Genomic DNA, 144,179 nt, shown 5'->3' with positions numbered 1-144,179 from the left:
TCTTACATTGTTCACGGAAATCCGCTGCAGTTTAAAAATGCTTTGGAACTCTTCCATTGTTCTCGGAATTCTGATGATGTTTAACAATGCTTTGGAACTCTTAAATTGATCGCGGAATTCCTCTGATGTTTAACAATGCTATAGAACTCTTCCATTGTTCTCGGAATTCTGCTGATTTTTATCAATGCTTTGGAACTCTTCCATTGTTCTCAGAATTCCGCTGAAGTTTAACAATGCTTTGGAACTCTTCCATTGTTTTCGGAATTCTGCTGAAGTTTAATAATGCTTTGGAACTCTTCCATTGTTCTCGGAATTCTGTTGAAGTTTAAAAATGCTTTGGAACTCTTCTATTGTTCTCGGAATTTCGATGATGTTTAACAATGCTTTGGATCTCTTCCGTTGTTCATGGAATTCTGCTGAAGTTTAAAAATGCTTTGGAACTCTTCCATTGTTCTCGGAATTCCTCTGATATTTAACAATGCTTTGGAACTCTTCCACTGAACTCAGAATTCTGCTGAAATTTAAAAATGCTTTTGATCTCTTACATTGTTCTCAGAATTCTTCTGAATTTTAAAAATGCTTTGGAAATCTTTCATTGTTCTTGGAATTCCGCTTATGTTTAACAATGCTTTGGAACACTTCCATTGTTCTGGGAATTCTGATGAAGTTTAAAAATGCTTTGGAACTCTTTCATTGTTCTTGGAATTCCGCTTATGTTTAAAAATGCTTTGGAACTCTTCCATTGTTCTCGGAATTCCGCTGATGTTTAACAATGCTTTGGAACTCTTCCATTGTTCTCGTAATTCCGCTGAAGTTTAAAAATGCTTTGGAACTCTTCCAATGTTCTCGAAATTCCGCTGATGTTTAACATTGTTTTGGAACTCTTCCACTGCTCTCGGACTTCCGCTGATGTTTAACAATGCTTTGGAACTCTTCCATAGTTCTCAGAATTAAGATGAAGTTTAAAAATGCTTTGGAACTCTTCCATTGATCTCGGAATTCTGCTGAAGTTTAAAAATGCTTTTGAACTCTTACATTGTTCTCAGAATTCTTCTGAAGTTTAAAAATGCTTTGGAACTCTTCCATTGTTCTCGGAATTCTGCTTATGTTTAACAATGCTTTGGAACACTTCCATTGTTCTGGAAATTCTGATGAAGTTTAAAAATGCTTTGGAACTATTCCATTGTTCTCGGAATTCTGCTGAAGTTTAAAAATGCTTTAGAACTCTTCCATTGTTCTCGGAATTCTGTTGATTTTTATCAATGCTTTGGAACTCTTCTATTATTCACGGAATTCCGCTGAAGTTTAAAAATGCTTTGGAACTCTTCCATTATTCTCAGAATTCCGCTGAATTTTAACATTGATTTGGAACTCTTCCATTGTTCTCGGAATTCCGCTGAAGTTTAACAATGCTTTGGAACTCTTCCATTGTTTTCGGAATTCTGCTGAAGTTTAATAAAGCTTTGGATCTCTTCCGTTGTTCACGGAACTCTGCTGAAGTTTAAAAATGCTTTGGAACTCTTCCATTGTTCTCAGAATTCCGCTGATGTTTAACAATGCTTTGGAACTCTTCCATTGTTCTGGGAATTATGCTGAAGTTTAAAAATGCTTTGGAACTCTTCCATTGTTCTCGGGATTCCGCTGAAGTTTAAAAATGCTTTGGAACTCTTCCATGATTCTCAGAATTCCACTGAAGTTTAAAAATGCTTTGGAACTCTTCCATTGTTCTCGGAAATCTGCTGAAGTTTAAAAACGCTTTGAAACTCTTCCATTGTTCTCGGAATTCCGCTGAAGTTTAAAAATGCTTTTGAACTCTTACATTGTTCATGGAATTCCGCTGAAGTTTAAAAACGCTTTGAAACTCTTCCATTGTTCTCGGAATTCCGCTGAAGTTTAACAGTGCTTTGGAACTTTTCCATTGTTCTCGGAATTCTGCTGATGTTTAACAATGCTCTGGAATTCTTCCATTGTTCACAGAATTCCACTGATATTTAAAAATGCTTTGGAACTCTTACATTGTTCATGGAATTCTGCTGAAGTTTAAAAATGCTTTGGAACTCTTCCATTGTTCTCGGAGTTCTGATGATGTTTAACAATGCTTTGGAACTCTTCCATTGATCTCGCTATTCCGCTGATGTTTAACAATGCTTTAGAACTCTTCCATTGTTCTCGGAATTCTGCTGATTTTTATCACTGCTTTGGAAATCTTCTATTATTCACGGAATTCCGCTGAAGTTTAAAAATGCTTTGGAACTCTTCCATTATTCTCAGAATTCCGCTGAATTTTAACATTGCTTTGGAACTCTTCCATTGTTCTCGGAATTCCGCTGAAGTATAACAATGCTTTGGAACTCTTCCATTGTTTTCGGAATTCTGCTGAAGTTTAATAATGCTTTGGATCTCTTCCGTTGTTCACGGAATTCTGCTTAAGTTTAAAAATGCTTTGGAACTCTTCCATTGTTCTCGGAATTCCGCTGATGTTTAACAATGCTTTGGAACTCTTCCATTGTTCTGGGAAAAATGCTGAAGTTTAAAAATGCTTTGGAACTCTTCCATTGTTCTCGGAATTCCGCTGATGTTTAACAATGCTTTGGAACTCTTCCATTGTTCTGGGAATTATGCTGAAGTTTAAAAATGCTTTGAAACTCTTCCATTGTTCTCGGAATTCCGCTGAAGTTTAACAGTGCTTTGGAACTCTTCCATTGTTCTCGGAATTCTGCTGAAGTTTAAAAATGCTTTGGAACTCTTCTATTGTTCTCGGAATTTCGCTGATGTTTAACAATGCTTTGGATCTCTTCGATTGTTCACGGAATTCCGCTGAAGTTTAAAAATGCTTTGGAACTCTTCCATTGTTCTCGGAATTCCGCTGGTATTTAACAATGCTTTGGAACTCTTCCATTGATCTCGGAATTCGGCTGAAGTTTTAAAATGCTTTTGAACTCTTCCATTGTTCTCAGAATTCTTCTGAAGTTTAAAAATGCTTTGGAACTCTTCCATTGTTCTCGGAATTCTGCTGAAGTTTAAAAATGCTTTGGAACTCTTCCATTGTTCTCGGAATTCTGCTGATGTTTAACAATGCTTTGGAATTCTTCCATTGTTCACAGAATTCCACTGAAGTTTAAAAATGCTTTGGAACTCTTACATTGTTCACGGAATTCCGCTGAAGTTTAAAAATGCTTTGGAACTTTTCCATTGTTCTCGGAATTCTGATGATGTTTAACAATGCTTTGGAACTCTTCCATTGATCTCGGAATTCCGCTGATGTTTAACAATGCTTTAGAACTCTTCCATTGTTCTCGGAATTCTGCTGATTTTTATCAATGCTTTGGAACTCTTCTATTAATCATGGAATTCCGCTGAAGTTTAAAAATGCTTTGGAACTCTTCCATTATTCTCAGAATTCTGCTGAATTTTAACATTGATTTGGAACTCTTCCATTGTTCTCGGAATTCCGCTGAAGTTTAACAATGCTTTGGAACTCTTCCATTGTTTTCGGAATTCTGCTGAAGTTTAATAAATCTTTGGATCTCTTCCGTTGTTCACGGAATTCTGCTGAAGTTTAAAAATGCTTTGGAACGCTTCCATTGTTCTCAGAATTCCGCTGATGTTTAACAATGCTTTGGAACTCTTCCATTGTTCTGGGAATTATGCTGAAGTTTAAAAATGCTTTGGAACTCTTCCGTTGTTCTCGGGATTCCGCTGAAGTTTAAAAACGCTTTGAAACTCTTCCATTGTTCTCGGAATTCCGCTGAAGTTTAAAAATGCTTTTGAACTCTTACATTGTTCATGGAATTCCGCTGAAGTTTAAAAACGCTTTGAAACTCTTCCATTGTTCTCGGAATTCCGCTGAAGTTTAACAGTGCTTTGGAACTCTTCCATTGTTCTCGGAATTCTGCTGATGTTTAACAATGCTTTGGAATTCTTCCATTGTTCACAGAATTCCACTGAAGTTTAAAAATGCTTTGGAACTCTTACATTGTTCTTGGAATTCCGCTGAAGTTTAAAAATGCTTTGGAACTCTTCCATTGTTCTCGGAATTCTGATGATGTTTAACAATGCTTTGGAACTCTTCCATTGATCTCGGAATTCCGCTGATGTTTAACAATGCTTTAGAACTCTTACATTGTTCACGGAATTCCGCTGAAGTTTAAAAATGCTTTGGAACTCTTCCATTGTTCTCGGAATTCTGATGATGTTTAACAATGCTTTGGAACTCTTCCATTGATCTCGGAATTCCGCTTATGTTTAACAATGCTTTAGAACTCTTCCATTGTTCTCGGAATTCTGCTGATTTTTATCAATGCTTTGGAACTCTTCAATTATTCACGGAACTCCGCTGAAGTTTAAAAATGCTTTGGAACTCTTCCATTATTCTCAAAATTCCGCTAAATTTTAACATTGCTTTGGAACTCTTCCATTGTTGTCGGAATTCCGCTGAAGTTTAACAATGCTTTGGAACTCTTCCATTGTTTTCGGAATTCTGCTGAAGTTTAATAATGCTTTGGAACTCTTCCATTGTTCTTGGAATTCTGTTGAAGTTTAAAAATGCTCTGGAACTCTTCTATTGTTCTCGGAATTTCGATGATGTTTAACAATGCTTTGGAACTCTTCCGTTGTTCTCGGAATTCCTCTGATATTTAACAATGCTTTGGAACTCTTCCACTGATCTCGGAATTCTGCTGAAATTTAAAAATGCTTTTGAACTCTTACATTGTTCTCAGAATTCTTCTGAATTTTAAAAATGCTTTGGAACTCTTTCATTGTTCTCGGAATTCCGCTTATGTTTAACAATGCTTTGGAACACTTCCATTGTTCTGGGAATTCTGATGAAGTTTAAAAATGCTTTGGAACTCTTCCATTGTTCTTGGAATTCCGCTTATGTTTAATAATGCTTTGGAACTCTTCCATTGTTCTCGGAATTCCGCTGATGTTTAACAATGCTTTGGAACTCTTCCATTGTTCTCGTAATTCCGCTGAAGTTTAAAAATGCTTTGGAACTCTTCCAATGTTCTCGAAATTCCGCTGATGTTTAACAATGTTTTGGAACTCTTCCATTGTTCTCGGAATTCCGCTGAAGTTTAACAATGCTTTGGAACTCTTCCATTTTTCTGGGAATTCTGCTGAAGTTTAAAAATGCTTTGGAACTCTTCCATTGTTCTCGGAATTCCGCTGAAGTTTAACAATACTTTGGAACTCTTCCATTTTTCTGGGAATTCTGCTGAAGTTTAAAAATGCTTTGGAACTCTTCCATTATTCTCGGAATTCTGCTGAAGTTTAAAAATGCTTTGGAACTGTTCCATTATTCTCGGAATTCTGCTGAAGTTTAAAAACGCTTTGAAACTCTACCATTGTTCTCGTAAATCTGCTGAAGTTTAACAGTGATTTGGAATTCTTCCATTGTTCTCGGAATTCCGCTGATGTTTAACAATGCTTTGGAACTCTTCCGCTGTTCTCGGAATTCCGCTGAAGTTTAAAAATGCTTTGGAACTCTTCCATTGTTCTCGGAATTCCGCTGATGTTTATCAATGCTTTGGAACTCTTCTATTATTCACGGAATTCTGCTGAAGTTTAAAAATGCTTTGGAACACCTCCATTGTTCACGCAATTCCACTGAAGTTTAAAAATGCTTTGGAACTCTTCTATTGTACTCAGTATTCCGCTTATGTTTAACAATGCTTTGGAACTCTTCCATTGTTCTCGGAATTCCGCTGAAGTTTAACAAGACTGTTTTAATGCACCTTGGAAGAGACTTGGAGGTCGCAGTAGCTTAACAAGATGGTTTTAATGTCCCTGGGAAAAGTGGTGGAGGTCTCAGTAGCTTAACAAGACGGTTTTAATGCCCCTTGGAAGAGACGTGGAGGTCGCAGTGGAATAAAAAGACAATATCAATTCCACTGGGAAAAGTGGTGCAGGTCGCAGTAGCTTAACAAGATGGTATTAATGCCCCTTGGAAGAGACGTGGAGATCGCAGTAGCTTAACAATATGGTTTTAATTCCCCTTGGAAGAGACATGGAGGTCGCAGTAGCTTAACAAGACAGTTTTATTGCCCCTTGGAAAAGTGGTGGAAGTTGCAGTAGCTTAACAAAACAGTTTTAATGCCCCTTGGAGGAATGGTGGAGTTCGCAGTGGAATAAAAAGACAATATCAATGCCCCTTGAAAAAGTGGTGGAGGTCACAGTAGCTTAACAGGACGGTTTTAATGCCCCTTGGAAGAGACGTGGAGGTCGCTGTGGAATAAAAAGACAATATCAATGCCCCTGGGAAAAGTGGTGGAGGTTGCAGTAGCTTAACAAGATGGTTTTAATGCCCCTGGGAAAAGTGGCGGAGGTCGCAGTAGCTTCACAAGACGGTTTTAATGGCCCTTGGAAGTGACGTGGAGGTCGCATTGGAATAAAAAGACAATATCAATGCCACTGGGATAAGTGGTGGAGGTCGCAGTAGCTCATCAAGACCTTTTTAATGTCCCTTGGAAAAGACATGGAGGTCGCAGTAGCTTAACAAGACAGCTTTAATGCCCCTGGGAAAAGTGGTGGAGGTCGCAGTAGCTTAACAAGACGGTTGTAATGCCCCTTGGAAGAGACTTGGAGGTCGCAGTAGCTTTACAAGACGGTTTTAATGCCCCTTGGAAGAGACGTGGAGTTCAAAGTGGAATAAAAAGACAATATCAATGACCCTGGAAAAAGTGGTGGACGTCGCAGTAGCTTATCAAGACCTTTTTAATGTTCCTTTGAAGAGACGTGGAGGTTGCAGTAGCTTAACAAGACGGTTTTAATGCCCCTGGGAAAAGTGGTGGAGGTTGCAGTAGCTTAACAAGACATTTTTAATGCCCTTTGGAAGAATGGTGGAGTTCGCTGTGGAATAAAAAGACAATATCAATGCCCCTGGCAAAATTGGTGGAGGTCGCAGTAGCTTAACAAGACGGTTTTAATGCCCCTTGGAAGAGACGTGGAGGTCGCAGTGGAATAAAAAGACAATATCAATGCCCCAGGGAAAAGTGGTGGAGGTCGCAGTAGCTTAACAAGATGGTTTTAATGCCATTGGAAGAGACGTGGAGGTCGCAGTAGCTTAACAAGATGGTTTTAATGCCCCTTGGAAGAATGGTGGAGGTCACAGTAGCTTAACAAGATGGATTTAATGCCCCTGGGAAAAGTGGTGGAGGTCGCAGTAGCTTAACAAGACGGTTTTAATGTCCCTTGGAAGAGACGTGGAGGTCACAGTGGAATAAAAAGACAATATCAATGCCCCTGGGAAAAGTGGTGGAGGTCGCAGTAGCTTAACAAGACGGTTTTAATGTCCCTTGGAAGAGACGTGGAGGTCACAGTGGAATAAAAAGACAATATCAATGCCCCTGGGAAAAGTGGTGGAGGTCGCAGTAGCTTACCAAGACAGTTTTCATGCCCCTTGGAAGAGACGTGGAGGTCGCAGTAGCTTAACAAGACGGTTTTAATGCCCCTTGGAAGAATGGTGGAGGTCGCAGTGGAATAAAAAGACAATATCGATGCCCCTTGAAAAAGTGGTGGAGGTCGCAGTAGCTTAGAAAGATGGTTATAATGCTCCTTGGAAGAGACATGGAGGTTGCAGTGGATGAAAAAGACAATATCAATGCCCCTGGGAAAAGTGGTGGAGACACTATTACAGTTTTTTCTATGGCAAACAATGCCAAAAGCAGGATAATACAGAGATTTGACCCATGGAACTGCGAAACCACAGTTATAGTTATGTGGCATACACCAGAATCTTTTAAACAGATATATTGGGGTCTGACCAGTCAGGGAGACAATATTACAGGTTTTTTTTCGTCAAAAAATGCCAAAAGCAGGATAATACAGAGATTTGACCTGTGGAACTGCAAAACTACAGTTCTATTTTTCTGGCCTACACCAGACTCTTTTAAACAGATATATTGGTGTCTGACCAGTCAGGGAGACACTATTACAGTTTTTTTTACGGCAAAAAATGCCAAAAGCAGGATAATACAGAGATTTGACCCATGGAACTGCAAAAACACAGATATAGTTATGTGTCGTAAACCATAATCTTTTAAACAGATATATTGGTGTTTGACCAGTCAGGGAGACACTATTACAGTTTTAATTACGGCAAAAAATGCCAAAAGCATGATAATACAGAGATTTGACCCATGGAACTGCAAAACCACAGTTCTATTTCTCTGGCCTACACCAGACTCTTTTAAACAGATATATTGGTGTCTGACCAGTCAGGGAGACACTATTACAGTTTTTTTACGGCAAAAAATGCCAAAAGCAGGAGAATACAGAGATTTGACCCGTGGAACTGCATAACCACAGTTATAGTTATGTGGGGTACACCAGAATCTTTTAAACAGATATATTGGTGTCTGACCAGTCAGGCAGACACTATTACAGTTTTTTTATGGCAAATAATGCCAAAAACAGGATAATACAGAGATTTGACCCGTGGAACGGCAAAACCACAGTTCTATTTCTCTGGCCTATACGAGACTCTTTTAAACAGATATATTGGTGTCTGACCAGTCAGGGAGACAATATTACAGTTTTTTTTATGGCAAAAAATGCCAAAAGCAAGATAATACAGAGATTTGACCCGTGGAACTGCAAAACCACAGTTCTATTTCTCTGGCCTACACGAGACTCTTAAACAGATATATTGGTGTCTGACCAGTCAGGGAGACACTATTACAGTTTTTTTTACAGCAAAAAATGCCAAAAGCAGAATAATACAGAGATTTGACCAGTGGAACTGCAAACCACAGTTATAGTTATGTGGCGTACACCAGAATCTTTTAAACAGATATATTGGTGTCTGACCAGTCAGTTGTTAGGAGTAGAGATGAGCGGTGTTCGACTAGAACTGTTCGCCAATCTCAAATTCGAGCTGTTTTGGGCGGTGTTCGAGTTGTTCGACGAACCCGAACGATTTGCAAAAAATTCGGCTGTTCGAGGTTATGTTCGATAACTGTTCGTGCACCAAAAGCGTGTCCTGCATGTCTGGCGCTATTTAGAGCACCAATCATGCAGGGATTGTCTGCCACTCACTGTAATGCCACAGCCATGGTGGTTGTGGCATTACAGTGATTGCCCAAATCGATGGGAACAGTGCCAACAGTGAAACATGAAAAGCCGGCAATTCAGCAGCGGCATACACCTGTACCCGACAATTTAGAACCGAAAGAATAGAGAATCACACATAGATTAGATAGATATAAACATGTCAGCCACATATATACGAAGTACAGTGAAAGTGCTGCTTACTGTACTTGTCATTTAGCGTAAAGGATTTATCAAAAAAAATAATAGTGTTTTCATGCACCGTCTCTTTAAAAAAGCCGGCCGGCAATTCAGCAGCGGTACCCGACAATTTATAACAGACAGAATAGAGCTTCACACATAGATTAGATAGATAGAAACATGTCAGCCACATATATACGAAGTACAGTGACTGTTATGTTCTGCTACCAAAGCTAAGGAAAGAGAGGAGATCTGTCCCTACTATAGGACTCAGCTGAATCCCTACGATGTAACAGGGAACCTGATCCTGCGATCAGACCTACTAAAGTCCTAATCTAGTCTGTACGGAGACCTATAGATGTGGGGAGGGAATCCCTACAAGTACTAAGGACTGGGAGGAATATGGGACACCTCCTAACAGAAATAGTAGCAGACAGACGAACAAACAAAAAAAATAGAACATAGAGGTCCGTAGACCAAGCAAACTAACAGAGTTAGATACAGAGCACAGGCTAGCTAGAAAGTAGATATACAATGAAGTCCAGCAAAGCCAGAAGGGCGGAGCAGGATTAAATAGGCCAACAAGGTCATGTGACCAGCAAAGGAAAAAAAACCTAACAGCAAGGTTCTAACAGTACCCCCCTTTTAAGAGGATCCTCCGGATCCCCTAGGACCAGGCTTATCAGGAAATCTCCTGTGAAACGCTCTGATAAGTCTGGATGCGGAAACATCATCTGACCTCACCCAAGAGTTATCCTCGGGTCCGAAACCTTTCCAGGCCACAAGATACTGCAAACTACCTCTGTACCGTCTAGAGTCAAGGATGCGAGAAATTTCATATTCCCCGTCCTCCACCACCGGAGGAACAGAGGCAGAGGCGTCACCATCCGACACAACAGCTTTTTTTAACAGAGAGACATGAAAGACCGGATTAATTCTCCAGGAGGTAGGAACCTCCAACCTAACAGCAGATTGGTTGACAACCTGAAGCACCTTAAAGGGCCCTACAAACTTGGGACCCAATTTCTTAGAAGGAATCCTCAACCGCAGATTCCTAGAGGACAACCAAACCATGTCACCAACAGCGAACAAAACCTCCTGTCGTTTCCTATCAAAGTAGTCTTTAGATTTTCTGTTGGCCTCCTGAAGATTACCACGCACATCCGTCCAAACTCTTTCCAAATCACCGGAAAAATTCTCCTCCTCAGGCACGGCAGATCCCAACTTGGAGAACGACCCAAACGACGGATGTCTCCCAGAACAACAAAAAAAAGGCGAACAACCAGCAGAAGAAGATGTATGATTGTTCAGAGCAAATTCGGCAAGTGGCAGAAACTCAGACCACCCCTCTTGATTGTCTGCCACAAAACAACGCAAGAACTGCTCAACATCCTGGTTTTTCCTTTCTGTCTGGCCATTAGATTCAGGATGATATCCGGACGAAAACGACAAATGAATTCCCAACCTGTCACAAAAGGCACGCCAAAAACGAGCCACGAACTGAGGACCCCTATCAGAAACAATGTCAGTAGGAACGCCATGAAGTCTGACAATTTCCTTGACAAAGGCCTTAGCGAGAGTTTTAGCGCAGGGCAGTTTGACGAAGGGAACCAAGTGACACATCTTGCTAAAACGGTCCACGACCACCCAGATGACAGTAAAACCCTCAGAGGGGGGAAGGTCAGTTATAAAGTCCATAGCCAAATGTGTCCAAGGAGCACTGGGGACCTCCAAAGGACAAAGCAACCCCGCAGCAGGAGTATGTGAGGACTTAGATCTAGCACATATAGTACATTGGCGCACCCACTTAATGACTTCCTTCTGCCATCCAGGCCACCAAAAACTGCGACCCACCAGTCTCTTGGTCTCAGAGATTCCGGGATGACCTGCCAACCGAGATTCGTGACACTCAACAAACAAATCTCTCCTAAAGGTCCCAGGCACAAACAACCTCCCATGAGGAGTGTTAGATGGGGCATTCTCCTGAGCTTTAAGAATCTCATCTTCCAAAACGGAGTCTAAAGCAGCTATCACAACACCTTCTTGTAAAATGTTTTCCTCTTTCTCAGCACCGACTATGGGAGAAAAACTGCGAGACAAGGCATCCGCCTTAACATTCTTAGTACCAGGGATGTAAGTAACGGAGAAATTAAACCGCGAGAAAAACAGTGCCCACCTAGCCTGACGGGCATTCAGGCGCTTGGCAGCGTCAAGATATATCAGATTTTTATGATCCGTAAGAACCTGAACGGGAAATTCCGCACCTTCCAAGAAGTGGCGCCAGTGTTCAAATGCGAGTTTAATAGCCAATAATTCCCGATTACCAATATCGTAATTCAATTCAGTCTCCGAAAAATTTTTTGAAAAAAAGGCACAGGGATGTAATCCATCCCCGTTATCCTGAGACAATACTGCGCCAACCCCCACAGAGGAAGCATCAACCTCAACCAAAAACGGCCTAGTAACATCAGGCTGCATAAGGATGGGAGCAGAGGTGAACCTCTCCTTGAGATACACAAAAGCTTCAATGGCCTCAGAAGACCACTGAACCGCATCAGCACCTTTCCTGGTGAGATCAGTCAGAGGTTTGACAATACTAGAAAAATTTTTTATGAATTTTCTATAGTAATTGGCGAAACCCAAAAACCTCTGTATCGATTTCAAACCAATAGGCCTAGGCCATTCCTGCACAGCCTGAACCTTAACCGGATCCATCTCAAAACCTTTGCTGGAGATAATGTAGCCCAAAAAACTAATTCTCTGTACAGCGAACTCACATTTCTCCAGCTTAGCAAAAAGCGAATTGTCCATTAATAACTGTAATACCTCACGCACGCTCCGCCAATGAGACTCCAGATCTGGCGAATAAATCAAAATGTCATCCAAATACACAACCACATTTTTACCGATCAAAGGTCTAAGGATGTCATTAATCAGATTCTGAAAAAATGCAGGAGCATTAGTAAGACCAAAAGGCATAACCAGATTCTCAAAATGACCCACAGGAGTGTTAAAAGCAGTCTTCCATTCATCACCCTCCTTCATGCGCAACAGATTGTATGCCCCCTTAAGGTCAATTTTAGAGAACCACTTGGCCCCCAATAACTGGTTAAACAGATCAGGAATCAATGGCAGTGGGTAAGGATTGCGTACAGTAATTTTGTTAATCTCACGAAAATCCAGACAAGGACGTAAACCGCCGTCCTTTTTTTTTACAAAAAAAAAAATCCAACCGCTACAGGAGACTTAGAGGGCCTAATGTGACCGGCGGCCAAACTTGTCTGTATGTATTCCTCCAAAGCCTTCCTCTCAGGAATAGTAAGGTTAAATAAACGACTTTTAGGAAGAGTCGCTCCAGGGACAAATTCAATAGAACAATCATAGTCTCTATGGGGAGGCAAAACCTGCGATTCTTTCTCAGAAAAAACTCTCCAAAAATCCTGAATAGGAACAGGCAATTCTCCCCTATCCAAAGCTGCAATACGCCCGTTACAACACTTGTCATAACATTTATGGCTCCAGGATTTAATTTCACTGGTAGACCAATCCAGTACAGGATTGTGAAATTTTAACCAGGGCAAACCCAATATTACTGGAGAAGGCAAGTTATTCAACACTACCAAATCCAATTTCTCATGGTGAACACCATTAATAGTGAGAGGAAATTCACTGACCTTGAGAGTAATATTCTTCAAAGGGGAGCCATCCACAGAAACCACAGCAATGGGGGATGATAAAGGTTCAGGTTTTAAATTGAGTTTTTCCACGAATCCCCCATCAATTACATTCAGTGTAGACCCGCAATCAACAAACACCCGAAATTCCATTAATTTTTCCTGAGCAATCGTGGAAGCAGCTAAAAATATACCCTTGGAATTTAAACAGGCAATACGGGCGTGACTGACCATTTTTTTTTCTTTCTTCATACGAAGCTCACAGCCTTTAATCAAATGACCAGATTTTCCGCAATAGAAACACAAGCCTTCCGAAAAACGGCGGTCTTTTTCTTGAGAGCGCGGTGCCACCGATCCAATCTCCATCGGTTCACCACTGTTAGTACACACATTATCATAACCAGAAACTGACATAGCAGAGGATTTGCTCTCATTAACCCTAGCACGCAGTCTTCTATCCACCCGTATAGCTAATTGCATAGCCTGTTGCAAATCCTCAGGTGTAGGATAAGCAATTAGCAGGTCTTTAACCCTTTCACTGAGCCCAGCAAGAAATAGACTTTTCAGAGCAGAATCGTTCCACCCTGTTTGAGTGGACCAACGACGAAAATGGGTACAATATTTTTCCACATTACCTGATCCTTGTTTTAAACGTCTCAACTCAGTCTCAGCTGATGCCACACGGTCAGGATCATCATATAATAGTCCTAAAGCAGAAAAAAAACTATCCACTGATCTGAAGCATGTATCACTAGGTTGCAAAGAAAAGGCCCACTCCTGAGGCTCTTTGCGCAAAAGTGACATTATGAACCCTACGCGCTGGGATTCATCCCCAGAGGACTTGGGTCTCAAACAAAAATACAATAAGCAAGCATTTTTAAATGAAAAAAATTCTCGTTGTTCACCAAAAAATAAATCCGGCAAACATACCTTAGGCTCCAAGAAATATGCTCCAGGACAGTTACTCACGTGCTGACGGAGCTCGGCCACTTCCAGAGAGAGTCCCTGCAGGTGTTTAGCCAAATCCTGAACCGACACCATGATGGAACAAAAAAAATCTTTCCTTAGAGAATTTGCAGGCTGGACTTACTGTTATGTTCTGCTACCAAAGCTAAGGAAAGAGAGGAGATCTGTCCCTACTATAGGACTCAGCTGAATCCCTACGATGTAACAGGGAACCTGATCCTGCGATCAGACCTGCTAAAGTCCTAATCTAGTCTGTACGGAGACCTATAGATGTGGGGAGGGAATCCCTACAAGTACTAAGGACTGGGAGGAATATGGGACACCTCCTAACAGAAATAGTAGCAGACAGACGAACAAACAAAATAAATAGAACATAGAGGTCCGTAGACCAAGCAAACTAACAGAGTTAGATACAGAGCACAGGCTAGCTAGAAAGTAGATATACAATGAAGTCCAGCAAAGCCAGAAGGGCGGAGCAGGATTAAATAGGCCAACAAGGTCATGTGACCAGCAAAGGAAAAAAAACCTAACAGCAAGGTTCTAACAGTGACAGTGCTGCTTACTGTACTTGTCATTTAGCGTAAAGGATTTATCAAAAAAAATAATAGTGTTTTCATGCACCGTCTCTTTAAAAAAGCCGGCTGGCAATTCAGCAGCGGTACCCGACAATTTATAACAGACAGAATAGAGCTTCACACATAGATTAGATAGATAGAAACATGTCAGTCACATATATATGAAGTACAGTGATAGTGTTGGTTACTGTACTTGTCATTTAGTATTAAAATAAAGGATTTATTATTAAAAAAATTGGCGTGGGGTTCCCCTTAATTTTAGGCTCTAGCGGAGGTTAAGCAGATGGCTGGGGCAGATGTTTGAAGCCTGGGAAGGGGGTAATACCCACGGAGCTTCCCAGGCTACTAATATCAGCCCCCAGCTGAATACATAGCCTTTACTAGCTATTAAAATGGGGGACACCCCAAAAAAAATGACGTGGGGTCCCCCCTAATTTAATAGCTAGCAAAGGCTAGGCAGACAGCTGGGGGCTGATATTAATAGCCCAGGAAGGGAGCCATGAATATTGGCCCCCTCCCAGGCTAGAAACACCAGCCGTCAGCCGCCCCAGAAATGGCGCATTCATAGGATGCGCCAATTCTGGCACTTAGCCTCGCTCTTCCACGCTGCCCTGGTGCGGTGGCAGGGGGTAATAGGGTTGGGGTTGATGTCAGCTTATAATGCCAGCTGACATCAAGCCCAGGTTAGTAATGGAGAGGCGTCTATAAGACACCCCCATTACTAACCCCATAGTCAAAGTTAAAAAAAACACAAACATCCAGAATAAAGTCCTTTAATTGAAATAAAGACACAATCCTTTATTGTTCTAAATTAAACCATACTTACCATCACGCCCATTCCAGCTGAAGCCAACGATCTCCTGCAATAAAAGAAAAATAATAAAGCAACCTCATCCTTACCTTTCCATGGTTCCCATGACAGCTTCAGCTCTGCTACATCGAGATGACAGGCTGGACCGCAGCAGAACGCTGCCATCCAGCCTCTCATCCCGCAGACACTGAGAAGCGCAGGCTTGCTTGCGCTGCTCAGCGTCTCTCTGTGACGACATCCAGATGAGCCGAGTTCATGTCCAATGAACTCGGCTCACCTCATGCACGTCACTGACAGCGTGGGAAAATTCTCACGCTGAAGCGGTGAGTGCAGGAGAATTCTCGCACGCTGTCAGTGACGTGCATAAGGTGAGCTCATGTCCAATGAACTCAGCTCACCTCCTGCACGTCACTGACAGCGTGGGAGAATTCTCCTGCACTCAGCGCTTCAGCGTGAGAATTCTCCCACGCTGAAGCGCTGAGTGCAGGAGAATTTTCCCACGCTGTCAGTGACGTGCATAAGGTGAGCTCATGTCCAATGAACTCAGCTCACCTCCTGCACGTCACTGACAGCGTGGGAGAATTCTCCTGCACTCAGCGCTTCAGTGTGAGAATTCTCCCACGCTGAAGCGCTGAGTGCAGGAGAATTTTCCCACGCTGTCAGTGACGTGCATGAGGTGAGCCGAGTTCATTGGACATTAACTCGGCTCATCTGGATGCCCTCACAGAGAGACACTGTGGAGCGCAAGCAAGCCTGCGCTTCTCAGTGTCTGCGGGATGACAGGCTGGATGGCAGCGTTCTGCTGCGGTCCAGCCTGTCATCTCGATGTAGCAGAGCTGAAGCTGTCATGGGAACCATGGAAAGGTAAGGATGATGTTGCTTTATTATTTTTCTTTTATTTCAGGAGATCGTTGGCTTCAGCTGGAATGGGCGTGATGGTAAGTATGGTTTAATTTAGAACAATAAAGAATTGTGTGTTTATTTCAATTAAAGGACTTTTTTCTGGGTGTTGTGTTTTTTTTAAATACTTTACTAGAAATTCATGGTGGTCATGTCTAATATTGGCGTGACCCCATGAATTTCGGGCTTAGGGCAAGCTGATAATGCCAAGCTGGCCCTAACCCCTTTATTACCCAGTGAGCCACCGCATCAGGGCCCTGGATGAGTTGGGTACAGCGCCAGAAGATGGCGCTTCTATGAACGCGCCATTTTCCGGGGTGGCTGCAGACTGCAATTTGCAGTGGGGGTGGCCCAGAAAGCTTGGGCCTCCCTGCGCTGCGGATTCCAGCCCCCAGCTGCCTAGTTGTACCTGGCTGGACACAAAAACAGGGCGAAGCCCCACGTCAATTTTCTTTAAATTATTTCATGAAATAATTAAGTAAAAAAGGGCTTCCCTATATTGTTGTGTCCGGCCAGGTACAAATAGGCAGCTGGTGGTTGGGGGCAGCCCGTTCCTGCCTGCTGTACCTGGCTGGACACAAATATAGTGCGAAGCCCGACGTCAATTTTTTTTAAATTATTTCATGAATTTCCTGAAATAATTTAAAAAAATTGAAGTGGGGCTTCGCACTATATTTGTGTCCAGCCAGGTACAGCAGGCAGGAACGGGCTGCCCCCATCCACCAGCTGCCTATTTGTACCTGGCCGGACACAACAATATAGGGAAGCCCTTTTTTTCTTAATTATTTCATGAATTTCATGAAATAATTAAAAAAAATTGAAGTGGGGCTTCGCACTATATTTGTGTCCAGCCAGGTACAGCAGGCAGGAACGGGCTGCCCCCATCCACCAGCTGCCTATTTGTACCTGGCTGGACACAACAATATAGGGAAGCCCTTTTTTTCTTAATTATTTCATGAATTTCATGAAATAATTAAAAAAAATTGAAGTGGGGCTTCGCACTATATTTGTGTCCAGCCAGGTACAGCAGGCAGGAACGGGCTGCCCCCATCCACCAGCTGCCTATTTGTACCTGGCCGGACACAACAATATAGGGAAGCCCTTTTTTTCTTAATTATTTCATGAATTTCATGAAATAATTAAAAAAAATTGTAGTGGGGCTTCGCACTATATTTGTGTCCAGCCAGGTACAGCAGGCAGGAACGGGCTGCCCCCATCCACCAGCTGCCTATTTGTACCTGGCCGGACACAACAATATAGGGAAGCCCTTTTTTTCTTAATTATTTCATGAATTTCATGAAATAATTAAAAAAAATTGAAGTGGGGCTTCGCACTATATTTGTGTCCAGCCAGGTACAGCAGGCAGGAACGGGCTGCCCCCATCCACCAGCTGCCTATTTGTACCTGGCCGGACACAACAATATAGGGAAGCCCTTTTTTTCTTAATTATTTCATGAATTTCATGAAATAATTAAAAAAAATTGAAGTGGGGCTTCGCACTATATTTGTGTCCAGCCAGGTACAGCAGGCAGGAACGGGCTGCCCCTATCCACCAGCTGCCTATTTGTACCTGGCCGGACACAACAATATAGGGAAGCCCTTTTTTTCTTAATTATTTCATGAATTTCATGAAATAATTAAAAAAAATTGAAGAGGGGCTTCGCACTATATTTGTGTCCAGCCAGGTACAGCAGACAGGAACGGGCTGCCCCCAACCACCAGCTGCCTATTTGTACCTGGCCGGACACAACAATATAGGGAAGGCCTTTTTTTCTTAATTATTTCATGAATTTCATGAAATAATTAAAAAAAAAGTACGTGGGGCTTCGCCCTATTTTTGTGTCCAGCCAGGTACAACTAGGCAGCTGGGGGCTGGAATCCGCAGCGCAGGGAGGCCCAAGCTTTCTGGGCCCCCCCCCGCTACAAATTGCAGTCCGCAGCCACCCCGGAAAATGGCGCGTTCATAGAAGCGCCATCTTCTGGCGCTGTACCCAACTCATCCAGGGCCCTGGTGCGGTGGCTCACTGGGTAATAAAGGGGTTAGGGCCAGCTTGGTATTGTCAGCTGGCCCCAAGACCAAAATTCATGGGGTCACGCCAGTATTAGACATGACCGCCATGAATTTCTAGTAAAGTATTTAAAAAAAACACAACACCCAGAATAAAGTCCTTTAATTGAAATAAAGACACAATTCTTTATTGTTCTAAATTAAACCATACTTACCATCACACCCATTCCAGCTGAAGCCAACGATCTCCTGCAATAAAAGAAAAATAATAAACCAACCTCATCCTTACCTTTCCATAGTTCCCACGACAGCTTCAGCTCTGCTACATCGAGATGACTGGCTGGACCGCAGCAGAACGCTGCCATCCAGTCTGTCATCCCGCAGACACTGAGAAGCGCAGGCATGCTTGCGCTCCTCACTGTCTCGCTGTGACGGCATCCAGATGAGCCGAGGTCATGTCCAATGAACTCGGCTCACCTCATGCACGTCACTGACAGCGTGGGAAAATTCTCACGCTGAAGTGCTGAGTGCAGGAGAATTCTCCCACGCTGTCAGTGATGTGCATGAGGTGAGCTCATGTCCAATGAACTCAGCTCACCTCCTGCACGTCACTGACAGCGTGGGAAAATTCTCCTGCAATCAGCGCTTCAGCGTGAGAATTTTCCCACGCTGTCAGTGACGTGCATGAGGTGAGCCGAGTTCATTGGACATGAACTCGGCTCATCTGGATGTCGTCACAGAGAGACGCTGAGCAGCGCAAGCAAGCCTGCGCTTCTCAGTGTCTGCGGGATGACAGGCTGGATGGCAGCGTTCTGCTGCGGTACAGCCTGTCATCTCGATGTAGCAGAGCTGAAGCTGTCGTGGGAACCATGGAAAGGTAAGGATGAGGTTGCTTTATTATTTTTCTTTTATTGCAGGAGATCGTTGGCTTCAGCTGGAATGGGCGTGATGGTAAGTATGGTTTAATTTAGAACAATAAAGAATTGTGTCTTTATTTCAATTAAAGGACTTTATTCTGGGTGTTTGTGTTTTTTTTAACTTTGACTATGGGGTTAGTAATGGGGATGTCTTATAGACGCCTCTCCATTACTAACCTGGGCTTGATGTCAGCTGGCATTATAAGCTGACATCAACCCCAACCCTATTACCCCCTGCCACCGCACCAGGGCAGCGTGGAAGAGCGAGGCTAAGTGCCAGAATTGGCGCATCCTATGAATGCGCCATTTCTGGGGCGGCTGACGGCTGGTGTTTCTAGCCTGGGAGGGGGCCAATATTCATGGCTCCCTTCCTGGGCTATTAATATCAGCCCCCAGCTGTCTGCCTAGCCTTTGCTAGCTATTAAATTAGGGGGGACCCCACGTCATTTTTTTTGGGGGGTCCCCCATTTTAATAGCTAGTAAAGGCTATGTATTCAGCTGGGGGCTGATATTAGTAGCCTGGGAAGCTCCGTGGGTATTACCCCCTTCCCAGGCTTCAAACATCTGCCCCAGCCGTCTGCTTAACCTCCGCTAGAGCCTAAAATTAAGGGGAACCCCACGCCAATTTTTTTAATAATAAATCCTTTATTTTAATACTAAATGACAAGTACAGTAACCAACACTATCACTGTACTTCATATATATGTGACTGACATGTTTCTATCTATCTAATCTATGTGTGATGCTCTATCTTTCTGTTCTAAATTGTCGGGTACCGCTGCTGAATTGCCGGCCGGCTTTTTTAAAGAGACAGTGCATGAAAACACTATTATTTTTTTAAATAAATCCTTTACACTAAATGACAAGTACAGTAAGCAACACTATCACTGTACTTATTATATATGTGACTGACATGTTTCTATCTATCTAATCTATGTGTGAAGCTCTATTCTTTCTGTTCTAAATTGTCGGGTACAGATGCTGAATTGCCGGCCGGCTTTTTTAAAGAGACGGTGCATGAAAACACTAATATTTTTTTTAATAAATCCTTTACACTAAATGACAACTGCAGTAACCAACACTGTCACTGTGCTTCTTATATGTGTGACTGACATGTTTCTATCTATCTAATCTATGTGTGATGCTCTATTCCTTCTTGTCTAAATTGTCGGGTACCGGTGTATGCCGCTGCTGAATTTGCCGGCCGGCTTTTTTAAAGAAAGTGTCTTCTGAGCAGTTTGTCAGCTTTTGGACACCTTTGCAGGTGTTTTCTATGTGTTTCTATGTGTTTTTGTTTGCCTGCCATTGGTTTTAACGGTGTTCGACGGTGTTCTAAGGTGTTCGACGAACAGTTCGACGAACAGTTCCTCGAACATCCCGGTGTTCGACGAACCGAACCGAACCCGAACACTACGGGGGTGGCTCAACACTAGTTAGGAGGGCGGTTGCAAACAACTTTCATATAATGGAACGCAACCGACCCCGGGGTCCGCGATGCAGCCTGGTGGTCTGCTGCCGAACACTTTCCGGGTGGAAAGGAAAGCAACAAACTTAAATGTTAAACCCTTCCGTGTTTCTGCACACAGAAACGGGTTGAGCGGTTCGATCTATCTTCGTTAACAACACGGGAGATGTGCAACCGGGAAACTATCTGTAGCCCTGTTACTGCACAGGGACTACACTGGCAGCGCTAGGATGCGTGTGTGACTACGTCGATGGGTACAGGTGCCTCCAGCCGGCATGCTACCGGACTGAAGGGTACTACTCCACGTGACAGACAGGCGATAGCCGTGAATAGGACGTCTGCAGGCTGCTCGGGGTGTTAGGCGACCCCTTTGGCAGAGCCAGACTGCTAGGCGAAGCTACCTGCCTACTTTCACTAGCCTGCCTACTTTCACTATGTGGAGCACAGTCGTCCACACAGAGCAACACTTGCTCAATGATCTGAGCGTGCCGCCATGTTTGTGGGCGGGCCTTTTAAAGACTAAGCCATGCCCACCGACGCGCCATTGGTGATGCCACCAGTGGACTAATCAGGTGGTGCCAGGTCAGCGGGTCAGGTGGGTTCCAAACCACCAATCACGATCCGCCAGGTCACAGGCATGCTCAGTGCGGCGAATCCTGGACTTAGACTCTGAAAGCCCTGTCTCCCTCCGCAACCTATGCTTAACATTGTTAGGCACAAATAATTGGAAAACAATCTGTACAGCTTGTGGACCAGTTAGGCATTGGGGTTGATGATGATGCTGAGCAGCATCAGCCCTGGCTGGACCAAAATGGGAGACCACAGCAGGTTCTGAACCCATTTCAAATATAGCAACAGACAGATGCTTAACATCAGTAGACACTATTACAGTTATTTTTTACGGCAAAAAATGCCCGAAATAGGATAATACAGAGATTTGACCCGTGGAACTGCAAAAGCACAGTTGTAGTTATGTGGCGTACACCAGAATCTTTTAAACAGATATATTGGTGTCTGACCAGTCAGGGAGACACTATTACAGTTTTTTTTACGGAAAAAAATGGCAAAAGCAGGATATTACAGAGATTTGACCCGTAGAACTGCAAAACCACAGTTCTATTTCTCTGGCCTACACCAGACTCTTATAAACAGATATATTGGTGTCTGACCAGTCAGGGAGACACTATTACAGGTTTTTTTTATGGCAAAAAATGCCAAAAGCAGGATAATACAGAAATTTGACCCGTGGAAATGCAAAACCACAGTACTATTCCTCTGGCCTACACCAGACTCTTTTAAACATATATTTTGGTGTCTGACCAGTCAGGGAGACAATATTACAGTTTTTTTTATGCCAAAAGATGCCAAAAGCAGGATAATACAGAGATTTGACCCGTGGAACTGCAAAACCACAATTATAGTTATGTGGCGTACACCAGAATCTTTTAAACAGATATATTGGTGTCTGACCAGTCAGGGAGACACTATTACAGTTTTTTTTTACAACAAAATTTACCAAAAACAGGATAATACCGAGATTTGACCTATGGAACTGCAAAACCACAGTTCTATTTCTCTGGCCTACACCAGACTCTTTTAAACAGATATATTGGTGTCTGACCAGTCAGGGAGACACTATTACAGTTTTTTTTTAAGGCAAAAAATGCCAAAAGCAGAATAATACAGAGATTTGACCCGTGGAACTGCAAAACCACAGTTATAGTTATGTGGCTTACACCAGAATCTTTTAAACAGATATATTGGTGTCTGGCCAGTCAGGGAGACACTTTTATAGTTTTTTTTACGGCAGAAAATGCCAAAAACAGGATAATACAGAGATTTGACCCGTGGAACTGCAAAACCACAGTTCTATTTCTCTGGCCCACACCAGACTCTTTTAAACAGATATATTGGTGTCTGACCAGTTAGGGAGACATGTTATGTTCTGCTACCAAAGCTAAGGAAAGAGAGGAGATCTGTCCCTACTATAGGACTCAGCTGAATCCCTACGATGTAACAGGGAACCTGATCCTGCGATCAGACCTGCTAAAGTCCTAATCTAGTCTGTACGGAGACCTATAGATGTGGGGAGGGAATCCCTACAAGTACTAAGGACTGGGAGGAATATGGGACACCTCCTAACAGAAATAGTAGCAGACAGACGAACAAACAAAATAGATAGAACATAGAGGTCCGTAGACCAAGCAAACTAACAGAGCAAGACACAGAGCACAGGCTAGCTAGAAAGTAGATATACAATGAAGTCCAGCAAAGCCAGAAGGGCGGAGCGGGATTAAATAGGCCAACAAGGTCATGTGACCAGCAAAGGAAAAAAAACCTAACAGCAAGGTTCTAACAGTACCCCCCCTTCTAAGAGGATCCTCCGGATCCCCTAGGACCAGGCTTATCAGGAAATCTCCTGTGAAACGCTCTGATAAGTCTGGACGCGGAAACATCATCTGACCTCACCCAAGAGTTATCCTCGGGTCCGAAACCTTTCCAGGCCACAAGATACTGCAAACTACCTCTATACCGTCTAGAGTTAAGGATGCGAGAAATTTCATATTCCCCGTCCTCCACCACCAGAGGAACAGAGGCAGAGGCGTCACCATCCGACACAACAGCTTTTTTTAACAGAGAGACATGAAAGACCGGATTAATTCTCCAGGAGGTAGGAACCTCCAACCTAACAGCAGATTGGTTGACAACCTGAAGCACCTTAAAGGGCCCTACAAACTTGGGACCCAATTTCTTAGAAGGAATCCTCAACCGCAGATTCCTAGAGGACAACCAAACCATGTCACCAACAGCGAACAAAACCTCCTGTCGTTTCCTATCAAAGTAGTCTTTAGATTTTCTGTTGGCCTCCTGAAGATTACCACGCACATCCGTCCAAACTCTTTCCAAATCACCGGAAAAATTCTCCTCCTCAGGCACGGCAGATCCCAACTTGGAGAACGACCCAAACGACGGATGTCTCCCAGAACAACAAAAAAAAGGCGAACAACCAGCAGAAGAAGATGTATGATTGTTCAGAGCAAATTCGGCAAGTGGCAGAAACTCAGACCACCCCTCTTGATTGTCTGCCACAAAACAACGCAAGAACTGCTCAACATCCTGGTTTTTCCTTTCTGTCTGGCCATTAGATTCAGGATGATATCCGGATGAAAACGACAAATGAATTCCCAACCTGTCACAAAAGGCACGCCAAAAACGAGCCACGAACTGAGGACCCCTATCAGAAACAATGTCAGTAGGAATGCCATGAAGTCTGACAATTTCCTTGACAAAGGCCTTAGCGAGAGTTTTAGCGCAGGGCAGTTTGACGAAGGGAACCAAGTGTCACATCTTGCTAAAACGGTCCACGACCACCCAGATGACAGTAAAACCCTCAGAGGGGGGAAGGTCAGTTATAAAGTCCATAGCCAAATGTGTCCAAGGAGCACTGGGGACCTCCAAAGGACAAAGCAACCCCGCAGCAGGAGTATGTGAGGACTTAGATCTAGCACATATAGTACATTGGCGCACCCACTTAATGACTTCCTTCTGCCATCCAGGCCACCAAAAACTGCGACCCACCAGTCTCTTGGTCTCAGAGATTCCGGGATGACCTGCCAACCGAGATTCGTGACACTCAACAAACAAATCTCTCCTAAAGGTCCCAGGCACAAACAACCTCCCATGAGGAGTGTTAGATGGGGCATTCTCCTGAGCTTTAAGAATCTCATCTTCCAAAAAGGAGTCTAAAGCAGCTATCACAACACCTTCTTGTAAAATGTTTTCCTCTTTCTCAGCACCGACTATGGGAGAAAAACTGCGAGACAAGGCATCCGCCTTAACATTCTTAGTACCAGGGATGTAAGTAACGGAGAAATTAAACCGCGAGAAAAACAGTGCCCACCTAGCCTGACGGGCATTCAGGCGCTTGGCAGCATCAAGATATATCAGATTTTTATGATCCGTAAGAACCTGAACGGGAAATTCCGCACCTTCCAAGAAGTGGCGCCAGTGTTCAAATGCGAGTTTAATAGCCAATAATTCCCGATTACCAATATCGTAATTCAGTTCAGTCTCCGAAAATTTTTTTGAAAAAAAGGCACAGGGATGTAATCCATCCCCGTTATCCTGAGACAATACTGCGCCAACCCCCACAGAGGAAGCATCAACCTCAACCAAAAACGGCCTAGTAACATCAGGCTGCATAAGGATGGGAGCAGAGGTGAACCTCTCCTTGAGATACACAAAAGCTTCAATGGCCTCAGAAGACCACTGAACCGCATCAGCACCTTTCCTGGTGAGATCAGTCAGAGGTTTGACAATACTAGAAAAATTTTTTATGAATTTTCTGTAGTAATTGGCGAAACCCAAAAACCTCTGTATCGATTTCAAACCAATAGGCCTAGGCCATTCCTGCACAGCCTGAACCTTAACCGGATCCATCTCAAAACCTTTGCTGGAGATAATGTAGCCCAAAAACTAATTCTCTGTACAGCGAACTCACATTTCTCCAGCTTAGCAAAAAGCGAATTGTCCATTAATAACTGTAATACCTCACGCACGCTCCGCCAATGAGACTCCAGATCTGGCGAATAAATCAAAATGTCATCCAAATACACAACCACATTTTTACCGATCAAAGGTCTAAGGATGTCATTAATCAGATTCTGAAAAAATGCAGGAGCATTAGTAAGACCAAAAGGCATAACCAGATTCTCAAAATGACCCACAGGAGTGTTAAAAGCAGTCTTCCATTCATCACCCTCCTTCATGCGCAACAGATTGTATGCCCCCTTAAGGTCAATTTTAGAGAACCACTTGGCCCCCAATAACTGGTTAAACAGATCAGGAATCAATGGCAGTGGGTAAGGATTGCGTACCGTAATTTTGTTAATCTCACGAAAATCCAGACAAGGACGTAAACCGCCGTCCTTTTTTTTTGCAAAAAAAAATCCAACCGCCACAGGAGACTTAGAGGGCCTAATGTGACCGGCGGCCAAACTTGTCTGTATGTATTCCTCCAAAGCCTTCCTCTCAGGAATAGTAAGGTTAAATAAACGACTTTTAGGAAGAGTCGCTCCAGGGACAAATTCAATAGAACAATCATAGTCTCTATGGGGAGGCAAAACCTGCGATTCCTTCTCAGAAAAAACTCTCCAAAAATCCTGAATAGGAACAGGCAATTCTCCCCTATCCAAAGCTGCAATACGCCCGTTACAACACTTGTCATAACATTTATGGCTCCAGGATTTAATTTCACTGGTAGACCAATCCAGTACAGGATTGTGAAATTTTAACCAGGGCAAACCCAATATTACTGGAGAAGGCAAGTTATTCAACACTACCAAATCCAATTTCTCATGGTGAACACCATTAATAGTGAGAGGAAATTCACTGACCTTGACAGTAATATTCTTCAAAGGGGAGCCATCCACAGAAACCACAGCAATGGGGGATGATAAAGGTTCAGGTTTTAAATTGAGTTTTTCCACGAATCCCCCATCAATTACATTCAGTGTAGACCCGCAATCAACAAACACCCGAAATTCCATTAATTTTTCCTGAGCAATCGTGGAAGCAGCTAAAAATATACCCTTGGAATTTAAACAGGCAATACGGGCGTGACTGACCATTTTTTTTTCTTTCTTCATACGAAGCTCACAGCCTTTAATCAAATGACCAGATTTTCCGCAATAGAAACACAAGCCTTCCGAAAAACGGCGGTCTTTTTCTTGAGAGCGCGGTGCCACCGATCCAATCTCCATCGGTTCACCACTGTTAGTACACACATTATCATAACCAGAAACTGACATAGCAGAGGATTTGCTCTCATTAACCCTAGCACGCAGTCTTCTATCCACCCGTATAGCTAATTGCATAGCCTGTTGCAAATCCTCAGGTGTAGGATAAGCAATTAGCAGGTCTTTAACCCTTTCACTGAGCCCAGCAAGAAATAGACTTTTCAGAGCAGAATCGTTCCACCCTGTTTGAGTGGACCAACGACGAAAATGGGTACAATATTTTTCCACATTACCTGATCCTTGTTTTAAACGTCTCAACTCAGTCTCAGCTGATGCCACACGGTCAGGATCATCATATAATAGTCCTAAAGCAGAAAAAAAACTATCCACTGATCTGAAGCATGTATCACTAGGTTGCAAAGAAAAGGCCCACTCCTGAGGCTCTTTGCGCAAAAGTGACATTATGAACCCTACGCGCTGGGATTCATCCCCAGAGGACTTGGGTCTCAAACAAAAATACAATAAGCAAGCATTTTTAAATGAAAAAAATTCTCGTTGTTCACCAAAAAATAAATCCGGCAAACATACCTTAGGCTCCAAGAAATATGCTCCAGGACAGTTACTCACGTGCTGACGGAGCTCGGCCACTTCCAGAGAGAGTCCCTGCAGGTGTTTAGCCAAATCCTGAACCGACACCATGATGGAACAAAAAAAAAAAAAAAAAAAAAAAAAATCTTTCCTTAGAGAATTTGCAGGCTGGACTTACTGTTATGTTCTGCTACCAAAGCTAAGGAAAGAGAGGAGATCTGTCCCTACTATAGGACTCAGCTGAATCCCTACGATGTAACAGGGAACCTGATCCTGCGATCAGACCTGCTAAAGTCCTAATCTAGTCTGTACGGAGACCTATAGATGTGGGGAGGGAATCCCTACAAGTACTAAGGACTGGGAGGAATATGGGACACCTCCTAACAGAAATAGTAGCAGACAGACGAACAAACAAAATAGATAGAACATAGAGGTCCGTAGACCAAGCAAACTAACAGAGCAAGACACAGAGCACAGGCTAGCTAGAAAGTAGATATACAATGAAGTCCAGCAAAGCCAGAAGGGCGGAGCAGGATTAAATAGGCCAACAAGGTCATGTGACCAGCAAAGGAAAAAAAAACCTAACAGCAAGGTTCTAACAAGACACTGTTACAGTTTATTTTTACAGAAAAAAATGTAAAAAGCAGGATAATACAGAGATTTGACCCGTGGAACTGCAAAACCACAGTTATAGTTATGTGGCGTACAACAGAATCTTTTAAACAGATATATTGGTGTCTGAACAGTCAGGGAGACACTATTACTGTTTTTTTTTACGGCAAAAAATGCCCAAAACAGGATAATACAGAGATTTAACCCGTGGAACTGCAAAACCACAGTTCTATTTTTCTGGCCTACACCAGACACTTTTAAACAGATATATTGGTGTCTGAACAGTAACAGACACACTCAATTTTTTTGGGGGTGGAGGGGGAATACCAAAAGGTTAATAAGACGCGTATTTGTACAGTCTGACTGAGGAAAAAAAATACAGGATTTAGATGAAAAAAAATAATTTTTCCTGGCCCCTGAGACCGGCGTGATAAGTCTAGCAATTTGACCAACAGGAGCACACAGAACTGTAATGCCGCATTCGATGGTATAACCACTGCGTCTCCTATACAGCCTGCCTGCCTGTCTGATATCTGGGATGGATATTAGTCCTGAGAAGGACTGTTTGTTTGATTTGGCAGGCTTTAGAGACCCTACACTACCTATTTTGCACTATATATCTCTCCCTAACTCAGCAGCACCCTCTCTACACTGTCTGATCCAGAGCTACTGTGTCCAAGATGACGGCGCCCGGTTTTAAATACTCGAGGTGACGCTGAGCATTTCCGGGTTACTCGGGCGGGAGCTCGGGTCTCCGCCCTGCACATTTGGCGCTCTTTACAGAGCCAATGAACATGCAGGGATTGCCAGCCAATCACTGTAATGCCCACAAACAATATTGGCTGCAGCATTACAGTGATCATGGCATCGGATTGCCGGTACAGCGGAAAGAGTGATGTCATTTATTGTGATAGAAAGATCAGGTGGAAAGATATGCGAGATGAGGGAAAGATAATGAGTTCAGTTTTGTCCACATTGAGCTTGAGGTAGCGGGAGGAGAAGAAGGAGGATATGGATGCTAGACATGCTGGGATTCTGGACAGCAGAGAGGTGACATCAGGGCCAGAGAGGTAAATCTGGGTGTGATCAGCGTACAGATGTTACTGGAAGTCATTGGATTTTATGAGCTGTCCCAGGCCAAGGGTATAGATTGAGAAGAGTAGGGGTCCTATGACAGAGCCTAGAGGGACTCCAACAGAGAGGGGGCGTAGTGAGGAGGTAGTGGGGGAGTGGGAGATGCTAAATGTGTGGTTAGAAAGGTATGAGGAGATCCAGGATAGGGCAAGGTCTTTGATGCCAAAGGAAGAGAGGATCTGTAATAGGAGGCAGTGGTCAACTGTATCGAAAACAGAGGACAGGTCAAGAAGAAGGAGTACAGAGAATTGTTTGTTAGCTTTGGCTGTAAGTAAGTCATTGGTGATTTTGGTAAGGGCAGTTTCGGTGGAATGGTGGGGGCGGAAGCCGGATTGTTGGTTGTCGAAGAGAGACTTAGGTGAAAAGTGGGAGGAAAGTTCAGGAGGAGTTTGGAGGCATATGGGAGCAGCGATATGGGGCGATAGCTGGACAAGGCGGATGGGTCGAGAAATTGCTTTTTGAGGATGGGCGTGATTGTGGCATGTTTGAAGGCAGCGGGGAAAGTACCAGAAGATAGTGATAGGTTGAAGAGATGGGTTAGGTATGGGATGAGTGTGGGGGTGAGGTTGGGGAGGAGGTGGGATGGGATGGGGTCGAGTGCACAGGTGGTGAGGTGTGATTTGGAGAGGAGACGAGTAAGGACTCTTTCCGTGATGTTGGGAAGGGAGGTTATGGGGGTAAGGAAATGGTGTGGAAAACAAAGGGGTTGTGGTGGTCAGACAGTAAAGACTTGCCATGTTTGGTCAATCTTGTTTTTGAAGTGTGTGGCAAACTCCTCAGCAGAGATGTCGGAGGGGGCAGTGGAGGGCAGAGGAAAGAGTTAAAAGTGTTGAATAGCTGTTTGGGGTTGTAGGATAGGGAGGATATGAGGTCTGTGAAGTAGGCCTGTTTAGCAGAGATGAGTGCTGATTTGAATGTGAGTGTTGCTTGATTGAATGCAGTACAGTCATCTTGAGTATGTGTTTTCTTCCAACTCCGCTCCGCAACCCTGGACGCTTGTTGAAGCTGTTTAGTGAGGTTGTTGTGCCAGGGTTGCCTGTTGACTCGTCGTGCTCTGCGATGCACAAGAGCGGTGACGGGAGCCCCTATCCCTTTCCCCCCATATAATGCCCCATGCAGGATGTCCCTTCCTCTTCATATAATGCCCCATGCAGGATTTCACCCTTCATATAATGCCCCATGCAGGATGTCACTTCTCCCCCCCATATAATGCCCCATGAAGGATGTCCCTTCCCCCCCATATCATGCCCCATGCAGGATGTCACTTGTTCTATGGGTGATGACATCCTGCATGGGGCATTATATGGGGGGGAGTGACATCCTGCATGGGGCATTATATGGGGACGACGACAAGTGACATCCTGCATGGGGCAATATATGGGGGGAATAAGTGACATCCTGCATGGGGCAATATATATGGGGGGGGGGACATCCTGCATGGGGCATTATATGGGGGAGAGTAGTCACATCCTTCGTTTGGTGCTCTTTACAGAGCCAATCAACATGCAGGGATTGTCTGTAGAGTTGAGCCACCCCCGTAGTGTTCGAGTTCGGTTTGGTTTGTCGAACACCCATATGTTCGCCGAACTGCTCCTCGAAATGTTCGTCGAACACCCTCGAACACCATTAAAACCAATGGCAGGCAAAGAAAAACACATAGAAACACTTAGAAAACACATAGAAAACATTTCAAAGGTGTCCAAAAGCTGACAAACTGCTCAGAAGACACAACTAACACATGGAAAAGTGACAAGTAGTGTTGAGCATTCCGATACTGTAATATCGGGTATCGGCCGATATTCGCGGTATCGGAATTCCGATACTGATTTCTGATACTTTTAGAATATCGGATACCGAAATCGGAAGTTCCCATAATGCCTGCGCTCTGCAGTGTCTCTGAAGGATGACAAGCTGGATGGCAGAGCTCAGCTGCGATCCAGCCTGTCATCAGAATGCCATCCCAGCGTGAGAGAAATCTCCTGATTGTTTAAAAGCCTGGCGGGCGGTAAAAAGCCGCCGACGTTTAAACAATCACACTGCCCCATACTGCTTCCCCACAGCCTCCCACCCCGATCCTCCACTCCCCCGGCCACCTCACATACCGATTGCAAGTTAGGACCGGGCGGGGAGCGCAGCACCAGGGAGCGGGGAGCGAAGGACCCAGGCGGGGAAGCCGGCAGTGAAAAGACTTCACCGCCGGCTTTCCCGTTCTGTGCTGCGCTCTCCCGCCGGTTATTTCAAATAAACAGCTGAGGTATCAGGTGATGCCGATCAGCTGTTCATTTGAAGTAGCCGCGGTGCCCTCAGAGGATTCATGTGAGTTCATGCTTGACTGCATTGAATGAACTCACATGAACTTTCCCACGGCCGCACAGGTCAGCCTCATCTCTCAGACCATCTGACCGGTCATGATTAGTGTGTGCGCGGTGTCTGTGCGATGTCTGCGGGTGTGTGCGGGTGTGTTTGCGATTTCTGCGGGTGTCTGCGTGCAGGCAGACATAGGCCGATGTGACACTACTACTCCCATCGGCCTATGTCTGTCGCCCGTCCACTCGTGCCAGCAGGATCAGCTCGATGGGAGCAGTAGTTCCCATCAGCCTGATCCTGCTATTTAAACTGCCCCATATGTTATTTTTGCCCCTATACATCTTTTATTCTTTTAGGCCCCCATATATTTTTTTTGTTTTTGGTCCCCAATAAATTTTAAATACATTTCATTGGTGGCCAGTGGTTACCTAAAATAAATTAGTTTATACATTACCTGTCCCCGCCGATCACCACCTAAAATAAAGTAAAAAATAAAAAAATACACCTATACTCACCTAGACACCTAATTCCCCGAAGCCATCGATCTCCTGTAATAAAATATAAAATAATAAACCACAACCTTATCCTTAACCCTCCTTAGTTGTCCATGAGTGTCCCACGAAGATCTCCAGTTTAGAGCAGCCACATAAAACGTGACCGCTCTAAACCGCTGCCGCCGCTAGAATGACGGGGCCGTAAAGCAGCCCTGTCATTGTATAAGCGGGTTCGCCGGAGTGCAGGCAGAGCTGCTCCGGTTAGCTCCTTTATGGCCCTGCTGTTCTGTGAGAAATTCCCACGGTACAGCAGTGCCGTAAAGGAGGTCTCCGGAGCTGCGCTGACTGAATGCACTCCGGTGACCTCAGTCAGGGGCTCACGCTGCCAGGAGCGGACGTGTTCCCGGCAGTGTGAGCTTACAGCAGCCATGACAGCTGTTACCATCTCCAGATGTGACAGCTGTGCATGGGAGATCAGCGCAGGAATGTGGACAGGTAACTATTTTTTTTTTGTAAACTAAGAATTAAATAAAACGGTGTGTTTTATTTCAAATAAATTATTTTTTTCTGGGTGTAGTGTGTGTTTTTTCTTTTTAACACTTTGTAGGTTAGTAATGGGGGTGTCTTATAGACACCCATCATTACTAACCTGGGCTTCATGGCAGCTGACGCTGACATGAACCCCACCACTATTACCCCCTGCCACCGCACCAGGGCAGCGTGGAAGAGCGAGGATAAGTGCCAGATTTGGCGCACAAATAGGATGTGCAAAATCTGGGGCAGCTGAGGGCTGATATTATAGCCTGGGAGGGGGCCTATAACCATGGCCCCTTTCTAGGCTATTAATATCAGGTTGCAGCTGTCCGTCTAGCCTTTGCTATTTTTTTTTTTTGGGGGGGGGTCCCACCTGTAGAATGGCCTGTAAAGCTTAAGCTAACTGCTGCGGACTGATATTAATAGCAGCCCTCAGCTTTCCCTCTTTTCCTTAAAAATACGTGTGAACCCACCTTTTTTTTTTTTTTTTTTTATACATTAATTAGGGGTTGGACTAGGAAATGACATCAAATTGGCCTTTTTTTTTTTTTCTTCACTAACTTAATTTGTCTTCAAAAATGCTTCAAAAACGCGTCAAAAACGCACATAGAATCCGCATGCGTTTTTCTGGCAAGGAGATTCGGAAATGGTCAGGAAAATTTCTGCTTCATTTCTGCATCGTGGACACATAGCCTAATATTCTGTCCACGTTCCTGCACTAATCTCCCATGCACAGCTGTCACATCTGGAGATGGTGACTAGAGATGAGCGTTGTTCTACTCGAACTGTTCGCCAATCTCAAATTCGAGCTGTTTTGGGCGGTGTTCGAGCCATTCGGCGAACACGAACAATTTGAGAAAAATTCGGCTGTTCGAGGTTATGTTCGATAACTGTTCGTGCACCAAAATCATTACTGGATGTTTTCTCAGTAATGATGAAAATTAATGTTAATACGCAGTTTGAGTGTACAGCGGGGTGGGGGGAGGGGCAGGGGATGGATCTCTGCAGGAACAATGAAGATCTCCATTTTTTTTTCTCTTTCCCGCATTTGCAGTGGGGAGGTGCAATCTGTCAGCCTATCAGCAGCGCACACACGGAGCGAAGTGCTTTTTTTCACACAAGCAAGGGCATGTGTCATTGGCAGTGTATGTCACATGTCCTTGCCCTATAAGACCAAGCCATTTTCCCCGTCGCCACCATTTTCTCACTGCTGCAGCTGCGTGTTAGACGGCACCGCTGTTGCTGTGTGCACTATACCTTGTTAATTTCAAGCCAATTTTCGCACAAATATACAGATAGCTTGGGAGTAGGGAATAGTTGTGATTGCAGTCCTTTTAAGGACTAGGTTACAGCATTTCCTACGACTTTTATCAGGGAGGTCTGTGCTCTTAAATAGATAGGTTGTGGGAGTAAAGACTAATTGTAATTGGAGTCCTTTTCAGGACTAGGTTACATGAGTTCCTATCAGTTTTTGCCAGGCAGGTCTGTGCCAGTGCTGTGCAAGTTTTTTTCACAGCATTTGGCTGAATCTAGCAAAGCTAATCCTTTTTGGCCTATTGCAGAGTGTGTTAGTCAGGGGAGTAGCCTATCTGTGTTGCAAGATATAACACCTGTGTATAGAATACCAATTTTTTTACTGCACCTAGTGAAGTAAAATCTTTTGGGCATAGCATCATTCTATTAGTCCATCTATACTGACCTCCATCAGGTTGCAAACTGAATATAATTTTTTTCTACATCTAGCTCTGAAAAAATATTTGGGCTTCTAGCAGTGTGTGGGACTTGGTCTATTAGTCCATCTATACTGACCTCCATCAGGTTGCAAATTAAAAATAATTTTTTTCTTCATTTAGCTCTGAAAAAATATTTGGGCTTCTAGCAGTGTGTGGGACTTGTTCTATTAGTCCTTCTATACTGACCTCCAGCAGGTTGCAAATTGAATATAATTTTTTTCTGCATCTAGCTCTGAAAAAATAGTTGGGCTTCTAGCGGTGTGTGGGACTTGGTCTATTAGTCCATCTATACTGACCTCCATCAGGTTGCAAATTAAAAATAATTTTTTTCTGCATCTAGCTCTGAAAAAATATTTGGGCTTCTAGCAGTGTGTGGGACTTGGTCTATTAGTCCATCTATACTGACCTCCATCAGGTTGCAAATTAAAAATAATTTTTTTCTGCATCTAGCTCTGAAAAAATATTTGGACTTCTAGCAGTGTGTGGGACTTGGTCTATTAGTCCATCTATACTGACCTCCATCAGGTTGCAAATTAAAAATAATTTTTTTCTGCATCTAGCTCTGAAAAAATATTTGGGCTTCTAGCAGTGTGTGGGACTTGGTCTATTAGTCCATCTATACTGACCTCCATCAGGTTGCAAATTAAAAATAATTTTTTTCTTCATTTAGCTCTGAAAAAATATATGGGCTTCTAGCAGTGTGTGGGACTTGTTCTATTAGTCCTTCTATACTGACCTCCAGCAGGTTGCAAATTGAATATAATTTTTTTCTGCATCTAGCTCTGAAAAAATTGTTGGGCTTCTAGCGGTGTGTGGGACTTGGTCTATTAGTCCATCTATACTGACCTCCATCAGGTTGCAAATTAAAAATAATTTTTTTCTGCATCTAGCTCTGAAAAAATATTTGGGCTTCTAGCAGTGTGTGGGACTTGGTCTATTAGTCCATCTATACTGACCTCCATCAGGTTGCAAATTAAAAATATTTTTTTTCTGCATCTAGCTCTGAAAAAATATTTGGGCTTCTAGCGGTGTGTGGGACTTGGTCTATTAGTCCATCTATACTGACCTCCATCAGGTTGCAAATTAAAAATAATTTTTTTCTGCATCTAGCTCTGAAAAAATATTTGGGCTTCTAGCAGTGTGTGGGACTTGGTCTATTAGTCCATCTATACTGACCTCCATCAGGTTGCAAATTAAAAATAATTTTTTTCTTCACTTAGCTCTGAAAAAATATTTGGGCTTCTAGCAGTGTGTGGGACTTGTTCTATTAGTCCTTCTATACTGACCTCCAGCAGGTTGCAAATTGAATATAATTTTTTTCTGCATCTAGCTCTGAAAAAATAGTTGGGCTTCTAGCGGTGTGTGGGACTTGGTCTATTAGTCCATCTATACTGACCTCCATCAGGTTGCAAATTAAAAATAATTTTTTTCTGCATCTAGCTCTGAAAAAATATTTGGGCTTCTAGCAGTGTGTGGGACTTGGTCTATTAGTCCATCTATACTGACCTCCATCAGGTTGCATATTAAAAATAATTTTTATCTGCATCTACAGTACCTCTGAAAAAATATTTGGGCTTCTAGCAGTGTGTGGGACTATTTGTATTAGTCCATCTATACTGACCTCCATCAGGTTGCAAATTCAAAATAATTTTTTTCTGCATCTAACCCAGCCAATAGTTTTGGCCTAATACCACAGTTTGGCCACTCAGCTCTGCTCGGTTACCATCCATTGTTTTTTTGTGCAAACAACTCCAGAGTTGTGAATTAGTTAACCACCAAAATGAGTGGAAAAAGGCCTGCTGCTGGTGGAAAGGGGAATAGGCGTGTTGGGAAGGGGAAAAAAGGTTGTGTCCGTGGGGTAGGTGTTAAAGCAACAGTAACATCTGCAGAAGAAAGACCATCTTCCAGCCAAACTAAAATGTCTACTTCTTTTAGCGGACAATGTGATAAGATCCCTTTCTTACGGCCACGCCAATCGCTACAAATTCCAGATGAGGCACAAAAACAGCAGGTGCTTCAACGGATATCAAGTGCTCCTTTAAGTGGGCTCTCCTCCACATCAACTTCAACATCACAAATACTCCAGTCCTCAAAGGTGTCACCCAAATCGCACTTGCTTCCTCACAGCTCCCAAATCTCCAGCTGCCCGTCTGAGTATGAGGTAGAACGGATGGTTGAGTCTGCAGAGCTGTTTACTCATACTATAGCCTGGGAATCAGAGGTCGACTCCAGCGCTTCTGTGAATCCAGACGAGGAAATGATCTGCACTGATGCCCAGAATCTTTATGAGTCGGATCCAGGACCAGACGCAGAAGGTTCTGACCATAATGTAGACCCTCATTCCCAAACTGTAACTCCTGTTGGTGGAGACAATGAGGAAGACGATGATAAGACTCAAATACCTGATTGGAGCGACAACTTTAGTTTTTTGTCAGGGCAGGAACAGGTTGGCTCTGAGGACGACGGGTGTGATAACGCACAGGGTGATGATGATGAGGTCGGAGATCCCACTTACTGTCAACCCACAGTCAGCCAAGAGATGAGGTCAGCAGAGGAGGTGGAGGAAGATGCTAGTGACGACGAGGTCAGGTTGCACCTTCCTGGACAGAGACGTAGTACTGGAAGCACGTCAACAACTGCATCCTCAAACACAACTCTGCCTCTCACCACAAGTCGTGGTGGCTCTTCAGGTCGCATGGGTGCTAAGCCTTGCATAGCCTGGGCATTTTTTCAGATCGATAAAGATGACCCAACTCGTGTTATCTGTAACATTTGTCAGCAAAAGCTAAGTAGAGGCCAAAAAATACATAGTTTGAGTACTTCATGCATGAACCGGCACATGGACATGAAGCATAAGTTGCAGTGGGAAGCTCAGTGTGCTACAATGCGGCCTAGCCGGCCGGGCCAATCACCGTCTGCCATATCTTGTGCATCCGCGGCCTCTTCATCCTCTGTGACTGGGGGGACAGCAGTCACACCTGTTTTGGGGCGCAGACCTGCCACCTCTTTACCCGCAACAGCCAGCGTGATTGGCAGGTCATCATTTTCTTTGGAGGTGGTAACACCAGCTGGTGTTGAGCGCTGTCCGACATCGATAGCACCACCTTTGGATCAAGGCAACCTAACATGTCCACCTGCATCTTCCTCACAGACCGGCAGTTTGCCGGGGACACCCTTATCAACCCCGTCTAAGCACAATAGCCAGCCCTCGGTCCCTCAGATGTGGACAAGTAAAAGACCATTTCCTCCTAGCCATGAGAAAGCTAAGAGGTTGAATTTCACCATCTGCAAGCTCTTGGCTACAGAAATGCTGCCTTTCCGCCTGGTGGACACAGAGGATTTTCGAGACCTTATGTCCGTCGCAGTGCCCCAGTACCAGATGCCCAGTCGGCACTACTTCTCAAAGAAAGGTGTGCCTGCGCTCCACCAGCATGTCGCACACAACATCACCGCTTCTTTGAGAAACTCTGTGTGTGACAGGGTGCATTTCACCACAGACACTTGGACGAGTAGGCATGGACAGGGGCGTTACATGTCGCTGACTGGGCACTGGGTAACTATGGTGACAGCAGGACAAGGGGCTGCTGTCCAAGTCTTGCCGTCCCCACGAGTTGTGCGTCAATCCTCTTTATGTCAAAGTTCCTCCACTGCTTCTGCCTCCTCAACCTCCTCTCGGTCTTCCACCTGCACCCAAAGCCTGTCTGGTCATGCCACAAGCTTTCTAACTGCGCAGAAGGGATCCTGCACACCTCCTTACTATGCTGGCAGTAGGGCTCAACGTCATCAGGCGGTTTTTACATTGAAATGTCTGGGAAATGTGAGTCACACAGCTGAGGAGTTGTGGTCAGCTCTGGAGAACCAATTTCATGAATGGTTGTCTCCACTGGACCTAAAACCAGGGAAGGCCGTGTGCGACAGTGCTGCAAACCTGGGTGCGGCCCTTCGCCGGGGCAATGTCACACACGTGCCTTGTATGGCTCACGTGTTGAACCTGGTTGTCCAGCAATTTTTAGCCCACTATCCCAGACTAGATGGCCTTCTGCAGAGGGCACGGTCGCTGTGTGCTCACTTCCGCCGTTCGCATCCCGCAGCTCAGCGACTTACATCTCTACAGAAGTCGTTGGGCCTGCCACTTCACCGGCTAAAATGCGATGTGCCTACCCGGTGGAATTCAACTCTGCACATGTTGCAGCGACTGTGGCAGCACCGACAAGCCCTGGTGCAATACGTTCTGACGTATAGCCTGGGCCAACGAGATTCAGAGGTGGGGCAAATCACGCTGGAGGAGTGGTCTCAGATCAGGGACCTATGCACCCTTCTGCACAGTTTTGAAATGGCGACGAAGATGTTTAGTGCTGACGATGCCATTATCAGCATGACTATTCCGGTGATTTACATGCTGGAGCACATGTTAAACAGAATTCGGAGTCAGGTGGTGGCACAAGAGGAGGTGGAGGAAGTAGAGGAGGAGGAGTTGTATGCGGAAGGGCTAACATCTGCAAGGTCCAGACGGTCGGCAGCACCAAGGCGGCAGGCATGTGAGGGTGGGGGAGATGGTTTTACCAGGGCGCATGGTAGCAGCCAAACTAGTGAGGAAGGTGCAGGAGCCCAGGAAGAAGTGGAGGACGAACTGATGGAAGACTCATCAGATGAGGGAGACCTTGATCACATTTCTGTTGTGCGAGGTTGGGGGGAGAGGACTGAGGAAGGAAGCATGATTGTTACCTCGCCACCAACACAACAGGGACTTGGTGCTCCTGGATGCGCAACACACATGAGTGCCTTCTTGCTGCACTACCTGCAACATGACCCTCGAATTATGAGAATTAGAAATAATCCTGACTACTGGGTTGCCACACTGTTAGATCCCCAAAACAAAAGTAAATTTGCAGAAATTATTCCTGCCATAGAAAGGGATGCACGCATGCAGGAGTATCAGCAGAGACTGTTGCAGAATCTTACATGTGCTTTTCCACAAAATACCAGTGGTGCACGTAGTGAATCTCACAGTTCCAACTTGCCAACCGTGGGACCGTCAAGTGTTCAGCACTCAAACCGTAACAGAACCACAGTATCTGCTGGTAACATCAATTTTGCGGAATCGAATCATTTCACCACTTTTTTAGCCCATCCTTTGCAAGGCCACAGGAGACAAGAAGTCTGACACATAGTCAACGCCTAGAGACGATGGTACAGGAGTATCTCCAAGTAAACATTGAAGCCACGACTGTGTCACTGGACCCTTGCTCTTTTTGGGCTTCCAATCTGGATAAATGGCCGGAGCTAGCCACTTACGCCTTGGAGATCTTGTCATGCCCCGCAGCCAGCGTTCTGTCTGAACGTGTGTTCAGCGCTGCTGGTGGTGTGCTGACAGATAAGCGCACGCGGCTCTCCACTGATAATGTAGACAGACTCACGTTCATAAAGATGAACAAATCATGGATCCGAAACGACTTTTCTACCCCTGTGTCATCCTGGGGAGAGTAAAAGCTTGATGATTGGTTAAAATCACCCTACCAACCGTTTTAAGCTTTCAAATTATTAATCATGTTTATCTGTATCTTGGCTGGAAAATAATTTGGGCTTTGTAGCAGTGTGCAGCACTGATCCTATTAGGCCATCTATACTAAAGCTTCACCAGATTTAAAATTAAAAATAATTTTTAGCTGCATCTAACCCGGAAAATAATTTTGGGGCTCCGAGATGCGCAAGGCACATAAGTGCCTTCTTGCTGCACTACCTGCAGCATGACCCTCATATTGTCAGAATTCGAAGTAATCATGACTACTGGGTTGCCACACTCTTAGATCCCCCAAACTTTTCGATCAACCTTTTCATTTTAATAAAGACCAAAAAAATGGTCATTTTTGAAATTATAAGCATTAGCAGGTTGTTAGAAATTGAAATCAAACAGTTTTCAACTCAAAACTTTATTCTAGGTGATGTTACATTTTCACATAGGACCCCTTGTTCGAAAGGAGCTTCTGAACTCTCTCGTCCATTGAATTTGTCAGGTTTTGGATGGTTTCTGCTTCAATTGTTTTGCATGAGGACAGAATACCCTCCCAGAGCTGTTGCTTAGATGTGAACTGCCTCCCACCATCATAGACACTCCTTTTAATGATGCTCCAAAGGTTCTGAATGGGGTAGAGGTCAGGGGAGCAAGGGGGTCACACCATAAGTTTGTCCCCTTTTATGCCCATATCAGCCAGAGATGCAGATGTTTTATGTGCAGCATGAGATGGTGCATTATCATGCAGAAAAATGTTCTTGCTGTGAAATACACGGTTCTTCTTCTTGAACCATGGCAGGAAGTGCTGTTTGAGAAAATCCACATACATTATGGAGTTCATCTTTAGCGTCTTCAGGGATCCTAAAGGGGCCGACAATCTCTCTCCCCATGATTCCAGCCCAAAACATTACTCCACCTCCTCCTTGTTGGCGCTGTAGCCGTATTTGCGTGGGGTGTCCATCAACCAGCCATCCTCCACTCCATCCATCTGGACCATCGAGCGCTGCACGGCACTCATCCGTGAACAAAACAGTTTTGAAATCAGTCTTTATGTAATGTTTGGCCCACTGGAGCCGTTTCTGCTTGTGTGAAGTGGATAGAGGAGGTCGACAGGATGGCGCATGCACAGCTGCAAACCTCTGAAGGACCCTGCATCTTGTTGCTCGGGGGACGTTGGAGGCACAAGCAGCTTCAAAAACTTGTCTGCTGCTATGACAAGGCTTTTTTGCCGCTGCTCTTTCAACCTGACATAATTGCCTGTAGGAAAGATTCCTCAATTTGCCCTTATCAGCACGCACACGTGTGTACTGTGAATCAGCTACATACTTCTTGATTGCCAAGACACTTCATCCTGATCATCGCACAATGTTGATTGTAGTCATGCCTTGACCTAAACACTCCACAATTTGTTGCTTCTCAGCAGCCGACACATCCTTTTTCTTTCCCATTTTGGCAGAAAATGTAGGCTGCTTAATAATGTGAGAGAGCCTTCTTAAGTAGTCTTGCCTTTCATTGGACACACCTGCCAAACTAATTAGCACAGGTGTCTGCAATTGCTTACAGTGATATAAAGAGCCCTGACACACATCACCATCAATGAGTTTAACTGACAAACAAACAAATTCTTCCCTTATCACTCCTAAACACTTTTTGTATAATAATTTGGAACGCAGTGTACATGTGCTTTTCCACAAAACACCAGTGGTTCACGTAGTGAATCTTACAGTTCTAACTTGCCAACCGTGGTCTGTATGGAGTTGTTCAATAAAGGGCCCAAAATTAAGATAACATAGATGGGAGAGGTCTCTATGAATAGGAATTCCTAAGTATTTGATACCCTGTGAGGGCCAGGCAAAGGGAAAGTTGGACTGGATAGAATCCTATATGGATTTGGGGAGGGAGACATCGAGGGCCTCAGACTTCGCTGCATTGATTTTAAAATTTTACCATGTAACAAAGTGATCTATTTCAGCCATAACAGCATGGATGGATATATGTGATTGAGTGATATATACAAGGACATCATCAGCAAATAGAGAGCACTTGTACTCGGTGCCTCCCACCTCAATCCACCTAATATTGGGGTTATGGCGAATTGATGAGAGCAGGTGCTCCGTCACTAGGATGTATAAGAGAGGGGACAGAGGACATCACTGCCTTGTCCCATTGGTGATTGTGAAAGGTGATGAAAATGTTCTGACGCACCCCCTGGGCCTTGGGACACCCGGAGCCGGACCCTTTTTGGTGGATGCTGGTGGTTGTAGTCTTCGTGGCGGCGACCCAGTTCCGTGGCTCAGGGCGGTCAAACCAGTGGCGGAACTATTTATGTGGTTTTCATGTTTAAATGTCCGACTACGCCACCCGTGGATTGCGGTCAGAGTGAACCGCCGCTACAGGGCAGACCACTGAGGCTGGTGTTGTGGGTGCAGCAGAGCCTAGCATAACTCCCCACGGGAGGAGTATAGCCTCAGGGCAGTGTATGCGGAGGATGGGGGTGATGGTGCAGGGCAGCAGCAGTAACGACACGGAGTCAGTGATGCAGTTCAGGGCCTTTACTCACAGTTCTTATTATCCAGACCACTTCTGCAGGTAACGGCTGCCCACGTCGTACTGTGCTCACCAGGTGAGGGGCTCAGACAACTCCCAGATAACTTTGGAGCACTTCACAGGACCCCCTTTGTGTGTCCTTTGTCTGGCCTTTCTTACCAACACTTCTGTCCGGCTGCCTCGGGCCTCCTCTTGGTAAACTTGGCGCCAGTTTCCCTGACCCTATGTGGTGCCTTCCTAGCGGGTGTAGCGAGGGGTTGCGGCACATAAAATGTCAGAGCCTCCGGTTTCTAGCTGAGGGTCGTTTCCTGCCTCCACTAGTTCGGGGACCGGTCTCCGCCTTTGGCCTGACCCCTCCACGCAGGTGGATTCGGGCGTGCGGTGGCGACTCGCCCGTCCGCACCCCTGGGATCCCTTCATTCCTCGTTCCTGGAGCCTTCTCCGCTCCTCTTCCTTCCTTCTCCCTCTTCCAGGCCTGGGCCTCTGTTACTAGGCCCGCCTCCGGAGCAGAGCTCATGCAGAGCCCCTGCTCCCTGCCACTTCTGCTCAGACTTCTCTGCACTGAACTAAGGTGGTGCCCACCTTTTATACTCCCTTCTCAATGCACCCAGGAACTGCTTCCTCCCTGCTCCTGCACTACAGGGTTCCCCTTCCTCAGTGTTCCCTCCCCCCACTCCAGCCAGTGACAGGGACTGTCGTGCCCATCTCAGGGGCATATTGGTCGCCCTGCCCCACGGCAATGTGGTGTAATGCATGCAGGTGTTGGGTCCTGATCCACACTCCATCCTTACCTGAGAGTGAGATATCACACCTCTGGGTGAGGTGCAATACGTCTGTAGCAACCGAGCCCTCAGGGTGCTACAGTTCCATTTATCTTCAGCCTAGGTGACGTATTGCGATACAGGGCCGTGATTTTGGCTATAAAAGGGTCCCCTAGACCCCTACCCCAAGCTTTTTAAGAGAATCATATATGGCGTGCCAGGAGACTCTATGGAATGCTTTCTCAGCATCCAACGAGAGTATCTAATTACAAATTTTTAACTGCATCTAGCCCAGGAAATACTTTGTGCCTAGTAGCAGTGTCTGCTAGTGAGCGGATTATCCCGGCTGTTAAGCAAGCTGCACCACCTGTAGTTTAGACACTTAGTTTTTTCAAAGGAAATGCTTCGGGACCATGGGATACTTAGTGAAGAGCATCAGGAGGCACCCCAAGGCATAGGGGCTGGGACTGGCAGTAGGATGTCTTGCGGTGGACAGCCGAGCTCGATCCTTATAAAAGCTTTTTAACTGCAGCAGCTTTAGTGGACGCTACTGGAGCTGGAATTACCGCGGATGCTGGCATGAGACTTGCCCTCCAATAGAGCCTTGTAAATGGATTTAAAGTGTATTCATTCAAATTAGAAAGACAATTTAAATTAAAAAGCTTAGAGCTGCCTCCACCACAGAGGGGCTCGCTCGACCCACCAGCGGACAGGCACCAGTATTGGGAGAGGGGGGCTGGCCGTCAGGGTTCACCGCGGCTCTGGCACAAACCCGGCGACACGGAGGTGGCACGGGCAGGAGCGGACTGGCCGTGTCGGCTTCTCACTTTTTGGATTTTAGAAGGGCATGACATGCCTATATCTGTGTCTCCCCCTCCTTTTACTCCTCCACCTCTTTTATTTTCGCATGACTATATGTACTTGTCACTTTTCCATGTGTTAGTTATGTCTTCTGAGCAGTTTGTCAGCTTTTGGACACCTTTGAAGGTGTTTTCTATGTGTTTCTATGTGTTTTTGTTTGCCTGCCATTGGTTTTAACGGTGTTCGAAGGTGTTCGACGAACAGTTCGACGAACAGTTCGGCGAACACACGGGTGTTCGACGAACCGAACCGAACTCGAACACTACGGGGGTGGCTCAACACTAATGGTGACAGCTGTGCATGGCTGCTGTAAGCTCACACTGCCGGGAACACGTCCGCTCCCGGCAGCGTGAGCCCCTGACTGAGGTCACCGGAGTGCATTCAGCGCAGCTCCGGTGACCTCCTTTACGGCCCAGCTGTACCGTGGGAATTTCTCACGGTCAGGAGCAGCGCTGCCTGAACTCCGGAAAATTTCTGCTTCATTTCTGCATCGTGGGCACATAGCCTAATATTGGCGTGACCCCATGAATTTTGGGCTTAGGGCCAGCGGATAATACAAAGCAGGCCGTAACCCCTTTATTAGCCAGTGAGCCACCGCACCAGGGCCCTGGATGAGCTGGATACAGCGCCAGAAGATGGCGCTTCTATGAATGCAACATATTCTGGGGTTACTGCGGACTGCAGTTCGCAGCAGGGGAGGCCCACAAAGCTTGGGCCACCCTGCGCTGTGGATTCCAGCCCCCAGCCTCTTAGTTGTACCTGGCTGGACACAAAAATAGGGCGAAGCCCCACTTTTTTTTTTTTAACTTATTTCATGAAATTCATGAAATTATTTAAAAAAAAAAGGGCTTCCCTATATTGTTGTGTCCGGCCAGGTACAAATAGGCAGCTGGGAGTTGGGGGCAGCCCGTTCCTGGATGCTGCACCTGCTGGCATACAAAAATATGGCAAAGCCCACGTCAACGTTTTTGGGAAAAATTAATTAAAAAATAAATAATAATTTAGGGACTGCATCTTTATTAACCCCTCTAGTGTCATTTAGTGATAAAATAAAGGATTTATTAAAAAAAAAATTGGCGTGGGATCTGCCATAATTTTAGTCTCTAGCAGAGGTTAAGCAGACGGCTGGGGCAGATGTTTGAAGCCTGGGAAGAGGGTAATACCCACGGAGCTTCCCAGGATACTAATATCAGCCCCCAGCTGAATACCTAGCCTTTACTAGCTATTAAAATGGGGGACCCCCCAAAAAAAATGATGTGGGGTCCCCCCTATTTTAATAGCTAGCAAAGGCTAGGCAGACAGCTGGGGGCTGATATTAATAGCCCAGGAAGGGTGCCATGAATATTGGCCCCCTCCCAGGCTAGAAACACCAGCCGTCAGCCGCCCCAGAAATGGCGCATCCATAGGATGCGCCAACTCTGGCACTTAGCCTCGCTCTTCCACGCTGCCATGGTGCGGTGGCAGGGGGTAATAGTGGTGGGGTTCATGTCAGCGCCAGCCTCCATGAAGCCCAGGTTAGTAATGATGGACGTCTATAAGACACCCCCATTACTAACCTACAAAGTGTTAAAAAGAAAAAACACACACTATTTTATTTAATTCTTAGTTAACTAAAAAAAAATAGTTACCTGTCCACGTTCCAGCGCTGATCTCCCATGCACAGCTGTCACATCTGGAGATGGTGACAGCTGTCATGGCTGCTGTAAGCTCACACAGCCGGGAACACGTCTGCTCGCGGAAGCGTGAGCCCCTGACTGAGGTCACCGGAGTGCATTCAGTCAGCGCAGCTCCGGAGACCTCCTTTACGGCACTGCTGTACCGTGGGAATTTCTCACGGTACAGCAGGGCCATAAAGGAGCTAACCGGAGCAGCGCTGCCTGATCTCCAGCGAACCCGCTTATGCAATGATGGGGCTGCTTTACGGCCCCGTCATTCTAGCGGCGGCAGTGGTTTAGAGCGGTCACGTTTTATGTGGCTGCTCTAAACTGGAGATCTTCGTGGAACACTCGTGGACTACTACGGAGGGGTAAGGATAAGGTGGTGGTTTATTATTTTATATTTTATTACAGGAGATCGATGGCTTCGGGGAATTAGGTGTCTAGGTGAGTATAGGTGTATTTTTTTATTTTTTTCTTTATTTTAGGTGGCGATCGGTGGGGACAGGTAATGTATAAACTAATTTATTTTAGGTAACCACTGGCCACCAATGAAATGTATTTAAAATTTATTGGGGACCAAAAACAAAAAAAATATATGGGGGCCTAAAAGAATAAAACATGTGTATAGGGGCAAAAATAACATATGGGGCAGTTTAAATAGCAGGATCAGGCGGATGGGAACTACTGCTCCCATCGAGCTGATCCTGCTGGCACGAGGGGACGGGGGACAGACATAGGCCGATGGAAGTAGTAGTGTCACATCGGCCTATGTCTGCCTGCACGCAGACACCCGCAGACATCGCGCACACACCCGCAGACATCGTACAGACACCGCGCACACACTAATCATGACCGGTCTGATGGTCTGGGAGGTGAGGCTGAACTGTGCGGCCGTGGGAAAGTTCATGTGAGTTCATGCAATGCAGTCAAGCATGAACTCACATGAATCCTCTGAGGGTACCGCGGCTACTTCAAATGAACAGCTGATCGGCATCACCTGATACCTCAGCTGTAGAGATGAGCGTTGTTCGACTCGAACTGTTCGCCAATCTCAAATTCGAGCTGTTTTGGGCGGTGTTCGAGCCGTTCGGCGAACAGGAACGATTTGAGAAAAATTCGGCTGTTCGAGGTTATGTTCGATAACTGTTCGTGCACCAAAATCATAACTGGATTTTTTCTCAGTAATGATGAAAATTAATGTTAATACGCAGTTTGAGTGTACTGCGGGGTGGGGGGAGGGGCAGGGGATGGATCTCTGCAGGAATAATGAAGATCTCCATTTTTTTTTCTCTTTCCCGCATTTACAGTGGGGAGGTGCAATCTGTCAGCCTATCAGCAGCGCACACACGGAGCGAAGTGCTTTTTTTCACACAAGCAAGGGCATGTGTCATTGGCAGTGTATGTCACATGTCCTTGCCCTATAAGACCAAGCCATTTTCCCCGTCGCCACCATTTTCTCACTGTTGCTGTGTGCGCTATACCTTGTTAATTTCAAGCCAATTTTCGCACAAATCTACAGATAGCTTGGGAGTAGGGAATAGTTGTGATTGCAGTCCTTTTAAGGACTAGGTTAAAGCATTTCCTACGACTTTTATCAGGCAGGTCTGTGCTCTTAAATAGATAGATTGTGGGAGTAAAGACTAATTGTAATTGCAGTCCTTTTCAGGACTAGGTTACATCAGTTCCTATCAGTTTTTGCCAGGCAGGTCTGTGCCAGTGCTGTGCACATTTTTTTCACAGCATTTGGCTGAATCTAGCAAAGCTAATCCTTTTTGGCCTATTGCAGAGTGTGTTAGTCAGTGGAGTAGCCTATCTGTGTTGCAAGATATACCACCTGTGTATAGAATACCAATTTTTTTACAGCACCTAGTGAAGTAAAATCTTTTGGGCATATCATCATTCTATTAGTCCATCTATACTGACCTCCATCAGGTTGCAAATTGAATACAATTTTTTTCTGCATCTAACCCAGCCAATAGTTTTGGCCTAATACCACAGTTTGGCCACTCAGCTCTGCTCGGTTCCCATCCATTGTTTTTTTGTGCAAACAACTCCAGAGTTGTGAATTAGTTAACCACCAAAATGAGTGGAAAAAGGCCTGCTGCTGGTGGAAAGGGGAATAGGCGTGTTGGGAAGGGGAAAAAAGGTTGTGTCTGTGGGGTAGGTGTTAAAACAACAGTAACATCTGCAGAAGAAAGACCATCTTCCAGCCAAACTAAAATGTCTACTTCTTTTAGCGGACAATGTGATAAGATCCCTTTCTTACGGCCACGCCAATCGCTACAAATTCCAGATGAGGCACAAAAACAGCAGGTGCTTCAATGGATATCAAGTGTTCCTTTAAGTGGGCTCTCCTCCACATCAACTTCAACATCACAAATACTCCAGTCCTCAAAGGTGTCACCCCAATCGCACTTGCTTCCTCACAGCTCCCAAATCTCCAGCTGCCCGTCTGAGTATGAGGTAGAACAGATGGTTGAGTCTGCAGAGCTGTTTACTCATACTATAGCCTGGGAATCAGAGGTCGACTCCAGCGCTTCTGTGAATCCAGACGAGGAAATGATCTGCACTGATGCCCAGAATCTTTATGAGTCGGATCCAGGACCAGACGCAGAAGGTTCTGACCATAATGTAGACCCTCATTCCCAAACTGTAACTCCTGTTGGTGGAGACAATGAGGAAGACGATGATAAGACTCAAATACCTGATTGGAGCGACAACTTTAGTTTTTTGTCAGGGCAGGAACAGGTTGGCTCTGAGGACGACGGGTGTGATAGCGCACAGGGTGATGATGATGAGGTTGGAGATCCCACTTACTGTCAACCCACAATCAGCCAAGAGATGAGGTCAGCAGAGGAGGTGGAGAAAGATGCTAGTGACGAAGAGGTCAGGTTGCGCCTTCCTGGACAGAGACGTAGTACTGGAAGCACGTCAACAACTGCATCCTCAAACACAACTCTGCCTCTCACCACAAGTCGTGGTGGCTCTTCAGGTCGCATGGGTGCTAAGCCTTGCATAGCCTGGGCATTTTTTCAGATCGATAAAGATGACCCAACTCGTGTTATCTGTAACATTTGTCAGCAAAAGCTAAGTAGAGGCCAAAAAATACATAGTTTGAGTACTTCATGCATGAACCGGCACATGGACATGAAGCATAAGTTGCAGTGGGAAGCTCAGTGTGCTACAATGCGGCCTAGCCGGCCGGACCAACCACCGTCTGCCATATCTTGTGCATCCGCGGCCTCTTCATCCTCTGTGACTGGGGGGACAGCAGTCACACCTGTTTTGGGGCGCAGACCTGCCACCTCTTTACCCGCAACAGCCAGCGTGATTGGCAGGTCATCATTTTCTTTGGAGGTGGTAACACCAGCTGGTGTTGAGCGCTGTCCGACATCGATAGCACCACCTTTGGATCAAGGCAACCTAACATGTCCGCCTGCATCTTCCTCACAGACCGGCAGTTTGCCGGGGACACCCTTATCAACCCCTTCTAAGCACAATAGCCAGCCCTCGGTCCCTCAGATGTGGACAAGTAAAAGACCATTTCCTCCTAGCCATGAGAAAGCTAAGAGGTTGAATTTCACCATCTGCAAGCTCTTGGCTACAGAAATGCTGCTGTAACGGGTCTGGGAGGCGGAACCTCTGAGCTACTATACAAGGGGGCGGCCCTTGTAAGGGAGCGGGTGGCAGTCTCTGGATGAACGGACAGGGAGATACGGCAAATGATCAGGGCAGTCTCTGGGTAAAGGGTAGGTACGACCTGTGATGGCAGAGCTTCCGGGTAGGCTAGCAGGCAGATGGTAGATGTGTGCTCCCAGGTGAGCAAGCGAGAGTCTCTGGAATAACAGGTGGTCACGGCACGTGACGGCGGAACCTCCGGGCTGGCAAGCAGGCAGGTAACGGAGAAGCGCTCCCAGGTGAGCGGGCAAGAGTCTCTGAAGTAGCTGATGGTCACAGCACGTGACAACGGAGCCTCCGGGCTGGCAAGCAGGCAGGTAACGGAGAAGCGCTCCCAGGTGAGCGGACAAGAGTCTGAAGTAGCTGATGGTCACAGCACGTGACAACGGAGCCTCCGGGCTGGCAAGCAGGCAGGTAACGGAGAAGCGCTCCCAGGTGAGCGGGCAAGCTGGTCCATAGACAGACTGACCGGAGTTGTAAGGCAGACCGTCGGACCTCAGGAAAGTAGGCAGGTAGCTGATGTGCGCTCCCAGGTGAGCGGGCAGGCTGGTCCTTTAGACAGACTGACAGGAGTAGTAAGGCAGACCGTCGGACCTCAGACTGGCAGACAGGTAACAAGTATTCAGGCAGGTAACTGGCAGGAAACTGGCAGGTAACTGGCAGGTAACTGGCAACGGGACCTGAGGGCTGAAGCACAGGTGAGACACAGGTGCAAACAACATTGCTCGGGCACCTCCATTTTGGAGGAGGTGCCTTATATATGATGAAGTCCTCCGGCCATTGGCCGGGGACTCCTTAGGACGGCGCGCGCGGCCCCTTTAGGAGGAGGGGAGCGCGCGCGCCCTAAGCACAGGGGCCGGGAAGGAGCGCGCGCTGAGAGCAGAGCGGGAGGAAGACGCCGGGAAGGAGCGCGCGCTGACAGCAGAGCGGGGAGAGGACGCCGGGCACGGAGCAGAGCGGTGAGGGGAGCAGCGTCCCTGCCTAGCAGAGGGCAGGGACGCCAGCGCTACAGTACCCCCCCCTTTAGGCCCCCCCTTTTTTAGGCCAGACAGAAATTTAGCTAGGATGAGAGGGGCATGGATGTTCTCCCGGGGCTCCCACGTTCTCTCCTCAGGACCAAACCCCTTCCAATCTACCAGAAAAAAGGTCTTTCCTCTTACCCTTTTGGTGGCAAGAATGTTCTCTACCTCAAACTCGTCCTCAGCAGAAACCGGAGCAGGAGGCGTACCTGTAGACTTGGAAAAAGAGTTAAGTACCACAGGTTTGAGGAGAGATACATGGAAGGAGTTAGGGATCCGTAAGTTGGCCGGGAGTTTCAATTTATAGGCCACCGGGTTGATCTGACTGATGACCTCCAGTGGGCCGATGAACCGAGGCCCTAACTTATAGGAAGGGATCTTGAGTCGAACATATTTGGACGAGAGCCAGACTTTATCCCCAGGACGGAATTGAGGAGGGTCCAGACGTTTTTTGTCAGCGTGTCTTTTCATACGCTCGGAAGACTGAAGGAGTGCGGATCGGGTACTCTCCCAAATGGAGGAAAATTTGCTAACGAGAGATTCCGCAGCCGGGTTGTCCACCGAGGTGGAGACAGGAAAAGGAATCCGAGGATGCTGACCAAAGACTACAAAAAACGGGGATTTGGAGGAGGATTCGCTCTCGTGATTATTGTAAGAGAACTCGGCCCATGGTAGGAGATCCACCCAGTCAGAATGGTGGGCATTAACGAAGTGCCGGAGGTAACTGGTCAGGTTCTGATTGATCCGCTCCACTTGACCATTGGACTGTGGGTGGTAAGCGGAAGAGAAGTCCAGGGTGACGTCTAGTAGTTTACAAGTGGCTCTCCAGAAGCGTGAGGTGAACTGTACCCCACGATCCGACACGATGTGGAGGGGCAGGCCATGAAGACGGAAGATGTGACGAATAAAGTCTCTAGCTAGCTCGGGTGCAGACGGGAGGCCTGGCAGGGGAACGAAATGAGCCATCTTGGAGAAGCGGTCAGCGACCACCCAAATGACCGTACAACCGGCAGAGAGTGGGAGGTCAGTTATGAAGTCCATTGCAATATGCTGCCAGGGGGCAGCAGGTACTGGGAGCGGAAGGAGGCGACCGGCTGGCAGATGTCTCGGAACCTTGTTGCGGGCGCAGGACACACAGGCAGAAACAAAGTCTATTACATCCTTGTGCAGGGTAGGCCACCAGTAGTGCCGGGAAATAAGCTGGAGGGTCTTCTTCTGACCAGCGTGACCAGCCAGTTTAGACGAGTGACCCCAGTGAAGGATCTTCTCCCGATCAGGTACTGATACGAACGTCTTTCCGGGAGGGAGACGATTTAGACTCACGGGAGCCACCTGTATTACTCTGGCGGGATCGATGATGTGTTTCGGATCTTCCTCGAGATCAGATACCAGAAAGGATCGAGACAAGGCGTCCGCCTTGACGTTTTTGTCAGCCGGGCGAAAATGAAGGACAAAATCAAAACGAGCAAAAAACAAGGACCACCGGGCTTGGCGCGGGTTAAGTCTCTGGGCATGCTGGAGGTAAGCCAAGTTCTTGTGGTCAGTGTAAATTATTACCGGGTGAAGAGCCCCCTCAAGCAGGTAACGCCACTCCTCCAATGCCAGTTTGATGGCCAATAACTCTCGATCTCCTATGGAATAATTGCGCTCTGAGGAGGAGAAGAGTTTAGAGAAGAAGCCGCAAGTTACCATCCTCCCGGAAGAAGATTTTTGAGTAAGTACCGCTCCAGCTCCAGAGGAGGAGGCGTCCACTTCCAGGAAGAACTGCTTGTTGCCGTCCGGGCGATGCAGCACCGGGGCGGAAGAGAAGGCCTGTTTTAAGGAAAGAAAGGCTTCTTCTGCTTCGGGCGGCCACTCTTTGGGATTAGTGCCCTTACGGGTGAGCGCGGAAATTGGGGCAGTCCGGGAAGAGAAGTGTGGTATGAAGAGGCGGTAGTAGTTGGCGAAGCCCAGGAACCGCTGAATGGCCTTCAGCCCCTCCGGTCGAGGCCATTTCTCGATGGCAGACAGTTTCTCTGGATCCATTCGTAGGCCGGTCTGAGAAATAATGTAGCCCAAAAACGGAAGCGAGGTCTGCTCAAAGAGGCACTTCTCGTATTTAGCGAAGAGGTGATTCTGCCTGAGCCTGAGCAGAACCTGACGAACGTCCCTCCGGTGAGTCTGGAGATCCGGAGAGAAGACCAAGATGTCGTCCAGGTACACCACTACGCAGGAGTAGAGAAGGTCCCGGAAGATGTCATTGACCAACTCTTGAAAAACGGCAGGAGCGTTACAGAGACCAAAGGGCATTACCAGGTATTCATAGTGGCCGTCCCGGGTGTTGAATGCCGTCTTCCATTCATCCCCTTGACGGATACGAACCAGGTTGTACGCCCCACGGAGGTCTAGTTTGGTGAAGATTCTAGCCCCCCTCAGACGATCAAATAATTCTGGAATGAGCGGAAGGGGGTACTTATTCTTCACCGTGATCTGGTTTAGGCCTCTATAGTCTATACAGGGACGGAGAGAGCCGTCCTTCTTTTTGACGAAAAAGAAGCCCGCTCCCGCCGGGGAAGTAGATTTCCGGATGAATCCCCTGGCCAGATTCTCCTCAATATATTCGGACATCGACCGGGTCTCAGCAGCGGATAAAGGATAAATACGCCCACGAGGAGGAGTAGTACCGGGTAACAGGTCGATGGGACAGTCGTATGGTCTATGAGGGGGTAATGTCTCTGCCTCCTTTTTATTAAAGACATCAGCATAAGACCAATAAGGAATTGGAAGTCCAGGTAGATTAGCTGGGGTAGGAGAGGGACGGACGGGATGGACGGGAACCAGGCAGGTCTTATGACAGTCTTGTCCCCAGCGAAGGACTTCTCCGGTTTGCCAGTCAAGCACGGGTGCATGTTTCTGGAGCCAAGGCAGACCTAGCAAGAGGGCGTGAGAGAGTCCAGGCAGAACATGAAAGGAGATACTCTCAGAATGTAGCATTCCCACCTGCAGAGTAATGGATTCGGTGATGAGTTGGATGGGGCGTGGTAAGAGCCCCCCATCCACGGCAGCCACAGACAAAGGTACAGCCAGAGGTTTGGTGGGGATGCGGTATTTCTCTACCAGGGACTGTGAAATAAGATTCCCGGCTGCTCCAGAGTCCAGTTGGGCTAGTTCGAAATAACGGTTCTCCCCATAGACGATTGAAACTGACAACAGCAGGGATGGAGAGGATTTATTCTTGTCTAGGTGGACCTCTCTGAGCGAACCTAGACACAGGCGTTTCCCGACCTCTCCGGGCAGGCACGGATCCGGTGCTCCTTACTGCCACAGTAGAAGCAGGTCCCCTCGGCACGGCGTAAGTCCTGACGGGTCTTGACCATCTTGGTCTGGTCGACCTGCATAGGCTCAGGAGGGTGTACCTGGTTAGAGACAGAAGGAGTGACGGGTTTCTGAAAAGTAGGAGCTAGACGTGGTAACCTCCTCTCACGGGTGACCTCTCTGGCACGCTCCTGGAACCGTAGGTCAATCCGGGTGGCAAGAGTTATTAAGTCATCGAGAGTGGTAGGAATGTCCCGACCGGCAAGTTCATCTTTAATACGGCCGGACAGACCCTCCCAGAAGACGGAAACCAGAGCGTCGTTATCCCAGGCCAGCTCCGAGGCAAGGGTACGGAACCGTATGGCATATTGGCCCACGGTGAGACTCCCCTGACGGAGGCGTAGCAACGATGATGCAGATGAGGTCTTCCGTCCGGGTTCGTCGAAGACTTTCCGGAAAGCCGTGAGAAAAGCAGGCAAGTTGGACACCAGGGGGTCTCCTCTCTCCCATAGAGGATTCAGCCAGGCCAGGGCCTCCCCGGTGAGATGGGACATGATGAAGGCAATCTTGGCCCGGTCGGAGTTAAACTGGTAGGACAAAAGTTCAAAATGCAGGGTGCACTGATTTAAGAAGCCCCGAGCCTGGACGGGGTCGCCTCCGAAGCGAGGAGGTGCAGAAAGCCGGGGTCCGGGGTAGGATACCATAGTATTAGTGGGCAGCGGAGCTGCCGGATTGCAAGATATGGCACTGGCGGAGGTTGTTGGTGGATCAGACAGAGTGTTCAGGCGAGTATTAACATTCCGCAGGTGACCCAGGATGGCCTCTTGTTGGGACCTCTGACGGGACAGTTCAAGACAGAGGTCCGAGAGCGAGGGAGCTTGGGTGCCACCGGGTTCCATGGCCCAAGCAAACTGTAACGGGTCTGGGAGGCGGAACCTCTGAGCTACTATACAAGGGGGCGGCCCTTGTAAGGGAGCGGGTGGCAGTCTCTGGATGAACGGACAGGGAGATACGGCAAATGATCAGGGCAGTCTCTGGGTAAAGGGTAGGTACGACCTGTGATGGCAGAGCCTCCGGGTAGGCTAGCAGGCAGATGGTAGATGTGTGCTCCCAGGTGAGCAAGCGAGAGTCTCTGGAATAACAGGTGGTCACGACACGTGACGGTGGAACCTCCGGGCTGGCAAGCAGGCAGGTAACGGAGAAGCGCTCCCAGGTGAGCGGGCAAGAGTCTCTGAAGTAGCTGATGGTCACAGCACGTGACAACGGAGCCTCCGGGCTGGCAAGCAGGCAGGTAACGGAGAAGCGCTCCCAGGTGAGCGGACAAGAGTCTGAAGTAGCTGATGGTCACAGCACGTGACAACGGAGCCTCCGGGCTGGCAAGCAGGCAGGTAACGGAGAAGCGCTCCCAGGTGAGCGGGCAAGCTGGTCCATAGACAGACTGACCGGAGTTGTAAGGCAGACCGTCGGACCTCAGGAAAGTAGGCAGGTAGCTGATGTGCGCTCCCAGGTGAGCGGGCAGGCTGGTCCTTTAGACAGACTGACAGGAGTAGTAAGGCAGACCGTCGGACCTCAGACTGGCAGACAGGTAACAAGTATTCAGGCAGGTAACTGGCAGGAAACTGGCAGGTAACTGGCAGGTAACTGGCAACGGGACCTGAGGGCTGAAGCACAGGTGAGACACAGGTGCAAACAACATTGCTCGGGCACCTCCATTTTGGAGGAGGTGCCTTATATATGATGAAGTCCTCCGGCCATTGGCCGGGGACTCCTTAGGACGGCGCGCGCGGCCCCTTTAAGAGGAGGGGAGCGCGCGCGCGCCCTAAGCACAGGGGCCGGGAAGGAGCGCGCGCTGAGAGCAGAGCGGGAGGAAGACGCCGGGAAGGAGCGCGCGCTGACAGCAGAGCGGGGAGAGGACGCCGGGCACGGAGCAGAGCGGTGAGGGGAGCAGCGTCCCTGCCTAGCAGAGGGCAGGGACGCCAGCGCTACAGCTGCCTTTCCGCCTGGTGGACACAGAGGATTTTCGAGACCTTATGTCCGTTGCAGTGCCCCAGTACCAGATGCCCAGTCGGCACTACTTCTCAAAGAAAGGTGTGCCTGCGCTCCACCAGCATGTCGCACACAACATCACCGCTTCTTTGAGAAACTCTGTGTGTGACAGGGTGTATTTCAACACAGACACTTGGACGAGTAGGCATGGACAGGGGCGTTACATGTCGCTGACTGGACACTGGGTAACTATGGTGACAGCAGGACAAGGGGCTGCTGTCCAAGTCTTGCCGTCCCCACGAGTTGTGCGTCAATCTTCTTTATGTCAAAGTTCCTCCACTGCTTCTGCCTCCTCAACCTCCTCTCGGTCTTCCACCTGCACCCAAAGCCTGTCTGGTCATGCCACAAGCTTTCTAACTGCGCAGAAGGGATCCTGCACACCTCCTTACTATGCTGGCAGTAGGGCTCAACGTCATCAGGCGGTTTTTATTTTGAAATGTCTGGGAAATGTGAGTCACACTGCTGAGGAGTTGTGGTCAGCTCTGGAGAACCAATTTCATGAATGGTTGTCTCCACTGGACCTGAAACCAGGGAAGGCCGTGTGCGACAATGCTGCAAACCTGGGTGCGGCCCTTCGCCGGGGCAATGTCACACACATGCCTTGTATGGCTCACGTGTTGAACCTGGTTGTCCAGCAATTTTTAGCCCACTATCCCAGACTAGATGGCCTTCTGCAGAGGGCATGGTCGCTGTGTGCTCACTTCCGCCATTCGCATCCCGCAGCTCAGCGACTTACATCTCTACAGAAGTCGTTGGGCCTGCCACATCACCGGCTAAAATGCGATGTGCCTACCCGGTGGAATTCAACTCTGCACATGTTGCAGCGACTGTGGCAGCACCGACAAGCCCTGGTGCAATACGTTCTGACATATAGCCTGGGCCAACGAGATCCAGAGGTGGGGCAAATCACGCTGGAGGAGTGGTCTCAGATCAGGGACCTATGCACCCTTCTGCACAGTTTTGAAATGGCGACGAAGATGTTTAGTGCTGACGATGCCATTATCAGCATGACTATTCCGGTGATTTACATGCTGGAGCACATGTTAAACAGAATTCGGAGTCAGGTGGTGGCACAAGAGGAGGTGGAGGAAGTAGAGGAGGAGGAGTTGTATGCGGAAGGGCTAACATCTGCAAGGTACAGACGGTCGGCAGCACCAAGGCGGCAGGCATGTGAGGGTGGGGGAGATGGTTTTACCAGGGCACATGGTAGCAGCCAAACTAGTGAGGAAGGTGCAGGAGCCCAGGAAGAAGTGGAGGACGAATTGATGGAAGACTCATCAGATGAGGGAGACCTTGATCACATTTCTGTTGTGCGAGGTTGGGGGGAGAGGACAGAGGAAGGAAGCATGATTGTTACCTCGCCACCAACACAACAGGGACTTGGTGCTCCTGGATGCGCAACACACATGAGTGCCTTCTTGCTGCACTACCTGCAACATGACCCTCGAATTGTGAGAATTAGAAATAATCCTGACTACTGGGTTGCCACACTGTTAGATCCCCGGTACAAAAGTAAATTTGCAGAAATTATTCCTGCCATAGAATGGGATGCACGCATGCAGGAGTTTCAGCAGAGACTGTTGCAGAATCTTACATGTGTTTTTCCACAAAATACCAGTGGTGCACGTAGTGAATCTCACAGTTCCAACTTGCCAACCGTGGGACCGTCAAGTGTTCAGCACTCAAACCGTAACAGAACCACAGTATCTGCTGGTAACATCAATTTTGCGGAATCATTTCACCACTTTTTTAGCCCATCCTTTGCAAGGCCACAGGAGACAAGAAGTCTGACACATAGTCAACACCTAGAGACGATGGTACAGGAGTATCTCCAAGTAAACATTGAAGCCATGACTGTGTCACTGGACCCTTGCTCTTTTTGGGCTTCCAATCTGGATAAATGGCCGGAGCTAGCCACTTACGCCTTGGAGATCTTGTCATGCCCCGCAGCCAGCGTTCTGTCTGAACGTGTGTTCAGCGCTGCTGGTGGTGTGCTGACAGATAAGCGCACGCGGCTCTCCACTGATAATGTAGACAGACTCACATTCATAAAGATGAACAAATAATGGATCCGAAACGACTTTTCTACCCCTGTGTCATCCTGGGGAGAGTAAAAGCTTGATGATTGGTTAAAATCACCCTACCAACCGTTTTAAGCTTTCAAATTACTAATCATGTTTATCTGTATCTTGGCTGGAAACTAATTTGGGCTTTGTAGCAGTGTGCAGCACTGATTCTATTAGGCCATCTATAATAAGCTCCACCAGATTTAAAATTACTAATCATGTTTATCTGTATCTTGACTGGAAAATAATTTGGGCTTTGTAGCAGTGTGCAGCACTGATCCTATTAGGCCATCTATGCTAAGCTCCACCAGATTTAAAATTAATAATAATTTTTAGCTGCATCTACCTCGGAAAATAATTTTGGGGCTCCGAGATCCGCAAGACACATAAGTGCCTTCTTGCTGCACTACCTGCAACATGACCCTCATATTGTCAGAATTCGAAGTAATCATGACTACTGGGTTGCCACACTCTTAGATCCCCTAAACTTTTCGATCAACCTTTTCATTTTAATAAAGACCAAAAAAATGGTCATTTTTGAAATTATAAGCATTAGCAGGTTATTAGAAACTGAAATCAAACAGTTTTCAACTCAAAACTTTATTCTAGGTGATGTTACATTTTCACATAGGACCCCTTGTTCGAAAGGAGCTTCTGAACTCTCTCGTCCATTGAATTTGTCAGGTTTTGGATGGTTTCTGCTTCAATTGTTTTGCATGAGGACAGAATACCCTCCCAGAGCTGTTGCTTAGATGTGAACAGCCTCCCGCCATCATAGACACTCCTTTTGATGATGCTGCAGAGGTTCTGAATGGGGTAGAGGTCAGGGGAGCATGGGGGTCCCACCATAAGTTTGTCCCCTTTTATGCCCATATCAGCCAGAGATGCAGATGTTTTATGTGCAGCATGAGATGGTGCATTATCATGCAAAAAAATGATCTTGCTGTGAAATACACGGTTCTTCTTCTTAAACCATGGCAGGAAGTGCTGTTTGAGAAAATCCACATACATTATGGAGTTCATCTTTAGCGCCTTCAGGGATCCTAAAGGGGCCGACAATCTCTCTCCCCATGATTCCAGCCCAAAACATTACTCCACCTCCTCCTTGTTGGCGCTGTAGCCGTGTTTGCGTGGGGTGTCCATCAACCAGCCATCCTCCATTCCATCCATCTGGACCATCGAGCGCTGCACGGCACTCATCCGTGAACAAAACAGTTTTGAAATCAGTCTTCATGTAATGTTTGGCCCACTGGAGCCGTTTCTGCTTGTGTGAAGTGGATAGAGGAGGTCGACAGGATGGCGTATGCACAGCTGCAAACCTCTGAAGGACCCTGCATCTTGTTGTTCGCGGGACGTTGGAGGCACCAGCAGCTTCAAAAACTTGTCTGCTGCTATGACAAGGCTTTTTTGCCGCTGCTCTTTTAACCTGACATAATTGCCTGTAGGAAAGAGTCCTCAATTTGCCCTTATCAGCACGCACACGTGTGTACTGTGAATCAGCTACATACTTCTTGATTGCCAAGACACTTCATCGTGATCATCGCACAATGTTGATTGTAGTCATGCCTTGACCTAAACACTCCACAATTTGTTGCTTCTCAGCAGCCGACACATCCTTTTTCTTTCCCATTTTGGCAGAAAATGTAGGCTGCTTAATAATGTGAGAGAGCCTTCTTAAGTAGTCTTGCCTTTCATTGGACACACCTGCCAAACTAATTAGCACAGGTGTCTGCAATTGCTTACAGTGATATAAAGAGCCCTGACACACATCACCATCAATGAGTTTAACTGACAAACAAACAAATTCTTCCCTTATCACTCCTAAACACTTTTTGCATAATAATTTGGAACGCAGTGTACATGTGCTTTTCCACAAAACACCAGCGGTTCACGTAGTGAATCTTACAGTTCTAACTTGCCAACCGTGGTCTGTATGGAGTTGTTCAATAAAGGGCCCAAAATTAAGATAACATAGATGGGAGAGGTCTCTATGAATAGGAATTCCTAAGTATTTGATACCCTGTGAGGGCCAGGCAAAGGGAAAGTTGGACTGGATGGAATCCTATATGGCTTTTTACCGCCCACCGGCTTTTAAACAATCAGGAAAATTCTCTCATGCTGGGATGGCATTCCGATATTAGTGTCCCATTGACTTGCATTGGTTTCCGGTATCGGAATCGGCGATATCCGATACCTTTTGGGTATTGGTCCGATCCAATCCGATCCGATATTTCCTGATTTTGGAAGGTATCGCTCAACACTAGTGACAAGTATATATAGTCATGCAAAAAGAAAAGAGGTTGAGGAGTAAAAGGAGGGGGAGACACAGCTATAGGCATGTCATGCCCTTCTAAAACCAAAAAAGTGCGAAGCTGACACGGTCAGTCCGTTCCTGCCCGTGCGACCTCCGTGTCGCCGGGTTGGTACCAGAGCTGCGGTGGACCCTGATGGCCAGCCCCCCTGACCCAACACTGGTGCCTGTCCGCTGGTGGGTCAAGCGAGCCCCCCTGCGGTGGAGACAGGTCTAAGCTTTTTAATTTAAATTGTCTCTCTAATTTGAATGAGTACACTTTAAATCCTTTTACAAGGATCTATTGGAGGGCAAGTCTGATGGCAGCAGCCGTGGGAATTCCAGCTCCAAAGCTGCTGCAGTTAAAAAGCTTTTATAAGGATCGACCTTGGCGGTCCACTTCAAGGCGTCCTACCGCCAGTCCCAGCCCCTGTGGCTTGTTGTGCCTCCCGATGCTCTTCACTGAGTGTCCCGGGGGCCCGAAGCATTTCCTTTGAAAAAATTAAGTGTCCAAACTACAGGTGCTGTAGCTTGCTTAACAGCTGGTATAATCCTCTGACTAGCAGACACTGCTACTAGGCACAAAGTATTTCCTGGGCTAGATGCAGTTTAAAATTTGTAATTAGATACTCTCGTTGGATGTTAAGAAAGCATTCCATAGAGTCTCCTGGCACGCCATATATTATTTTCTTAAAAATGTTGGGGTAGGGGTCTAGGGGACCCGTTTATAGCCAAAATCACGGCCCTGTATCGCAATACGTCACCTAGGCTGAAGATAAATGGAACATTTTCATCACCTTTCATAATCACCAATGGGACAAGGCAGGGATGTCCTCTGTCCCCTCTCTTATATATCTTAGTGATGGTGCACCTGCTCTCATCAATTCGCCATAACCCCAATATTAGGTGGATTGAGGTGGGGGGCATCGAGTACAAGTGCTCTGCATTTGCTGATGATGTCCTAGTATATATCACTCAATCACATATATCCATCCCTGCTGTTATGGCTGAAATAGATTACTTTGTTACATGGTCAAATTTTAAAATCAATGCAGTGAAGTCTGAGGCCCTCGATGTCTCCCTCCCCAAATCCATACAGGATTCCATCCAGTCCAAATTTCCCTTTGCCTGGCCCTCACAGGGTATCAAATACTTAGGAATTGGTATTCATAGAGACCTCTCCCGTCTATGTTATCTTAATTTTGGGCCCTTTATTGAACAACTCCATACAGACCACGGTTGGCAAGTTAGAACTGTAAGATTCACTACGTGAACCACTGGTGTTTTGTGGAAAAGCACATGTACACTGTGTTCCAAATTTTTATCCAAAAAGTGTTTAGGAGTGATAAGGGAAGAATTTTTTTGTTTGTCAGTTAAACTCATTGATGGTGATGTGTGTCCGGGCTCTTTATATCACTGTAAGCAATTTCAGACACCTGTGCTAATTAGTTTGGCAGGTGTGTCCAATGAAAGGCAAGACTACTTAAGAAGCCTGTCCCACATTATTAAGCAGCCTACATTTTCTGCCAAAATGGGAAAGAAAAAGGATGTGGCGGCTGCTGAGAAGCAACAAATTGTGGAATGTTTAGGTCAAGGCATGACTACAATCAACATTGTCTAGACACTTCATCCTGATCATCGCACAATCAAGAAGTATTTAGCTGATTCACAGTACACACGTGTGCCTGCTGATAAGGGAAAATTGAGGACTCTTTCCTACAGGCAATTACGTCAGGTTAAAAGAGCAGCAGCAAAAAAGCCTTGTCATAGCAGCAGACAAGTTTTTGAAGCTGCTTGTGCCTCCAACGTCCCCCCGAACAACAAGATGCAGGGTCCTTCAGAGGTTTGCAGCTGTGTGTAAGCCATCCTGTCAACCTCCTCTATCCACTGTACACAAGCATAAACTGCTCCAGTGGGCCAAACAATACATTAAGACTGACTTCAAAACTGTTTTGTTCACCGATGAGTGCCGTGCTGCGCTCGATGGTGCAGATGGATGGAGTGGAGGATGGCTGGTTGATGGACACCCCATGCAAACACGGCTACGGCGCCAACAAGGATGTGGTGGAGTAATGTTTTGGGCTGGAATCATGGGCAGAGAGATTGTCGGCCCCTTTAGGATCCCTCAAGGGGTAAAGATAAACTCCATAATGTATGTGGAGTTTCTCAAACAGCACTTCCTGCCATGGTTCAAGAAGAAGAACCGTGTTTTCCGCAGCAAGATCATTTTCATGCATGATAATGCACCGTCTCATGCTGCACATAACACATCTGCATCTCTGGCTGATATGGGCATAAAAGGGGACAAACTTATGGTGTGATCCCCATGCTCCCCTGACCTCTACCCCATTGAGAACCTCTGGAGCATCATCAAAAGGAGTGTCTATGATGGCGGGAGGCAGTTCACATCTTAGCAACAGCTCTGGGAGGGTATTCTATCCTCATGCAAAACAATTGAAGCAGAAACCATCCAAAAGCTGACAAATTCAATGGACGAGAGAGTTCAGAAGCTCCTTTCAAACAAAGGGTTCTATGTGCAAATGTAACATCACCTAGAATAAAGTTTTGAGTTGAAAACTGTTTGATTTCAATTTCTAATAACCTGCTAATGCTTATAATTTCAAAAATGACCATTTTTTGTTCTTTAATAAAATGAAAAGGTTGATCGAAGAGTGTGGGGGATCTAAGAGTGTGGCAACCCAGTAGTCAGGATTATTTCGAATTCTGACAATCTGAGGGTCATGTTGCAGGTAGTGCAGCAAGAAGGCACTCATGTGTCTTGCGCATCCAGGAGCCCCAAAATTATTTTCCGGGCTAGATGCAGCAAAAAATTATTATTAATTTGAAAGCTGGTGGAGCTTAGTATAGATGGCCTAATAGAATCAGTACTGCAAACTGCTACAAGGCCAAAATTATTTTACAGGCAAGATAGAGATAAACACGATTAGTAATAATTTGATATCTGGAGGAGCTTGGTATAGATGGCCTAATAGAATCAGTACTGCAAACTGCTACAAGGTCAAAATTATTTTACAGGCAAGATACAGATAAACACGATTAGTAATAATTTGATATCTGGAGGAGCTTAGTATAGATGGCCTAATAGAATCAGTGCTGCAAACTGCTACAAGGCCAAAATTATTTTACAGGCAAGATAGAGAGAAACATGATTAGTAATAATTTGAAATCTGGAGGAGCTTAGTATGGATGGCCTAATAGAATCAGTACTGCAAACTGCTACAAGGCCAAAATTATTTTACAGGAAAGATACAGATAAACATGATTAGTAATAATTTGAAATCTGGTGGAGCTTAGTATAGATGGCCTAATAGAATCAGTACTGCAAACTGCTACAAGGCCAAAATTATTTTACAGGCAAGATACAGATAAACATGATTAGTAATAATTTGAAATCTGGAGGAGCTTAGTATAGATGCCTAATAGAATCAGTACTGCAAACTGCTACAAGGCCAAAATTATTTTACAGGCAAGATAGAGATAAACATGATTAGTAATAATTTGAAATCTGGATTAGCTTGGTATAGATGGCCTTATAGAATCAGTACTGCAAACTGCTACAAGGCCAAAATTATTTTACAGGCAAGATAGAGATAAACATGTTTAGTAATAATTTTAAATCTGTGGAGCTTAGAATAGATGGCCTAATAGAATCAGTACTGCACACTGCTACTATGCCCAAAATTATTTTCCAGGTAAGATACAGATAAAAATGATAATTAATCTGAAAGCTTAAAATGGTTGGTGAGGTGATTTTACCAAATACTCATGCTTTTACTCTACCCTGGATGACACAGGGGTTGAAAAGTCCTTGCGGATCCATGATGTGTTCATCTTTATGAACGTGAGTCTGTCTACATTGTCAGTGGACAGCCGCGTGAACTTATCTGTCAGCACACCACCAGCAGCGCTGAACACACATTCAGAGAGATCAAAAATTATTATTAATTTGACATCTGGTGGAGCTTAGTATAGATGGCCTAATAGAATCAGTACTGCAAACTGCTACAAGGCCAAAATTATCTTACAGGCAAGATACAGATAAACATGATTTGTAATAATTTGAAATCTGGTGGAGCTTAGTATAGATGGCCTAATAGAATCAGTACTGCAAACTGCTACAAGGCCAAAATTATTTTACAGGCAAGATACAGATAAACATGATTATTAATAACACTGGTGTACAAAAAAAAAAAAAATCTGGCATGGACTTTGAGAACAGTTTTAGACTAATTTGAGGGTGCTGAATTCAAATCTGATCTTATAATTTCTCTATCACATCACATTTTTGCGCTATAGGTATATAGCCCACTTTCAGTAATTCCAAGAAAAATATAAGTAGTGTATGAAAAGTGCGGGTCTATACGGTTCACTAAGGTAAATTTAGTTTTCATTTAGTCTCCCAATAAATGTGAGAATATCTTTGTTTTCTTTGAACATGCATAATTCCCATTTGTTAAGATAAGAAAGTAAAAAAAACAGTTTCAAACACCCTTGTTTTCTGTGCTACTGGGACAGCAGAGCTACAGCAGAGCATTGGGTGAAAACTGAATGGCCTCAGCGACAGAGTTTGGCATCTGGCGAAAGAATGTCATCCATGATCCTCTAGTGGATAGGAAGAACATTGTCTTTCCTCCCTTGCACATAAAACTTGGATTGATGAAGCAGTTCGTCAAAGCTCTCAATCACAGTGGAGAATGCTTTAACTATATATGTTCAACTTTTCCTGGTCTTAGTGAAGAAAAGAAAAAGGCTGGAATATTTGATGTACCTCAAATAAGAACACTTATGAGAGACCCAAACTTTATCACATCTATGAATGAGACAGAAGAAAAAGCTTGGAATTCATTTTGTAATGTGGTGCAGAATTTTCCAGGGAATAAGAAAGCAGACAACTATGAAGAGATTGTGGAAGAGCTACTTATGAGTCTGCAAAATCTTGGATGTAGAATGAGTATCAAGATTCACTATTTACACAGCCATTTTGACTTTTTTCCAGAGAACCTTGGGGATGTGAGCGAGGAACAAGGGGAGCGTTTTCATCAGGACATTGAAGCAATGGAAGAACGGTATCAAGGCCAGTGGGACTCACATATGATGGCTGACTATTGCTGGAGCTTGATGAGAGACAACCCAGAAGCTGTACATCACAGATCAGCCAAGAAAAGAAAGTTCAAATAACTGCCATTTGCCATTCATCTGTGTACCATATATAGGTGTTTTTATATTTTGTAGTTTAATTTTGTAATATATTTGATTTGCTGTACACAGACTTTGTAATTGTTACGGGTCTGGGTGGTGGAACCTCTGTGCCGAGGTGCAAGGAGGGACCCAGAGGGGCGTGACTAAGTATCCACCCGAACCGACCCTGGTCATACGGCAGCTAACGACACCGTGACCAGGGAGGATCCGGGCAGAGGGACCAGGTGCTACTCTGGGGACAACCTTGTAAGAGAGCAGGTGGCTCCCACGGGTCAGAGGGCTGGGACTGACCGGTATGGTGGATGGACACAGCAAGCAGGTGGAAGTCTCTGGTAGCTGACAGGAGGTCACAGTTCGAGAAAGCAGGGCAAGTAGCAGTCTTTAGGTTTACCAGGAAGGTGGTCACAGCAAGTGACGGCAGGGTCTCGAGGCAGGCTGGCAGGAAACTGGCAGGTGCTCCCAGGTGAGCGGGCAGACAGACGAGGCGGGTAACTGGCAGGTAACTGGTGGGCGCTCCCAGGTGAGCGGGCTGATGGACACAGCAGGTAACAGGGAGGTAACTGGTGGTCGCTCCCAGGTGAGCGGGCTGATGGACACAGCAGGTAACAGGCAGGTAACTGGTGGACGCTCCAAGGTGAGCGGGCTGACGGACACAGCAGGTAACAGGCAGGTAACTGGTGGACTCTCCCAGGTGAGCGATCTGACAGACGAGACAGGTAACAGGCAGGTAGCCGGTGGACACTCCCAGGTGATCGGTCTGACGGACGAGGCAGGTAACAGGCAGGTAACTGGTGGACGCTCCCAGGTGAGCGGTCTGACAGACGAGGCAGGTAACAGGCAGGTAACTGGTGAGCGCTCCAGGTGAGCAGGCTGGCAGGCTCGGCAGGTAAGGGACGGATAACAGGCTGGCAGGCAGGATGAGAAGTCAGGCTAGCAGCGGAACCTGAGGGCTGAAGCACAGGTAAGACACAGTGCAAACAACTTTGCTCGGGCACCTCCATTTTGGAGGAGGTGCCTTAAATGTGTGAAGTCCTCTGGCCATTGGCCGGGGACTCTTTAGGAAGTCCCTTTAAGAGGGGGGGGAGTGCACGCGCACGTGCCCTAAGCACTCTGCTGGAGGAGGAACGTGCGCTGGCCACAGCAGGGAACGGAGCACAGGGAGAAGCCGCGCCAGGAGCCGGGGAGCGGGAGATACGGAGTCCCTGTCTGACATGGGGCAGGGACGCCGCTGTGCCGACAGAGACAGGAGCGCTGGAGGGACCCACGCAAGGAGCGCGGAGGTGAGAGGGACGGCGTCCCTGCCTAGCAGAGGGCAGGGACGCCGATGCTACAGCACCCCCCCCTTACGCCCCCTCCTCTTTAGGCCAGAAAGAAATTTATCAAGGATGAGCGGGGCATGGATGTTCTCACGAGGCTCCCACGTTCTCTCCTCAGGACCAAACCCCTTCCAATCCACTAGAAAAAAGGTCTTTCCTCTTACCCTCTTGGTGGCCAGAATGCTCTCTACCTCAAACTCGTCTTCAGCGGAAACCGGGGCAGGAGGCGTGCCTGAAGACTTGGAAAAAGAGTTAAGTACCACGGGTTTGAGGAGAGATACATGGAAAGAGTTGGGGATCCGCAAGTTGGCCGGGAGTTTCAATTTATAGGCCACCGGGTTGAATTGCTTGATAACTTCCAGTGGGCCGATGAACCGAGGCCCTAACTTGTAGGAAGGAATCTTGAGCCGGACAAATTTGGACGAGAGCCAGACCTTATCTCCAGGACGGAATTGGGGCGGATCCAGACGTCTCTTGTCAGCCTGTCTCTTCATCCGCTCGGAGGACAGAAGAAGTGCGGATCTGGTACTCTCCCAAATTGTGGAGAATTCGCTAACAAGAGATTCCGCGGCCGGGTTGTCCACCGAGGCGGAAACGGGAAACGGGATCCGGGGTTGTTGGCCGTAGACTGTTAAAAACGGGGATTTGGAAGAGGATTCGCTCTCGTGATTATTGTAGGAGAATTCGGCCCACGGTAAAAGATCCACCCAATCGGAATGGTGGGCATTAACAAAGTGCCAGAGGTAACTGGTTAAGATTTGGTTGATCCGCTCTACTTGACCATTGGACTGTGGGTGATAAGCAGAAGAGAAGTCCAAGGTGACCCCCAGTAGTTTACACGTGGCTCTCCAGAAGCGAGAGGTGAACTGAACCCCTCGATCGGACACGATGTGGAGAGGAAGACCATGGAGACGGAAAATATGATGAATAAAGTCCTTAGCCAACTCAGATGCAGACGGAAGACCCGGCAGGGGAATGAAGTGAGCCATTTTAGAGAAGCGATCAGCGATCACCCAAATGACCGTACAACCAGCAGAGACAGGAAGATCCGTTATAAAGTCCATGGCGATGTGTTGCCACGGGGCCGCAGGTACGGGAAGAGGCAGAAGGCGGCCGGCTGGCAGATGTCTAGGAACCTTGTTGCGGGCGCAGGAAGCACAGGCCGAGACAAAGTCTATTACCTCCTTTCGCAGGGAAGGCCACCAGTAATGCCGGGCAATAAGCTGGAGGGTCTTCTTTTGGCCAGCATTACCGGCTAGCTTAGACGAATGTCCCCAGTGCAGAACCTTCTCTCAATCAGGTACTGTCACTAACGTCTTACCAGGTGGAAGACGATTCAGATCCAAGGGAGCCACTTGCATTACCTTGGAGGGGTCAATGATGTGCTTAGGCTCCTCCTCTAGATCGGAGAACAGAAAGGATCGGGACAAGGCATCGGCTTTGATATTTTTGTCTGCTGGGCGGAAATGAAGAATGAAATCAAAGCGGGCGAAAAGCAAGGACCACCGGGCCTGGCGCGGGTTAAGTCTTTGGGCACTCTGGAGGTAAGCCAAGTTTTGTGGTCTGTATAAATTATTACTGGGTGAAGAGCCCCCTCGAGCAGGTAACGCTACTCCTCCAGTGCCAATTTAACGGCTAACAATTTTTGGTCTCCTATAGAATAATTGCGCTCAGACGAGAAGAGTTTGGAGAAGAAGCCACAGGTTACTATTCTCCTGGATGGCGACTTTTGGGTGAGCACCGCTCCGGCTCCGGAGGAGGAAGCATCTACTTCTAAGAAGAATTGTTTGTTGCAGTCCAGACGGTGCAGCACAGAAGCGGAGGAGAAAGCTTGTTTCAAAGAAAGGAAGGCCTCTTCAGCCTCGGGCGGCCATTCTTTGGGACTAGCGCCCTTACGGCTGAGCGCTGAGATAGGGGCAGTCCGTGAAGAGAAGTGCGGAATGAAGAGGCGGTAGTAATTGGCGAAGCCCAGGAACCGCTGAATAGCCTTCAACCCCTCCGGTCGGGGCCACTTCAGGATGGCAGAAAGTTTCTCAGGATCCATTCGAAGGCCGGTCTGGGAGATGACGTAGCCCAGAAATGGAAGCGAGGACTGCTCAAAGAGGCACTTCTCAAATTTTGCATAGAGGTAGTTCTGCCTGAGCCTGAGCAGGACCTGACGAACGTCCCTCCGGTGTGTGGGAAGATCCGGAGAGAAGATCAAGATGTCATCCAGGTACACCACCACGCAGGAGCAGAGAAGGTCACGGAAGATGTCATTGACCAACTCTTGAAAGACGGCGGGAGCATTACAGAGGCCGAAGGGCCTGGCGGATACGGACCAAGTTATACGCCCCACGGAGATTCAGCTTGGTGAAGATTCTGGCACCCCTCAGACGGTCAAATAATTCAGGAATGAGCAGAAGGGGGTATTTATTCTTCACCGTGATATGGTTAAGACCTCTATAGTCTATACAGGGACGGAGTGAGCCATCCTTCATTTTAATGAAGAAGAAGCCTGCTCCCGCCGGGGAGGTAGATTTCTGGATAAATCCCTGGGCCAGATTTTCCTCGATATATTCAGACATAGCCCGGGTCTCGGCAGTGGACAACGGTAAATACGCCCACGGGGTGGAGTAGCACCGGGTACCAGGTCGATTGGGCAATCGTATGGTCTATGGGGGGTAATGTCTCTGCTTCTTTCTTGTTAAAAACATCAGCATAAGACCAATAAGGAACCGGTAGGCCAGGTAGATTGGCTGGAGTAGGAGAAGAACGAGCAGGACGAACAGGAACTTAACAAGTCTTATGACAGTCCTGCCCCCAGCGAAGGACCTCTCCGGTCTGCCAATTCAGCACGGGTGAATGTCTCTGGAGCCAAGGAAGGCCTAACAAAAGGGCGTGAGAGAGTCCAGGTAGAACATGGAAGAAGATCCTCTCAGAGTGCAGCATTCCCACCTGCAGAGTCATGGGTTCGGTGATGAGTTGGATGGTTAGTGGTAAGAGCCCTCCATCCACGGAGACGACAGATAAGGGTTCAGCCAAAGGTTTAGGGAATGCGGTATTTCTCTACCAGAAACTGGGAAATGAGGTTTCCAGCAGCTCCAGAATCGAGTTGAGCTAGTTCAAAGTAGCGGTTCTCCCCGCAGATGATAGAGACCGACAGCATTAGAGATGGAGGGGGTTTACTTTTGTCTAGGACGACCTCTCCGAGCGATCCTAGACACTGGTGTTTCCCGGCCTCTCCGGGCAGGAACGGATCTGGTGCTCCTTACTGCCACAGTAGAAACAGCTCCCCTCGGCACGGCGCGACTCTTGACGGGTTTTGACCATCTTGGTCTGGTCGAGCTGCATGGGCTCTGGCGAGTGCGCCCGGGGGGTTACAGAGGAAGACACGGGTCTCTGCAAAGTGGGAGCAAGGCGGGGAAACCTCCTCTCACAGGTGACCTCTTTAGTGCGCTCCTGGAACCGGATGTCAATCCGGGTGGCAAGTGTTACTAAGTCATCCAGGGAGGTAGGAATGTCCCGACCGGCGAGTTCATCTTCAATCCGGCCGGATAGGCCTTCCCGGAAGACGGACACTAGGGCCTCATTATCCCAGGCAAGCTCAGAAGCAAGGGTACGGAACCGTATGGCATATTGGCCCACGGTGAGACTCCCCTGGCGGAGGCGTAGCAGAGAGGAGGCAGATGAGGTCTTTCGTCCTGGTTTGTCGAAGACTTTCCGGAAAGCCGTGAGAAAGGCTGGCAGGTGGGACACCAGGGGGTCTCCTCTCTACCATAGGGGATTTAGCCAAGCCAGTGCCTCCCCAGTGAGATGGGACATGATGAAGGCCACTTTGGCCCGGTCGGAGATAAACTGGTGAGCCAAGAGTTCAAAGTGCAGGGTGCACTGGTTTATGAAGCCCCGAGCTTGAGCGGGGTCACCTCCGAAACGAGGAGGTGCAGAAAGCCGGGGTCCGGGACAGGATGCCATGGTATTGGTGGGCAGCGGCACTGCCGGGGTGCGAGTCGTGACACTAGCAGTGGTTGCTGGTGGAGCAGTCAGTGTGTCCAGGCGGGAGTTGACATTCCGCAGGTGGCTCAGGATGGACTCCTGCTGGGATCTCTGACGAGAGACTTCATGGTATAGGTCAGAGAGCGAGGGAGCTTGGGTGCCACCGGGTTCCATGGCCCGAGCAAACTGTTACGGGTCAGGGTGGTGGAACCTCTGTGCCGAGGTGCAAGGAGGGACCCAGAGGGGCGTGACTAAGTATCCACCCGAACCGACCCGGGTCGTACGGCAGCTAACGACACCATGACCAGGGAGGATCCGGGCAGAGAGACCAGGTGCTACTCTGGGGACGACCTTGTAAGAGAGCAGGTGGCTCCCACGGGTCAGAGGGCTGGGACTGACCGGTATGGTGGATGGACACGGCAAGCAGGCGGAAGTCTCTGGTAGCTGACAGGAGGTCACAGTTCGAGAAAGCAGGGCAAGTAGCAGTCTTTAGGTTTACCAGGAAGGTGATCACAGCCAGTGACGGCAGGGTCTCCAGGCATACTGGCAGGAAACTGGCAGGTGCTCCCAGGTGAGCAGGCAGACAGACGAGGCAGGTAACTGGCAGGTAACTGGTGGGCGCTCCCAGGTGAGCGGGCTGACGGACACAGCAGGTAACAGGCAGGTAACTGGTGGTCGCTCCCAGGTGAGCGGGCTGATGGACACAGCAGGTTACAGGCAGGTAACTGGTGGACGCTCCCAGGTGAGCGTTCTGACAGACGAGACAGGTAACAGGCAGGTAGCCGGTGGACGCTCCCAGGTGAGCGGTCTGACAGACGAGGCAGGTAACAGGCTGGTAACTGGTGGACGCTCCCAGGTGAGCGGTCTGACAGACGAGGCAGGTAACAGGCAGGTAACTGGTGGACGCTCCCAGGTGAGCGATCTGACAGACGAGGCAGGAAACCGGCAGGTAACTGGTGAGCACTCCAGGTGAGCAGGCTGGCAGGCTCGGAAGGTAACGGACGGATAACAGGCTGGCAGACAGGACGAGAAGTCAGGCTAGCAGCGGAACCTGAGGGCTGAAGCACAGGTAAGAAACAGTGCAAACAACTTTGCTCGGGCACCTCCATTTTGGAGGAGGTGCCTTAAATGTGTGAAGTCCTCTGGCCATTGGCCGGGGACTCTTTAGGAAGATGCGCGCTGTCCCTTTAAGAGGGGTGGGAGTGTGCGCGCGGGCACCCTAAGCACTCTGATGGAGGAAGAACGCGCGCCGGCCACGGCAGGGAACGGAGCGCAGGAAGAAGCCGCGCCAGGAGCCGGGGAGCGGGAGAGACGGTGTCCCTGTCTGACATGGGGCAGGGACGCCGCTGCGCCAACAGATACAGGAGCGCTGGAGGGACCCACGCGAGGAGCACGGAGGTGAGAGGGACGGCGTCCCTGCCTAGCAGAGGGCAGGGACGCTGATGCTACAGTAATTTTTGTTATTCCTTGATTAAAAATATACAAAATGTAGTAGCGAAAATCATGAGATTTTTATCAAAAAACATTCGATAGGAGTAATTTCTTTCAAAAATATCTCGAAATCCTGATGTGATAGCCAAAAACGGAGTTCATATTAGTAATCAGCAGCCAAAATTGACTTAAAATATGTTTTAAAACCTTTTGACAGAAAAATTGCGTTGACCAGTGTAATTTTAAATCTGGTGGAGCTTAGTATAGATGGCCTAAAAGAATCAGTACTGTAAACTGCTAAAAGGCCCAAATTATTTTCCTGCCAAGAAACAGATAAACATGATTAGTAATTTTAAATCTGGTGGAGTTTAGTATAGATGGCCTAATAGAATCAGTACTGCAAACTGCTACAAGGCCCAAATTATTTTCCAGCCAAGATACAGATAAACATGATTAGGAATTTGAAATCTGGTGGAGTTTAGTATAGATGGCCTAATAAAATCAGTACTGCACACTGCTACAAAGCCCAAATTATTTTCCAGCCAAGATACAGATAAACATGATTAGTAATTTGAAATCTGGTGGAGTTTAGTATAGATGGCCTAATAGAATCAGTACTGCACAGTGCTACAAGGCCAAAATTATTATACAGGCAAGATACAAATAGACATGATTAGTAATTTGAAAGCTTAAAACGGTTGGTGAGGTCATTTTAACAAATCATCAAGCTTCTACTCTCCCCAGGATGACACAGGGGTAGAAAAGTCCTTTCAGATCCATGATTTGTACATTTTTATGAACGTGAGTCTGTCTACATTATCAGTGGAGAGCGGCGTGCACTTATCTGTCAGCACACCACCAGCAGCGCTGAACACACGTTCAGACAGAACGCTGGCTGCGGGGCATGACAAGATCTCCAAGGCGTAAGTGGCGAGCTCCGGCCATTTATCCAGACTGGAAGCCCAAGAATAGCAAGGGTCCAGTGACACAGTCATGGCTTCAATGTTTACTTGGAGATACTCCTGTACCATTGTCTCTAGGCGTTGACTATGTGTCAGACTTCTTGTCTCCTTTTGCCTTGCAAAGGATGGGCTAAAAAAGTGGTGAAATAATTCCGCAAAATTGTTACCAGCAGATACTGTGTTTCTGTTACGTTTTGAGTGCTGAACATTAGAGATGAGCGGTGTTCGGCTCGAACTGTTCGCCAATCTCAAATTCAAGCTGTTTTGGGCCGTGTTCAAGCCACTCGGCGAACACGAACAATTTGAAACAAATTTGGCTGTTCGAGGTTATTTTTCGATAACTGTTCGTGCACCAAAATCATAACTGGACTTTTTCTCAGTAATGCTGAAAATTAATGTTAATACGCAGTTTGAGTGTACAGCGGGGCGGGGAGAGGGGCAGGGGATGGATCTCTGCAGACATAATGAAGATCTCCATTTATTTTTCTCTTTCCCGCATTTACAGTGGGGACGTGCAATCTGTCAGCCTATCAGCAGCGCACACACGTAGCGAACTGCTTTTTTTCACACAAGCAAGGGCATGTGTCATTGGCAGTGTATGTCACATGTCCTTGCCCTATAAGACCCAGCCATTTTCCCCGTCGCCACCATTTTCTCACTGCTGCAGCTGCGTGTTAGACAGCACCGCTGTTGCTGTGTGCACTATACTTTGTTAATTTCAAGCCAATTTTCGCACAAATCTACAGATAGCTTGGGAGAAGGGAATAGTTGTGATTGCAGTCATTTTAAGGACTAGGTTACATCATTTCCTACGACTTTCATCAGGCAGGTCTGTGCTCTTAAATAGATAGCTTGGGAGGAAAGACTAATTGTAATTGCAGTCCTTTTCAGGACTAGGTTACATCAGTTCCTATCACTTTTTGCAAGGCAGGTCTGTGCCAGTGCTTTGCAAGTTTTTTTTCACAGCATTTGGCTAAATCTAGCAAAGCAAATCCTTTTGTCCTCTTGCAGTGTGTGTTAGTCAGTGGAGAAGCATATCTGTGTTGCAAGCTACGCCACCTGTGTATAGCATACAAATTGTTTTACTGCACCTAGTGAAGTAAAACCTTTAGGGCATAGCATCATTCTATTAGTCCATCTATACTAACCTCCACCAGGTTGCAAATTCAATATAATTTTTATCTGCATCTTGCTCTGAAAAAATATTTCGGCTTGTAGTAGTGTGTGGGATTTGTTCTATTAGTCCATCTATACTAACCTCCACCAGGTTGCAAATTCAATATAATTTTTTTCTGCATCTAGCTCTGAAAAAATATTTCGGCTTGTAGCAGTCTGTGGGACTTGTTCTATTAGTCCATCTATACTAACCTCCACCAGGTTGCAAATTCAATATAATTTTTTTCTGCATCTAGCTCTGAAAAAATATTTCGGCTTGTAGCAGTGTGTGGTACTTGTTCTATTAGTCCATCTATACTAACCTCCACCAGGTTGCAAATTCAACATAATTTTTTTCTGCATCTAGCTCTGAAAAAATATTTCGACTTGTAACAGTGTGTAAGACTTGTTCTATTAGTCCATCTATACTAACCTCCACCAGGTTGCAAATTCAATATAATAGTTTTCTGCATCTAGCTCTGAAAAAATATTTTGACTTGTAGCAGTGTGTGGGACTTGTTCTATTAGTCCATCTATAATAACCTACACCAGGTTGCAAATTCAATATAATTTTTTTCTGCATCTAGCTCTTAAAAGATATTTTGGCTTGTAGCAGTGTGTGGGACTTGTTCTATTAGTCCATCTATACTAACCTCCACCAGGTTGCAAATTCAATATAATTTTTTTCTGCATCCAGCTCTGAAAAAATATGTCGGTTTGTAGCAGTGTGTGGGACTTGTTCTATTTGTCCATCAATACTAACCTCCACCAGGTTGCAAATTCAATATAATTTTTTTCTGCATCTAGCTCTGAAAAAATATTTCGGCTTGTAGCAGTGTGTGGGACATGTTCTATTAGTCCATCTATACTAACCTCCGCCAGGTTGCAAATTCAACATAATTTTTTTCTGCATCTAGCTCTGAAAAAATATTTCGGCTTGTAGCAGTGTGTAGGACTTGTTCTATTAGTCCATCTATACTAACCTCCACCAAGTTGCAAATTCAATATAATTTTTATCTGCATCTTACCCAGCCAATACTTTTGGGCTAATACCATAGTTTGGCCACTCAGCTCTGCTCGGTTCCCATTCATTGTTTTTTGTGCAAACAATTCCAGAGTTGTGAATTTGTTAACCACCAGAATGAGTGGAAAAAGGCCTGCTGCTGGTGGAAAGGGGAATATGCGTGTTGGGAATGGAAAAAAAGGTTGTGTCCGTGGGGTAGGTGTTAAAGCAACAGTAACATCTGCAGAAGAAAGACCATCTTCCAGCCAAACTAAGATGTCTACTTCTTTTAGCAGACAATGTGATAAGATCCCTTTCTTACGGCCACGCCAATCGCTACAAATTCCAGATGAGGCACAAAAACAGCAGGTGCTTCAACGGATATCAAGTGCTCCTTTAAGTGGGCTCTCCTCCACCTCAACTTCAACATCACAAATACTACAGTCCTCAGAGGTGTCACCTCAATCTCACTTGCTTCCTCACAGCTCCCAAGTCTCCAGCTGTCCGTCTGTGTATGGGGTAGAACAGATGGCTGAGTCTGCAGAGCTGTTTACTCATACTATAGCCTGGGAATCAGAGGTCGGCTCCAGAGCTTCTGTGAATCCAGACGAGGAAATGATCTGCACTGATGCCCAGAATCTTTATGAGTCGGATCCAGGGCCAGACGCAGAAGGTTCTCACCATAATGTAGACCCTCATTCCCAAACTGTTACTCCTGTTGGTGGAGACAATGAGGAAGACGATGATGAGACTCAAGTACCTGATTGGAGTGACAACTTGAGTTTTTTGTCAGGGCAGGAAGAGGTTGGCTCTGAGGACGACGGGTGTGATAACACACAGGGTGATGGTGATGAGGTTGGAGATCCCAATTACTGTCAACCCATAGTCAGCCAGTCGATGAGGTCCGCAGAGGAGGTGGAGGAGGATGCTAGTGACAACAAGGTCAGGTTGTGCCTTCCTGGACAGAGACGTAGTACTGGAAGCATGTCAACAACAGCATCCTCAAACACAACTCTGCCTCTGACCACAAGTCGTGGTGGCTCCTCAGGTCGCATGGGTGCTAAACCTTGCATAGCCTGGGCATTTTTCAGATCGATAAAGATGACCCAACTCGTGTTATCTGTAACATTTGTCAGCAAAAGCTAAGTAGAGGCCAAAAAATACATAGTTTGAGTACTTCATGCATGAACCGGCACATGGATATGAAGCATAAGTTGCAGTGGGAAGCTCACTGTGCTACAATGCGGCCTAGCCGGCCGGGCCAACAGCCACCTGCCACATCTTGTGCATCCGCGGCCTCTTCATCCTCTGTGACTGGGGGGACAGCAGTCACACCTGTTTTGGGACGCAGACCTGCCACCTCTTTACCTGCAACAGCCAGCGTGATTGGCAGGTCATCATTTTCTTTGGAGGTGGAAACACCATCTGGTGTTGAGCGCTGTTCGACATCGATAGCACCACCTTTGGATAAAGGCAACCTAACATGTCCGCCTGCATCTTCCTCACAGACTGGAAGTTTGACGGGGACACCCTTCTCAACCCCGTCTAAGCACAACAGCCAGCCCTCGGTCCCTCAGATGTGGACAAGTAAAAGACCATTTCCACCTAGCCATGAGAAAGCGAAGCGCTTGAATTTCACCATCTGCAAGCTCTTGGCTACAGAAATGCTGCCTTTCCGCCTGGTGGACACAGAGGATTTTCGAGACCTTATGTCCGTCGCAGTGCCCCAGTACCAGATGCACAGTCGGCACTATTTCTCAAAGAAAGGTGTGCCTGCGCTCCACCAGCATGTCGCACACAACATCACCACTTCTTTGAGAAACTCTGTGTGTGACAGGGTGCATTTCACCACAGACAATTGGATGAGAAGGCATGGACAGGGGCGTTACATGTCGCTGACTGGGCACTGGGTAACGATGGTGACAGCAGGACAAGGGGCTGCTGTCCAAGTCTTGCCGTCCCCACGAGTTGTGTGTCAAACCTCTTTATCTCAAAGTTCCTCCTCTGCTTCTGCCTCCTCAACCTCCTCTCGGTCCTCCACCTGCACCCAAAGCCTGTCTGGTCATGCCACAATCTTTCTAACTGCGCAGGAGGGATCCTGCACACCTCCTTACTATGCTGGCAGCAGGGCTCAACGTCATCAGGCGGTTTTTACTTTGAAATGTCTGGGAAATGTGAGTCACACAGCTGAGGAGTTGTGGTCAGCTCTGGAGAACCAGTTTCATGAATGGTTATCTCCACTGGACCTGAAACCAGGGAAGGCCGTCTGCGACAATGCTGCAAACCTCAGTGCGGCCCTTCGCCGGGGCAATGTCACACACGTGCCTTGTATGGCTCACATGTTGAACCTGGTTGTCCAGCAATTTTTAGCCCACTGTCCCGGACTAGATGGCCTTCTGCGGAGGGCACGGTTGCTGTGTGCTCACTTCCGCCGTTCGCATCCCACATCTCAGCGACTTACATCTCTACAGAAGTCGTTGGGCCTGCCACTTCACCGGCTAAAATACGATGAGCCTACCCGGTGGAATTCAACTCTGCACATGTTGCAGCGACTGTGGCAGCACCGAAAAGCCCTGGTGCAATACGTTGTGATTTATAGCCTGGGCCAACGAGATCCAGAGGTGGGGCAAATCACTCTGGAGGAGTGGTCTCAGATCAGGGACTTTTGCACCCTTCTGCACAGTTTTGAAATGGCGACGAAGATGTTTAGTGCTGACGATGTTATTATCAGCATGACTATTCCAGTGACTTACATTCTGGAGCACATGTTAAACAGAATTCAGAGTCAGGTGGTGGCACAAGAGGAGGTGGAGGAAGTAGAGAAGGAGGAGTTGTATGCGGAAGGGCTAACATCTGCAAGGTCCAGACGGTCGGCAGCACCAAGGCGGCAGGCATGGGAGGGTGGGGGAGATGGTTTTACCAGGGCGCATGGTAGCAGCCAAACTAGTGAGGAAGGTGCAGGAGCCCATGAAGAAGTGGAGGATGAACTCATAGTAGACTCATCAGATGAGGGAGACATTGATCACATTTCTGTTGTGCGAGGTTGGGGGGAGAGGGCAGAGGAAGGAAGCATGATTGTTACCTCGCCACCAACACAACAAGGACTTGGTGCTCCTTCTTGCTGCACTGCCTGCAACATGACCCTCGAATTGTGAGAATTAGAAATAATCCTGACTACTGGGTTGCCACACTGTTAGATCCCAGGTACAAAAGTAAATTTGCAGAAATTATTCCTGCCATAGAAAGAGATGCACGCATGCAGGAGTATCAGCAGAGACTGTTGCAGAATCTAACATGTGCTTTTCCCCAAAACACTAGTGGTGCAAGTAGTGAATCTCAAAGTTCCAACTTGCCAACCGTGGGACCGCTGAGTGTTCAACACTCAAAACGTAACAGAAACACAGTATCTGCTGGTAACATCAATTTTGCGGAATCATTTCACCACTTTTTTAGCCTATCCTTTGCAAGGCCACAGGAGACAAGAAGTCTAACACACAGTCAACGCCTTGAGACGATGGTACAGGAGTATCTCCAAGTAAACATTGAAGCCATGACTGTGTCACTGGACCCTTGCTCTTTTTAGGCTTCCTATCTGGATAAATGGCTGGAGCTCGCCACTTACGCCTTGGAGATCTTGTCATGCCCTGCAGCCAGCGTTCTGTCTGAACGTGTGTTCAGCGCTGCTGGTGGTGTGCTGACAGAAAAGCGCACGCGGCTCTACACTGATAATGTAGACAGACTCACGTTCATAAAGATGAACAAATCATGGATCCGAAACGACTTTTCTACCCCTGTGTCATCCTGGGGAGAGTAAAAGCTTGATGATTTGTTAAACTCACCTCACCAAACGTTTTAAGCTTTCAAATTACTAATCTTGTTTATTTGTATCTTGGCTGGAAAATAATTTCGGTCTTGTAGCAGTGTGCAGTACTGATTCTATTAGGCCATCTATACTAAACTCCACCAGATTTAAAATTACTAATCATGTTTATCTCTATCTTGGCTGGAAAATAATTTGGGCCTTGTAGCAGTGTGCAGTACTGATTCTATTAGGCCATCTATACTAAGCTCCACCAGCGTTCAAATTACTAATAATTTTTAGCTGCATCTAGCCCGGAAAATAATTTTGGGGCTCCGAGATGCGCAAGACACATGAGTGCCTTCTTGCTGCACTACCTACAACATGACCCTCAGATTGTCAGAATTCGAAATAATCCTGACTACTGGGTTGCCACACTCTTAGATCCCCCACACTATTCGATCAACCTTTTCATTTTAATAAAGAACAAAAAATGGTCATTTTAGAAATTATAAGCATTAGCAGGTTATTACAAACTGAAATCAAACAGTTTTCAACTCAAATCTTTATTCTAGGTGATGTTACATTTGCACATAGGACCCCTTGTTCGAAAGGAGCTTCTGAACTCTTTCGTCCATAGAATTTGACAGGTTTTGGTCGGTTTTGGTCTGTTTCTGCTTCAATTGTTTTGCATGAGGACAGAGAACCCTCCCAGAGCTGTTGCTTAGATGTGAACTGCCTCCCGGCTTCATAGACACTCCTTTTGATGATGCTCCAGAGGTTCTCAATGGGATTGAGGTCAGGGGAGCATGGGGGTCACACCATAAGTTTGCCCCCTTTTATGCCCATATCAGCCAGAGATGCAGATGTGTTATGTGCAGCATGAGACGGTGCATTATCATGCATGAAAATGATCTTGCTGTGGAATGCACGGTTCTTCTTCTTGAACCATGGCAGGAAATGCTGTTTGAGAAACACCACATACATTATGGAGTTCATCTTTACCCCTTCAGGGATCCTAAAGGGGCCGACAGTCTCTCTCCCCATGATTCCAGCCCAAAACATTACTCCACCTCCTCCTTGTTGGCGCCGTAGCCGTGTTTGCATGGGGTGTCGATCAACCAGCCATCCTCCACTCCATCCATCTGGACCATCGAGCGTTGCACTGCACTCATCGGTGAACAAAACAGTTTTGAAGTCAGTCTTCATGTCTTGTTTGGCCCACTGGAGCCGTTTCTGCTTGTGTACAGTGGATAGAGGAGGTCGACAGGATGGCTTACACACACCTGCAAACCTTTGAAGGTCCCTGCATCTTGTTGTTTGGGGGACGTTGGAGGCACCAGCAGCTTCAAAAACTTGTCTGCCGCTATGACAAGGCATTTTTGTCGCTGCTCTTTTAAGCTGACGTAATTGCCTGTAGGAAAGAGTCCTCAATTTTCCCTTATCAGCACACACACGTGTGTACTGTGAATCAGCTACATACTTCTTGATTGTGCGATGATCAGGATGAAGTGTCTTGGCAATGTTGATTGCAGTCATGCCTTGACCTAAACACTCCACAATTTGTTGCTTCTCAGCAGCCGACACATCCTTTTTCTTTCCCATTTTGGCAGAAAATGTAGGCTGCTTAATAATGTGGGACAGCCTTCTTAAGTAGTCTTGCCTTTCATTGGACTCACCTGCTAAACTAATTAGCACTGGTGTCTGCAATTGCTTACAGTGATATAAAGAGCCCTGACACACTTCACCATCAATGAGTTTAACTGACAAACAAAAAAATTCTCCCCTTATCACTCCTAAACACTTTTTGCATAATAATTTGGAGCACAGTGTACATGTGCTTTTTCACAAAACACCAGTGGTTCACGTAGTGAATCTTACAGTTCTAACTTGCCAACCGTGGTCTGTATGGAGTTGTTCAATAAAGGGCCCAAAATTAAGATAACATAGATGGGAGAGGTCTCTATAAATACAAATTCCTAAGTATTTGATACCCTGTGAGGGCCAGGCAAAGGGAAAGTTGGACTGGATGGAATCCTGTATGGATTTTGGGAGGGAGACATCGAGGGCCTCAGACTTCGCTGCATTGATTTTAAAATTTGACCATGTAACAAAGTGATCTATTTCAGCCATAACAGCATGGATGTATATATGTGATTAAGTGATATATACTAGGACATCATCAGCAAATGCAGAGCACTTGTACTTGGTGCCTCCCACCTCAATCCTCCTAATTTTGGGGTTATGGCGAATTGATGAGAGCAGGTGCTTCGTCACTAGGATGTATAAGAGAGGGGACAAAGGACTTTCCTGCCTTGCCCCATTGGTGATTATGAAAGGTGATGAAAATGTTCCATTTATCCACAGCCTAGGTGATGTATTGCGATACAGTGCCGTGATTTTGGCTATAAAAGGGTCCCCTAGACCCCTACCCCAAGCTTTTTAAGAGAATAATATATGGCATTCCAGGAGACTCTATGGAATGCTTTCTCAGCATCCAACGAGAGTATCTAATTACAAATTTTTAACTGCATCTAGCCCAGGAAATACTTTGTGCCTAGTAGCAGTGTCTGCTAGTCAGCGGATTATCCCAGCTGTTAAGCAAGCTACACCACCTGTAGTTTGGACACTTAATTTTTTCAAAGGAAATGCTTCGGGCCCCCGGTACACTCAGTGAAGAGCATCGGGAGGCACCCCAAGGCACAGGGGCTGGGACTGTCGGTAGGACGCCTTGCGGTGGACCGCCAAGCTCGATCCTTATAAAAGCTTTTTACCTGCAGCAGATTTAGTGGACGCTACTGGAGCTGGAATTCCCGAAGCTGCTGGCATCAGACTTGCCCTCCAATAGATCTTTGTAAAAAGATTTAAAGTGTACTCATTCAAATTAGAAAGACAATTTAAATTAAAAAGCTTAGACCTGCCTCCACTGCAGGGGGGCTCGCTCGACCAACCAGCGGACAGGCACCAGTATTGGGAGAGGGGGGCTGGCCGTCAGGGTCCACCGCAGCTCTGGCACAAACCCGGCGACACGTAGGTCGCACGGGCAGGAACGGACTGGCCGTGTCGGCTTTGCACTTTTTTGGTTTTAGAAGGGCATGACATGCCTATATCTGTGTCTCCCCTTCCTTTTACTCCTCCACCTCTTTTCTTTTCGCATGACTATATGTACTTGTCACTTTTCCATGTGTTAGTTGTGTCTTCTGAGCAGTGTGTCAGCTTTTGGACACCTTTGAAGGTGTTTTCTATGTGTTTCTATGTGTTTTTGTTTGCCTGCCATTGGTTTTAACGGTGTTCGAAGGTGTTCAACGAACAGTTCGACGAACAGTTTGACGAACATATGGGTGTTCAACGAACAGAACCGAACTCGAACACTACGGGGGTGGCTCAACACTACTGATCACTCGACAGTCCCACGGTTGGCAAGTTGGAACTGTGAGATTCACTACGTGCACCACTGGTGTTTTGTGGAAAAGCACATGTCAGATTCTGCAACAGTCTCTGCTGATACTCCTGCATGCGTGCATCCCTTTCTATAGCAGGAATAATTTCTGCAAATTAACTTTTGTACCGGGGATCTAACAGTGTGGCAACCCATTAGTCAGGATTATTTCTAATTCTCACAATTCGAGGGTCATGTTGCAGGTAGTGCAGCAAGAAGGCACTCATGTGTGTTGCGCATCCAGGAGCACCAAGTCCGTGTTGTGTTGGTGGCGAGGTAACAATCATGCTTCCTTCCTCTGCCCTCTCCCCCCAAACTCGCACAACAGAAATGTGATCAAGGTCTCCCTCATCTGATGAGTCTTCCATCAGTTTGTCCTCCACTTCTTCCTGGGCTCCTGCACCTTCCTCACTAGTTTGGCTGCTACCATGCGCCCTGGTAAAACCATCTCCCCCACCCTCACATGCCTGCCGCCTTGGTGCTGCCGACCGTCTGGACCTTGGAAATGTTAGCGCTTCCGCATACAACTCCTCCTCCTCTACTTCCTCCACCTCCTCTTGTGCCACCACCTGACTCCGAATTCTGTTTAACATGTGCTCCAGCATGTAAATCATCGGAATAGTCATGCTGATAATGGCATCGTCAGCACTAAACATCTTTGTTTCCATTTCAAAACTGTGCAGAAGGGTGCATAGGTCCCTGATCTGAGACCACTCCTCCAGCGTGATTTGCCCCATCTCTGGATCTCGTTGGCCCAGGCTATACCTCAGAACAATTATCACTAGGGCTTGTCGGTGCTGCCACATTCGCTGCAACATGTGCAGAGTTGAATTCCACCGGGTAGGCACATCGCATTTTAGCCAGTGAAGTGGCAGGCCCAACGACTTCTGTAGAGATGTAAGTCACTGAACTGCGGGATGCGAACGGCGGAAGTGAGCACACAGCGACCGTGCCCTCTGCAGAAGGCCATCTAGTCTGGGATAGTGGCCTAAAAATTGCTGGACAACCAAGTTCAACATGTGAGCCATACAAGGCACGTTTGTGACATTGCCCCGGCGAAGGGCCACACCGAGGTTTGCAGCATTGTCGCACACGGCCTTCCCTGGTTTCAGGTCCAGTGGAGACAACCATTCATGAATCTGGTTCTCCAGAGCTGACCACAACTCCTCAGCTGTGTGACTCACATTTCCCAGACATTTCAAAGTAAAAACTGCCTGATGACGTTGAGCCCTGCTGCCAGCACAGTAAGGAGGTGTACAGGATCCCTTCTGCGCAGTTAGAAAGCTTGCGGCATGACCAGACAGGCTTTGGGTGCAGGTGGAGGACCGAGAGGAGGCTGAGGAGGCAGAAGCAGTGGAGGAACTTCAAGATAAAGAGGATTGACACTGCTACAAGCCCAAATTTTATTTCAAAGCTAGATTCAGATAAAAATTATTTTTAATTTGCAACCTGGTGGAGGTTAGTATAGATGGACTAATAGAACAAGTCCCACACACTGCTACAAGCCCAAATTTTTTTTCAGAGTTAGATGCATATAAAAATAATTTTTACTTTGCAACCTGGTGGAGGTTAGTATAGATGGACTAATAGAATGATGCTATGCCCAAAAGGTTTTACTTGGCTAGGTGCAGTAAAAAAAATTGTATTCTATACACAGGTGGTGCAGCTTGCAACACAGACAGGCTACTCCACTGACTAACACACACTGCAAGAGGACAAAAAGGATTTGCTTAGCTAGATTTAGCCAAATGCTGTGATAAACACTTGCACAGCACTGGCACAGACCTGCCTGGCAAAAAGTCCTAGGAAATGCTGTAAATTAGTCCTGAAATGGACTGCAAGTACAATTAGTTCTTACTCCCAACCTATCTATTTCAGAGCACAGACCTGCCTGATAAAAGTTGCAGGAAATGATGTAACCTAGTCCTCATAAGGACTGCCATCACAACTATTCCCTCCTCCCAAGCTATCTGTAGATTTGTGCGAAAATTGGCTTGAAATGAACATTCAAAGTATAGCGCACACATCAACAGCTCTGCTGTCTAACAAGCAGTTGCAGCAGTGAGAAAATGGTGGCTAGTGGAAAATGGCTGGTCTTATAGGACAAGTACATGTGACATACACTGCCAATGACACATGCCCTTGCTTGTGTGAAAAAAAGCACTTCGCTCCGTGTGTGCGCTGCTGATAGGCTGACAGATTGCACCTCCCCACTGTAAATGCGGGAAAGAGAAAAAAAAATGGAGATCTTCATTATTCGTGCAGAGATCCATCCCCTGCCCCTCCCCCCGTCCCGCTGTACACTCAAACTGCGTATTAACATTCATTTTCAGCATTACTGAGAAAAAATCCAGTCATGATTTTGGTGCACGAACAGTTATCGAACATAACCTTGAACAACCGGATTTTTTTCAAATCGTTCATGTTCGCCGAACGTCTCGAACACCACCCAAAACAGCTCGAATTTGAGATTGGCGAACAGTTTGAGTCGAACACCGCTCATCTCTAATTGTCTGCCACTCACTGTAATGCCTCAGTCATGTTGGTTGTATCATTACAGTGATTGGCTGGCCGCACAGCATCATCAGGTTTATATCAGAAAAAAACCTGGGTGTCTGAACTGAAACGTAATTTGATGTGCATGCAAAATGTAAATGCATGTTCACATAAGGCCACTAGACAGAGAAAAAACAAAGACAAGCAAAATACACAAATAACTGGAAGTAAATTGATAAATCGCACAGTGCATAAAAATATTGATAAATAATAAAGGGTATTTAGTTAACATAATTTTGATCAAAATAATGTAAAAGCCATCCCGCCACATCACTGCAACCCTTATGGGACAGCCCTAACTCTAATATTAAAACCTTACCATTTGTCAAGTGACATACATATGGATAAGGGCAGAGAGACTGAACCCCTAGTAGAAGCATTGAAAGGAGAGGCAGAATGAACCTTTCAGGTCAGACAAAGGGCGGCCACACCCTTATATGCACTGAAGCACACTAAACTACAAAGGAAAAACCTGGGAGTCTGAACTGAAACGTAAATTGATGTGCATGCAAAATGTAAATGCATGTTCGCATAAGGCCACTAGACAGAGAAAAACCAAAGACAAGCAAAATGCCCAAATAACTGTAAATGGATAAATCGCACAGTGCATAAAAATAATGATAAATTATTATTAGTATTATTATTATTATTATTTATTATTATAGCGCCATTTATTCCATGGCGCTTTACATGTGAAAAAGGGGTATAATACAAGAACAATTACAATAATCTTGAACACAATGTGACAGCGACTGGTACAGGAGGAGCGAGCACCCTGCCCGCGAGGGCTCACAATCTACGAGGGATGGGTGAGGATACAGTAGGTGAGGGTAGAGCTGGTCGTGCAGCGGTATGGTGGAGCGGTGGTGCCTGCAGGTTGTAGGCTTGTCGGAAGATGTGGGTCTTCAGGTTCCTTTTGAAGGTTTCCACGGTAGGCGAGAGTCTGATAAGTTGGGGCAGAGAGTTCCAGAGTAGGGCGAAAGCACGGGAGAAATCTTGTATATGGTTGTGGGAGGAGATAAGAGGGGAGTAGAGCAGGAGATCTTGTGAGGATCGGAGGTTGCGTGCAGGTATGTAACGGGAGACTAGGTAGGAGATCTATGGAGGAGACATATTGTGAATGGCTTTGTATGTCATGGCTAGGGTTTTTGAACTGGAGTCTCTAAGCAATGGGGAGCCAGTGAAGAGATTGACAGAGAGGAGAGGCCGGGGACAGGTTAATTAGTCGAGCAGCAGAGTTTATGATAGATTGGAGGGGTGCGAGATTGATAGAGGGGAGGCCACAGAGCAGGAGGTTGCAGTAGTCAAGGCGGGAGATGATGAGGGCGTGGCCTAGTGTTTTTGCAGATTCATGGTTTAGGAATGTGGGGATCCGGGAGATATTATTGAGTTGGAGTCGGCAGGAAGTGGAAAGGGCTTGGATATGTGGTTTGAAGGAGAGTTCCGAGTCCAGGGTTACCACAAGGCAGCAAACTTGAGGGACTGGGGAGAGTGGGCAGCCATTGACGTTGATAGATAGGTCAGTTGGGAGGGTTGAATGAGATGGCGGAAAGATGATGAATAGAGATGAGCGTTGTTCTGCTCGAACTGTTCGCCAATCTCAAATTCGAGCTGTTTTGGGCGGTGTTCGAGCCGTTCGGCGAACACGAACGATTTGAGAAAAATTCGGCTGTTCGAGGTTATGTTCGATAACTGTTCGTGCACCAAAACCATAACTGGATTTTTTCTCAGTAATGATGAAAATTAATGTTAATACGCAGTTTGAGTGTACAGCGGGGTGGGGGGAGGGGCAGGGGATGGATCTCTGCAGGAATAATGAAGATCTCCATTTTTTTTTCTCTTTCCCGCATTTACAGTGGGGAGGTGCAATCTGTCAGCCTATCAGCAGCGCACACACGGAGCGAAGTGCTTTTTTTCACACAAGCAAGGGCATGTGTCATTGGCAGTGTATGTCACATGTCCTTGCCCTATAAGACCAAGCCATTTTCCCCGTCGCCACCATTTTCTCACTGCTGCAGCTGCGTGTTAGACGGCACCGCTGTTGCTGTGTGCGCTATACCTTGTTAATTTCAAGACAATTTTCGCACAAATCTACAGATAGCTTGGGAGTAGGGAATAGTTGTGATTGCAGTCCTTTTAAGGACTAGGTTACAGCATTTCCTACGACTTTTATCAGGCAGGTCTGTGTTCTTAAATAGATAGGTTGTGGGAGTAAAGACTAATTGTAATTGGAGTCCTTTTCAGGACTAGGTTACATCAGTTCCTATCAGTTTTTGCCAGGCAGGTCTGTGCCAGTGCTGTGCAAGTTTTTTTCACAGCATTTGGCTGAATCTAGCAAAGCTAATCCTTTTTGGCCTATTGCAGAGTGTGTTAGTCAGTGGAGTAGCCTATCTGTGTTGCAAGATATACCACCTGTGTATAGAACACCAATTTTTTTACTGCACCTAGTGAAGTAAAATCTTTTGGGCATAGCATCATACTATTAGTCCATCTATACTGACCTCCATCAGGTTGCAAATTGAATATAATTTTTTTATGCATCTAGCTTTGAAAAAATATTTGGCCTTCTAGCAGTGTGTGGGACTTTCTCTATTAGTCCATCTATACTGACCTGCATCAGGTTGCAAACTGAATATATTTTTTTCTGCATCTACCTCTGAAAAAATATTGGGCTTGTAGCTGTGTGTGGGACTTGTTCTATTAATCCATCTATACAGACCTCCATCAGGTTGCAAACTGAATATAATTTTTTTCTGCATCTACCTCTGAAAAAATATTTGGGCTTCTAGCTGTGTGTGGGACTTGTTCTATTACTCCATCTATACTGACCTCCATCAGGTTGCAAATTGAATATAATTTTTTTCTGCATCTAGCTCTGAAAAAATATTGGGCTTCTAGCTGTGTGTGGGACTTGTTGTATTAGTCCATCTATACTGACCTCCATCAGGTTGCAAACTGAATATATTTTTTTCTGCATCTACCTCTGAAAAAATATTGGGCTTCTAGCTGTGTGTGGGACTTGTTCTATTAATCCATCTATACAGACCTCCATCAGGTTGCAAACTGAATATAATTTTTTTCTGCATCTAGCTCTGAAAAAATATTTGGCCTTCTAGCAGTGTGTGGGACTTTCTCTATTAGTCCATCTATACTGACCTCCATCAGGTTGCAAACTGAATTTAATTTTTTTCTGCATCTAGCTCTGAAAAAATATTGGGCTTCTAGCTGTGTGTGGGACTTGTTGTATTAGTCCATCTATACTGACCTCCATCAGGTTGCAAACTGAATATATTTTTTTCTGCATCTACCTCTGAAAAAATATTGGGCTTCTAGCTGTGTGTGGGACTTGTTCTATTAATCCATCTATACAGACCTCCATCAGGTTGCAAACTGAATATAATTTTTTTCTGCATCTAGCTCTGAAAAAATATTTGGCCTTCTAGCAGTGTGTGGGACTTTCTCTATTAGCCAATCTATACTGACCTCCATCAGGTTGCAAACTGAATATAATTTTTTTCTGCATCTAGCTCTGAAAAAATATTTGGCCTTCTAGCAGTGTGTGCGACTTTCTCTATTAGTCCATCTATACTGACCTCCATCAGGTTGCAAACTGAATATAATTTTTTTCTGCATCTAGCTCTGAAAAAATATTTCGCCTTCTAGCAGTGTGTGGGACTTTCTCTATTAGTGAATCTATACTGACCTCCATCAGGTTGCAAATTAAAAATCATTTTTATCTGCATCTAGCTCTGAAAAAATATTTGGGCTTCTAGCTGTGTGTGCGACTTGTTCTATTACTCCATCTATACTGACCTCCATCAGGTTGCAAATTGAATATCATTTTTTTCTGCATCTAGCTCTGAAAAAATATTGGGCTTCTAGCTGTGTGTGGGACTTGTTGTATTAGTCCATCTATACTGACCTCCATCAGGTTGCAAACTGAAGATAATTTTTTCTGCATCTACCTCTGAAAAAATATTGGGCTTCTAGCTGTGTGTGGGACTTGTTCTATTAATCCATCTATACAGACCTCCATCAGGTTGCAAACTGAATATAATTTTTTTCTGCATCTAGCTCTGAAAAAATATTTGGCCTTCTAGCAGTGTGTGGGACTTTCTCTATTAGTCCATCTATACTGACCTCCATCAGGTTGCAAATTAAAAATAATTTTTATCTGAATCTACCTCTGAAAAAATATTTGGGCTTCTAGCTGTGTGTGGGACTTGTTCTATTACTCCATCTATACTGACCTCCATCAGGTTGCAAATTGAATATAATTTTTTTCTGCATCTAGCTCTGAAAAAATATTGGGCTTCTAGCTGTGTGTGGGACTTGTTGTATTAGTCCATCTATACTGACCTCCATCAGGTTGCAAACTGAATATATTTTTTTCTGCATCTACCTCTGAAAAAATATTGGGCTTCTAGCTGTGTGTGAGACTTGTTCTATTAATCCATCTATACAGACCTCCATCAGGTTGCAAACTGAATATAATTTTTTTCTGCATCTAGCTCTGAAAAAATATTTGGCCTTCTAGCAGTGTGTGGGACTTTCTCTATTAGTCCATCTATACTGTCCTCCATCAGGTTGCAAACTGAATATAACTTTTTTCTGCATCTAGCTCTGAAAAAATATTTGGCCTTCTAGCAGTGTGTGGGACTTTCTCTATTAGTCCATCTATACTGACATCCATCAGGTTGCAAATTAAAAATAATTTTTATCTGCATCTAGCTCTGAAAAAATATTTGGGCTTCTAGCTGTGTGTGCGACTTGTTCTATTACTCCATCTATACTGACCTCCATCAGGTTGCTAATTGAATATCATTTTTTTCTGCATCTAGCTCTGAAAAAATATTGGGTTTCTAGCTGTGTGTGGGACTTGTTGTATTAGTCCATCTATACTGACCTCCATCAGGTTGCAAACTGAAGATATTTTTTTCTGCATCTACCTCTGAAAAAATATTGGGCTTCTAGCTGTGTGTGGGACTTGTTCTATTAATCCATCTATACAGACCTCCATAAGGTTGCAAACTGAATATAATTTTTTTCTGCATCTAGCTCTGAAAAAATATTTGGCCTTCTAGCAGTGTGTGGGACTTTCTCTATTAGTCCATCTATACTGACCTCCATCAGGTTGCAAATTAAAAATAATTTTTATCTGCATCTACCTCTGAAAAAATATTTGGGCTTCTAGCTGTGTGTGGGACTTGTTCTATTACTCCATCTATACTGACCTCCATCAGGTTGCAAATTGAATATAATGTTTTTCTGCATCTAGCTCTGAAAAAATATTGGGCTTCTAGCTGTGTGTGGGGCTTGTTGTATTAGTCCATCTATACTGACCTCCATCAGGTTGCAAACTGAATATATTTTTTTCTGCATCTACCTCTGAAAAAATATTGGGCTTCTAGCTGTGTGTGGGACTTGTTCTATTAATCCATTTATACAGACCTCCATCAGGTTTCAAACTGAATATAATTTTTTTCTGCATCTAGCTCTGAAAAAATATTTGGCCTTCTAGCAGTGTGTGGGACTTTCTCTATTAGTCCATCTATACTGACCTCCATCAGGTTGCAAATTAAAAATAATTTTTATCTGCATCTAGCTCTGAAAAAATATTTTGGCTTCTAGCTGTGTGTGGGACTTGTTCTATTACTCCATCTATACTGACCTCCATCAGGTTGCAAATTGAATATAATGTTTTTCTGCATCTAGCTCTGAAAAAATATTGGGCTTCAAGCTGTGTGTGGGACTTGTTGTATTAGTCCATCTATACTGACCTCCATCAGGTTGCAAACTGAATATATTTTTTTCTGCATCTACCTCTGAAAAAATATTGGGCTTCTAGCTGTGTGTGGGACTTGTTCTATTAATCCATCTATACAGACCTCCATCAGGTTGCAAACTGAATATAATTTTTTTCTGCATCTAGCTCTGAAAAAATATTTGGCCTTCTAGCAGTGTGTGGGACTTTCTCTATTAGTCCATCTATACTGACCTCCATCAGGTTGCAAATTCAAAATAATTTTTTGTCTGCATCTAGCTCTGAAAAAATATTTGGCCTTCTAGCAGTGTGTGGGACTTTCTCTATTAGTCCATCTATACTGACCTCCATCAGGTTGCAAACTGAATATTTTTTTTTCTGCATCTACCTCTGAAAAAATATTTGGGCTTCTAGCTGTGTGTGGGACTTGTTCTATTAGTCCATCTATACTGACCTCCATCAGGTTGCAAATTGAATATAATTTTTTTCTGCATCTAACCCAGCCAATAGTTTTGGCCTAATACCACAGTTTGGCCACTCAGCTCTGCTCGGTTCCCATCCATTGTTTTTTTGTGCAAACAACTCCAGAGTTGTGAATTAGTTAACCACCAAAATGAGTGGAAAAAGGCCTGCTGCTGGTGGAAAGGGGAATAGGCGTGTTGGGAAGGGGAAAAAAGGTTGTGTCCGTGGGGTAGGTGTTAAAGCAACAGTAATATCTCCAGAAGAAAGATCATCTTCCAGCCAAACTAAAATGTCTACTTCTTTTAGCGGACAATGTGATAAGATCCCTTTCTTACGGCCACGCCAATCGCTACAAATTCCAGATGAGGCACAAAAACAGCAGGTGCTTCAACAGATATCAAGTGCTCCTTTAAGTGGGCTCTCCTCCACATCACCTTCAACATCACAAATACTCCAGTCCTCAAAGGTGTCACCCCAATCGCACTTGCTTCCTCACAGCTCCCAAATCTCCAGCTGCCCGTCTGAGTATGAGGTAGAACAGATGGTTGAGTCTGCAGAGCTGTTTACTCATACTATAGCCTGGGAATCAGAGGTCGACTCCAGCGCTTCTGTGAATCCAGACGAGGAAATGATCTGCACTGATGCCCAGAATCTTTATGAGTCGGATCCAGGACCAGACGCAGAAGGTTCTGACCATAATGTAGACCCTCATTCCCAAACTGTAACTCCTGTTGGTGGAGACAATGAGGAAGACGATGACGAGACTCAAATACCTGATTGGAGCGACAACTTTAGTTTTTTGTCAGGGCAGGAACAGGTTGGCTCTGAGGACGACGGGTGTGATAACGCACAGGGTGATGATGATGAGGTTGGAGATCCCACTTACTGTCAACCCACAGTCAGCCAAGAGATGAGGTCAGCAGAGGAGGTGGAGGAAGATGCTAGTGACGACGAGGTCAGGTTGCGCCTTCCTGGACAGAGACGTAGTACTGGAAGCACGTCAACAACTGCATCCTCAAACACAACTCTGCCTCTCACCACAAGTCGTGGTGGCTCCTCAGGTCGCATGGGTGCTAAGCCTTGCATAGCCTGGGCATTTTTTCAGATCGATAAAGATGACCCAACTCGTGTTATCTGTAACATTTGTCAGCAAAAGCTAAGTAGAGGCCAAAAAATACATAGTTTGAGTACTTCATGCATGAACCGGCACATGGACATGAAGCATAAGTTGCAGTGGGAAGCTCAGTGTGCTACAATGCGGCCTAGCCGGCCGGGCCAACCACCGTCTGCCATATCTTGTGCATCCGCGGCCTCTTCATCCTCTGTGAGTGGGGGGACAGCAGTCACACCTGTTTTGGGGCGCAGACCTGCCACCTCTTTACCCGCAACAGCCAGCGTGATTGGCAGGTCATCATTTTCTTTGGAGGTGGTAACACCAGCTGGTGTTGAGCGCTGTCCGACATCGATAGCACCACCTTTGGATCAAGGCAACCTAACATGTCCGCCTGCATCTTCCTCACAGACCGTCAGTTTGCCGGGGACACCATTATCAACCCCGTCTAAGCACAATAGCCAGCCCTCGGTCCCTCAGATGTGGACAAGTAAAAGACCATTTCCTCCTAGCCATGAGAAAGCTAAGAGGTTGAATTTCACCATCTGCAAGCTCTTGGCTACAGAAATGCTGCCTTTCCGCCTGGTGGACACAGAGGATTTTCGAGACCTTATGTCCGTCGCAGTGCCTCAGTACCAGATGCCCAGTCGGCACTACTTCTCAAAGAAAGGTGTGCCTGCGCTCCACCAGCATGTCGCACACAACATCACCGCTTCTTTGAGAAACTCTGTGTGTGACAGGGTGCATTTCACCACAGACACTTGGACGAGTAGGCATGGACAGGGGCGTTACATGTCGCTGACTGGGCACTGGGTAACTATGGTGACAGCAGGACAAGGGGCTGCTGTCCAAGTCTTGCCGTCCTCACGAGTTGTGCGTCAATCCTCTTTATGTCAAAGTTCCTCCACTGCTTCTGCCTCCTCAACCTCCTCTCGGTCTTCCACCTGCACCCAAAGCCTGTCTGGTCATGCCACAAGCTTTCTAACTGCGCAGAAGGGATCCTGCACACCTCCTTACTATGCTGGCAGTAGGGCTCAACGTCATCAGGCGGTTTTTACTTTGAAATGTCTGGGAAATGTGAGTCACACAGCTGAGGAGTTGTGGTCAGCTCTGGAGAACCAATTTCATGAATGGTTGTCTCCACTGGACCTGAAACCAGGGAAGGCCGTGTGCGACAATGCTGCAAACCTGGGTGCGGCCCTTCGCCGGGGCAATGTCACACACGTGCCTTGTATGGCTCACGTGTTGAACCTGGTTGTCCAGCAATTTTTAGCCCACTATCCCAGACTAGATGTCCTTCTGCAGAGGGCATGGTCGCTGTGTGCTCACTTCCGCCGTTCGCATCCCGCAGCTCAGCGACTTACATCTCTACAGAAGTCGTTGGGCCTGCCACTTCACCGGCTAAAATGCGATGTGCCTACCCGGTGGAATTCAACTCTGCACATGTTGCAGCGACTGTGGCAGCACAGACAAGCCCTGGTGCAATACGTTCTGACGTATAGCCTGGGCCAACGAGATCCAGACGTGGGTCAAATCACGCTGGAGGAGTGGTCTCAGATCAGGGACCTATGCACCCTTCTGCACAGTTTTGAAATGGCGACGAAGATGTTTAGTGCTGACGATGCCATTATCAGCATGACTATTCCGGTGATTTCCATGCTGGAGCACATGTTAAACAGAATTCGGAGTCAGGTGGTGGCACAAGAGGAGGTGGAGGAAGTAGAGGAGGAGGAGTTGTATGCGGAAGGGCTAACATCTGCAAGGTCCAGACGGTCGGCAGCACCAAGGCGGCAGGCATATGAGGGTGGGGGAGATGGTTTTACCAGGGTGCATGGTAGCAGCCAAACTAGTGAGGAAGGTGCAGGAGCCCAGGAAGAAGTGGAGGACGAACTGATGGAAGACTCATCAGATGAGGGAGACCTTGATCACATTTCTGTTGTGCGAGGTTGGGGGGAGAGGACAGAGGAAGGAAGCATGATTGTTACCTCGCCACCAACACAACAGGGACTTGGTGCTCCTGGATGCGCAACACACATGAGTGCCTTCTTGCTGCACTACCTGCAACATGACCCTCGAATTGGGAGAATTAGAAATAATCCTGACTACTGGGTTGCCACACTGTTAGATCCCGGTACAAAAGTAAATTTGCAGAAATTATTCCTGCCATAGAAAGGGATGCACGCATGCAGGAGTATCAGCAAAGACTGTTGCAGAATCTTACATGTGCTTTTCCACAAAACACCAGTGGTGCACGTAGTGAATCTCACAGTTCCAACTTGCCAACCGTGGGACCGTCAAGTGTTCAGCACTCAAACCATAAGAGAACCACAGTATCTGCTGGTAACATCAATTTTGCACAATCATTTCACCACTTTTTTAGCCAATCCTTTGCAAGGCCACAGGAGACAAGAAGTCTGACACATAGTTAATGCCTAGAGACGATGGTACAGGAGTATCTCCAAGTAAACATTGAAGCCATGACTGTGTCACTGGAACCTTGCTCTTTTTGGGCTTCCAATCTGGATAAATGGCCGGAGCTAACCACTTACGCCTTGGAGATCTTGTCATGCCCCGCAGCCAGCGTTCTGTCTGAACGTGTGTTCAGCACTGCTGGTGGTGTGCTGACAGATAAGCGCACGCGGCTCTCCACTGATAATGTAGACAGACTCACGTTCATAAAGATGAACAAATCATGGATCCGAAATGACTTTTCTACCACTGTGTCATCCTGGGGAGAGTAAAAGATGGATGATTGGTTAAAATCACCCTACCAACCGTTTTAAGCTTTCAAATTACTAATCATGTTTATCTGTATCTTGGCTGGAAAATAATTTGGGCTTTGTAGCAGTGTGCAGCACTGATTCTATTAGGCCATCTATAATAAGATCCACCAGATTTAAAATTACTAATCATGTTTATCTGTATCTTGGCTGGAAAACAATTTGGGCTTTGTAGCAGTGTGCAGCACTGACCCTATTAAGCCGTCTATACTAAGCTCCACCAGATCTAAAATTAATAATAGTTTTTAGCTGCATCTAGCCCGGAAAATAATTTTGGGGCTCCGAGATGCGCAAGACACATAAGTGCCTTCTTGCTGCACTACCTGCAACATGACCCTCATATTGTCAGAATTCGAAGTAATCATGACTACTGGGTTGCCACACTCTTAGATCCGCCAAACTTTTCGATCAACCTTTTCATTTTAATAAAGACCAAAAAAATGGTCATTTTTGAAATTATAAGCATTAGCAGGTTATTAGAAACTGAAATCAAACAGTTTTCAACTCAAAACTTTATTCTAGGTGATGTTACATTTTCACATAGGACCCCTTGTTCGAAAGGAGCTTCTGAACTCTCTCGTCCATTGAATTTGTCAGGTTTTGGATGGTTTCTGCTTCAATTGATTTGCATGAGGACAGAATACCCTCCCAGAGCTGTTGCTTAGATGTGAACTGCCTCCCGCCATCATAGACACTCCTTTTGATGATGCTCCAGAGGTTCTGAATGGGGTAGAGGTCAGGGGAGCATGGGGGTCACACCATAAGTTTGTCCCCTTTTATGCCCATATCAGCCAGAGATGCAGATGTTTTATGTGCAGCATGAGATGGTGCATTATCATGCAAAAAAATGATCTTGCTGTGAAATACACGGTTCTTCTTCTTGAACCATGGCAGGAAGTGCTGTTTGAGAAAATCCACATACATTATGGAGTTCATCTTTAGCACCTTCAGGGATCCTAAAGGGGCCGACAATCTCTCTCCCCATGATTCCAGCCCAAAACATTACTCCACCTCCTCCTTGTTGGCGCTGTAGCCGTGTTTGCGTGGGGTGTCCATCAACCAGCAATCCTCCACTCCATCCATCTGGACCATCGAGCGCTGCACGGCACTCATCCGTGAACAAAACAGTTTTGAAATCAGTCTTCATGTAATGTTTGGCCCACTGGAGCCGTTTCTGCTTGTGTGAAGTGGATAGAGGAGGTCGACAGGATGGCGTATGCACAGCTGCAAACCTCTGAAGGACCCTGCATCTTGTTGTTTGGGGGACGTTGGAGGCACCAGCAGCTTCAAAAACTTGTCTGCTGCTATGACAAGGCTTTTTTGCCGCTGCTGTTTTAACCTGACGTAATTGCTTGTAGGAAAGAGTCCTCAATTTGCCCTTATCAGCACGCACACGTGTGTACTGTGAATCAGCTACATACTTCTTGATTGCCAAGACACTTCATCCTGATCATCGCACAATGTTGATTGTAGTCATGCCTTGACCTAAACACTCCACAATTTGTTGCTTCTCAGCAGCCGACACATCCTTTTTCTTTCCCATTTTGGCAGAAAATGTAGGCTGCTTAATAATGTGAGACAGCCTTCTTAAGTAGTCTTGCCTTTCATTGGACACACCTGCCAAACTAATTAGCACAGGTGTCTGCAATTGCTTACAGTGATATAAAGAGCCCTGACACACATCACCATCAATGAGTTTAACTGACAAACAAACAAATTCTTCCCTTATCACTCCTAAACACTTTTTGCATAATAATTTGGAACACAGTGTACATGTGCTTTTCCACAAAACACCAGTGGTTCACGTAGTGAATCTTACAGTTCTAACTTGCCAACCGTGGTCTGTATGGAGTTGTTCAATAAAGGGCCCAAAATTAAGATAACATAGATGGGAGAGGTCTCTATGAATAGGAATTCCTAAGTATTTGATACCCTGTGAGGGCCAGGCAAAGGGAAAGTTGGACTGGATGGAATCCTATATGGATTTGGGGAGGGAGACATCGAGGGCCTCAGACTTCGCTGCATTGATTTTAAAATTTGACTATGTAACAAAGTGATCTATTTCAGCCATAACAGCATGGATGGATATATGTGATTGAGTGATATATACTAGGACATCATCAGCAAATAGAGAGCACTTGTACTCGGTGCCTCCCACCTCAGTCCACCTAATATTGGGGTTATGGCGAATTGATGAGATCAGGTGCTCCGTCACTAGGATGTATAAGAGAGGGGACAGAGAACATCGCTGCCTTGTCCCATTGGTGATTGTGAAAGGTGATGAAAATGTTCTGACGCGCCCCCTGGGCCTTGGGACACCCGGAGCCGGACCCTTTTTGGTGGATGCTGGTGGTTGTAGTCTCCGTGGCGGCGACCCGGTTCCGTGGCTCAGGGCGGTCAAACCAGTGGCGGAACTATTTATGTGGTTTTGATATTTAAATGTCCGACTACGCCACCCGTGGATTGCGGTCAGAGTGAACCGCTGCTCCAGGGCAGACCGCTGAGGCTGGTGTTGTGCGTGCAGCAGAGCGTAGCATAACTCCCCACGGGAGGAGTATAGCCTCAGGGCAGTGTATGCGGAGGATGGGGGTGATGGTGCAGGGCAGCAGCAGTAACGACACGGAGTCAGTGATGCAGTCCAGGGCCTTTACTCACAGTTCTTATTATCCAGACCACGTCTGCAGGTAACGGCTGCCCACGTCGTACTGTGCTCACCAGGTGAGGGGCTCAGACAACTCCCAGATAACTTTGGAGCGCTTCACAGGACCCCCTTTGTGTGTCCTTTGTCTGGCCTTTCTTACCAACCCTTCTGTCCGGCTGCCTCGGGCCTCCTCTTGGTAAACTTGGCGCCAGTTTCCCTGACCCTATGTGGTGCCTTCCTAGCGGGTGTAGCGAGGGGCTGCGCCACATAAAATGTCACAGCCTCCGGTTTCTAGCTGAGGGTCGTTTCCTGCCTCCACTAGTTTCGGGGACCGGTCTCCCCCTTTGGCCTGACCCCTCCACGCAGGTGGATTCGGGCGTGCGGTGGCGACTCGCCCGTCCGCACCCCTGGGATCCCTTCATTCCTCGTTCCTGGAGCCTTCTCCGCTCCTCTTCCTTCCTTCTCCCTCTTCCTGGCCTGGGCCTCTGTTACTAGGCCCACCTCCGGAGCAGAGCTCATGCAGAGCCCCTGCTCCCTGCCACTTCTGCTCAGACTTCTCTGCACTGAACTAAGATGGTGCCCACCTTTTATACTCCCTTCTCAATGCACCCAGGTACTGCTTCCTCCCTGCTCCTGCACTACAGGGTTCCCCTTCCTCAGTGTTCCCTCCCCCCACTCCAGCCAGGGACAGGGACTGTCGTGTCCATCTCAGGGGCATATTGGTCGCCCTGCCCCACGGCAATGTGGTGTAATGCATGCAGGTGTCGGGTCCTGATCCACACTCCATCCTTACCTGAGAGTGAGATATCATACCTCTGGGTGAGGTGCAATACCTCTGTAGCAAGGGAGCCCTCAGGGTAATACAGTTCCATTTATCTTCAGCCTAGGTGACGTATTGCAATATAGGGCCGTGATTTTGGCTATAAAAGGGTCCCCTAGACCCCTACCCCAAGCTTTTTAAGAGAATGATATATGGCGTGCCAGGAGACTCTATGGAATGCTTTCTCAACATCCAACGAGAGTATCTAATTACAAATTTTTAACTGCATCTAGCCCAGGAAATACTTTGTGCCTAGTAGCAGTGTCTGCTAGTCAGCGGATTATCCCGGCTCTTAAGCAAGCTACACTACCTGTAGTTTTGACACTTAATTTTTTCAAAGGAAATGCTTCGGGACCACGGGATACTCAGTGAAGAGCATCAGGAGGCACCCCAAGGCATAGGGGCTGGGACTGGCAGTAGGATGCCTTGCGGTTGACAGCCGAGCTCGATCCTTATAAAAGCTTTTTAACTGCAGCAGCTTTAGTGGACGCTACAGGAGCTGGAATTACGCGGCTGCTGGCATGAGACTTGCCCTCCAATAGTTCCTTGTATATGGATTTAAAGTGTATTCATTCAAATTAGAGAGACAATTTAAATTAAAAAGCTTAGAGCTGCCTCCACCACAGGGGGGCTCGCTCGACCCACCAGCGGACAGGCACCAGTATTGGGAGAGGGGGGCTGGCCGTCAGGGTTCACCGCGGCTCTGGCACAAACCCGGCGACACGGAGGTGGCACGGGCAGGAGCGGACTGAACGTGTCGGCTTCTCACTTTTTGGATTTTAGAAGGGCATGACATGCCTATATCTGTGTCTCCCCCTCCTTTTACTCCTCCACCTCTTTTCTTTTCGCATGACTATATGTACTTGTCACTTTTCCATGTGTTAGTTGTGTCTTCAGAGCAGTTTGTCAGCTTTTGAACACCTTTGAAGGTGTTTTCTATGTGTTTCTATGTGTTTTTGTTTGCCTGCCATTGGTTTTAACGGTGTTCGAAGGTGTTCGACGAACAGTTCGACGAACAGTTCGGCGAACACACGGGTGTTCGACGAACCGAACTGAACTTGAACACTATGGGGGTGGCTCAACACTAATGATGAATTCTGTTTTGTCCATGTTAAGTTTTAGAAATCTGGCAGAGAAGAAGGATGAAATAGCTGACAGACATTCTGGGATTTTGGTTAATAAGGAGGTGATATCGTGTCCAGACAGGTAGATCTGTGTGTCATCAGCATAGAGGTGATAATGAAACCCATGAGACTCTATGAGCTGTCCCAGGCCTAAGGTGTAGATGGAGAAGAGCAGGGGTCCTAGAACTGAACCTTGGGGGACACCGACAGATAGGGGGCGAGATGAAGAGGTGGTGTGTGAGTGGGAGGCTCTGAATAACCTGTCTGTTAGGCATGAGAAGATCCAGGATAGGGCCAAGTCTGTGATGCCGAGAGATGAGAGAGTCTGGAGTAAGAGGGAATGGTCCACTGTGTCAAAGGCAAGATGACAGGTCTTGGAGGAGGAGGACAAAGTAGTGTCGCTTAGATTTGGCGGTTAGTAGGTCGTTTAGGACTTTAGTCAGTGCAGTTTCAGTAGAATGGTGCGGTCGGAAACCAGATTGTAGGCGGTCAAAGAGGGAGCAGGAGGAGAAGTGGGAGGACAGTTCAGAATGGGCATGTTGTTCCAGTAGTTTTGAGGTATAGGGGAGAAGTGATATGGGGCGATAGCTAGTCAGAGAGGATGGGTCAAGGGAGGGCTTTTTGAGGATTGGTGTGATTGAGACATGTTTAAAGCATGAGGGGAAGACACCAGTTGTTAGTGACAGGTTGAAGAGGTGGGCTAGGGCTGGGATGAAGATAGTGGTAAGGTTTGGGATGAGGTGGGACGGGATTGGGTCAAGTTTACAGGTTGTGAGGTGTGATTTGGAGAGTAAGGAGGAAAGTTGATCTTCAGAAATGGTGGAGAATGTAGTTTTGGAGGAGGAGGGTTGAGTAGGTGTGGGGAGGGGCGGTGGGGGCTTTAGGCAAAAACTTTGTCTGATGGTGTCAATCTTCTGCTTGAAGAATGAGGCAAAGTCTTCGGCTTAAATAAGAGGAGAGGGAGGAGGCACTGGGGGACGGAGGAGAGAATTGAAGGTGTTGAATAGTTGTTTAGGGTTGTGAGACAGGGAGGATATGAGAGATGTATGTTTGTTTTGCTGCAGTGAGTGCGGACTTGAAGGTAGTGAGGGACTGTTTGAATGCGATGAAGTGCTCATGGGAGTGGGACCTTTTCCATCTACGTTCAGCAAACTTGGAGGCCCATCGCAGTACTTTAGTTAGGCTGGTGTGCCAGGGTTGTCTGTTGATTGTGCGAGCCTTGGTATGCGTTAGGGGGGAGACTGAATCGAGAGCTGCAGCTGTTGTGTTGTTGTATAAAGTGGCAGCAGCATCTGCATCATGTAAGGAACTAATGTCAGTAAGAGGGAGGAGGGATTCAGAGAGAGAGTGTAGGTCAAGGTGTTTGAGATTTCTACGAGGGTATGCAAGTTTGTGGAGTGGGGATTGTTGCCCTGGGGAGGAGAGAGAAGAGAATGTGAGTAGGTTGTGGTCAGAGAGAGGGAGAGGTGAGTTAGAGAGGTTAGATAGGGAACAGAGGCGGGTGAAGATGAGGTCCAGTGTGTGGTCGTCTTTGTGGGTGGGTTTGGAAGACCACTGTGTAAGACCGAAGGATGAAGTGAGGGATAGAAGCTTAGAGGCAGCTGAGAGGTAAGTGTCAATGGGGATGTTAAAGTCACCCATGAGGATAGTGGGGATGTCAACGGAGAGGAAATGAAGTAGCCAGGTGGTGAAGTGGTCAAAGAAAGTGGTGGTTGATCCTGGGGGGCGGTAGATGACAGCCAGTTGGAGGTTGGATGGGGAGTAGATGCGCACGCAGTGCACTTCAAAAGAGGGGAGAGTAATTGCGGGCGGCAGTGGGATATGGGTGAAGGAGCAGTTTTCTGAGAGGAGGAAACCTATTCCTCCACCGTGCTTGCCGTTGGGGCGGGGGGTATGGGAGAGGTGGAATCAGCCATATGAAAGTGCAGCAGGAGAGGCTGTGTCGGAGGGGGTGAGCCAGGTTTCAGTGATGCCGAGGAAGGAAATGTTGTTAGTGATGAAGAGATCGTGAATGTAGGAAAGTTTATTACAGACAGAGCGAGCGTTCCATAGAGCTCCTGTTAGTGGAACTGGGGAAGCGGGGGCTGGGAGGATGGGTATAAGGTTAGAAGGGTTACGAGAGTTTGGGATAGATCGTGGGTAGGAGGTGGATGTGAATGTAGGGATGTGGTGAGGAGGACAAGGATTTGGAGAGATGTCGCCGGCAGTAAGGAAGAGCAGAGAAAGCGTTATTAGGTGCAGGAGAGGGCATGAGGTGGCTGTCTGTGTTTGGAGACAAAGGATTGTATGTTGTGGAATAACTCTGAGGAGGAGGCGAGATGGGTGGGGAGAATGGAGGGAGAGATGAAGAGTTCATATACAGGTGTAGGGATTAGGGGTGGTTGAAAGAAGTGAAGGATTAAGGGGGTGAGAGTGAGAACAAACACAAACATTGTTTACTGTGATTTAGCATCCAGTTACCTTCAGTTCACTTCAGATTAAATTCAGAATTAATTCAAATTTCAGACACTTCAGCTAATGGACACTTAAGCTGAGGGACACAGACTGAAGTCTGACACAGACTCCTGGCTCTCAATATATTTGTAACTGAATACATTCAGCTGTGAACCAGATGGGAGTGGTCTGTGCTCATCTTTATCTGCTGATTAAGGCTGAACCAGATGCAGGATACTCAAAGGTTCAGTAAACAAGGTCATAAATGAAAGTGGGGGGTGGGTAGTGTAACTTGGGTCACGTACCATTAGTATATAGAAGGAGCAGAGAGATATAGGGAAGGCCGCATGGAAATCAGGATGGCAAAGTTGGGTCACGTACCATTGGTATATAGTAAGAGCAGAGAGATATAGGGAAGGCTGCATGGAAATCAGGATGGCAAAGTTGGGTCACGTACCATTAGTATATAGTAGGAGCAGAGAGATATAGGGAAGGCTGCATGGAAATCAGGATGGCAAAGTTGGATCATGTATAGAGATGAGCGTTGTTCGACTCGAACTGTTCGCCAATCTCAAATTTGAGCTGTTTTGGGCGGTGTTCGAGCCTTTCGGCGAACACGAACGATTTGAAAAAAATTCGGCTGTTCGAGGTTATGTTCGATAACTGTTCGTGCACCAAAATCATAACTGGATTTTTTCTCAGTAATGATGAAAATTAACGTTAATACGCAGTTTGAGTGTACAGCGGGGCGGGGGGGGGGAAGGAAGGGGATGGATCTCTGCAGGAATAATGAAGATCTACATTTTTTTTTCTCTTTCTCTTTCCCGCATTTACAGTGGGGAGGTGCAATCTGTCAGCCTATCAGCAGCGCACACACGGAGCGAAGAGCTTTTTTTCACACAAGCAAGGGCATGAGTCATTGGCAGTGTATGTCACATGTCCTTGCCCTATAAGACCCAGCCATTTTCCCCACCGCCACCATTTTCTCACTCCTGCAGCTGCGTGTTAGACGGCAAAGCTGTTGCTGTGTGCACTATACCTTGTTAATTTCAAGCCAATTTTCGCACAAATCTACAGATAGCTTGGGAGTAGGGAATAGCTGTGATTGCAGTCCTTTTAAGGACTAGGTTACAGCATTTCCTAGGACTTTTATCAGGCAGGTCTGTGCTCTTAAATAGATAGGTTGGGAGTAAAGACTAATTGTAATTGCAGTCCTTTTCAGGACTAAATTACATCAGTTCATATCAGTTTTTGCCAGGCAGCTCTGTGCCAGTGCTGTGCAAGTCTTTTTCACAGCATTTGGCTAAATCTAGCAAAGCTAATCCTTTTTGGCCTATTGCAGAGTGTGTTAGTCAGTGGACTATCTGTGTTGCAAGCTACACCACCTGAGTATAGAATACCAATTTTTTTACTGCACCTAGTGAAGTAAAACCTTTTGGGCATAGCATCATTCTATTAGTCCATCTATACTGACCTCCATCAGGTTGCAAATTGAATATAATTTTTTTCTGCATCTAGCTCTGAAAAAATATTTGGGCTTCTAGCAGTGTGTGGGACTTGTTCTATTAGTCCATCTATACTGACCTCCATCAGGTTGCAAATTGAATATAATTTTTTTCTGCATCTAGCTCTGAAAAAATATTTGGGCTTCTAGCAGTATGTGGGACTTGGTCTATTAGTCCATCTATACTGACCTCCATCAGGTTGCAAATTAAAAATAATTTTTTTCTGTATCAAGCTCTGAAAAAATATTTGGGCTTCTAGCAGTGTGTGGGACTTGTTCTATTAGTCCATCTATACTGACCTCCATCAGGTTGCAAATTGAATATAATTCTTTTCTGCATCTAGCTCTGAAAAAATATTTGGGCTTCTAGCAGTGTGTGGGACTTGGTCTATTAGTCCATCTATACTGACCTCCATCAGGTTGCAAATTAAAAATATTTTTTTTCTGCATCTAGCTCTGAAAAAATATTTGGGCTTCTAGCAGTGTGTGGGACTTGTTCTATTAGTCCATCTATACTGACCTCCATCAGGTTGCAAATTGAATATAATTTTTTTCTGCATCTAGCTCTGAAAAAATATTTGGGCTTCTAGCAGTGTGTGGGACTTGGTCTATTAGTCCATCTATACTGACCTCCATCAGGTTGCAAATTGAATATAATTTTTTTTCTGCATTTAGCTCTGAAAAAATATTTGGGCCTCTATCAGTGTGTGGGACTTGGTCTGTTAGTCCATCTATACTGACCTCCATCAGGTTGCAAATTGAATATAATTTTTTTCTGCATCTAACCCAGCCAATAGTTTTGGCCTAATACCACAGTTTGGCCACTCAGCTCTGCTCGGTTCCCATCCATTGTTTTTTTGTGCAAACAACTCCAGAGTTGTGAATTAGTTAACCACCAAAATGAGTGGAAAAAGGCCTGCTGCTGGTGGAAAGGGGAATAGGCGTGTTGGTAAGGGGAAAAAAGGTTGTGTCCGTGGGGTAGGTGTTAAAGCAACAGTAACATCTGCAGAAGAAATACCATCTTCCAGCCAAACTAAAATGTCTACTTCTTTTAGCGGACAATGTGATAAGATCCCTTTCTTACGGCCACGCCAATCGCTACAAATTCCAGATGAGGCACAAAAACAGCAGGTGCTTCAACGGATATCAAGTGCTCCTTTAAGTGGGCTCTCCTCCACATCAACTTCAACATCACAAATACTCCAGTCCTCAAAGGTGTCACCCCAATCGCACTTGCTTCCTCACAGCTCCCAAATCTCCAGCTGCCCGTCTGAGTATGAGGTAGAACAGATGGTTGAGTCTGCAGAGCTGTTTACTCAAACTATAGCCTGGGAATCAGAGGTCGGCTCCAGCGCTTCTGTGAATCCAGACGACGAAATGATCTGCACTGATGCCCAGAATCTTTATGAGTCGGATCCAGGGCCAGACGCAGAAGGTACTCACCATAATGTAGACCCTCATTCCCAAACTGTAACTCCTGTTGGTGGAGACAATGAGGAAGACGATGATAAGACTCAAATAACTGATTGGAGCGACAACTTTAGTTTTTTTCAGGGCAGGAACAGGTTGGCTCTGAGGACGACGGGTGTGATAACGCACAGGGTGATGATGATGAGGTTGGAGATCCCACTTACTGTCAACCCACAGTCAGCCAAGAGATGAGGTCAGCAGAGGAGGTGGAGGAGAATGCTAGTGACGAAGAGGTCAGGTTGCGCCTTATTGGACAGAGACGTAGTACTGGAAGCACGTCAACAACTGCATCCTCAAACACAACTCTGCCTCTCACCACAAGTCGTGGTGGCTCCTCAGGTCGCATGGGTGCTAAGCCTTGCATAGCCTGGGCATTTTTTCAGATTGATAAAGATGACCCAACTCATGTTATCTGTAACATTTGTCAGCAAAAGCTAAGTAGAGGCCAAAAAATACATAGTTTGAGTTCTTCATGCATGAACCGGCACATGGACATGAAGCATAAGTTGCAGTGGGAAGCTCACTGTGCTACAATGCGGCCTAGCCAGCCGGGCCAACCACCGTCTGCCATATCTTGTGCATCCGCGGCCTCGTCATCCTCTGTGACTGGGGGGACAGCAGTCACACCTGTTTTGGGACGCAGACCTGCCACCTCTTTACCCGCAACAGCCAGCGTGATTGGCAGGTCATCATTTTCTTTGGAGGTGGTAACACCAGCTGGTGTTGAGCGCTGTCCGACATCGATAGCACCACCTTTGGATCAAGGTAACCTATCATGTCCGCCTGCATCTTCCTCACAGACCGGCAGTTTGCCGGGGACACCCTTATCAACCCCGTCTAAGCATAATAGCCAGCCCTCGGTCCCTCAGATGTGGACAAGTAAAAGACCATTTCCTCCTAGCCATGAGAAAGCTAAGAGGTTGAATTTCACCATCTGCAAGCTCTTGGCTACAGAAATGCTGCCTTTCCGCCTGGTGGACACAGAGGATTTTCGAGACCTTATGTCCGTCGCAGTGCCCCAGTACCAGATGCCCAGTCGGCACTACTTCTCAAAGAAAGGTGTGCCTGCGCTCCACCAGCATGTCGCACACAACATCACCGCTTCTTTGAGAAACTCTGTGTGTGACAGGGTGCATTTCACCACAGACACTTGGACGAGTAGGCATGGACAGGGGCATTACATGTCGCTGACTGGGCACTGGGTAACTATGGTGACAGAAGGACAAGGGGCTGCTGTCCAAGTCTTGCCGTCCCCACGAGTTGTGCGTCAATCCTCTTTATCTCAAAGTTCCTCCACTGCTTCTGCCTCCTCAACCTCCTCTCGGTCCTCCACCTGCACCCAAAGCCTGTCTGGTCATGCCCAAGCTTTCTAACTGCGCAGAAGGGATGCTGCACACCTCCTTACTATGCTGGCAGTAGGGCTCAACGTCATCAGGCGGTTTTTACTTTGAAATGTCTGGGAAATGTGAGTCACACAGCTGAGGAGTTGTGGTCAGCTCTGGAGAACCAATTTCATGAATGGTTGTATCCACTGGACCTGAAACCAGGGAAGGCCGTGTGCGACAATGCTGCAAACCTGGGTGCGGCCCTTCGCCGGGGCAATGTCACACACGTGCCTTGTATGGCTCACGTGTTGAACCTGGTTGTCCAGCAATTTTTAGCCCACTATCCCGACTAGATGGCCTTCTGCAGAGGGCCCGGTTGCTGTGTGCGCACTTCCGCCGTTCGCATCCCCCAGCTCAGCGACTTACATCTCTACAGAAGTCGTTGGGCCTGCCACTTCACCGGCTAAAATGCGATGTGCCTACCCGGTGGAATTCAACTCTGCACATGTTGCAGCGACTGTGGCAGCACCAATAAGCCCTGGTGCAATACGTTCTGACTAGTGTTGAGCCACCCCCGTAGTGTTCGAGTTCGGTTCGGTTCGTCGAACACCCGTGTGTTCGCCGAACTGTTCGTCGAACTGTTCGTCGAACACCTTCGAACACCGTTAAAACCAATGGCAGGCAAACAAAAACACATAGAAACACATAGAAAACACCTTCAAAGGTGTCCAAAAGCTGACAAACTGCTCAGAAGACACAACTAACACATGGAAAAGTGACAAGTACATATAGTCATGCGAAAAGAAAAGAGGTGGAGGAGTAAAAGGAGGGGGAGACACAGATATAGGCATGTCATGCCCTTCTAAAATCCAAAAAGTGAGAAGCCGAGACGGCCAGTCCGCTCCTGCCCGTGCCACCTCCGTGTCGCCGGGTTTGTACCAGAGCCGCGGTGAACCCTGACGGCCAGCCCCCCTCTCCCAATACTGGTGCCTGTCCGCTGGTGGGTCGAGAGTAGAGATGAGCGGTGTTCGACTAGAACTGTTCGCCAATCTCAAATTCGAGCTGTTTTGGGCGGTGTTCGAGTTGTTCGACATACCCGAACGATTTGCAAAAAATTCGGCTGTTCGAGGTTATGTTCGATAACTGTTCGTGCACCAAAAGCGTGTCCTGCATGTCTGGCGCTATTTAGAGCACCAATCATGCAGGGATTGTCTGCCACTCACTGTAATGCCACAGCCATGGTGGTTGTGGCATTACAGTGATTGCCCAAATCGATGGGAACAGTGCCAACAGTGAAACATGAAAAGCCGGCAATTCAGCAGCGGCATACACCGGTACCCGACAATTTAGAACCGAAAGAATAGAGCTTCACACATAGATTAGATAGATATAAACATGTCAGCCACATATATACGAAGTACAGTGAAAGTGCTGCTTACTGTACTTGTCATTTAGCGTAAAGGATTTATCAAAAAAAATAATAGTGTTTTCATGCACCGTCTCTTTAAAAAAGCCGGCCGGCAATTCAGCAGCGGTACCCGACAATTTATAACAGACAGAATAGAGCTTCACACATAGATTAGATAGATAGAAACATGTCAGTCACATATATATGAAGTACAGTGATAGTGTTGGTTACTGTACTTGTCATTTAGTATTAAAATAAAGGATTTATTATTAAAAAAATTGGCGTGGGGTTCCCCTTAATTTTAGGCTCTAGCGGAGGTTAAGCAGACGGCTGGGGCAGATGTTTGAAGCCTGGGAAGGGGGTAATACCCACGGAGCTTCCCAGGCTACTAATATCAGCCCCCAGCTGAATACATAGCCTTTACTAGCTATTAAAATGGGGGACACCCCAAAAAAAATGACGTGGGGTCCCCCCTAATTTAATAGCTAGCAAAGGCTAGGCAGACAGCTGGGGGCTGATATTAATAGCCCAGGAAGGGAGCCATGAATATTGGCCCCCTCCCAGGCTAGAAACACCAGCCGTCAGCCGCCCCAGAAATGGCGCATTCATAGGATGCGCCAATTCTGGCACTTAGCCTCGCTCTTCCACGCTGCCCTGGTGCGGTGGCAGGGGGTAATGGGGTTGGGGTTGATGTCAGCTTATAATGCCAGCTGACATCAAGCCCAGGTTAGTAGTGGAGAGGCGTCTATAAGACACCCCCATTACTAACCCCATAGTCAAAGTTAAAAAAAACACAAACACCCAGAATAAAGTCCTTTAATTGAAATAAAGACACAATCCTTTATTGTTCTAAATTAAACCATACTTACCATCACACCCATTCCAGCTGAAGCCAACGATCTCCTGCAATAAAAGAAAAATAATAAACCAACCTCATCCTTACCTTTCCATGGTTCCCACGACAGCTTCAGCTCTGCTACATCGAGATGACTGGCTGGACCGCAGCAGAACGCTGCCATCCAGTCTGTCATCCCGCAGACACTGAAAAGCGCAGGCATGCTTGCGCTCCTCACTGTCTCGCTGTGACGGCATCCAGATGAGCCGAGGTCATGTCCAATGAACTCGGCTCACCTCATGCACGTCACTGACAGCGTGGGAAAATTCTCACGCTGAAGTGCTGAGTGCAGGAGAATTCTCCCACGCTGTCAGTGATGTGCATGAGGTGAGCTCATGTCCAATGAACTCAGCTCACCTCCTGCACGTCACTGACAGCGTGGGAAAATTCTCCTGCAATCAGCGCTTCAGCGTGAGAATTTTCCCACGCTGTCAGTGACGTGCATGAGGTGAGCCGAGTTCATTGGACATGAACTCGGCTCATCTGGATGTCGTCACAGAGAGACGCTGAGCAGCGCAAGCAAGCCTGCGCTTCTCAGTGTCTGCGGGATGACAGGCTGGATGGCAGCGTTCTGCTGCAGTCCAGCCTGTCATCTCGATGTAGCAGAGCTGAAGCTGTCGTGGGAACCATGGAAAGGTAAGGATGAGGTTGCTTTATTATTTTTCTTTTATTGCAGGAGATCGTTGGCTTCAGCTGGAATGGGCGTGATGGTAAGTATGGTTTAATTTAGAACAATAAAGGATTGTGTCTTTATTTCAATTAAAGGACTTTATTCTGGGTGTTTGTGTTTTTTTTAACTTTGACTATGGGGTTAGTAATGGGGGTGTCTTATAGACGCCTCTCCATTACTAACCTGGGCTTGATGTCAGCTGGCATTATAAGCTGACATCAACCCCAACCCTATTACCCCCTGCCACCGCACCAGGGCAGCGTGGAAGAGCGAGGCTAAGTGCCAGAATTGGCGCATCCTATGAATGCGCCATTTCTGGGGCGGCTGACGGCTGGTGTTTCTAGCCTGGGAGGGGGCCAATATTCATGGCTCCCTTCCTGGGCTATTAATATCAGCCCCCAGCTGTCTGCCTAGCCTTTGCTAGCTATTAAATTAGGGGGGACCCCACGTCATTTTTTTTGGGGGGTCCCCCATTTTAATAGCTAGTAAAGGCTATGTATTCAGCTGGGGGCTGATATTAGTAGCCTGGGAAGCTCCGTGGGTATTACCCCCTTCCCAGGCTTCAAACATCTGCCCCAGCCGTCTGCTTAACCTCCGCTAGAGCCTAAAATTAAGGGGAACCCCACGCCAATTTTTTTAATAATAAATCCTTTATTTTAATACTAAATGACAAGTACAGTAACCAACACTATCACTGTACTTCATATATATGTGACTGACATGTTTCTATCTATCTAATCTATGTGTGATGCTCTATCTTTCTGTTCTAAATTGTCGGGTACCGCTGCTGAATTGCCGGCCGGCTTTTTTAAAGAGACAGTGCATGAAAACACTATTATTTTTTAAAATAAATCCTTTACACTAAATGACAAGTACAGTAAGCAACACTATCACTGTACTTATTATATATGTGACTGACATGTTTCTATCTATCTAATCTATGTGTGAAGCTCTATTCTTTCTGTTCTAAATTGTCGGGTACAGATGCTGAATTGCCGGCCGGCTTTTTTAAAGAGACAGTGCATGAAAACACTAATACTTTTTTTTAATAAATCCTTTACACTAAATGACAAGTGCAGTAACCAACACTGTCACTGTGCTTCTTATATGTGTGACTGACATGTTTCTATCTATCTAATCTATGTGTGATGCTCTATTCCTTCTTGTCTAAATTGTCGGGTACCGGTGTATGCCGCTGCTGAATTTGCCGGCCGGCTTTTTTAAAGAGAGTGTCTTCTGAGCAGTTTGTCAGCTTTTGGACACCTTTGCAGGTGTTTTCTATGTGTTTCTATGTGTTTTTGTTTGCCTGCCATTGGTTTTAACGGTGTTCGACGGTGTTCTAAGGTGTTCGACGAACAGTTCGACGAACAGTTCCTCGAACATCCCGGTGTTCGACGAACCGAACCGAACCCGAACACTACGGGGGTGGCTCAACACTAGTCGAGAGAGCCCCCCTGTGGTGGAGGCAGCTCTAAGCTTTTTAATTTAAATTGTCCCTCTAATTTGAATGAATACACTTTAAATCCATTTACAAGGATCTATTGGAGGGCAAGTCTCATGCCAGCAGCCGCGTAATTCCAGCTCCAGTAGCGTCCACTAAAGCTGCTGCAGTTAAAAAGCTTTTATAAGGATCGAGCTCGGCTGTCCACCGCAAGGCATCCTAGTGCCAGTCCCAGCCCCTATGCCTTGGGGTGCCTCCTGATGCTCTTCACTAAGTATCCCGTGGTCCCGAAGCATTTCCTTTGAAAAAATTAAGTGTCCAAACTACAGGTGGTGTAGCTTGCTTAACAGCCGGGATAATCCGCTGACTAGCAGACACTGCTACTAGGCACAAAGTATTTCCTGGGCTAGATGCAGTTAAAAATTTGTAAGTAGATACTCTCGGATGCTGAGAAAGCATTCCATAGAGTCTCCTGGCACGCCATATATGATTCTCTTAAAAAGCTTGGGGTAGGGGTCTAGGGGACCCTTTTATAGCCAAAATCACGGCCCTGTATCACAATACGTCACCTAGGCTGAAGATAAATGGTACTGTAGCACCGAGGGCTCGGTTGCTACAGACGTATTGCACCTCACCCAGAGGTGTGATATCTCACTCTCAGATAAGGATGGAGTGTGGATCAGGACCCGACACCTGCATGCATTACACCACATTGCCGTGGGGCAGGGCGACCAATATGCCCCTGAGATGGGCACGACAGTCCCTGTCCCTGGCTGGAGTGGGGGGAGGGAACACTGAGGAAGGGGAACCCTGCAGTGCAGGAGCAGGGAGGAAGCAGTTCCTGGGTGCATTGAGAAGGGAGTATAAAAGGTGGGCACCATCTTAGTTCAGTGCAGAGAAGTCTGAGCAGAAGTGGCAGGGAGCAGGGGCTCTGCATGAGCTCTGCTCCGGAGGCGGGCCTAGTAACAGAGGCCCAGGCCTGCAAGAGGGAGAAGGAAGGAAGAGGAGCGGAGAAGGCTCCAGGAACGAGGAATGAAGGGATCCCAGGGGTGCGGACGGGCGAGTCGCCACCGCACGCCCGAATCCACCTGCGTGGAGGGGTCAGGCCAAAGGGGGAGACCGGTCCCCGAACTAGTGGAGGCAGGAAACGACCCTCAGCTAGAAACCGGAGGCTCTGACATTTTATGTGGCGCAGCCCCTTGCTCCACCCGCTAGAAAGGCACCACATAGGGTCAGGGAAACTGGCGCCAAGTTTACCAAGAGGAGGCCCGAGGCAGCCGGACAGAAGTGTTGGTAAGAAAGGCCAGACAAAGGACACACAAAGGGGGTCCTGTGAAGCGCTCCAAAGTTATCTGGGAGTTGTCTGAGCCCCTCACCTGGTGAGCACAGTACGACGTGGGCAGCCGTTACCTGCAGACGTGGTCTGGATAATAAGAACTGTGAGTAAAGGCCCTGAACTGCATCACTGACTCCGTGTCGTTACTGCTGCTGCCCTGCACCATCACCCCCATCCTCCGCATACACTGCCCTGAGGCTATACTCCTCCCGTGGGGAGTTATGCTACGCTCTGCTGCACCCACAACACCAGCCTTAGCGGTCTGCCCTGTAGCGGCGGTTCACTCTGACCGCAATCCACGGGTGGCGTAGTCGGACATTTAAACATCAAAACCACATAAATAGTTCCGCCACTGGTTTGACCGCCCTGAGCCACGGAACCGGATCGCCGCCACGAAGACTACAACCACCAGCATCCACCAAAAAGGGTCCGGCTCCGGGTGTCCCAAGGCCCAGGGGGTGCGTCAGAACATTTTCATCACCTTTCATAATCACCAATGGGACAAGGCAGGGATGTCCTCTGTCCCCTCTCTTATACATCCTAGTGACGGAGCACCTGCTCTCATCAATTCGCCATAACCCCAATATTAGGTGGATTGAGGTGGGAGGCACCGAGTACAAGTGCTCTCTATTTGCTGATGATGTCCTAGTATATATCACTCAATCACATATATCCATCCCTGCTGTTATGGCTGAAATAGATCACTTTGTTACATGGTCAAATTTTAAAATCAATGCAGCAAAGTCTGAGGCCCTCGATGTCTCCCTCCCTAAATCCATATAGGATTCCATCCAGTCCAACTTTCCCTTTGCCTGGCCCTCACAGGGTATCAAATACTTAGGAATTCCTATTCATAGAGACCTCTCCCATCTATGTTATCTTAATTTTGGGCCCTTTATTGAACAATTCCATACAGACCACGGTTGGCAAGTTAGAACTGTAAGATTCACTACGTGAACCACTGGTGTTTTGTGGAAAAGCACATGTACACCGCGTTCCAAATTATTATGCAAAAAGTGTTTAGGAGTGATAAGGGAAGAATTTGTTTGTTTGTCAGTTAAACTCATTGATGGTGATGTGTGTCAGGGCTCTTTATATCACTGTAAGCAATTGCAGACACCTGTGTAATTAGTTTGGCAGGTGTGTCCAATGAAAGGCAAGACTACTTAAGAAGGCTCTCTCACATTATTAAGCAGCCTACATTTTCTGCCAAAATGGGAAAGAAAAAGGATGTGTCAGCTGCTGAGAAGCAACAAATTGTGGAGTGTTTAGGTCAAGGCATGACTACAATCAACATTGTGCGATGATCAGGATGAAGTGTCTTGGCAATCAAGAAGTATGTAGCTGATTCACAGTACACACGTGTGCGTGCTGATAAGGGCAAATTGAGGACTCTTTCCTACAGGCAATTACGTCAGGTTGAAACAGCAGCGGCAAAAAAGCCTTGTCATAGCAGCAGACAAGTTTTTGAAGCTGCTTGTGCCTCCAACGTCCCCCGAACAACAAGATGCAGGGTCCTTCAGAGGTTTGCAGCTGTGCATATGCCATCCTGTCGACCTCCTCTATCCACTTCACACAAGCAGAAACGGCTCCAGTGGGCCAAACATTACATGAAGACTGATTTCAAAACTGTTTTGTTCACGGATGAGTGCCGTGCAGCGCTCGATGGTCCAGATGAATGGAGTGGAGGATGGCTGGTTGATGGACACCCCACGCAAACACGGCTACAGCGCCAACAAGGAGGAGGTGGAGTAATGTTTTGGGCTGGAATCATGGGGAGAGAGATTGTCGGCCCCTTTAGGATCCCTGAAGGCGCTAAAGATGAACTCCATAATGTATGTGGATTTTCTCAAACAGCACTTCCTGCCATGGTTCAAGAAGAAGAACCGTGTATTTCACAGCAAGATCATTTTTCTGCATGATAATGCACCATCTCATGCTGCACATAAAACATCTGCATCTCTGGCTGATATGGGCATAAAAGGGGACAAACTTATGGTGTGACCCCCATGCTCCCCTGACCTCTACCCCATTCAGAACCTTTGGAGCATCATTAAAAGGAGTGTCTATGATGGCGGGAGGCAGTTCACATCTAAGCAACAGCTCTGGGAGGGTATTCTGTCCTCATGCAAAACAATTGAAGCAGAAACCATCCAAAACCTGACAAATTCAATGGACGAGAGAGTTCAGAAGCTCCTTTCGAACAAGGGGTCCTATGTGAAAATGTAACATCACCTAGAATAAAGTTTTGAGTTGAAAAATGTTTGATTTCAGTTTCTAACAACCTGCTAATGCTTATAATTTCAAAAATGACCATTTTTTTGGTCTTTATTAAAATGAAAAGGTTGATCGAAAAGTTTGGGGGATCTAAGAGTGTGGCAACCCAGTAGTCATGATTACTTCGAATTCTGACAATATGAGGGTCATGCTGCAGGTAGTGCAGCAAGAAGGCACTTATGTGTCTTGCGCATCTCGGAGCCCCAAAATTATTTTCCGGGCTAGATGCAGCTAAAAATTATTTTTAATTTTAAATCTGGTGAAGCTTATTATAGATGGCCTAATAGGATCAGTGCTGCACACTGCTACAAAGCCCAAATTATTTTCCAGTCAAGATACAGATAAACATGATTAGTAATTTGAAAGCTTAAAACGGTTGGTAGGGTGATTTTAACCAATCATCAAGCTTTTACTCTCCCCAGGATGACACAGGGGTAGAAAAGTCGTTTTGGATCCATGATTTGATCATCTTTATGAACGTGAGTCTGTCTACATTATCAGTGGAGAGCCACGTGCGCTTATCTGTCAGCACACCACCAGCAGCGCTGAACACACGTTCAGACAGAACGCTGGCTGCGGGGCATGACAAGATCTCCAAGGCGTAAGTGGCTAGCTCCGGCCATTTATCCAGATTGGAAGCCCAAAAAGAGCAAGGGTCCAGTGACACAGTCGTGGCTTCAATGTTTACTTGGAGATACTCCTGTACCATCGTCTCTAGGCGTTGACTATGTGTCAGACTTCTTGTCTCCTGTGGCCTTGCAAAGGATGGGCTAAAAAAGTGGTGAAATGATTCCGCAAAATTGATGTTACCAGCAGATACTGTGGTTCTGTTACGGTTTGAGTGCTGAACACTTGACGGTCCCACGGTTGGCAAGTTGGAACTGTGAGATTCACTACGTGCACCACTGGTATTTTGTGGAAAAGCACATGTAAGATTCTGCAACAGTCTCTGCTGATACTCCTGCATGCGTGCATCCCTTTCTATGGCAGGAATAATTTCTGCAAATTTACTTTTGTACCGGGGATCTAACAGTGTGGCAACCCAGTAGTCAGGATTATTTCTAATTCTCACAATTCGAGGGTCATGTTGCAGGTAGTGCAGCAAGAAGGCACTCATGTGTGTTGCGCATCCAGGAGCACCAAGTCCCTGTTGTGTTGGTGGCGAGGTAACAATCATGCTTCCTTCCTCTGTCCTCTCCCCCCAACCTCGCACAACAGAAATGTGATCAAGGTCTCCCTCATCTGATGAGTCTTCCATCAGTTCGTCCTCCACTTCTTCCTGGGCTCCTGCACCTTCCTCACTAGTTTGGCTGCTACCATGCGCCCTGGTAAAACCATCTCCCCCACCCTCACATGCCTGCCGCCTTGGTGCTGCCGACCGTCTGGACCTTGCAGATGTTAGCCCTTCCGCATACAACTCCTCCTCCTCTACTTCCTCCACCTCCTCTTGTGCCACCACCTGACTCCGAATTCTGTTTAACATGTGCTCCAGCATGGAAATCACCGGAATAGTCATGCTGATAATGGTATCGTCAGCACTAAACATCTTCGTCGCCATTTCAAAACTGTGCAGAAGGGTGCATAGGTTCCTGATCTGAGACCACTCCTCCAGCGTGATTTGCCCCACCTCTGAATCTCGTTGGCCCAGGCTATACGTCAGAACGTATTGCACCAGGGCTTGTCGGTGCTGCCACAGTCGCTGCAACATGTGCAGAGTTGAATTCCACCGGGTAGGCACATCGCATTTTAGCCGGTGAAGTGGCAGGCCCAACGACTTCTGTAGAGATGTAAGTCGCTGAGCTGCGGGATGCGAACGGCGGAAGTGAGCACACAGCGACCGTGCCCTCTGCAGAAGGCCATCTAGTCTGGGATAGTGGGCTAAAAATTGCTGGACAACCAGGTTCAACACGTGAGCCATACAAGGCACGTGTGTGACATTGCCCCGGCGAAGGGCCGCACCCAGGTTTGCAGCATTGTCGCACACGGCCTTCCCTGGTTTCAGGTCCAGTGGAGACAACCATTCATGAAATTGGTTCTCCAGAGCTGACCACAACTCCTCAGCTGTGTGACTCACATTTCCCAGACATTTCAATGTAAAAACCGCCTGATGACGTTGAGCCCTACTGCCAGCATAGTAAGGAGGTGTGCAGGATCCCTTCTGCGCAGTTAGAAAGCTTGTGGCATGACCAGACAGGCTTTGGGTGCAGGTGGAAGACCGAGAGGAGGTTGAGGAGGCAGAAGCAGTGGAGGAACTTTGACATAAAGAGGATTGACGCACAACTCGTGGGGACGGCAAGACTTGGACAGCAGCCCCTTGTCCTGCTGTCACCATAGTTACCCAGTGCCCAGTCAGCGACATGTAACGCCCCTGTCCATGCCTACTCGTCCAAGTGTCTGTGGTGAAATGCACCCTGTCACACACAGAGTTTCTCAAAGAAGCGGTGATGTTGTGTGCGACATGCTGGTGGAGCGCAGGCACACCTTTCTTTGAGAAGTAGTGCCGACTGGGCATCTGGTACTGGGGCACTGCGACGGACATAAGGTCTCGAAAATCCTCTGTGTCCACCAGGCGGAAAGGCAGCATTTCTGTAGCCAAGAGCTTGCAGATGGTGAAATTCAACCTCTTAGCTTTCTCATGGCTAGGAGGAAATGGTCTTTTACTTGTCCACATCTGAGGGACCGAGGGCTGGCTATTGTGCTTAGACGGGGTTGATAAGGGTGTCCCCGGCAAACTGCCGGTCTGTGAGGAAGATGCAGGCGGACATGTTAGGTTGCCTTGATCCAAAGGTGGTGCTATCGATGTCGGACAGCGCTCAACACCAGCAGGTGTTACCACCTCCAAAGAAAATGATGACCTGCCAATCACGCTGGCTGTTGCGGGTAAAGAGGTGGCAGGTCTGCGCCCCAAAACAGGTGTGACTGCTGTCCCCCCAGTCACAGAGGATGAAGAGGCCGCGGATGCACAAGATATGGCACAGACGGTGATTGGCCCGGCCGGCTAGGCCGCATTGTAGCACACTGAGCTTCCCACTGCAACTTATGCTTCATGTCCATGTGCCGGTTCATGCATGAAGTACTCAAACTATGTATTTTTTGGCCTCTACTTAGCTTTTGCTGACAAATGTTACAGATAACACGAGTTGGGTCATCTTTATCGATCTGAAAAAATGCCCAGGCTATGCAAGGCTTAGCACCCATGCGACCTGAAGAGCCACCACGACTTGTGGTGAGAGGCAGAGTTGTGTTTGAGGATGCAGTTGTTGACGTGCTTCCAGTACTACGTCTCTGTCCAGGAAGGCGCAACCTGACCTAGTCGTCACTAGCATCTTCCTCCACCTCCTCTGCTGACCTCATCTCTTGGCTGACTGTGGGTTGACAGTAAGTGGGATCTCCGACCTCATCATCATCACCCTGTGCGTTATCACACCCGTCGTCCTCAGAGCCAACCTGTTCCTGCCCTGACAAAAAACTAAAGCTGTCGCTCCAATCAGGTATTTGAGTCTTATCATCGTCTTCCTCATTGTCTCCACCAACAGGAGTTACAGTTTGGGAATGAGGGTCTACATTATGGTCAGAACCTTCTGCGTCTGGTCCTGGATCCGACTCATAAAGATTCTGGGCATCAGTGCAGATCATTTCCTCGTCTGGATTCACAGAAGCGCTGGAGTCGACCTCTGATTCCCAGGCTATAGTATGAGTAAACAGCTCTGCAGACTCAACCATCTGTTCTACCTCATACTCAGACGGGCAGCTGGAGATTTGGGAGCTGTGAGGAAGCAAGTGCGATTTGGGTGACACCTTTGAGGACTGGAGTATTTGTGATGTTGAAGTTGATGTGGAGGAGAGCCCACTTAAAGGAGCACTTGATATCCGTTGAAGCACCTGCTGTTTTTGTGCCTCATCTGGAATTTGTAGCGATTGGCGTGGCCGTAAGAAAGGGATCTTATCACATTGTCCGCTAAAAGAAGTAGACATTTTAGTTTGGCTGGAAGATGGTCTTTCTTCTGCACCTACCCCACGGACACAACCTTTTTTCCCCTTCCCAACACGCCTATTCCCCTTTCCACCAGCAGCAGGCCTTTTTCCACTCATTTTGGTGGTTAACTAATTCACAACTCTGGAGTTGTTTGCACAAAAAAACAATGGATGGTAACCGAGCAGAGCTGAGTGGCCAAACTGTGGTATTAGGCCAAAACTATTGGCTGGGCTAGATGCAGAAAAAAAATATTTTTAATTTGCAACCTGATGGAGGTCAGTATAGATGGACTAATAGAACAAGTCCCACACGCTGCTAGAAGCCCAAATATTTTTTCAGAGATAAATGAAGAAAAAAATTATTTTTAATTTGCAACCTGATGGAGGTCAGTATAGATGGACTAATAGACCAAGTCCCACACACTGCTAGAAGCCCAAATATTTTTTCAGAGCTAGATGCAGAAAAAAATTATTTTTAATTTGCAACCTGATGGAGGTCAGTATAGATGGACTAATAGACCAAGTCCCACACACTGCTAGAAGCCCAAATATTTTTTCAGAGCTAGATGCAGAAAAAAATTATTTTTAATTTGCAACCTGATGGAGGTCAGTATAGATGGACTAATAGACCAAGTCCCACACACCGCTAGAAGCCCAAATATTTTTTCAGAGCTAGATGCAGAAAAAAATTATATTCAGTTTGCAACCTGATGGAGGTCAGTATAGATGGACTAATAGAATGATGCTATGCCCAAAAGATTTTACTTCACTAGGTGCAGTAAAAAAATTGGTATTCTATACACAGGTGGTATATCTTGCAACACAGATAGGCTACTCCACTGACTAACACACTCTGCAATAGGCCAAAAAGGATTAGCTTTGCTAGATTCAGCCAAATGCTGTGAAAAAAACTTGCACAGCACTGGCACAGACCTGCCTGGCAAAAACTGATAGGAACTGATGTAACCTAGTCCTGAAAAGGACTCCAATTACAATTAGTCTTTACTCCCACAATCTATCTATTTAAGAGCACAGACCTGCCTGATAAAAGTCGTAGGAAATGCTGTAACCTAGTCCTTAAAAGGACTGCAATCACAACTATTCCCTACTCCCAAGCTATCTGTATATTTGTGCGAAAATTGGCTTGAAATTAACAAGGTATAGCGCACACAGCAACAGCGGTGCCGTCTAACACGCAGCTGCAGCAGTGAGAAAATGGTGGCGACGGGGAAAATGGCTTGGTCTTATAGGGCAAGGACATGTGACATACACTGCCAATCACACATGCCCTTGCTTGTGTGAAAAAAAGCACTTCGCTCCGTGTGTGCGCTGCTGATAGGCTGACAGATTGCACCTCCCCACTGCAAATGCGGGAAAGAGAAAAAAAAATGGAGATCTTCATTGTTCCTGCAGAGATCCATCCCCTGCCCCTCCCCCCGCCCCGCTGTACACTCAAACTGCGTATTAACATTAATTTTCATCATTACTGAGAAAAAATCCAGTTATGATTTTGGTGCACGAACAGTTATCGAACATAACCTCGAACAGCCGAATTTTTCTCAAATTGTTCGTGTTCGCCGACCGGCTCGAACACCGCCCAAAACAGCTCGAATTTGAGATTGGCGAACAGTTCGAGTAGAACAACGCTCATCTCTAGTTCTGACGTATAGCCTGGGCCAACGAGATCCAGAGGTGGGGAAAATCATGCTGGAGGAGTGGTCTCAGATCAGGGACCTATGCACCCTTCTGCACAGTTTTGAAATGGCGATGAAGATGTTTAGTGCTGACGATGCCATTATCAGCATGACTATTCCGGTGATTTACATGCTGGAGCACATGTTAAACAGAATTCGGAGTCAGGTGGTGGCACAAGAGGAGGTGGAGGAAGTAGAGGAGGAGGAGTTGTATGCGGAAGGGCTAACATCTGCAAGGTCCAGACGGTCGGCAGCAACAAGGCGGCAGGCATGTGAGGGTGGGGGAGATGGTTTTACCAGGGTGCATGGTAGCAGCCAAACTAGTGAGGAAGGTGCAGGAGCCCAGGAAGAAGTGGAGGACGAACTGGTGGAAGACTCATCAGATGAGGGAGACCTTGATCACATTTCTGTTGTGCGAGGTTGGGGGGAGAGGACAGAGGAAGGATTTAAAATTACTAATCATGTTTATCTGTATCTTGGCTGGAAAATAATTTGGGCTTTGTAGCAGTGTGCAGCACTGATTCTATTAGGCCATCTATACTAAGCTCCACCAGATTTAAAATTAATAATAATTTTTAGCTGCATCTAGCCCGGAAAATAATTTTGGGGCTCCGAGATGCGCAAGACACATAAGTGCCTTCTTGCTGCACTACCTGCAACATGACCCTCAGATTGTCAGAATTCGAAGTAATCCTGACTACTGGGTTGCCACACTCTTAGATCCCCCACACTCTTCGATCAACCTTTTCATTTTAATAAAGAAAAAAAAAATGGTCATTTTTGAAATTATAAGCATTAGCAGGTTATTAGATTCTGAAATCAAACAGTTTTCAACTCAAAACTTTATTCTTGGTGATGTTACATTTGCACATAGGACCCCTTGTTCGAAAGGAGCTTCTGAACTCTCTCGTCCATTGAATTTGTCAGGTTTTGGATGGTTTCTGCTTCAATTGTTTTGCATGAGGACAGAATACTCTCCCAGAGCTGTTGCTTAGATGTGAACTGCCTCCCGCCATCATAGACACTCCTTTTGATGATGCTCCAGAGGTTCTGAATGGGGTAGAGGTCAGGGGAGCATGGGGGTCACACCATAAGTTTGTCCCCTTTTAAGCCCATATCAGCCAGAGATGCAGATGTGTTATGTGCAGCATGAGACAGTGCATTATCATGCATAAAAATGATCTTGCTGTGGAATACACGGTTCTTCTTCTTGAACCATGGCAGGAAGTGCTGTTTGAGAAACTCCACATACATTATGGAGTTCATCTTTACCCCTTCAGGGATCCTAAAGGGGCCGACAATCTCTCTCCCCATGATTCCAGCCCAAAACATTACTCCACCTCCTCCTTGTTGGCGCTGTAGCCGTGTTTGCGTGGGGTGTCCATCAACCAGCCATCCTCCACTCCATCCATCTGGACCATCGAGCGTTGCAAGGCACTCATCCGTGAACAAAACAGTTTTGAAATCAGTCTTCATGTAATGTTTGGCCCACTGGAGCCGTTTCTGCTTGTGTGAAGTGGATAGAGGAGGTCGACAAGATGGCGTATGCACAGCTGCAAACCTCTGAAGGACCCTGCATCTTGTTGTTCGGGGGACGTTGGAGGCACCAGCAGCTTCAAAAACTTGTCTGCTGCTATGACAAGGCTTTTTTGCTGCTGCTCTTTTAACCTGACATAATTGCCTGTAGGAAAGAGTCCTCAATTTGCCCGTATCAGCACGTACACGTGTGTACTGTGAATCAGCTACATACTTCTTGATTGCCAAGACACTTCATCCTGATCATCGCACAATGTTGATTGTAGTTATGCCTTGACCTAAACACTCCACAATTTGTTGCTTCTCAGCAGCGGTCACATCCTTTTTCTTTCCCATTTTGGCAGAAAATGTAGGCTGCTTAATAATGTGGGACAGCCTTCTTAAGTAGTCTTGCCTTTCATTGGACACACCTGCCAAACTAATTAGCACAGGTGTCTGCAATTGCTTACAGTGATATATAGAGCCCTGACACACATCACCATCAATGAGTTTAACTGACAAACAAACAAATTCTTCCCTTATCACTCCTAAACACTTTTTGCATAATAATTTGGAACACAGTGTACATGTGCTTTTCCACAAAACACCAGTGGTTCACGTAGTGAATCTTACAGTTCTAACTTGCCAACCGTGGTCTGTATGGAGTTGTTCAATAAAGGGCCCAAAATTAAGGTAACATAGACGGGAGAGGTCTCTATGAATAGGAATTCCTAAGTATTTGATACCCTGTGAGGGCCAGGCAAAGGGAAAGTTGGACTGGATGGAATCCTGTATGGATTTGGGGAGGGAGACATCGAGGGCCTTAGACTTCGCTGCATTGATTTTAAAATTTGACCATGTAACAAAGTGATCTATTTCAGCCATAACAGAAGGGATGGATATATGTGATTGAGTGATATATACTAGGACATCATAAGCAAATAGAGCGCACTTGTACTTGGTGCCTCCCACCTCAATCCACCTAATATTGGGGTTATGGCGAATTGATGAGAGCAGGTGCTCCGTCACTAGGATGTATAAGAGACGGGTTAGAGGACATCCCTGCCTTGTCCCATTGGTGTTAATGAAAGGTGATGAAAATGTTCTGACGCGCCCCCTGGGCCTTGGGACACCCGGAGCCGGACCCTTTTTGGTGGGTGCTGGTGGTTGTAGTCTCCGTGGCGGCGACCCGGTTCCATGGCTCAGGGCGGTCAAACCAGTGGCGGAACTATTTATGTGGTTTTGATGTTTAAATGTCCGACTACGCCACCTGTGGAGTGCGGTCAGAGTGAACCGCCGCTGCAGGGCAGACCGCTGAGGCTGGTGTTGTGGGTGCAGCAGAGCGTAGCATAACTCCCCACGGGAGGAGTATAGCCTCAGGGCAGTGTATGCGGAGGATGGGGGTAATGGTGCAGGGCAGCAGCAGTAACGATACGGAGTCAGTGATGCAGTCCAGGGCCTTTACTCACAGTTCTTATTATCCAGACCACTTCTGCAGGTAACGGCTGCCCACGTCATACTGTGCTCACGAGGTGAGGGGCTCAGACAACTCCCAGATAACTTTGGAGCGCTTCACAGGACCCCCTTTGTGTGTCCTTTGTCTGGCCTTTCTTACCAACCCTTCTGTCCGGCTGCCTCAGTCCTCCTCTTGGTAAACTTGGCGCCAGTTTCCCTGACCCTATGTGGTGCCTTCCTAGCAGGTGTAGCGAGGGGCTGCGCCACATAAAATGTCACAGCCTCCGGTTTCTAGCTGAGGGTCGTTTCCCGCCTCCACTAGTTTCGGGGACCGGTCTACCCCTTTGGCCTGACCCCTCCACGCAGGTGGATTCGGGCGTGCGGTGGCGACTCGCCCGTCCGCACCCCTGGGATCCCTTCATTCCTCGTTCCTGGAGCCTTCTCCACTCCTCTTCCTTCCTTCTCCCTCTTCCAGGCCTGGGCCTCTGTTATTAGGCTCGCCTCCGGAGCAGAGCTCATGCAGAGCCCCTGCTCCCTGTCACTTCTGCTCCGACTTCTCTGCACTGAACTAAGATGGTGCCCACCTTTTATACTCCCTTCTCAATGCACTCAGGAACTGCTTCCTCCCTGCTCCTGCACTACAGGGTTCCCCTTCCTCAGTGTTCCTTCCCCCCACTCCAGCCAGGGAAAAGGACTGTCGTGCCCATCTCAGGGGCATATTGGTCGCCCTGCCCCACGGCAATGTGGTGTAATGCATGCAGGTGTCGGGTCCTGATCCACACTCCATCCTTACCTGAGAGTGAGATATCACACCTCTGGGTGAGGTGCAATACCTCTGTAGCAACCGAGCCCTCAGGCTGCTACAGTACCATTTATCTTCAGCCTAGGTGACGTATTGCGATACAGGGCCATGATTTTGGTTATAAAAGGGTCCCCTAGACCCCTACCCCAAGCTTTTTAAGAGAATAATATATGGCGTGCCAGGAGACTCTATGGAATGCTTTCTCAGCATCCAACGAGAGTATCTAATTACAAATTTTTAACTGCATCTAGCCCAGGAAATACTTTGTGCCTAGTAGCAGTGTCTGCTAGTCAGCGGATTATCCCGGCTGTTAAGCAAGCTGCACCACCTGTAGTTTGGACACTTAATTTTTTCAAAGGAAATGCTTCGGGACCACGGGATACTCAGTGAAGAGCATCAGGAGGCACCCCAAGGCATAGGGGCTGGGACTGGCGGTAGGACTCCTTGCGGTGGAAAGCCGAGCTCGATCCTTATAAAAGCTTTTTAACTGCAGCAGCTTTAGTGGACGCTACTGGAGCTGGAATTACGCGGCTGCTGGCATGAGACTTGCCCTCCAATAGATCCTTGTAAAAGGATTTAAAGTGTATTCATTCAAATTAGAGAGACAATTTAAATTAAAAAGCTTAAAGCTGCCTCCACCACAGGGGGGCTCGCTCGACGCACCAGCGGACAGGCACCAGTATTGGGAGAGGGGGGCTGGCCGTCAGGGTCCACCGCGGCTCTGGCACAAACCCGGCGACACGGAGGTGGCACGGGCAGGAACGGACTGGCCGTGTTGGCTTCTCACTTTTTGGATTTTAGAAGGGCATGACATGCCTATATCTGTGTCTCCCCCTCCTTTTACTCCTCCACCTCTTTTCTTTTCGCATGACTATATGTACTTGTCACTTTTCCATGTGTTAGTTATGTCTTCGGAGCAGTTTGTCAGCTTTTGGACACCTTTGAAGTTGTTTTCTATGTGTTTCTATGTGTTTTTGTTTGCCTGCCATTGGTTTTAACGGTGTTCGAAGGTGTTCGACGAACAGTTCGACGAACAGTTCGGCGAACACACGGGTGTTCCACGAACCAAACCGAACTCGAACACTACGGGGGTGGCTCAACACTAGTCACGTACCATTAGTATATAGTAGGAGCAGAGAGATATAGGGAAGGCTGCATGGAAATCAGGATAGCAAAGTTGGGTCACGTACCATTAGTATATAGTAAGAGCAGAGAGATATAGGGAAGGCTGCATGGAAATCAGGATGGCAAAGTTGGGTCACGTCCCATTAGAATATAGTAGGAGCAGAGAGATATAGGGAAGGCTGCATGGAAATCAGGATGGCAAAGTTGGGTCACGTACCATTATTGTATAGTAGGAGCAGAGAGATATAGGGAAGGCTTTATAAATAATAAAGGGTTTTTAGTTAACATAATTTTGATCAAAATAATGTAAAAGCCATCCCGCCACAGATATATCAGACCTGGCGCCGCTGTGCTCTTCAGTCTACTCTGCAATCAGACAGTGTAGGGAGAGGTGCTGCTGAGCTAGGGAGAGATTTGCTTGTTTATTAGGTTGTGTAGGTAGAACAGAAGTATATTACACATATCCATCTCAACAAACAGTCCTTCTGAGGACTAATCCATTTGCAGAGATATCATGCAGGCAGTGTATATATGCAGGCAGGCAGTGTATATAGCAGACTGCAGTGCATATAGCACAAGAGGCTCCATTCCAGTTCTGTCTGCTGCTACTGCTGCTGTTAGACATTTCTAGACAAAGGTCCAGATCTCAGGGACCAGAAATATTTTTTTGGGATCTTAATCCTCATTATTTGCTTAAAAAGAAATCCAGAGAACACCGTTTTTCTGCACACTGCAGAATACAGCCAGTTCCTTTCCATATTATAGTGCTAAAAATCCAGCTATTTAAAACTGTGGTTTGTCCGTCACACGGATCACATATATGTTTTCAGAAAATACTGCCATTTCTGGCCTCCATTAAAAATTTGTTTCAGTGTGTCAGCGAAGTTTTTAACACCGGTTTGCTGTTCAAAATAGTTACCTACAGTCCAGGAATTTAAAACTGTGGTTTCTCCATCACACGGATCACATATAACTTCGCTCCAAATTCAGCCATTTGTAGTGAAAGTGGAAGATATTGTCCTCCATTTAAAATGGGCAAGGCTCGTGGCAAGGGACGAGGAACTGGACGTGATTGTGATGGTGCATGCAGAGGCCGAGGCAAGCTGAAATTGTGCCACAACAAACACCCTCATCTTCTCGCCCGACCTTCCTGTCCCTATTCCTAGGGGACCGTAGCACACCACTATTAAACCCAGAGCAGAGTCAAAAGATTGTTGGTCGGATAGCGGATATTTCTTCCAGTCACTTTGCCGCCACCACCACCACCCTGTCTTTCACACAGTCAAGTCTCAGTAGCCGTGAGTTTGGACTGCATATTCCTCACCCTGATCCTCCTTCCTCCCACCATGCTGAGTGCCCGGAGACAACTGATCCCACACTTGGACACTCCGAAGAGCTGTTCACTTTTCCATTTATAGATTCGGGCCTCTCGCCTGGTCCACTTGAAGTGGGGCAAGTGGAGATCGCATGTAGCGATGCCCAATATTTGAGCATCCACGGTCACACGAAGGCGATGGTGGGAAAGTGTCACAAGAGGTGGACGATGATGAGACACAATTGCCAGAAAGTCAGGAGGAGGACCAGGGTGCAGAAGTGGAAGATGAGTTGGTGGATGATATAGTAACTGACCCAACCTGGCAGGAGGACATGCAGAACGAGGTTCAGCAGCACACAGGGGGAGAGAGGCGGAGCACGCCAACAGGCAGGAAGATGCTGTGTGGTGGCCACAGACAGAAGGCAGGCAACCGTTCACCTTAACACCAACACGAAGGAAGTTGCCAGTACAACTGTTAGGTCTTCCCGAGTCTGGTGGCTTTTTTAAAGACTCTGCCAATAACCCCAAAAAGGCCATTTGCACCACCTGCCAGGCCAGCATCAGCAGGGGTGGCAAAACTACCAGCCTGATCACCACCAGCATGATCAGGCGCATGGCAGCAAAGCACCTGACTAATTGAGCTGAACCTCAGAGTCCATCAACAGTGTCTGCAGGTGACACCACTGCTTGTTCTGTTGTTGTGCATGCACGACAATCCTCTGTCCATGGTGCACCATATCACCACCATATGTACCATATCAACATATCTACATCTCTTGCAAGGGGCTTTGGAGTGCCTCCAAATTTTTGGCAGCCGTTGCTTCAATGCATAGGCAAACACTATGGGAGACCCACTTCCTATTAATGGGAACATTGTTTTTAGGAGGGTCTCTGACCTCTACATCTCTTGCAAGGGGCATTGGAATACCAACAAATTTTTGCCAGCTGTTACTTCACTGCATATGCAATAACAATATAGCAGACCCACTCATTAATAATGGGAACAACAAAGCATAGCCAACTGCTGGTCCTTCAAGAATAGTAAGAGAAAAAAAAAAGGGAAATTCTCCAGCATAGGATAAAGTTAAAACATAGTAATTTATTAGGTCCAAGATAAAAAAAATCTTTGAGTTTATCTGAGAAATACAAGTAGAGATGACAGTTGTCACATCTGGAGATGGTGACTAGAGATGAGCGTTGTTCTACTCGAACTGTTCGCCAATCTCAAATTCGAGCTGTTTTGGGCAGTGTTCGAGCCGTTCGGCGAACACGAACGATTTGAGAAAAATTCGGCTGTTCGAGGTTATGTTCGATAACTGTTCGTGCACCAAAATCATAACTGGATTTTTTCTCAGTAATGATGAAAATTAATGTTAATACGCAGTTTGAGTGTACAGCGGGGTGGGGGGAGGGGCAGGGGATGGATCTCTGCAGGAATAATGAAGATCTCCATTTTTTTTTTCTCTTTCCCGCATTTACAGTGGGGAGGTGCAATCTGTCAGCCTATCAGCAGCGCACACACGGAGCGAAGTGCTTTTTTTCACACAAGCAAGGGCATGTGTCATTGGCAGTGTATGTCACATGTCCTTGCCCTATAAGACCAAGCCATTTTCCCCGTCGCCACCATTTTCTCACTCCTGCAGCTGCGTGTTAGAAGGCACTGCTGTTGCTTTGTGCGCTATACCTTGTTAATTTCAAGCCAATTTTCGCACAAATCTACAGATAGCTTGGGAGTAGGGAATAGTTGTGATTGCAGTCCTTTTAAGGACTAGGTTACAGCATTTCCTACGACTTTTATCAGGCAGATCTGTGCTCTTAAATAGATAGATTGTGGGAGTAAAGACTAATTGTAATTGCAGTCCTTTTCAGGACTAGGTTACATCAGTTCCTATCAGTTTTTGTCAGGCAGGTCTGTGCCAGTGCTGTGCAAGTTTTTTTCACAGCATTTGGCTGAATCTAGCAAAGCTAATCCTTTTTGGCCTATTGCAGAGTGTGTTAGTCAGTGGAGTAGCCTATCTGTGTTGCAAGATATACCACCTGTGTATAGAATAACAATTTTTTTACTGCACCTAGTGAAGTAAAATCTTTTGGGCATAGTATCATTCTATTAGTCCATCTATACTGACCTCCATCAGGTTGCAAATTAAAAATAATATAATTTTTTTCTGCATCTAGCTCTGAAAAAATATTTGGGCTTCTAGCAGTGTGTGAGACTTGTTCTATTAGTCCATCTATACTGACCTCCATCAGGTTGCAAACTGAATATAATTTTTTTCTGCATCTGGCTCTGAAAAAATATTTGGCCTTCTAGCAGTGTGTGGGACTTGTTCTATGAGTCCATCTATACTGCCCTCCATCACGCTGCAAATTCAAAATAATTTTTTGTCTGCATCTAGCTCTGAAAAAATATTTGGCCTTCTAGCAGTGTGTGGGACTTTCTCTATTAGTCCATCTATACTGACCTCCATCAGGTTGCAAACTGAATATATTTTTTTTCTGCATCTACCTCTGAAAAAATATTGGGCTTCTAGCTGTGTGTGGGACTTGTTCTATTAATCCATCTATACAGACCTCCATCAGGTTGCAAACTGAATATAATTTTTTTCTGCATCTACCTCTGAAAAAATATTTGGGCTTCTAGCTGTGTGTGAGACTTGTTCTATTAATCCATCTATACAGACCTCCATCAGGTTGCAAACTGAATATAATTTTTTTCTGCATCTACCTCTGAAAAAGTATTTGGGATTCTAGCTGTGTGTGGGACTTGTTCTATTAGTCCATCTATACTGACCTCCATCAGGTTGCAAACTGAATATAATTTTTTTCTGCATCTAGCTCTGAAAAAATATTTGGCCTTCTAGCAGTGTGTGGGACTTTCTCTATTAGTCCATCTATATTTACCTCCATCAGGTTGCAAATTAAAAATAATTTTTATCTGCATCTAGCTCTGAAAAAATATTTGGCCTTCTAGCAGTGTGTGGGACTTTCTCTATTAGTCCATCTATACTGACCTCCATCAGGTTGCAAATTAAAAATAATTTTTGGTCTGCATCTAGCTCTGAAAAAATATTTGGCCTTCGTGCAGTGTGTGGGACTTTCTCTATTAGTCCATCTATACTGACCTCCATCAGGCTGCAAATTAAAAATAATTTTTATCTGCATCTACCTCTGAAAAAATATTTGGCCTTCTATCTGTGTGTGGGACTTGTTCTATTAGTCCATCTATACTGAGCTCCATCAGGTTGCAATTTAAATATAATTTTTTGTCTGCATCTAGCTCTGAAAAAATATTTGGCCTTCTAGCAGTGTGTGGGATTTTCTCTATTAGTCCATCTATACTGACCTCCATCAGGTTGCAAACTGAATATATTTTTATTCTGCATCTACCTCTGAAAAAATATTTGGGCTTCTAGCTGTGTGTGGGACTTGTTCTATTAGTTCATCTATACTGACCTCCATCAGGTTGCAAACTGAATACAATTTTTTTCTGCATCTACCTCTGAAAAAAAATTTGGGCTTCTAGCTGTGTGTGGGACTTGTTCTATTAGTCCATCTATACTGACCTCCATCAGGTTGCAAATTGAATATAATTTTTTTCTGCATCTAACCCAGCCAATCGTTTTGGCCTAATACCACAGTTTGGCCACTCAGCTCTGCTCGGTTCCCATCCATTGTTTTTTTGTGCAAACAACTCCAGAGTTGTGAATTAGTTAACCACCAAAATGAGTGGAAAAAGGCCTGCTGCTGGTGGAAAGGGGAATAGGCGTGTTGGGAAGGGGAAAAAAGGTTGAGTCCGTGGGGTAGGTGTTAAAGCAACAGTAACATCTGCAGAAGAAAGACCATCTTCCAGCCAAACTAAAATGTCTACTTCTTTTAGCGGACAATGTGATAAGATCCCTTTCTTACGGCCACGCCAATCGCTACAAATTCCAGATGAGGCACAAAAACAGCAGGTGCTTCAAGGGATATCAAGTGCTCCTTTAAGTGGGCTCTCCTCCACATCAACTTCAACATCACAAATACTCCAGTCCTCAAAGGTGTCACCCCAATCGCACTTGCTTCCTCACAGCTCCCAAATCTCCAGCTGCCCGTCTGAGTATGAGGTAGAACAGATGGTTGAGTCTGCAGAGCTGTTTACTCATACTATAGCCTGGGAATCAGAGGTCGACTCCAGCGCTTCTGTGAATCCAGACGAGGAAATGATCTGCACTGATGCCCAGAATCTTTATGAGTCGGATCCAGGACCAGACTCAGAAGGTTCTGACCATAATGTAGACCCTCATTCCCAAACTGTAACTCCTGTTGGTGGAGACAATGAGGAAGACGATGATGAGACTCAAATACCTGATTGGAGCGACAACTTCAGTTTTTTGTCAGAGCAGTAACAGGTTGGCTCTGAGGACGACGGGTGTGATAACGCACAGGGTGATGATGATGAGGTTGGAGATCCCACTTACTGTCAACCCACAGTCAGCCAAGAGATGAGGTCAGCAGAGGAGGTGGAGGAAGATGCTAGTGACGACGAGGTCAGGTTGCGCCTTCCTGGACAGAGACGTAGTACTGGAAGCACGTCAACAACTGCATCCTCAAACACAACTCTGCCTTTCACCACAAGTCGTGGTGGCTCTTCAGGTCACATGGGTGCTAAGCCTTGCATAGCATGGGCATTTTTTCAGATCGATAAAGATGACCCAACTCGTGTTATCTGTAACATTTGTCAGCAAAAGCTAAGTAGAGGCCAAAAAATACATAGTTTGAGTACTTCATGCATGAACCGGCACATGGACATGAAGCATAAGTTGCAGTGTGCTACAATGCGGCCTAGCTGGCCGGGCCAACCACGGTCTGCCATATCTTGTACATCCGCGGCCTCTTCATCCTCTGTGACTGGGGGGACAACAGTCACACCTGTTTTGGGGCGCAGACCTGCCACCTCTTTACCCGCAACAGCTAGCGCGATTGGCAGATCATCATTTTCTTTGGAGGTGGTAACACCAGCTGGTGTTGAGCGCTGTCCGACATCGATAGCACCACCTTTGGATCAAGGCAACCTAACATGTCCGCTTGCATCTTCCTCACAGACCGGCAGTTTACCGGGGACACCCTTATCAACCCCTACCCCGTCTAAGCAAAATAGCCAGCCCTCGGTCCCTCAGATGTGGACAAGTAAAAGACCATTTCCTCCTAGCCATGAGAAAGCTAAGAGGTTGAATTTCACCATCTGCAAGCTCTTGGCTACAGAAATGCTGCCTTTCCGCCTGGTGGACACAGAGGATTTTCGAGACCTTATGTCCGTCGCAGTGCCCCAGTACCAGATGCCCAGTCGGCACTACTTCTCAAAGAAAGGTGTGCCTGCGCTCCACCAGCATGTCGCACACAACATCACCGCTTCTTTGAGAAACTCTGTGTGTGACAGGGTGCATTTCACCACAGACACTTGGACGAGTAGGCATGGACAGGGGCGTTACATGTCGCTGACTGGGCACTGGGTAACTATGGTGACAGCAGGACAAGGGGCTGCTGTCCAAGTCTTGCCGTCCCCACGAGTTGTGCGTCAATCCTCTTTATGTCAAAGTTCCTCCACTGCTTCTGCCTCCTCAACCTCCTCTCGGTCTTCCACCTGCACCCAAAGCCTGTCTGGTCATGCCACAAGCTTTCTAACTGTGCAGAAGGGATCCTGCACACCTCCTTACTATGCTGGCAGTAGGGCTCAACGTCATCAGGCGGTTTTTACTTTGAAATGTCTGGGAAATGTGAGTCACACAGCTGAGGAGTTGTGGTCAGCTCTGGTGAACCAGTTTCATGAATGGTTGTCTCCACTGGACCTGCAACCAGGGAAGGCCGTGTGCGACAATGCTGCAAACCTGGGTGTGGCCCTTCGCCGGGGCAATGTCACACACGTGCCTTGTATGGCTCACGTGTTGAACCTGGTTGTCCAGCAATTTTTAGCCCACTATCCCAGACTAGATGGCCTTCTGCAGAGGGCACGGTCGCTGTGTGCTCACTTCCGCCGTTCGCATCCCGCAGCTCAGTGACTTACATCTCTGCAGAAGTCGTTGGGCCTGCCACTTCACCGGCTAAAATGCGATGTGCCTACCCGGTGGAATTCAAGTCTGCACATGTTGCAGCGACTGTGGCAGCACCGACAAGCCCTGGTGCAATACGTTCTGATGTATAGCCTGGGCCAACGAGATCCAGAGGTGGGGCAAATCACGCTGGAGAAGTGGTCTCAGATCAGGGACCTATGCACCCTTCTGCACAGTTTTGAAATGGCGACGAAGATGTTTAGTGCTGACGATGCCATTATCAGCATGACTATTCCAGTGATTTACATGCTGGAGCACATGTTAAACCGAATTCGGAGTCAGGTGGTGGCACAAGAGGAGGTGGAGGAAGTAGAGGAGGAGGAGTTGTATGCGGAAGGGCTAACATCTGCAAGGTCCAGACGGTCGGCAGCACCAAGGCGGCAGGCATGTGAGGGTGGGGGCGATGGTTTTACCAGGGCGCATGGTAGCAGCCAAACTAGTGAGGAAGGTGCAGGAGCCCAGGAAGAAGTGGAGGACGAACTGATGGAAGACTCATCAGATGAGGGAGACCTTGATCACATTTCTGTTGTGCGAGGTTGGGGGGAGAGGACAGAGGAAGGAAGCATGATTGTTACCTCGCCACCAACACAACAGGGACTTGGTGCTCCTGGATGCGCAACACACATGAGTGCCTTCTTGCTGCACTACCTGCAACATGACCCTCGAATTGTGAGAATTAGAAATAATCCTGACTACTGGGTTGCCACACTGTTACATCCCCGGTACAAAAGTAAATTTGCAGAAATTATTCCTGCCATAGAAAGGGATGCACGCATGCAGGAGTATCAGCAGAGACTGTTGCAGAATCTTACATGTGCGTTTCCACAAAACACCAGTGGTGCACGTAGTGAATCTCACAGTTCCAAGTTGCCAACCGTGGGACCGTCAAGTGTTCAGCACTCAAACCGTAACAGAACCACAGTATCTGCTGGTAACATCAATTTTACGCAATCATTTCACCACTTTTTTAGCCAATCCTTTGCAAGGCCACAGGAGACAAGAAGTCTGACACATAGTCAATGCCTAGAGACGATGGTACAGGAGTATCTCCAAGTAAACATTGAAGCCATGACTGTGTCACTGGACCCTTGCTCTTTTTGTGCTTCCAATCTGGATAAATGGCCGGAGCTAGCCAATTACGCCTTGGAGATCTTGTCATGCCCCGCAGCCAGCGTTCTGTCTGAACGTGTGTTCAGCGCTGCTGGTGGTGTGCTGACAGATAAGCGCACGCGGCTCTCCACTGATAATGTAGACAGACTCACGTTCATAAAGATGAACAAATCATGGATCCGAAACGACTTTTCTACCCCTGTGTCATCCTGGGGAGAGTAAAAGCTTGATGATTGGCTAAAATCACCCTACCAACTGTTTTAAGCTTTCAAATTACTAATCATGTTTATCTGTATCTTGGCTGGAAAATAATTTGGGCTTTGTAGCAGTGTGCAGCACTGATTCTATTAGGCCATCTATAATAAGCTCCACCAGATTTAAAATTACTAATCATGTTTATCTGTATCTTGACTGGAAAATAATTTGGGCTTTGTAGCAGTGTGCAGCACTGATCCTATTAGGCCATCTATACTAAGCTCCACCAGATTTAAAATTAATAATAATTTTTAGCTGCATCTAGCCCGGAAAATAATTTTGGGGCTCCGAGATGCGCAAGACACATAAGTGCCTTCTTGCTGCACTACCTGCAACATGACCCTCATATTGTCAGAATTCGAAGTAATCATGACTACTGGGTTGCCACACTTTTAGATCCCCCAAACTTTTCGATCAACCTTTTCATTTTAATAAAGACCAAAAAAATGGTCATTTTTGAAATTATAAGCATTAGCAGGTTATTAGAAACTGAAATAAAACAGTTTTCAACTCAAAACTTTATTCTAGGTGATGTTACATTTTCACATAGGACCCCTTGTTCGAAAGGAGTTCTGAACTCTCTCGTCCATTGAATTTGTCAGGTTTTGGATGGTTTCTGCTTCAATTGTTTTGCATGAGGACAGAATACCCTCCCAGAGCTGTTGCTTAGATGTGAACTGCCTCCCGCCATCATAGACACTCCTTTTGATGATGCTCCAGAGGTTCTGAATGGGGTAGAGGTCAGGGGAGCATGGGGGTCACACCATAAGTTTGTCCCCTTTTATGCCCATATCAGCCAGAGATGCAGATGTTTTATGTGCAGCATGAGATGGTGCATTATCATGCAAAAAAATGATCTTGCTGTGAAATACACGGTTCTTCTTCTTGAACCATGGCAGGAAGTGCTGTTTGAGAAAATCCACATACATTATGGAGTTCATCTTTAGCGCCATCAGGGATCCTAAAGGGGCCGACAATCTCTCTCCCCATGATTCCAGCCCAAAACATTACTCCACCTCCTCCTTGTTGGCGCTGTAGCCGTGTTTGCGTGGGGTGTCCATCAACCAGCCATCCTCCACTCCATCCATCTGGACCATCGAGTGCTGCACGGCAATAATCCGTGAACAAAACAGTTTTGAAATCAGTCTTCATGTAATGTTTGGCCCACTGGAGCCGTTTCTGCTTGTGTGAAGTGGATAGAGGAGGTCGACAGGATGGCGTATGCACAGCTGCAAACCTCTGAAGGACCCTGCATCTTGTTGTTCGGGGGACGTTGGAGGCACCAGCAGCTTCAAAAACTTGTCTGCTGCTATGACAAGGCTTTTTTGCCGTTGCTCTTTTAACCTGACGTAATTGCCTGTAGGAAAGAGTCCTCAATTTGCCCTTATCAGCACGCACACGTGTGTACTGTGAATCAGCTACATACTTCTTGATTGCCAAGACACTTCATCCTGATCATCGCACAATGTTGATTGTAGTCATGCCTTGACCTAAACACTCCACAATTTGTTGCTTCTCAGCAGCCGACACATCCTTTTTCTTTCCCATTTTGGCAGAAAATGTAGGCTGCTTAATAATGTGAGACAGCCTTCTTAAGTAGTCTTGCCTTTCATTGGACACACATGCCAAACTAATTAGCACAGGTGTCTGCAATTGCTTACAGTGATATAAAGAGCCCTGACACACATCACCATCAATGAGTTTAACTGACAAACAAACAAATTCTTCCCTTATCACTCCTAAACACTTTTTGCATAATAATTTGGAACACAGTGTACATGTGCTTTTCCACAAAACACCAGTGGTTCACGTAGTGAATCTTACAGTTCTAACTTGCCAACCGTGGTCTGTATGGAGTTGTTCAATAAAGGGCCCAAAATTAATATAACATAGATGGGAGAGGTCTCTATGAATAGGAATTCCTAAGTATTTGATACCCTGTGAGGGCCAGGCAAAGGGAAAGTTATACTGGATGGAATCCTATATGGATTTGGGGAGGGAGACATCGAGGGCCTCAGACTTCGCTGCATTGATTTTAAAATTTGACCATGTAACAAAGTGATCTATTTCAGCCATAACAGCATGGATGGATATTTGTGATTGAGTGATATATACTAGGACATCATCAGCAAATAGAGAGCACTTGTACTCGGTGCCTCCCACCTCAATCCACCTAATATTGGGGTTATGGCGAATTGATGAGAGCAGGTGCTCCGTCACTAGGATGTATAAGAGAGGGGACAGAGGACATCCCTGCCTTGTCCCATTGGTGATTGTGAAAGGTGATGAAAATGTTCTGATGCACCCCCTGGGCCTTGGGACACCCGGAGCCGGACCCTTTTTGGTGGATGCTGGTGGTTGTAGTCTTCGTGGCGGCGACCCGGTTCCGTGGCTCAGGGTGGTCAAACCAGTGGCGGAACTATTTATGTGGTTTTGATGTTTAAATGTCCGACTACGCCACCCGTGGATTGCGGTCAGAGTGAACCGCCGCTGCAGGGCAGACCGCTGAGGCTGGTGTTGTGGGTGCAGCAGAGCGTAGCATAACTCCCCACGGGAGGAGTATAGCCTCAAGGCAGTGTATGCGGAGGATGGGGGTGATGGTGCAGGGCAGCAGCAGTAACGACACAGCGTCAGTGATGCAGTCCAGGGCCTTTACTCACAGTTCTTATTATCCAGACCACGTCTGCAGGTAACGGCTGCCCAGGTGGTACTGTGCTCACCAGGTGAGGGGCTCAGACAACTCCCAGATAACTTTGGAGCGCTTCACAGGCCCCCTTTGTGTGTCCTTTGTCTGGCCTTTCTTACCAACCCTTCTGTCCGGCTGCCTCGGGCCTCCTCTTGGTAAACTTGGCGCCAGTTTCCCTGACCCTATGTGGTGCCTTCCTAGCGGGTGTAGCGAGGGGCTGCGCCACATAAAATGTCACAGCCTCCGGTTTCTAGCTGAGGGTCGTTTCCTGCCTCCACTAGTTTCGGGGACCGGTCTCCCCCTTTGGCCTGACCCCTCCACGCAGGTGGATTCGGGCGTGCGGTGGCGACTCGCCCATCCGCACCCCTGGGATCCCTTCATTCCTCGTTCCTGGAGCCTTCTCCGCTCCTCTTCCTTCCTTCTCCCTCTTCCAGGCCTGGGCCTCTGTTACTAGGCCCGCCTCCGGAGCAGAGCTCATGCAGAGCCCCTGCTCTCTGCCACTTCTGCTCAGACTTCTCTGCACTGAACTAAGATGGTGCCCACCTTTTATACTCCCTTCTCAATGCACCCAGGAACTGCTTCCTCCCTGCTCCTGCACTACAGGGTTCCCATTCCTCAGTGTTCCCTCTCCCCACTCCAGCCAGGGACAGGGACTGTCGTGCCCATCTCAGAGGCATATTGGTCGCCCTGCCCCATGGCAATGTGGTGTAATGCATGCAGGTGTCGGGTCCTGATCCACACTCCATCCTTACCTGAGAGTGAGATATCACACCTCTGGGTGAGGTGCAATACCTCTGTAGCAACCGAGCCCTCAAGGTGCTACAGTTCCATTTATCTTCAGCCTAGGTGACGTATTGTGATACAGGGCCGTGATTTTGGCTATAAAAGGGTCCCCTAGACCCCTACCCCAAGCTTTTTAAGAGAATCATATATGGCGTGCCAGGAGACTCTATGGAATGCTTTCTCAGCATCCAACGAGAGTATCTAATTACAAATTTTTAACTGAATCTAGCCCAGGAAATACTTTGTGCCTAGTAGCAGTGTCTGCTAGTCAGCGGATTATCCCGGCTGTTAAGCAAGCTACACCACCTGTAGTTTGGACACTTAATTTTTTCAAAGGAAATGCTTCGGGACCACGGGATACTCAGTGAAGAGCATCAGGAGGCACCCCAAGGCATAGGGGCTGGGACTGGCAGTAGGATGCCTTGCGGTGGACAGCCGAGCTCGATCCTTATAAAAGCTTTTTAACTGCAGCAGCTTTAGTGGACGCTACTGTAGCTGGAATTACGCGGCTGCTAGCATGAGACTTGCCCTCCAATAGATCCTTGTAAATGGATTTAAAGTGTATTCATTCAAATTAGAGAGACAATTTAAATTAAAAAGCTTAGAACTGCCTCCACCACAGGGGGGCTCGCTCGACCTACCAGCGGACAGGCACCAGTATTGGGAGAGGGGGGCTGGCCGTCAGGGTTCACCGCGGCTCTGGCACAAATCCGGCGACACGGAGGTGGCACGGGCAGGAGCGGACTGAACGTGTCGACTTCTCACTTTTTGGATTTTAGAAGGGCATGACATGCCTATATCTGTGTCTCCCCCTCCTTTTACTCCTCCACCTCTTTTCTTTTCGCATGACTATATGTACTTGTCACTTTTCCATGTGTTAGTTGTGTCTTCTGAGCAGTTTGTCAGATTTTGGACACCTTTGAAGGTGTTTTCTATGTGTTTCTATGTGTTTTTGTTTGCCTGCCATTGGTTTTAACGGTGTTCGAAGGTGTTCGACGAACAGTTCGGCGAACACACGGGTGTTCGACGAACCAAACTGAACTCGAACACTACGGGGGTGGCTCAACACTAAATACAAGTAGCATCACATATACTGTATCTGCTCCAGTGAGGAATTACATCAGTCAAATTGATGTGTTTCAACTCAAATGAGTCTTATTCATGATCTGTAGTCAAAAAGAAGCAACTCGTATATATAGGGTTAGTAAGCCACCATCAAGAAACAGGTGCACTCATTAGTGAATGAAATATCAAGCTGTCTAAATTTGGGGGAGGAAAAGGGTTAAAATCAGCGACACAGCTAGAAAGCAATGTGAGAAATATGAGCTCCATAAGAAAAAAGAACTGATAAAAACAATACCCAGAAAACCAACTCATGAATTATCTAACATCAATTGTATTGTAGAATTAAATCCGAGCAATGAGTACCCCAGCATTTTAGTGCTCACTCATCACTGCTCCTTATCTTTATTCCTAAGCTTTGAGCTGTGGTGTTCTACCACTATCTGGATAAACTACAAATTGGCTGCTACATTCCCTGCCTCTGCTTTCATACAGACTATGATAGTCCCTCCTGATTGGCTGTGCTATACCATGAAATGTGTTTACTGGAAAACAGCCACAACCGAGGTCATGTGAGCATTCTCTGGCTGATGCAATCTTCTGCAATATATAAAATGGTAGCAACCTTTTTGGCGATTCATGCAAATTTAATCACAAGATGTTTGAATTCAATGGATTCAACTGATTTCTAAAAATTTTGGTACAAATTTGATATGCAGTATGCACCAAATCAATTCACGCATTTCTAATGCCTGACATGTCTTGAATCATATTTATGTAATATTCACACATGTTATTTTTGCCAGTATTTTATCAGTATTTGTAAAATCTAAAATGAAAAAAGCTATAACTGAAAGACTCACTTTTGGCTTTTACTTTCAAGTAGCAATAAAAAAAATAAAACACTAAAAACGCAATTGTACATGAAAGCATGCAAAAAAACATATATTTCTATCTCCTAATCTCAGCTACTTTGACTTTGTTCATTAATTTTTACCTTTCATATTGGTAATGTGTTTCTGCATTTTGACTTAAGCTTTTCCTCCTCCTTTGTACTGTTTGTGCTTTGATTTTCTGACCCACCTAGTTGACTAGAATACTTTCATTTCTTCATCCAAGGGCGCAGTCAGTATAAATCGAATGGAGATCGGAATGCAACGCTCAGACTGGCCAGCGGCTCTCCCGACCCGAGTGTGACAGCCGCATACAAATACACAAAGCCATCACGCTTGACTCGGGAGAGAAACTGGCCAGACTGAGCATTGCATTCCAATCTACATCCAGTTTATATGACCATCTGACTGCACCCTTAGGGCAGGTGCAGATGACTGTATGTTCTCCATCCGAGAAAATCGGTCCGATTATGCTAATCACACTCTGATCAGACTCAGTGTTTGATCAGAGTGGGATCTGTTTTTTTCCAATGTGGAGAATTAAAGAAAAAAAATTTTCTCCATCCTCAATCTGTCAAAATCAGACCATACTCAGATGTCATTCCAATGCAGTCTGATGTTTTCCACTGCCCAATAGTCATAAGTGGGCGAGTGCCATCTGATTATCAGAGGAAAATTGTGCATGTTGCAAAGTTTTTTCTTTGTACCTCTCTGAGAAAAAAATCGGACACGAGCACTGCTTCATTGAATAACATTGGCCAGTGCGCAATCCGATGTTTTGGCAAATAGTACTTGGACAGAAACTACAGTAATACAGTAATATAGAATAACTATTTGCATTTCATAAGGATAATAGTTATCACAAATGGATGAACATATCAAAAACCTTTTAAGGTGAGAATTGCTAAAATATGTAACTAGGTTCCTTGTTTTAAGAATTACACTGCATTACATATGCATTTCTGTAAAACATATATTATAGCTAAATTTACAAAGTATGTAAAAAAACAATAACACATTTAGATCGGTATAACTCAAAACACTTTAGGTGTAATTACTAATTTCCATTTTTCTTCTTGAACCGTGTGATTAATGCAGCACCACGTACAGTTCAATCACCATTAGAACGTTTTAGAGACTTTAGTAGACTCAGGGAAATCTTTAATGCCTTTTTACATTAGTCTGTACTTGGTCTAATGGAAAGGTTTTTGATGACGTCCTTATGGTACTATGTCAAGTTTACAGCCAGTACTAGAGTCCTAAGTCAGAACAAGCAGATGAAACTGAAGGGTTTTTACTGAGTGATTTGCCTGCTCTGCACAAAGAGTCTGATTTACAGATTTGACCTACTGCATTCTGCAGAATTAAGCATATATACAATATTTTCTCTCCACATAAAGTATTACAGTGTTTAAATATTGCTATTTTTAATAGAGTTTTAGTATTATAATAAATGATACTATTAGGATTAAAAGGATTAGCTTGTTAACTTTTAGACCTAAGCAGAAAAATTATAAGCAAATAACTTCAATTGTAAGATTTTCACTAATACAACAATACACAAGGGGAGTATAGAATAAACCAAGCATATAAGGGACTTTATCTAATTGTTTGTATTTTTTTTAAAATTTCTATGCTTAATCTGCAGTGTGTTTTGATCAATTGTAAATCATAAAAAATGAAAAACAAAAGAAAAAAAAATAAAACAGAAAATCCTTAACTAATAAATAAAATGTAATAGTTCAAATAGTATATGTATAGTGGACCAAATAGTGTATGTATTAACCGAAATGTATTACATATTATGAAAAAAAAATTGCTTAATTGGGTTGTTATTAAGTTTTCTTTTCAATTTCTTCTTCTAAAGCTGGAGTACACTGCTCCCCTGCCTCTCGGCTTCCTGCCTGTTGAAAGAGGTGAACTGCTGCGTGATCAATAGTTCAAACCAGCTGCACTATTGCTCAGTGGGCCTGAAATGTGGAAATGTGTGCTGTCTGATGTAGCAAGCAGAGGCAGTTTTGCCTCTGCAGCATCGGAGGTGCACAGTGGCACTTAAGCTGATTAGATTGTGAGCTAGCTGTGCATTTTAGCAATTCAGCCAACTTTAGAGCAGTGCTTACAAACTCTTTTGGAAAGAGCTTGTAAGTACAGTGCATGTTCAGCCACCACTGGTAGCTTGCAGCAGAGACCAGTATCCTAGGCAATGAGCTGTAAACAATAAAATTAATAATCACTCCATTCTTGAGAATGATTTGGCTTTTTAATAACAAGTAAATAGCAAAGTTGCTTCCTTTTTAAAGTATTTTGCAATTTTACCCAATTAAGATGATGAAAATACACCTTAATAGGGGTTGTGCCACCATAAAGAATACATTGAACTAAGCAGAAAACGTGGAAATAAATGGTTTTGTAATTTACAGTTATTAAAAATTATGCTCCGTTCAAACAATAACAAGCTTTTATCTTCTGATGTATGCTCCTTAGCGTTATTCCATTCTGTCCTTCCAGCAACCGATCAGTTGGCTGAGCATGCGCAGTCCCTGTCATCAAGTTCCCCAACCTCCTCACCCTCAGTGTGCACAATGTGTGCTCCCTGCACTCACACAGCTCTGACAGCGAGAGCAGGATGCAGGGAAGCGTGTCAGTGATCTTTCCCACTGCGCTCACACAGCTCTGACATCTGGTTGAGATAATTCATATGTGCGTGTTCAGAGCTGTGTGAGCGCCATTGCAGACAGAGACGCCTCCCACGCTTACACAGCTCTGACCGTGCGCATATGAATGGAGTATAATAACACTTATACTCCGGTGCTGGTACCTTTCCAGTTGTGTCTGCACTGGCTCTCCTGGGGATCGAATGACATTGTTTTGTTACGCAATCCCTGTCGCCAATCTATACTGGCTTCACTTTCCTCTCCTATGGACGTAATTGACATCCAGAGGAAGTGAGAGAGCAACCACAGCTCTCACTTCCTCTGGATGTCTTGATTTGTCTGCAGGAGGGGAGATTGAAGCCATATCTGATTGGTCACAGGGATCGAGCGATATAATGTCGTGCAATCCCTGGGAGAGCCAGTGCTGACACCGATTCAACAGTGACAGCACCAGAGGTGGGTATAAGTGTTAAAATTTCACTGAGGGGGGGAGCCTAGGGATTCAGAAGGGTTTGTCATAGTTGTCGACAACCCTTTTAATTTGTGGCTTACATTGAATAGTACATGACTTATGCCAGGGTAATATGCAACAAAGACAACTCTATGATGCTGATCTCACAGATAAGGTTGAAAAAGAAATGGAAAATTTGAAACAGGCCAACAAAAAAAAGGAACATAATAAAATAGACTGTCAAATTGGACAATGATTGAAAATGTATTGTTAGGATCAAAGAGGAAAACATTTCAAAGGTAAAGAAAAAGTGCAAAGTTGGAGCCAAGCTTGTTGGCGTCTCTCAATTGTGGTGGAAGCATTATATTGGTATGGAGCAGTTTGGCTGCTGGTAACATGAGCAATTTTCATAGAGTGTAAGACATAAAGAAACATAAGAAACATATAGGTCATCAGTCTATTTAGCGATGTGAGGCATAATGCAATTCAAATGCTTTATTGCTTGAATAGTGCAAATTTCTTAACCAGTTCCCGACCGCCCACTTTAGATAAACGTCAGCGCTTGCCGGGCTCTGTGCAGCGCCGACGTTTAAAAACGGTGGGTGGTCTCGCAGCGCTCAGGACCCCCAGGGTCCTGCAAGCACTGCGATTCCGGTGCAGAGCGTTAGCTCTGACAGGGTACATCATCGGGACCTGATTAGATCAGGTCCCAGTGATGTTAACCCTTTGCTGTCTTCTATATGCTGCGATCTATAGTGATTGCGGCATATAGGAGACAGCAAGAGGAGAGGGGGTCGTCTTACTTACCTCCGAAGACCTCCGTTTCGTTTGAGGACCTGGGGTTGCTATGGCAGCTGGAGGTCACATGACCGCCTCCAGCTCTGCCATATATGGTGTCCTTCCTGTCTGGCTTCAGCCTGTATGTAGCTGATTCCAGACAGGAGACTGAAACAGTCAGTGAAGATCTCATGTAATGTAATATATGTCTATTACATTACATGAGATCAGTGATCAGAAAAATAAAAATTAATGTCCCATACAGGGACTAAGTAAAAGTGTAAAAAAAAGTAAAAAAAAAGTTTTTAAACTATTAAAAAAAAAAAATCACAAAATAAATAAAAATAAATAAATAAAATAATAAACCAATAAATCCGCATATTATTACAAAACCAAAAAAAGTACACATATTTGGTATCGCCGCGTCCGAAACAACCCGAGCTATAAAACTGTCACACTAATTAACTCCTTCTGTGCACACCGTAATAAAAATAAATAAAAAACGGAGCAAAAAAATATGCTTTTTCATCATATCGCCAAACAAAAAGTGGAAAAAAATGCGATCAAAAAGCAGAATAGAAATAAAAATGGTACCACTGAAAACTTCATCTTGTTCCGCAAAAAATAGCCGCCATACAGCTCCATCAGCCGAAAAATAAAAAAGTTATAGCGCTCAGAATAAAGCAATGCAAAAAAAATATTTTTTTTTCTATAAAATTGTTTTATTGTGTAAAAGCGCCAAAACATAAAAAAATACAGTAAGTGTAGTATCGCTGTAAACGTACTGACCCGAAGAATAACGCTGCCTGATCACTTTTACCACACGCAGAACGGCATAAAAAAAAACTCAAAAAACAATTCCTGAAGTGTTTGTTTTTGTTAACTTTACCTCCCAAAAAACGGAATAGAAAGCGATCAAAAAATGTCACGCACCCAAAAATGGTTCCAATAAAAATGTCAACTCGTCCCGCAAAAAACAAGCCATCACATGACTCTATCGGCCGAAATATGGAAAAATTATAGCTCTCAAAATATGGTGATGCAAAAACTAGATTTTGCAAAAAAAGCGTATTTTAGTGTGTGACAGCTGCCAAACATGAAAACCCGATATAAATCTGGTATCTCTGTAATCGCACCGACCCGAAGAATAAAGTAATCTAATCAGTTATATCACACTAGGAACGGCATAAATAATAAATAAAACAAATATTATTCACCTGCTACTGATTTGTTTATTATGTCTCCCAAAGATCCCAGTAAGGCTCTGCCCACATTTATCCTGCGCTCTGCGCTGAGCACTTACACCAGAGTTTCCGTGTAAATCTCTTAAATACGTGATTCAGCCAGAACCCATGATGGAAGATTTCCTGTAATGAGGCAGATATAGGCCACTGTGGACACCGTCTAGCCTGGGATCCCACGGTGTCATTTGTTTTAGGCGTGCATAAAAGTGCGGTTGGCCACAGTTTTGTGCACTTCTGAAAAAAAGGACACCACTAAACAGAGGCCAGACGGAGTCCAGAGTAACTCTGCTGCCTCATTATAGTGAATGGATCCTGGAGGGGTTTCATCTAACTTACATCACTTGGAAATTTAGATGGAAACCCCGATGTAAGTGCTCAGCCTAGAGCGCCGGATAAATGTTACGTAAAATGTTCCCAATAAAAGCTTCAACTCAGTCCTCAAAAAAAGCTAGTCCCCACTCAGGTCCATCATCTGTTAAAAATATAAGGGACTTCCAAGTTACTGGTAGCAGAAAGGCTCTGGAAAAGCAAAATGGTCCTTGCCCCCCAAAAGAAATTCAG

The sequence above is a fragment of the Phyllobates terribilis genome, unplaced genomic scaffold, assembly GCF_046119375.1.
Source record: "Phyllobates terribilis strain yellow unplaced genomic scaffold, ASM4611937v1 Scaffold_2__4_contigs__length_985480577, whole genome shotgun sequence".
NCBI lineage: Eukaryota > Metazoa > Chordata > Amphibia > Anura > Dendrobatidae > Phyllobates > Phyllobates terribilis.
The sequence above is the reverse complement of the archived record's forward strand: the minus strand, read 5'-3'. Positions refer to the sequence as shown.